The 100928-nt window shown below is 58.6% G+C and overlaps 5 protein-coding genes across 5 annotated transcripts in view; 2 read left to right on the forward strand and 3 right to left on the reverse strand.

Annotated features, from left to right (window-relative positions):
• Positions 1 to 13023: 13023 nt before the first annotated feature.
• On the reverse strand, positions 13024 to 36009 carry SLC13A5 (solute carrier family 13 member 5). Its single transcript, XM_045986204.1, has 12 exons — positions 35856 to 36009; positions 31304 to 31432; positions 30906 to 31042; positions 28758 to 28945; positions 27767 to 27935; positions 26640 to 26762; positions 25037 to 25252; positions 24157 to 24257; positions 23328 to 23446; positions 21021 to 21182; positions 18050 to 18187; positions 13024 to 17305 (listed from the first exon to the last, which is right to left on the reverse strand). The coding sequence occupies exons 1-12, from the start codon at positions 35955 to 35957 to the stop codon at positions 17174 to 17176; spliced, it is 1716 nt and encodes a 571-aa protein (XP_045842160.1). The 5' UTR covers positions 35958 to 36009; the 3' UTR covers positions 13024 to 17173.
• An 85-nt stretch (positions 36010 to 36094) lies between these two features.
• LOC123929374 (translation initiation factor IF-2-like) lies at positions 36095 to 40908 on the forward strand. Its single transcript, XM_045984950.1, has 5 exons — positions 36095 to 36099; positions 36155 to 36816; positions 38902 to 39213; positions 39545 to 39614; positions 40587 to 40908. Exons 1-3 carry the CDS (start codon positions 36095 to 36097, stop codon positions 39039 to 39041), a joined length of 807 nt encoding a protein of 268 aa, XP_045840906.1. The 3' UTR covers positions 39042 to 39213; positions 39545 to 39614; positions 40587 to 40908.
• A 20423-nt stretch (positions 40909 to 61331) lies between these two features.
• FBXO39 (F-box protein 39) lies at positions 61332 to 63796 on the forward strand. Its single transcript, XM_045983987.1, has 3 exons — positions 61332 to 62357; positions 63149 to 63325; positions 63668 to 63796. The coding sequence occupies exons 1-3, from the start codon at positions 61332 to 61334 to the stop codon at positions 63794 to 63796; spliced, it is 1332 nt and encodes a 443-aa protein (XP_045839943.1).
• Positions 63797 to 65587: 1791 nt separating this feature from the next.
• TEKT1 (tektin 1) lies at positions 65588 to 74831 on the reverse strand. The gene is made up of 8 exons (XM_045986351.1): positions 74792 to 74831; positions 73324 to 73530; positions 71126 to 71291; positions 69255 to 69383; positions 68791 to 68934; positions 68170 to 68392; positions 66093 to 66289; positions 65588 to 65796 (listed from the first exon to the last, which is right to left on the reverse strand). The coding sequence occupies exons 2-8, from the start codon at positions 73511 to 73513 to the stop codon at positions 65589 to 65591; spliced, it is 1257 nt and encodes a 418-aa protein (XP_045842307.1). The 5' UTR covers positions 73514 to 73530; positions 74792 to 74831; the 3' UTR covers position 65588.
• Positions 74832 to 91622: 16791 nt separating this feature from the next.
• Positions 91623 to 100928, reverse strand: part of SMTNL2 (smoothelin like 2) — a 16547-nt gene continuing 7241 nt past the window's right edge. The window contains exons 3-8 of the mRNA XM_045986118.1: positions 100390 to 100632; positions 99747 to 99816; positions 98823 to 98987; positions 98044 to 98161; positions 97568 to 97719; positions 91623 to 92519 (exon numbers count right to left, since the gene is read on the reverse strand). Of these exons, the coding sequence (XP_045842074.1) occupies positions 92393 to 92519; positions 97568 to 97719; positions 98044 to 98161; positions 98823 to 98987; positions 99747 to 99816; positions 100390 to 100632 (875 nt within the window). The 3' untranslated portion in view covers positions 91623 to 92392. The remainder of the gene's footprint in view (positions 92520 to 97567; positions 97720 to 98043; positions 98162 to 98822; positions 98988 to 99746; positions 99817 to 100389; positions 100633 to 100928) is intronic.

A 100928-nucleotide genomic window follows, 5' to 3' on the forward strand; every position in this document is an offset into this window, starting at 1 on the left:
GCCCCCTGCCTCCCAGAAGGGTTTCTCGGGAGAGCAAGGAAAGGTGAGCGTGGGGTCCCTGCGTGTAATTTATGGGGAACCGTGGACAGCGGCAAAACTGGAGCAAGAAGAGAGCCCGGAGTAGCGTTTATAGGGAGCTCTGTGGAACTCTCATACCCCGCCGACTCCGCAGACATCGCGCTACGATTTCGGAGGTGTCATTCCGTGCACACAAGTCATCATGTCTGCTAGATGAATCGTTGGCTCTTTCCCGTTGCAAGATGACCGTCTTTCCCCTGGCGAGATTCTCTGCTCCGGACCGTATCTTCCTGGTATGAACACGGCAACGCGGCTTCTCCTCCACATCGCCGGGCCGCGCGGCTCTCCACACCCTCCCTTTCAGCCGGTTTGCAACGTCATTATTTCTGGCGGACCTGCTGTACCTGCATGCAGCTGGGCCTTGTGTTTTTCTAACATAGTCATTGCTGCCTTTTAATCAAGATGTTTATCAGCAGTGGATTATCTGTAACGATTGACAGGGTTGGGTTGAAATCTACTGCCTACCATGCTCTGTGGGCTTACTTACTCGCTCGGCCGTTGAGTGTGTTTTAAAGACGTGGCACAGCTCCCGAAGGTTCTTCCCATGAACTCCCATCTGGCGGGCCGGTTGGCGATGACGCAGCCTAGTCCTCTGTGCTGACTCGGATCCCCGTCTGCTCGCACTTCCTTCCTCCTCCCCGGACCCCCCCCTCCGCCGTTTCCCACAGAATGTTTTGCTGTCGACAAATTCTTTCCATTTTTGTACCTTCCATAAAGTTTGTCCTCATGTTTGAAATGCATTTTTTTTCTGGGCCAAGAATTCTTATTTTTCTTTTTCTCTCAGTATTTTAAAAGTGTAATTTCCCTGCCTCTGACTTGCATTTCCTCCAGCTGGAAAGTTGCTCAGCCCCGACCTTCTGCACAGAGACGTCTCCTACTGTCCTAATCTTTCAGGCAACCAGGTTGTGGCATGCCTGGGAGACGGTCTTCCTGTTCCTCATCCTTGGGGTTCGTGGCATGTTTGGAATCTGTGGTTTTATAGTTTTCATCAAATTTGGACTTTTTGGGGGCTATTTCTCAAAATACTTTTTTATCTAAAAATGCTTCAGTGAATTGATTTGAACAAAAAATAATCTGATTCCAGGGCACCTGGGGGGCTTAGTCAGTGAAGCCTCTGCCTTCAGCTCAGGTCATGATCTCAGGGTCCTGGGATCGAACTCCACATCGGGCTTTCTGCTCAGCGGGGAGCCTGCTTCCCCCTCTCTCTGTCTGCCTCTCTGCCTACTTGTGATCTCTCTCTCTCTCTCTGTCAAATAAATAAATAAAATCTTTTAAAAAAAAATAATCTGATTCCATCGCTAGTTGGCCTTGGGTGTCCCCGCGTCTGAACAGGATGTGGTCCACGCGCGGCTGAAGCTTGGGAAGACAGGCAGCTCATGTAGCGCACTAAGCGGATGTTCTCCCAACCCAGAAGAAAATGTGGGACTGTGATACCGGTTTGGAGGGTTATAATCAGCATTTTTCTTACGAAATAAATACAGGAAAAGGTAGAGCATACCGGAGTGTTGATACATAGCAAAGGTTAGGAGCCGCTCTGTGAAACTTTGGTGAACTGTTGCAGCGTGAACCATACTCGGACTGGGAGTCACCGTGGGAGTGGCTGGAGGAAGGTGGGTATCTGAGGCCTCGTCCCACTGCGGCTGTAAGTCTGTGCCATGACAGACAGTGGACAGCAGAGGTCAGACCGTCCCCGCGCAGCAGCTGAGGTTGACTTCACAGCGGCTCACTGAAAACCCAGAGGTCTTGCCTTGGGCTGACCTTTCCCAAGGGACACCAAGACCTCCCAGGCGTGGGTCCTCCTGCAGCCGGGTGCTGTCGGGGGGCCATGACGCAGCCCCAGACTGGACTCTAGTCTCGGGATTTCAGAACACCCTGGGCTCGCTGCTCTCAGACCAAGGGCCTGCCATGTAGGTTGGGGCCCTTGCCCTATCGATCCCGGAAAGCCAAAGCGTCTTCTTGGGTCCTGCCCACACTGGTTTAGGGAGGGTTCTCAAGTTTCTAGTCCCCTTCCAGAAGAGGCTATGACACCGCGGGGGCTGGACCCAGGGGGCAAGTCAGGACACTGGGGCATTGAGAGGTTAAGTGACTTCCCCAGGGCACTGCTTGGAGGGAGCTGAGCCAGGATCCCGAGCTGGGCTAGCTGCAGACCCTGTGCCCCAGGCCTCTGGCGTCCACAGTACCAGAGGAAGAGGAAGCAATGGTTCCACACGTCGTGTGCGTTCTGTAGGACAGCGAAGGTGCGGTGCGTCCGGGAGAAGCCCTGGGGCCATCAGGAGGGCCAGAGTGCCGCTTCCTTCTCCTCCTGGAAGGGCTGCCTGTCTTCATGCGTGGAAGCCTGAGAGCAGACCTGGAGGCTTAGGGTGGAGGGCTACCAGATGCGCACAGGCGTGGGAGAAGGAAGCGCCCCGAGTTCATCATAAGCTCCGCAGACAAAGCAAGCCGCTCCATTGAAATCCTAGCACCATGCCTCCACGTCTGCCAGATCTCCCCCGAAGACCAGCCTCGCGGTCGGACCGGGCCTGCGGCGAGCTAGGCTGCCTTCCGGCCCTCCGCGCGGTGCTGAGTGCCTCTGCAGGGACCGACGAGGCGGACCAGCCCTGGGGAAGAGACTCCTGCTGGCCGGGAAGGCCCGAGGCCTGAGGGCAGGAAGAAGACGTGGGCCCTCTCCCTTTCCTCCCACTTCCTCCCTAGGTCCACAAAGATGCCCCATCTCTCCTGGGGCATCTCCCCATCCCAGCTCACTGCTGAACTGTCCCGTCCCGAGGTCCCGCTGCCTGGCAACCTGGCTGCCCCGTCCTCCCCAGAGCTCTCCCTGCTGCCCCCTGCCAGACCCAGAGGCCACCCACAGCCCCCCTCCATGACCAGTCCGTGGCATCGGACACCAGGGGCCATGCAGCCCCCCAGACATTCCCCCTCTGGTCTCCTCCGACTGCGTCCTGTCCCGCCCTAGCCCCAGCTGTCAGGTCCCCAGAACTTCTCCTTCATTTGTGCTCTCTACCCCCGTAACAGTGCCAGCTGCCACCTGGCATGATGGCCTCGCCAGGACGCTCCCGAGCGCCGGCCTTCCTGTCCTCCGTAGCCTAGATTCAGGTCTTCAACAAAACTGGCCCAACTGCCTCCCATCCCAACTTCCCGCCATAACCTTGGCCATATCCCCTCGCTTCGCGGCCTGCTTGTCCTGGTGCCCAGCTGTAGCACCTGGCTCCTTCTCACGGTGACCACCCACATGCGGGTGCGTCCGTGGGCCATCTCCAGCCAGCCCAGGGGCATGGCCCTCGTGCAGAGTGACCCCTTCCCCGCCTGCCTCCTTCCCGTCTTCTGGCCCATCTCCAAAGTGCTGCCTGAGGTCCCGGCTCACTCCCGGCCAGCATGCGCCCTATGGCCTGCTGTGCCCTGAAGGAACCACAGGAGGAGACGGGCGTGGGGCTCAGTAGAACCAAGGAGGTTGCCCGGCCATTGTTTGTGAGGGTGGCGCCCCAGGTGTGGCCTATCCTTGTCCCCATCTGACCCAGGGGGCTCTGCTGGATGAGGCTGTGCCCCCTCGTGTGTGCGGGGACTGGATCGGGTCCGGGGACCTCGCACTCGAGCCCGGCGCTGGGAGCCAGCACCACGACCAGGGGAGAGGGCCCCCTGCTTCCTAGCCCCGTCCCCGCACCGGCCACCTTTCCCACCTGGCTGGCCTCGGGGTTCGTTCCTGCCTCCAGAGCTGAGCGCTTCCCACAGACCCCGTCTGCGAGGTTCTTCTCCAGTTTTCAGTGTCTGCCCCTCCCCGTCACTCGGACGGCAAATTGCATATTGATCAAATAACCTCTCGCCCCCACGTCCAACACTCTTATCCCCTGACCCTTATGACGCATGTGTCCATGGTCCTGAGAGCCATGGGCCGGATTCTGGTGATCGTCTGTGTTCCCCACTGGATGCGCGAGGACCCTGCCCTGTTTGTCATGCCATCCCCCGATGCGTGTGACCATGCTAACGCAGAGCGGGCAGGCCACCACGTCCGCAGTGTGAGTGAATGACGAACGAATGGTCAAGATGGATGTCAGGACCCTGAGCTCCCTGTCGGTGCGCAGGGGCTTGGCGGGTGCCGAGCTGGGGCGTCCCCCGGCTCCCACCTCAGAGGCTGGGGAGGACTCTGTGGCCCCTGGTGCTGGCCCCTGGCAGTCTGACCCTCCTTCTGCCAGGTGACAGGCTGCCTGTCCCCGAGACCCTGCTTCTTTTCCACCGCCCCAGGAGCCCTGCCCGAGCTGCCCCTGAGCCCACCCCCTGGGAGTTCCCACGCCCCCGGCCACCACCTCCTCTGACCGCACCCCTGTGACTGAAAGCACGTCAAGGGCAGGGACTATCATAAAGCCTCTTTGTGTCCCGTGAGCGTGCATGGACCCAACGAACAAGGTTCGATTTGTCCGGACACGGGCTCGGTCACCCTGTGCTCTTGGCCTCCGTGAGGCAGGGCAGGAGCAGGGCAGGCACGAGGGGAGCCGCGTCTCCAGAGCACGATTCTGGGCACGTTAGGGAAGGGCACATGGACTCCGAACAGACAGAATTGTTGGAGGGTGCGTGTTTGCTCCCGCCCTCAGGCTCCCCCCGGAGTCCCCCACTCGGCGCCAGGCCCTGGGAACGGGGCTGCAGGATCCAGGCTACCATCAGGGCCCGCTGTGGGGGAGGCCTCAAGGGTGACCCTCACATCCTTCTTGCCTCGTGTCCTGTCTGTGATGAATTGCCTTCGCCCCCAGTTGGTTCCGGACTCCAGCCGGCTCTCGCTGGTGGCTGACCTTGCAACAGCAGGACATGTCAGAGCCTTTAAAATCAGTTCACCCTTTTCCTTAACCCCAGACCCAGCTCCCCCAAATCTGCTCCCGTTTGGCTTCTTGAGGTGTGACGTTGGGATGACTCAGGGGGCGTCACCGGCCTCTCCGGCCCCCAGAGAGGGCTGGCCAGGGGGGCAGGCAGGGCCGGCACTGCATCCCCACCAGGCTGAGGTCTGAGGCTCAGGCCCCTTGGTCAGAGCGCTCCAACCGGGCGCGGCGGCCAGATCCCTCGGGAGGACAGGAGTGTCTGTGTGGGCAGCAGGGCCTCAGGACCATGGTTTGCCAGCAAGGATGGGGCCGTCCAAACATCCCGGTGGCTGCTTCACATAATTATTAATTTTCATAGAGATAGTTTTATTCTCTGCTTGTTTGCACATATTCCAAGGATCACTAAACTTCGCGGTCCCTATTTTTAAAAAGCGCGCACAGCAGCCACACGGTAGCGTGTGGGACAGAAGGGCTCGCATGACACTCATCGTCTCTCGTGCACACATGGAGTCCTTGACGACCGCCGCATCCCCGCAGGGAAATTACCGCCAGGAAAGCGACATCTTAGCCCCTCGCCCTGCCACTCAGTTTCTCCCCAGAAGCCCGTGCTGATGGACAGGCTCCCTGGAGGCATGTTTAAGGGCGACAGGTTACCGTTTCCTCAGTGTGTGCTAACTTAAGAGGTGCAAATCGGCTCATCAGACTGCTGCCCCATGCGTGTCCCCATCACAGCGGGCTGGCCTGCTCTCTGTCACCCACTGCTGGCAGGGGCTTCTTCCATGACACAGGCCCGGGTCCCTCTGCTGCTCTCTCCACCTCCCAGCCTTTCGGCTTCTGCATCCCGTCATCTGCAGTGGTGAACGGGGCAGGCACGTGACTGGTCCGCGCAAGCCCTGCACCAGCCCTAACAAGCTGCCAGCTAGACCCGGACAGTGGCCACTGGCCTCTGCGGACTCCCTCCCCGTCTCATCTCTGCAGGTGGCCTCATCTGGACTGACCTCCCGAGAAGTGGCTGGGAGTGACCCAGCTGTCCCTCGGTGACCCTGCCGGGGAGGCGCTGTGGGCTTCCCAGCCTTGCCACGGCTCACCAGATGGGCCCGCGTGTCCTGGCAGCTGGGGGATGTGTGGTCTAACGGAGCCGGGGAGTGGAGTCCCCAACACCCAGGGGTGTGGGCAGCAGAGAGGCCCATGGCTGGTCCGTTCCAGTGAGCCCCTCACCTAAAGCAGCAGGAGAGCTCAGCTCACAGGCAGGGAGCCCACTTGGCCCCAGCTGGGGCGGGGGGTCACTAGTGCTCCATGGGGGGCCGGGACAGGGCAGGACTGTGGCTGCCCCATCTCTGGCGGCACTGATGGTTCTTGGCACTCGGGAAGATTTCAGAAAGACAGCTGATCTCCACGGATGCATTTGGTGAAGCCCCATGGTGAGCAAATCTCTGATTCCAGGCACTGGACCTGTCGCTGCTGGTCGCCAGGGCAAGGAATCTCGGTTGCCCCAGTCCCTGGGGTCACCTCACAGACCCTGCAGACGGCCTGTTAAAAGCCAGACAGATGGCAAGTCCTACCGCTCATTGTGTGTAACACTGGGAATGCCGGCTCTTTTAAGGTTATTATTACACTAGATACAAAGTATTTGGAAACTACAGGAAACAATAGAAATGAGACGGAATCTACAAATTCACCGGCGGTCACCGCTATCGTATGTCCGCTCACAGCCTTCCCTGGTTGTCGTTCACACGTCCACGTTCTCACCGGGCGCCAATGGCCCGCATGATTCTGTGTGTGCCGTGCTCACGGCACACGACAAGCATCCCCGCAAGGTATCTCTCACCGACACTTGCAACGACTGCAGTGATCGGTGTGCGTGGACACACCGTGAAGACGGACCGTCCCCTGAGTGTGGTGTGTTCGTGGTCCAGTTTTCCCAGAGTAGAACGGCACACCACAGTCAGCGGGTCTGAGGCACAAACCTTTGTCCGCGGTGGGCCCTTTCCCTCAGGCTAGATTCCCACCCGAAGGAGTACGTACCTGTTTCTTTCTAGCTTTCCCGACAGGCCCCCTGAGGCCTGGCCACCTCCCCACACAGCTACACCGAGACACAGAATGTCAGAGAACGTCTGCTGATGTGAGAGGCGGCGCTCCCTTTTCCGGGGTCGGCTGAGGCTTGCTGAGGGCAAGGGGGCCACACCTGGGGGGTTGGGGGGATGCCCCGGGGTCGCCCTGGGATGCACGGCCTCCGCCTCGTGACTACCAACAGCCGTGCGGGAGTGGAGCCCTCGTATCTGACACCTGCCTGGGCTCCATGCCACTCGGCAGACGTGGGGCCAGGAGCTGAGCCTGTGGTGGCACGGACCCTGCGAGCCGGCGGCTGTGGGCTGTGGCCGTGGCAGCAGAGAACCCCAGGGGTCTGGGGAGGCCTCCCGCCGTGCCCCGCTCCTGGAGACGGGCCATTTTTATGGGCTACACGTCGGGCAAAGCCTGTGCCAACTGCCCAAGACTCCACTTCAAACCTAGCAAATAAGAGAGAGGATGGTATGCATTACGTTATATTTAAAACAAGCCCGCACAATGCCTGTAATTTTTCATTCTGACTCCGTGATTATAGCCCGGGACCGGCTGGATCATAGTTATCCCCACACCAACCCGCTGTTGGGACACATGGAATTAAAGGCTTTGCTGCCCCTCGAGATTCTATTTTGAACGCCAAGCCCTGGCAGGTAATGGGCCTTTCACGGGGCCGGTCTTGCTGCGGCTTCTCCCAGCAGCGGCACCAAGGCCGAGTCAGCACCGGCTTTGGAGAAGCCCACCAACGCTTGCGAGCCGCTGGGACGCGGCAGCTTTGCCCGGCCTCGGCCTCGGGCCCAAGCCGGGGACCTTGGAGAGCTGGTGGGGGCACTGCCCGTGCAGCAAGCCGGCTGCCTCCTGTCAGGCTGATGCCAGCCTCTGCCCTCGGAAGTTTCCGAATGCTGCTCTACCCTGGTCCCGACGGGGGTCCCAGGGTCAGAGAGGACCAGAGGACCGCTGTCAGACAGGTTGGCATCGCCTGGAGGGGCGCCTTCAGAAAAGAGAAGGGAAAAACTCAAAGGAGCACAAGGGAGTCAGGTTTACACCCACGGCCCCTGGAACTCCCACCGGCTGTGCCCTTCCCTGTCCCTGGTCCCTCCCTCTGCGCACCCCCCCCCCAACACTGTCCTCAGTCCCAAGTCCCAGGGGCCCTGAGTGACAGAATAGCTCCCCAAGGTCACCTGAAGGACTGGCCCTTCATGGGCACATCTTGTCCGCTCACATCCTGGCACCAAAATCTCCTCTCCGGACACAAGGCAGTGCAGCTCGGGGAGTCGTGGGAGGCTCCAGCGTGAGGGAGTGGGTCGGAGCCGTGGGTCCACGCACACCCCCACACCCCCGGCCACACGCTCGTCCACAGGACTTGGCCTGAAAGCGCTGATCCTCCTCTTGGCTGCTGCTTGGTCGTCCCATGGCCAGGCCAGCTCGCGGGCACATGGGCCCAAGCCCAAAGCCGGCTCCTGCTTCTCCGCACACCTGCTCGGCGGCACACAGCTCACCTTGCCTCAGCCAAGCTGCAGGATGAGCCAGCCGAGGCGCGGATGGCTCCCTTCTCCTGCCTTTGACCCCTCTTGGGCACAGTCCTACTTTCACTTCCACCCTTCTCACCTGCACGCGACTGTCCTACCAGAATTCTCAGGGCAGGCACGACGATCTCTTTGTCACTGGCTCGATACCCGGCAAATCGCAGGTGCTTACTGTTTGTGAAAGGAAAGGAGGAAGGAAAGAAGGAGAGAGGGAGGAAGGAAGAAAGAGAGTGAGGAAGGAGAATCTGCAAAATTACTCATCCCCAAAAACCTGTATCGATTCACAGACTAAGTGAACGCTTGCCCTCCTACCCGGGCTGCCGGGGGGCGGGGGGGGGGGCACGACTGTTTCCTGGGCGAGCCCTGTAGGACAGGGACAGAGCCCATTCCTCCCTGTGACCGTGTCCCTCAGGCGCCCAGCAGGGGCCAGGAACTGTGGAACTGAATTGCCCCTTGCTTCGGAGACCCAGGTCACGGGGCAGCATGACCTGAGCCAGCCAGAGGTCCCTGTCACCCGGCTGAAACCGCAGTGGGCTGGCAGGCTGGGGATGTTTGCTAAGGATGGGAGCACGGAAATAAATCCTAGCTTTAAAAAGAAACACACCACAAAGGTGTTCTATTTATATGAAAATCAGCTCCACTTTTAGGCAGCCGTCTTCCCACCTCAGCTCCCCGAGGTGGGCCCTGCCCTCCCACAGGTCCCCTCCACACCCCACCCCGTAATTAGGGCTCTACCTGCCCCCATCCTTCCCTGATTGCTCTCTGGGGTTTCCCTGGATTGTAGGGTGTGAGCTCCCAGACGCTCCAGAGGCCTGTCTAATGCCTGGCCCCAGACTCCCTCCTTCCCTCCCTCCCCCACTTGCCCTTCCAATCCCAGAGCTCTCAAAGAGCAACCAGAGTCAGGGCCCTGGAGCCTGCAGGTGCGGGGGGAGGGGCAAGACTTGAGTCCTGGGGGGTTGGGAAGGGCGGGACAGGGAGTGCCAGAGTCAAGGCCTTTGCCTCCTGGAGTTGGGGCAGGGGTGGGCAGGACAGAGCCAGGGCCCTGGGTCCCGAGAGGGGAGGGGCAGGGCAGGGAGTCCCTCTGGGACTCAGTGGCCCCTTACCTGAGCCACAGCAGAGCAGCATGGTGGCTGGGTGCACGGGAGTCAGGCCCTGCCCCTCCTGGCCTCGTCTGGCCAGCAGGACCCCCTCCCCCCGCAGACAACCACAGTCCACACAGGGCATGAGGCGTGCACCTTTGGAGTCCCGATCATGTCTGGGTTGGCTGCACCGGGGGCACCCAGCCCACCTCTCCCTCCTCAGCCTCTCCTGGCCTCAGAGCCCTCTCCGGCCAGAAGGAGACCCTGCGCCTGTGAGGGTCACACCAGGCCGCGGGGGTGCTCTCCAGGCCCTTGGCTGCCCAGCCCTTCCACGAGCCCTCACCCCTGCACTGGCGCCTCGGCCCAGAGCGCCACGCGGGCCCAAGGGTGCTCCCTACCCCCCATGGGCGCCCCCCGCCCTCCGGCAGCTTCCCCAGCCATAGCCAGGCTCTAGGAAGGGCCTGGGCCAGCCCTTGGAGGGCGCTGGGCCTCCCTCCCAGCTCGGCTCGGGCTGCGGCCAGAGCCCGCGCACCGCCGTGGTACTTGGCCGAGACCCAGGCCCCACCGCAGGGACAGTAAACTGAGAAGCTCTGCAGCTATAAACGTCCAGTGGCCGACCGCGGACGCCGCAGAGCCCGCCATGGCCAGGAGCCCCGGCCCCTGGAGGCCGCTCGCCAGGCTCTGACTCTGCCAAGGCCGCTGGGGCCAGAAAGGGAGGTCCCAGGCCCGGGGGATGGCCTGGTGGCAGGGCAGGACAGACAGGACAAATCCAGCACTCGGTGGACCTGTGGTCCGGCCTCTGCCCCCTCCTCCCACCCAGAGCATCAGCTTGTTCCATGGGATCTTTTTGGACTTTGTGCTTCTGGGGGTCTTATCCCTGCAGGGGTGGCCCCAGGTCACAGTGTCAGACCCGTGTGGAGGCCGCCTCGGGCATGGCCAGATGACCTCGGGCTAGGCCCAGGGCCCATGTGGTCCTGACCAGAGTCCCCCCAGGAAGTGCCCAGCAGGAGGTCCCGGAGAGGCAGAGCACACAGAACTGAGGAAAGGTCCTCCAGGAGGCCCTCACAGGCCAGGGGCCACCCTGGGAGAAGGGGCCGTTGCTCCACGGTGCCCAGCCTGCCCCTGCTCCCTCCCTGCAGGACTGGACAGGCGTGCGGCACCTGGTGGGCAACAGGCCATCTGGGAGGGTTTGGGGGAAACAGAAAGGGAAGGTGGGGCTCTCCTCTAACACCCCTGCCCCACTGGATGGTCTGATCTCTCCCTGGCACCAGCACCCCTGCGGGGAGTTGGGGAGCCAGCCAAGAAAGCAAAGGTCACTCCTGGGCCTATCACTGCCCCTCAGGGAGCTCAGAGATAAGCCCCCGGGTCTCTGGGGGCACCATGGGCCGGACTGGCCTGAGCAACCTCGCTCCCCTGTCCCTTGGCTGGATCTAGGAGGAGGGCGGAGAAGGGCCGGGAGCGCCCTCAGCCCGCCCGCCACCCCCAGACGTGACGGAGAGCTGGGGACGGAGGCAGCTTGGGGCGACCGGACACAAGCACCCCAGGCCCAGGGTCAGGGCCAGGGAAGTCGCTGAGGCCTGGCCCCACACCCTGGGCGTGGACGGTGCTGCTGCCCAAGTGTACTAACAGGGAAATAAAAACCAGGCTGGACAGATGTTTACAACAAAACACGGTCAGTATTTCTTACTTATGGTGGACTTCACACATCACAGGAGCGCCCAGAAGGATACTTCATTTTATTTTTTAAGGTTTTATTTGTTTATTTGAGAGAGAGAGAGCATGAGGGCCGCAGGGTCAAAGGGAGAAGCAGGCTCCCCGCTGAGCAGGGACCCTGATGCGGGCCTGGATCCCGGGACTCCAGGATCATGGCCTGAGCCGAAGGCAGAGGCTTTAACCCACTGAGATACCCAGAGGCCCAGAAGGATGCTTTAATACGTAGAAAAATACCATCTTGTTGTGTAGAATGAATCTATAGTCATTTCTCCTCTAACCTCAACTACAAACCTACTCTGATCTATTCATTACCCCATTTGGGGGGAAGATTTTATTGATTTATTTGAGAGAGAGAGAGAGCACAAGCAGGGAGAGCGGCAGCCAGAGGGAGAGGGAGAAACAGGCTCCCGGCTGAGCAAGAAGCCTGCAGTGTGCGCTGCTTGGTCTCAGGACGCTTGGATTGTGACCTGAGCTAAAGGTTCTGCGTGCCTCATTTACCAATTTAAAAGCAAAACGAACTATTGAATGGGGAAAAAAACCCAAATCATCCTATACCATGCCCCAGATGTGGTCTAGACACAGGGGACGCAGGAGTCAAAAGTCAAAAAAATACCCCGCTCTCCTCGTGAGCCTTGCCCTCCTACCGATCGAGAGAGACAGACAGGAGAGCATCAGAAGTGAGTTACAGCCCATGCTGGAGAATGAACAGAGCAACAGGGTATGAGGCAGGGGTGACCCCGGGGCTCTGGGAGCAGCAAGGAGTCTGGCACAGCCTGCTGGGCTGAGTCCATGTTCTCGGACACTCGGCACCGCATGGAGCCATGGTTCATCGTCACAGAGGGGGTAGGGGTGCGGGGGTTCTCTTGGCATCTGGTCAGTAGAAGCCAAGACGCGGCTGGGTATCCCACAGGGCACAGTACAGCAAAGAACGGTTCCAGCCCCAAACACCAACAGTGCAGAAGCCAGGAAACCCCAGGGAGGGAGGAAGGGAGAGCGGTAGGAGATATGGCCAGAGAGGTAAACGCTGACCAGGTTGTTTTTGGCACTAGAGAAGCTGATTTGGAAATTCTTATGGAAAGTTTTTCAGAATTGCTAGTACAGGAGTGGGGGGGAAATTCTGCGAGGAATAGAGAGTGATTAGCCTCAGCAGCTCTTAACGTACACTATAAATATTCCCATCCCAAATGGCTAGTTTCCTTAATATACAAAGAGTTCTTACAAATGAATAAGAAAAGGCCTTTTAAAGACTCTCAAAAAATAAATGGGGAAAGGGGGTTCACTAAAAAAAGAGACACAAACGGCTTATAAATACATGAAAAATTTTTTGATGTTACTTGCTCTATGTCATTTAAAAAAATAGGGTGAAAATCACAAGATGGTATCCCTCAAGGGTCCGATTGGCAAAGACTGAGAAGACTGATCATACACGGAGTTCAGGGACAGCTTTGGGAGTAAATACCGGCGCGGCCTCTTTGGAAAGCAACCGGGGAGTATCTGTGCCAGGTTCAAACACCCAGCCTTCCAACCAGCTTGCCCTTCTGGAAAGTGCTCTCCCCACATGGGTTCACAAAGATGTTAAGTACGGCGCCGTCTGCCACAGTGTTAGGGAAACACTGGCAGTGGCCCGGATGTCGGTTCGTAGGGGACTTGTTTCTCAGCTGGGCTCACGATGGAACACGATGGTCACGATGCAGCTTCCAAGGAGGCTGGGGCTTACTCCCAGCCACTCGCGAGAAACGAAAACACACGTCCGCAAACAGCCTCGTGCAGAGAGATTAACAGCTTTATTCATGGTAGCCCCAAGCTGGAACACCCCAAAAGTCCACCAGAGGACAGTGGACACACCGTGGCTGATTCACACCACAGAGCAGCCCTCAGCAACAATCCCAAAGGAATGATTATCGGGAGCATTTTGTGCAGCAAATACGTCCGACATGAGCCAGGATGTACGTTACGGTTCCATCTATAGGAAGTTCAGGGAGCAAAGGGAGCCCGTGGTGACAGGCATTCCGGGAACAGGGGTGGCCTGGGGGGAGGGATGGGGTTCTGGAAGAGGAGAGAGAAGGGACTGGGGGGAGGTGGTGGTGGTTGTCGCTTACAAGGTGCATACAGGTGCCTGAAACACTGAATGTTCCGCTCAAGATCCGTGCAAGTCCCCGAAATTCATGTTACATCAACTTAAAACAAAATAAACTATCGTATGAAAAGATAAACTAGTCGCAATGAATATGTCCTAAAATGGAATGATCTTCAAATAAATTAAGGGGAAGGGTGGAAACAAGGACAGAGGCCACGTGCGAAGGCTCCCCCGTGCGACGAAGAGGCAGAAGCTTGTGGATCCGGATGTTTCTGGGAGAACGTGGAAGACGCTGTCGGCAAACTCCCTCCCAGGTGGGGGTTAGGGTTAGCCTCGAGGTCTGCGCGGGAGGGACACTTCTTAACCCCGTTTTGCACTGGGGGCTTTCTTGTACGGGTTTGGTGTCAACTATTTAAAGACAAACACTAGCCCAGCCTTCCCGGTTGGATAACAGCATTCCGAGACGGAATTCTGGAACTTCTCGACACTCGAGAGCTGGAAGCCGGCTGTGCTCGGTGCTGGACGGTGGCCAGCCAGGGGCAGCCTGCAACTCCAAGGGGGGACAGGGGCGTTCAGACATGCAGACGAGGGAAGCGAGAACCAGCCTCCTGAATCTGGACGTCGAGGGAGAGAGAGCCGAGCCGTCGAGGGCCAGGGCTTCAGCCCCCGATGGCGATGTTTCCGGCTGAAGAATGTGTGTGGATGAGTGACCTCAGGGGAATTCATTTATTTTCATTTTGAAAGGGAGCTTCCCTGGTGGGTTGGGAGACGCAGCTTTTAAGAGGCTGCGGGACCAGAAGGAAGACGGGTCAGAGCCAAGAAGAGGACTGCCTAGTGCGGCTTTAAACCAGACGGTCCCACGCTTGGTCTGTTTCTACGAGCAAGGACGAGGCCGTGTCCATTCTGAGGACTGGGCGGTGCCGCTGAGCAACTTCCCCGCTCAGGACCCGGAGCAGACATCTCGCCGTCTGTTTGTGGCGACAGCGTGTGAGGGGTGGTGGGACGAGGGACCCCCTCCAAGGAAGGTCTCGGCTCCGCGGGACAGGGAAACACCCCAGTTCCAGGGTTGCAGAAGAGGACCTTTGCAAGGCGCCCCATGTCGACTGCGGTCCTGATCAGGCCTGTGCTCAGCGAACCTCAGGCCCAGATGTCTGATCCGGGCGCTAAGAAGAGAGGACAGTGGTCTGGGGCAGAACCTCTTCACAAAACCTAAGAGGTGAAATGTCGATGGGGAAGAGGTCTGAGAGGACTTCCAGCAAAGGGCGGAGACCGGGGGGCCGGAGTACGACAGACACTCCAGGCCAAGCCCTCCCCAGGCTGCAGTAGTCCCAGACAGGGGCCCCTTCCTGCTGGAAACTGAAGCCCAGAGACGGGCCTGGGGTGAGGGCAGCCCTAGAAAGGGTCAGAGTGCCAGATCCTGTTCATCATCAACCCAACAGCACCCCCACTGTTCTCCTGCCAGAACCCGGATTTTGTGGCGGGTGGAAATCTCCCAGTTTAAGGAAACGCAGGCCCATTCCCTGAGCCCAGGAGACGAGTCCCGACCGGTCTCGGGATACACCGACCATGCTCGATGCTCTGTTTACCCTTTGTCAACGCCCGAGTGGGGCCGGTGACACGCCGAGGGCCGACCGCCAGCCTCCTGAGAAAGGTGCTGTCCCGACGAAAGGGGAAGATGCCGCGGGCCCCGTCACACCCCTTCCTCCTGCCCGCGGTGCACACGCGTGTGTGGCACAAGGCCGGCGCGTGGCCGTGAAGGTGTGGTGTGCGCAGGAGCCCGGTGACCCCAGCGGCCGTGTCCCTCCAACTCCCTGTCCCGACGACACAGAACGCCCGCGTGGCTCAGGCTGCGGTCACCGCAGCCCAACGCCGTCCTGATGGCCCCGAAGGTCAGAGCAGCTCCGCTGTCGGAAGTCGTGTGGCAACAGCCTGTGGTCAGTTCTCAGCCTGGGGGTCTCCTCCCCGGAAGCCCCCAGCCAGCTCGTGCCGGCCCGGGAAAGCCCCGCCCTCCCCAGCCCGCCACACGGCTAGCCTCGGTGACCTCAGTCACCACCACTAGACGTGGGCCCACCGGCCGCACGGATCACGCATTTCCTTTCCCGCCACACGCACGGCGACCTGCTCCCGGTCAGCCAACGTCCCAGTTCTGGGCCGGCAGCCAGCGCGGGTCCTCGGGGCGCTCTCTGCCGTGCACAGCAGGAGTGGGCCGGCCTGCTGGCCTTGGAGGGGACAGGCAGCCACGCCACGCTCTCTCCAGCTGGACGCCCCCGGTGGTCCCAAGCCCACCTCTGAGGAGGCAGCTCGTGCGTCACTGTTCCCGGAGCAGGCAGGCCTTGGGGTGGATGGGCCGACCGTCCCCTGCAGGCCCCGCAGGCACCGAGGCCCTTAGCAGCTGGCTGAGGAGCAGCGGACAGGAGGGTGGAAGGTCTGGTTAGAGCCGCGCGGCCGCTCACTCGGTGCGCGACTATGCACATTTGACGCGGCCCCTCGGAGCCTCCGTGTCCTCGGCGACCATGCAGGCCCGTCTCACGGGGCCGCTGCAAGGACCCAGGGAGAGATCCAGCGGGGCGCCAGGGACAGGAGTGGGTGGCGAGCCAGGGTTCGCTCAGGCACCTGCCCCCGCGGAAACCACAGCTGGTGGCCCTCCTGGGGGAAGACACACGGGGCCGTGCGGAACCACCCAGCCCGGGAGCCAGAGACATCCCGGTCCTCGAGGGTGTGTCCTTGAGTTTCCGACTTCCCTGGCTCTGACCAACGCAGTCGAGGAGCCTAATGGGCTCTCGCGCCTGCTTCTCCTCCACAAAGGAGGGAGGTTGGCAGACGGGGGTGGGTGTGTGTCATGTCGCTGCTTGGGGTCCCTGAGGCCACGCGGCAAGGTGCTGTCTCTGCTCAGGGGCCACTGGTGCAGCTTGTTGTCCGCAAGCTCTGCTGCCCGGGCCAGTCAGCCAAGGGACGCCCGTGTTCTGTGCGGACACTCTCTGACGGGCCCCTGCTCCCTGCAGGGATCAGCTGCGTCCACTCTGAGCCAGCAGGTGGGAGAGGACCCAGATACCCACTGGTGGCCCCAAAGGAGCCATTGTCGCCCAGACTTGGAGTGTGACCCCAGCTGTGTGGGGTGGCCGGAGGAACGGGTGCGCTGGAGGGCCCTGGCCAGGGGGTCTGAGTGTCCGTTGGCCCAGGCGACAAAGGGTGTGAGTGGGAGGACAGCAAAGGGGCCCAGATGTCCACTGAGAGGGACGGAGGGCGGGAGGGATGCAGGTCAGCCAGCTGGGTGCTGCGGGCGGCGGCCAGAAGTTCTCAGTCCAAATTCCTCGTCCTTCGGTGGCGGCACTGTGTCCCCATGACTCCAGGAGGCTCTGGAATTCCAGACATTGTGTCCCTGGCTGGGGTCGTCCTTTTCAGGAGCAGGAGAGCCGCCTGGAGGCAGCGCGAGGCCAGCTACGGGAGGCCCACCTCTCGCTTCCCAAGCTGCGATCTGATCCTCACCTTGATGCCCCTGGATGGAATGAGTGGACACCAGAGCCCAGCTTGGGACCAGCTGGCAGCCTGCGTCCTGGTCCCTCAGGAGCCCTGCCCCAGAAGTGACGGCACGTCCCCTGGGAAACACAGACACCCCCCCCCCCCAAGTCTCTGGAGAATCCCTCCATGTCCTCCCAGCCGCTGCCCATTCCCCGCTCTGAACTTGGGCCTGGAGGAGCTGCGGGCAGGCTCCGTGGGGGTCTGGGCATTGCTGGGTCGCTCTGGGGAGGGAGCCCCAGGGCTCTGCTGCAAGGTGTGCTGGAAGGCTCGGGGGTCCTTAGGAGGGCGGGGCGGGGTGGTGGGCCGGCCGTGCGTCCGTCCCTAGGTCTCAATGTTGGTCACGTTAGCCCAGTCAGGGAAATGATCCAAGTCAAACATGACCCGTCCCCAGGTGTTCACCGCCAGGAACACGCAGAAGACTCCAATTACGTTCATCATGAGTCCCGTTTTCACCTGAGGAAAGGCAGGGTCAGCGTCAGCACCCACTGGGGGGGCGGGTGGTCAGAACGAAGGTGACGGGACACTGGGGGCCGGAGCCCTCAGAGAAGGGGGTCCTGTCCTTGGGCCGTGCTCCGCGCTCACCCCACCCCCAGACAGAACCCGGGGTGGGGGGGCAGCAGGCGCTGCTCAGAGCCTCCAGGAAATGATTGGGACAGGCGGGTCCTCCTGCCCAGGTGAGCACTGGGAAACCGCCCCGGGGAGGTGGCCAGAGGCCACCAGCAGAAGCTCTACAGTAATGAACCCTCCACTTCCGGCCTCCCCCTCCTGTCACAGCCACAGCCACAGTTGGGGGGGGTCCTCCTCTGTCTGCATCCGTTCCCAAGACGGTACCTGCTCCCGGGTGGTCTCTGCGTCCCTCTCCCTGCTCCCGCGCCTCACCCATGCCCCTCCCGATGGGTGTCACGCGTTCTTGCTAGTTTATAAAGTCCTTCCTCACCCTGTGGGACGGCCCCCCTCCCCCCTTCCAAGGGCTCGGTGAGGGCTTGGGAGCTCCCAGAACCCAGCTCTCAGCCCCGGGAGACAGAACAGTCTACGATACTCGAGATCGTTTCCAAAGAGGAGCGAAGACGCCGATAAACGCCAACGAAGGCCACGGGACCAGCACGTCGTACGGCAGCATGCGCCGTTGGTAACGGGTCACCCGCCCCTCGCAACGGAGCATCCCCGCAGATGGGAGCGACGGCAGGGCTGCGTTACCATGTCCGAAACCTTGAGGTGTCCGTAGGCAAACACGATGGCGTTGGGCGGGGTGGCCACAGGCAGCATGAAGGCAAAGGATGCGCTCAGCGTGCAGGGGATCATTACGTACAGCGGGTTGAGGCCGATGGAACGGGACTGGGGAGACACGGCACTGTGGGTCACAGACGGGCAGGGCAAAGGCTCCCAGGGCCTCTCCCTGAAAAGCGTTTCCCAAACGCCCTGTGTGCATTCCCAGCCCCAGGCCCTTTGTCCCTCTGGCCCCTCTACCCTTTGCCACGGGTCTGGACGATAATCGTGCTGGACTCTGAAGGCTGAACTCAGAGCCGCCTGCCAGGGAGGCCTTTCTTTTTAAAGATTTTATTTATTTACTTGACAGAGAGAGATCACAAGTAGGCAGAGAGGCAGACAGAGAGAGAGGAGGAAGCAGGGTCCCCGCTGAGCAGAGAGCCCAATGCGGGGCTGGATCCCAGGACCCTGAGATCATGACCCGAGATGAAGGCAAAGGCTTAACCCACTGAGCCGCCCAGGTGCCCTCCAGGGAGGCCTTTCTGACCCCGCTCATTCATTCAGTATCTGTCTCTTGGCCACCTGCTACGTGCCTGAGACCATGCTGTGCACTCAGCCTGGGCCGTTCCCGAAGCCCACATGTGCGCCAGTCTGTCCATCCTTTCGCGGACCTAGAAGGCCCAGATCTTCTTGCCTGGGGATGCCCGTTGTTCTTACACACACGGGGGGGTCATTTTGCATATGGAATTGGGTATCCGTCTGTTTTTACTCTGCAGCTTAAAATTCAGCCACATCTCACAACCCCTCGCGCACAGCTGACGTTCATTAAGCATCTGTTGAATGAATGAATGATGTAATTGCCATGTTCCGATTTCTATCAAAATTCACGATCCATCGTGCAGATGTACACGCGCACGAGGACAGACGCACGTGCGACATTCTAGCAGCAAAACAGGAGACAGACCCAGCCATGTGCCCAGCGCCTCGGAAGCCGGTGGTTCGATAAAGCGGTTGCAGACGAATAGCGGCTCATGGCCGTGACTGTCCTGCTAGACCGGAAGACGCCGGAGAGGGGTTGGAGGAAAACAGTGTGAAGTTGCAAAATGGGATGATACAACAGTGCCGTTTGTCTAAAAACAATGTGTGTGCGTGTGTGCGTGTGTAATACAACCAGAAAGATACCTAAGAAACTAATAATTGGGGGCGCCTGTGTGGCTCAGTGGGTTAAGCCTCTGCCTTCAGCTCAGGTCATGGTCTCAGGGTCCTGGGATCGAGCCCCGCATCGGGCTCTCTGCTCAGCGGGGAGCCTGCTTCCCCCTCTCTCTCTGCTTGCCTCTCTGCCTACTTGTGATCTCTCCCTCTGTCAAATAAATAAATAAAATATTAAAGAAAGAGAAATTAATAATCAAAGTTGTCCCTAGGCGGGGAGGCTGGAGGGTCAGGTCTGTACCCTCTGGGGTTATGGGCATTTATTCCCATGTGTGCACGGTGTTTTCAACTTTAAATACCTTTCAAAACCGTGACTTCCCCCGATGCTTGACGGTGTCACAGTGAGTGACTCCATCTCCGCTCACCCATACCCCGCGGCTATGATACTGTGTTTCTAACAGGTCTGGGATGTGCCGCTCTGTCTTGGAGGCCTGTGAGCCCCTCTGACGAGCTCCCTGAGCTACGTCCCCAGACATGAAACTGCACAGTCTGAGGGCAGGAGTGGCTTCAGGTTATGGGTCCTGCGGATAAACAGGTCTCGGGAAAGGCCACACCCAGGTTCATGCCGGCTGGGAGGGGCTGAGAGGTCGGCTGAGAGGCCGGCTGAGACCCGGGCAGGGCCCGGTCTCGTTCCTGACTCCCCTTTTGCCCTGGCCCTGGCCCTGCATGACGTATGCCTCCCATGGGCCCCTGTGACCCAGCTGGGTCTACGTGAATGTCTCCTGCAGGTGGAGGCGGAGGAGAAGCTCCAGGGCCTCATGGGGCCGCCGTGGACTCTGGTTCTAGAGGAGCCTGTTTTCAAAGGGCCTGGCTGCGCCCTCCACTGGTCCAGCTCTGGGCTGGACAGGACCACACCGGCCTTTCCCAGGGTGTGGGGGAGGCCACACTGCTGGGGAGGGGGCGCCGCACCAGTCTCCCCTCTGCTCAGAATGGGACCGGAAAACCACTGGGTTTTCCTTCCACTCTGTGGACGCGGGGCGGCTGAGTGGGCACCTCCTGGTTCCATGCTGAGCTGAGACGTCTGTGAGTCTAGCTCCCGACTCTGCAGCGGCAACCACGGCCTCTCCCGGGCTCGTGTCGCTGCCCACGGAGGACTTCCGCGACCCCAAGTGCAGGTGGGAACGGAGGGGCCACATTTGAGGGCCCTTGGGTCCTCTGAGCCCAGCCCCGGGCTCCCGCTGCACCACCTTGAGGCCGGGACCCGCGGGCAGCGAGGGGCAGAAGGAAAATTCCTCCTCTAAGCCGTGCTTCTCCCCCACCCCAGCTCCTACGCACGCTTGCCAGAAGCACAGACTTCCAGCCCGGCCCTCGGATGCCGTCCGCGCCAGCCGCTCCCTCTGGGCCTAGTGCCCTGGGCTCCTGCATCTTCCCTGAAAGTCCTCTGCCTCCCGCCATCCCCAAGACCCTGTTTCCCGGGACTTCCTCCTGGTGGGCTCCAGCCAGCAGCGGCCCCGCTCAGCTGCCCCTCCGCGTGCCCCGAGCCACACACCCCAGACCCTCCCTCACCCCCTCCTTGCTGCGGATCCCGTCTCCTCAGCTTGAGACAGAACCAGCCACATTTACACGTGATCCTAGAGAGCCTGGTGCTTGCCTTGCACGTTGGTGAGCATGGGGGGTACAAAGAAGGACCTCGAAGCGTGGCTGGGCTCTGGCCCCCATCTCACCGTCCCTCTAGGGACCCAGGAGATGGTCACAGGTTGACGGTTTCCCGTGATGTGACGGCTAAGTGTCATCTCCCCGACAGGTCACTTACCATGGAGGCAAAGATGGGCAGGAACAGGGTGGTTGTGGCCACGTTGCTTGTGCACTCAGTGAACATGGCAATGAGCAGGGACAGGATCAAGGTGATGGCTGCGGGGGGCACAGAGCTCAAGGGCTCCATCTGCTTCCCCATCCACTCGGACAGCCCCGAGGCCTGGGAAGTAGGGATAGCAGTCACCAAGGGCCGGGAGCGACCCTGGCCCTTCTCCGGGGAGCCCAGCCCCTCCTGCACTTCTGACTCCTGCCCTCGCTGCTCTCTCCTACGTCTGTTTCCAGCTCAGCCAGTGCACGAACTGAATGTTGGCCCAGGGTCACACACTCAACACGCCGTGCCCTGAATTCCTCCTCTCTGGCCCAGAATCTACTCTCCGGGGCTCCCCACCCACCTGCTGTCCAACTCAGGGGGCCAGGTGCCACCCTGAGGGCCCTGTCCCCTTTTCTCTGATCATCACGCAACCCCCAGTCACCCAGAGCAGCTCAGCACCTCTCAGCCCCCTGTAGGTCTTGGCGCTCGGGAAAGGGATCTGAGACAGAGACTGAAGATTTGGAGGAAGGAACGCGCGGCTCCGGGAGCCCAGTGCTGAGATGGGGTCAGACGGAGGTGCTGAGCACGGACAGGACCTCGCTTGGCCCCTCCCTGCCTGGGCCCCCGCTCCACGCGAGGGAGGAGATCCAACCCTGCAGGTCTGACCGAGTCACTGGCCTCCACCCTTCGGTGGCTGCCCACTGAGCAAAGTCCCCACCCCTTATCTTGGCTCTCAGCCGAGCGGCTTCTTCAAGCCACACCAGCCGCGTCCCCACAGCTCCTGAGGGAGGCACCCTATGCCTCCTCCTCGCCCCGCTGTCCGTCTTCCCGACATGCTCTTCCGGATACGGCCGTTCTGCAGGCCGCAAAGGCCTCCGAGCGGGAGCACGATCAATCTCGTCCGTTGTTCCCAGGCCTGAGTCACACGGACACGACAGGGATGTCACACGGACATGAATGAGTGACGCAGGCCCCATGTCACACGGACATGACAGGGAAGCTCAGTGAACGGGTGAGTGAACAGCGATGGACGGACGGATGACTGGATGGAGAGGTGACCAGACAGACGGATTTATTCATCGAGGAGATACTCATACTCTGTTGGTCACTGGGCTCCAGTCTAGATGCTGAAGGAACGGCAGAAACAAGATGGGCCCCGTCTGTCTCCAACCTCTACTTCTGGGTGGGTGGATGGATGGACAAGCAGACGGACAAACAGATGGATGGTGGGTCAGATGGATGGACAGACGGGAGGATGGGTAGAATGACGGATCCACCAATGGAAGGATGGGTGCCAGGATGGACGGGGATAGCAGCACCAAAGGGGCTCATCTCTCTTTCTACCTCATTTCTTCCATATTGAGGAAGAAGGGAAGTGAGAAAGTTACATTTGGGGATGTTTTCTCCCAAAAACTATCCCTCCCCTTCTGTGCTACTCCATACGTAAATAGAGAAAATTTTATTTATTTATTTTAAAGATTTTATTTATTTGACAGAGAGAGATCACAAGTAGGCAGAGGCAGGCAGAAGAGGGGGGTGAGGGGTGGGGGGAGAAGCAGGCTCCCCGCCAAACAGAGAGCCTGATGCGGGGCTCGATCCCAGGACCCTGAGATCATGGCCTGAGCCGAAGGCAGAGGCTTAACCCACTGAGCCACCCAGGTGCCCCAAGAAAATTTTTTTTAGATAGAGAAAAATGCTTATTTTTTTAAAAAGATTTTATTTATTTATTTGAGGGAGAAAGAGAGATCGAAGAAGGAGAGGGAGAAGCAGACTCCCCACCGAGGAGGGAGCCCCACACAGGGCTCGATCCAAAGACCCTGGGATCATGACCCGAGCCAAAGGCAGAGACTCAATCGACTGAGCCCCCCAGGCGCCCGAGAGAAAACATGCTTAAATGTCAGCTGTGCGATCAAAGAGTTCAGCGAGTGGAAGAACAAGACGGTGGGAAGAGACATGGGTCACTGTCGCCAAACCCCAGAGAGACTTCACAGCGTCCTACCGCTCTTGGCTGGCATGCCCTGACCACTTACTCTCCCACCGCTGCGACTGCTCAGAGCACTTTCTCTATGCAGGTCCGTCTGTCCATCTGTCCACACATCCATCCACCCATCCACTCCTTGGTGACAAGAGGGTCCCTGTCCTCAAGACACCTGCGGCTCTCTGGAGCAGACAGATGTAGAGCCAGCGCCCACAGCACCAGGGTGTGAGTGGAGGGACAGAGTTCCCGACACCCTCTCGCACAAGAGGGCCGTGCAGCCTGCAGCGGGGGCTCACCTCACATCCTTTGGCCAGCGCAAAGCCGCCTCCCAGCAACAACACGATGCCCCAGGGCACTTTCTCCTGGGTCACCTTCCAGGTCAGCAGCGTGGGGGGGTAAAACGGAGCTTTCCTTTCTGAAAAACACACGGAAATGACCCAGAGCTGCATTAGGAAGCAAGAGATCTACTCAAGGGAAATCACAGTCCATGAGCACAACGGCACACTCTCCTATCCATAAATCAGCTAAAACTCACAATAATCACAACACTCGTTGCTGGTGAAGATGTGTTAGAAATGTCACACACTCCTACGGGCATAGAAACTGGCAAAAATCTTTCTGAAAAGCCATTCGGCCACACACTTAAGAGCCGTTAAGACATATATACTCTTATGACAACATTGATCCTGGAAATTTATCCTAAGGAAACACCCTGAAGGAAAAAGCTACATACATGAAAACACTCATTTCTAATTGTGAAAAATTAAAAACAACCACAACGTTTCGTAAGAGGAGAACAGCACAGCCCCTCAAAATGATGCTGTTATTAGAGAAAATAAAGTCAGAGGCTGTGTCTTTAACAGGACGTGTTCACAGCATAAAGCCACGAAAACCCGCAGGACAGAAAACCAGAATTTGAGCTGTGTGTGTGTGTGTGTGTGTGTGTGTGTGTGTGAATATCACAGCCGTGTATACACATGCATCCTAGCGAAGACCAGAAGAGAGAAATCAAAATACACGGATGGCTCCCGTTGTAACATCGATAAGATTTCTGACGTGTAAAGAGCATCCGGCCAGGCCTCTGTGGACCCCACCCTGATGAGCGTCAGGCCGGACGAGACTTACCCTCCTCGGTCTGGCCGCGGAAGCTGAACTGAGGCTTCTGCGAAGGCACGATGAACAGCAAGGTGGCCACGAAAATGGCCACGGTGGCATCAGACACGTACCTATAGGGAACAGCACACAGGACGTGCCTGGCCAACTTCGGGGCCGCCACCCAGCAAACCCGCTCTGCGTGCACAGGCGCACTGAGTGCGCGGACTGGGCCGCGAGGGCCACCAGCAGGAGAGCCACACAGACGGAACTGCACCTGGAAGCCAGGACAGCCCCATCTCGGCCTGGCTCTGCCCCCGGCGGGGTGACCCCGTGTGGCTCGCTGCCCTCCTGGCCCATGTGGCTCCTGGGGCGAGCACGGTGATGGTCCTCATCAGACGGCCTGGAATCCTGTGTCCCCCAGGGCACCAGCCAGGGCCCGGCTGCCAACCCCCACAGACCTTCCTGGGCTACACGTGCAACATCGGGAACCCCCGCCCGCACAGCCCGCCTGTCCGGGAACCTGGCTTCCTTCTGACCACAGGACAGCTGGGCCTGGAGGGAAGGTGCACACGCCCTCCCCACCAGGTCTCTGAAGAGGCCCGGCCTGACGTCCACCTGTTTCTGCCTCCTCGGCCCTCCCAGCCCTCCAACAGCCCCTCGGCTCCCACCGTCCTGACTGTCCCTCTCCCCTCTTGCTTCCCCGGCCCTGAGACCCTGTCCGTCTTCAGAGGGAGGACAGGTGGCAGAGCAGAGGTTTGAAAGCCAGAACTCCTGGCCGAGTAAATCTCTCCCTGTCACAGCCAGGCCTCCCTGCCTGGCCACAGGGACCCAGCTGCGGGCCTGTCCTGAGGGCCGGGGAGGAGAAGGCGAGGGGCAGGACTCCCGGGAGGCGAGGGAGCCCGCGACTTACTTCGTCTTGCCCTCCTCCCAGGCCAGCGACCCCCAGCCGGGCATGAAGCCGGGGTCCCTGGAGAACCACAGGCCGACCAGCGCGAGGAAGCAGAGCAGGACACTGGCCTCGGCGAAGGACACGGGCCCCAGCTTCCTGTACTCCTCCCGCAGCGCCTCGTAAGCGGCCTTCTCGTGGCTCCTGCTCTCCAGCCCGCAGCCCCAGGACTTCTTGAAACTAAAGATGCGGGGATGAGAAGCCTGTGAGGCAGGCGGGTGGCTCCGGGCCGGCCGGTCGGATGGAAGGCCAGAGGCTGGGCAGCAGGGCGCGGCGGAAAGCCACGGTGCAGCCTTGAGCGAGCCCTGCCCCAGGCCTACGTCCATCCCCCGCCAGCCCTGCCCTACAGAAGCCGGTGGGGGCAGGCTCTGCGACATGTGCCCAGTGCATGGCCCAGGGGACTCTCGGACGACAGGGCCCTTCCGCAGCGGTCGGAGGGCACAGGTGGGCAGCCAGGCTGGATGGGGTCTCAGGGCGGTGGAGGCCAAGGGGCCGTGGGAGGGTTGGGAGGAGGCAGAAATAGGCAGAGTTGGGGCCACCCCGGTAAGGGGAACGTGGCAGGTGCCTGGTTGCCTGGGAACCAGCGGATTACGCCATTTGGGGGATGGACAGGGAAAATTCTGGAGCCAGCTCTGGCGGGGGTCTTCCTTACCCGGGGGTGGTCCCACTGGGGCCCCGGGGATGAGATGCCAGGCTCCATCATGGGGGGGTGTGGGGGGGGGGCTCACGAGGACACAGAGAACAAGGATGGGTCTAAGCAGCCAGGGCCAAGGAGAACCAGGGTGGGAGCTCGTGGTTGGAGGGGGCGCAGGTGTCGGGTGCCTCTGCTTTTGGGGGCTCCCAGAGGCCACTGCTGCGTCTCCTGATGGTGAGACCCCAGAGGCTGGTGGTACCCCAGTGGCCTTGGGTCCTGCAGGGAACTCAGTGGGTCTCAGGGCAGTCGAGGGCGGCAGGCCTCTGTCTCCCCAAGAGGGGACTTTTATGGATGGAACTGTGTCCCCCACAGTCATAGGTTGAAACCCTGACCCCCCAGTGTGATGGCATCAGGAGGTGAGACTTTCGCGGGTCATTAGGTCCAGATGAGGTCCTGAGTCTGGGGCCCCGAGGGGACGGATGGGCACAGGCCACCGAGTGTGGGTTTGCAAAGGGGACGAGCATCTCTGCAGCTGCTTTGACCCACCCCCACGCAATCCCCCAGGGGCCGGGAGCCGGGCTGGGTGCAGGGACAGAGAGGGACCGCCGCAGCTGCTGGAGGAGCTCGGGTCCCAGGAAGGCTGGCACCAGCGCCGGCCGGAGGGAAGCCCGGGGACTGAGTGAGCAACTCGTCCCAAACGGAGCTGTGGTGGCAAAGTCGGGCACGGTGTCCCTGCCGGGGGACCCACATCGGAGCTAACCCTGCAGTCAGGTGGTCGGAAGGCAGGAAGGTAGGGACTGGACTTCCAGCAAGAAGGACTGCAGCGTGGAGAGGGATGGCAGGAGCCTGGAGGAGTGGCCTGGGGCCAGGGCTGGGGCGGGGCTCCCTGCAGGGGCGCGGGGAGGGGGGCCCACGGCTGCCACACACACTCACCTCAGCCTCATGTACATATACTGGAGCCATAGCCAGGACAGCAGCAGCATCAACAGCATGTTGGGGAAGGCAAACCCAAACCAAGAGGCGAAGTTCACCAGGTCCTTGCTGGCGGGGAACAGCCTGAATGAAGAGAGAGAGACGCTGGTCCCACCTCCACAGCTGGGCCCTCGCCACACTCAGGACAGGCCTGGAGAGTGGCCGACCGCCCTGCCTGCGGGGCCAGACCCCACTGGGGGCCCCTCCTGAGTCAGGGCCCGTCTTTCCTGAAATAACACCCCTTGTGCTCACGGAAATGGGGCAAGAGCTTCAGGGCTCAGAGCCCGCTCCACGTGGGAGAGAGGGAGTCTCCAGAGCTCCCCGGGCTGGAACAGGGTGGGACTCCCATCCCTGCAGCTGGCGGAGGGTCCCCGCGTGTCAGGCCCTGCCCTCCAGCCCCAGGTGCAGCTCCCTTGTCCTGGCCGGCAGGCATGGAAGCAGACATAGCCTTCCCCATGCTGCCCCGGGGGACGTCAGGGAGAACCGTAGGCTATCATTACAGCAAGTGCTCTCAAGATCAAAACCGCCTGCGTGTTAGACCTCAAGTGTCTGCAGGCCGGCCTCCTTCCCACCGCCCAGCGGCCCTGCCTGCCTGGTCCAGGGCTCCCGTCTGCGTGGGAACCCTCATGCCTCCTGCCCAGAACCCCGCATCGGCTGCTGTCCACAGACGGGGTTGGCCTCCCCGTGATCCCAGCCCTGCCTGCCCACGGTCTGTGTCCCTCTGTGGTGAGGGGAAGGCGCAGACCGGCCCTGTGATCCACCTGGGGCCCCCAAGGGCACGTGGAGGCAACATGCAACCTGACCCCTAGCCCTTCACCGACAACCATAGGGCAGCACCGTTCACAGGACCAGCATGCGGCCCTACACGGTCATCTCCCAAGACGTCAGTTCCATGCTGGGTGCACATTCTCTCTCGGAGCGAGCATCGGCGAAGCAAGGCAGGGCTTGCCCCCCCCGCCCCCCCCCCCCGTAGAAGGTCAGCAATTTGTGGAGTCCTGGGCAGGTGCAGGCCCACAGCAGGAGGGAAAGATGGGGTGTCCCCACCCCGGGCCCTCCTCACGTCCCCGGAAGGCATGCCCACGACTCACTCGTGCATCTGGCCCAGAAGCACCACGTTGGGTCCCGTGCCTGTCAGCGTGGCGGTGCCCCCAATGCTGGCCGCGTAGCACACGCACAAAGTCATGGCCTTGTGGATGCTCTTCCTGTCGCCATCAGCCCGCCGGCCCTCGGGGGGGCCTTCGAAGGTCACTTGGCTCCCTGTGGGGGGCACACTGTGGGCGGAGGCAGTGCAGGCCCCTAGCTCCAGCTCCCGACCCTGCCCCGACCTGAGGCTGGGACAGGCCAGCCTGCCGGGAGCCCCGCGGGTCAGGCCCCAGCCCCCATGCTGTGCGCCCGCCTCCTTCTCTGGCTTGCCAGGCTCCCCACACAACCAGCCACGCAGACACACGCCCTCCCCTCCTGTCACCCTGTCCCTGTTCCCGCTGGTCCCTTCACCGGGGGCCGGGGGGCGGGGTCCAGATCCACCTCACGGCCCTCTCCCCTGGCAAGTCCTGTCCCCCTCCTGGTACCCTCGGTGTCTGGCTGAGGCACCCGGGAGTCCGATGAGCTGTGCCAGGAGCCTCTGGACCTGGCCTGCTGGGCTGCACGGTCTCCAGCCCACCACGTCTCTGTGCTGAGTCGGGATGTGAACATGGCGGGGAATAAAGCAGGGGCTCTCTGACCTCCCCGAGCTTGGGGCCTCGTCGGGACACCAATGTGGGGCCCCCCTCGATCCTTGTGGGAATGGCGAGCAGGGGGTGCCCCGAACGGGAGCAGGCACTGACAGGGTGAGGGGCACCCCATAGGTACTCATTGGCGAGGGATCCCCAATGAACAATCTGGTGACAGCTCAGGTTCCAGCCATGGGCAGAAACCACGCGGGGGGTCTTGCCGTAAGCTCGACCCCGAGCTCTGACTTTTATACAATAGTCACATTCCTAAAACTCACAGAAGCAGCATTTTCTGAGTGTTCCTCCTGTTTAAGGCAGCGGACAGGACAGCCGCCCGCGTGGGTGTGGGCCGTGCCGGCCCGGGACTCACCTGGCAGCGTGCCCACCTTGCCTTTGTCTGACAGCTCCAGGGCCCCCAGGTTGGCCTCGGCGGTGGCAGCGGTGGCCTCCATCTGCTGCAGCATGGCCTCCATGATGGGCACCATCATGGCCGTGGTGGCCGTGTTGCTGATCCACATGGACAGAAAGGCTGTGACGCCCATGAAGCCCAGCATCAGCCTGCAGAGGAGAGGCGGGGAGGAAAGCCAGAGAGTCCCGGCCCCTCTGCCCGCAACCCCCAGGGAGCCACAGGGGGGTGGGGGGGGGGCTGGGACCCCAGCGGGGATGCCTAGGGCAGAGCCAGCTCAAGACTGGATCGTGGGGGAGGGGAGCACAACTTGGGGACTCTCCCCCGCCCCACCTCACCCCTACAGACATCACTGAGGTCCCCGGCTGGCCACTGGGCACTGAGAGAACGGAGACCCAGTCACAGCTGTAAGGAGCTCCCACCTGACAAGGGAGAGCTGTCCCCAGTACGGGTCGGGGAGCCACGGAAGGGGCCTGGGGAAGCGGGACTTCCCTCCGGGGTGACCCCCCCTCTCTCCTGGCACACACTTTGCCCCCTCCCTGCGGCAGGGGACGGGATCCACGAACTGTTCAGAAACATGCTCCCTTCCCTTGTAACACCTCATCTCCCCCAGGGTCCACCTCCATCACCCACGAGACACGAACTCCTCGTGGCCTTCGGACATGAGCCCCTTCTCCGTGGCCTCCCTCCCCGTGCACGGCAGCCGGGGCTGAGCACACCCGCCGGCACCCTCCCTCGGACGGAGGAGGAACTGATTCCATGTCCGCTCCCCGTGAGCGGGGGAAGGGCCTGATTCTGCTCCGTGGTCTCTGTGCCCACAGGGGCCCAAGATCACCGACTGGCCTGGAAGGGGTCCAGGGCTGCGCACTGCACCTCACGGACCCATAAGATCAAAGGCTGGGACCAAGGCCAGGATGAAAGCCTCAGTTTGCCTGAATGAATGACACAGCACTTCACGGCCGCTCGGGTGTTCAACAACAAGCCCCCACACCCCCAGGACGGCTCAAGCTGAGGTCACAAGAGGAGCCGAGGGCAGAAGGAGCAGAGGAGCACGTGCAACCCTCCCGGATTCGGAGCCGAATGTGAGCGGCTCTCCAGAACGAGGCCCACCTTGACATAGAGGAGACGTCAAAGACGCCGAAGAGGAGCACGCCAATGCCCCTGAGGTGTTGAGTCTCTAGAACTCACAGTGGTTCTTTGTTCGCGCCTATAAACCATTTGTGGCCTGAGGCCACGGAGTGTAACAGATCAGGGAATCACAAGCCCTCCACCCAGGGGGCTGTGGTCCGCCGGAAGGGCCACAGCACACGTGTGCTCCTGGCCCAGGCTGGCAGCACAGTCTCCATCACACGGCCATCCCAGGAGGGATCTTGGTGAAGCCACCCCTGCTGCCCCCCAGGGACCAGCTGGGGACATGCCATCACCGAGGGTGCACACTGCTCACAAAGAAAAGTTAAGTCCGAGTCCCCAGTGAGAGGGGCAAGGCTGAGACCAGCTGGTCTGACCCCTGTGTGGCCACCAGCAGGTTATCCAGCCCCTCCCTTCCTCAGCTCCAGAACAAGGTGGCAGGGACAGCACCCCCATTTGGGTAAAGTGCTCTGTGGGCTTGGGGCCCTGCTTGAATCGAATCCATGGGCTAGCTGGAAGTGGCCTGTGGTGGTCAGGGGAGGTCTTGCACAGCCATGAGTGATGTGGGGGAAGGTGAGGCAATGGCTTCTTCGCGGGGCAGGGCGGGGGGGGTTGGATACACACACCAGCTTTGGGAGGATGACCTTTCTGTTTCCTCTGAGCGGAATTGCTGAGACACCCCTTCGCTGCTTTCCCCACAAAACCCCTAGGGGTTTCAGGTAGGGCTTGATCCAGCCTCTGCCCACCTTGTTTCCTGTGGAGCATGCAGCCCCGCCCCCTGAGTCTCCCCTGCAGTCAAAGAGCCCTTAGCCACTGCTCACTCGCCCCTCTGGTCACCCAGCTAAGATGGTCACGTGCTCATCCAGGGGGCCACCTGCCTGCCACACCCAGGAAGCCCATGGCCAAGGCTGGCCTGTGGGTGATGGGGACTGAGCCACACAGCCCCTGCCCAGTCCCTGGGGCCAAAGCGAGAAGGATGCTCACTGTGCAGGCTTGGTCCCCACCCAGAGGAGTGTCCGCAGGGCTATCCTCTTGTGCAGGTTCCAGTGCTCCACAGCCACTGCCATGATGAGGCCGCCCAGGAACAGCATGTTTGTGTCCTTCATGTACTGGACAGACACCTGGGGGGCAGCATGGGGCCGGTCAGGGCAGCCCTAGGCCCCCAGTCCCTGAGACGGGTATGCCAACCAGATGCCGACCCAGACCAGGTGCTGAACCCAAATCTTGTGCCGACTCTAGGGGCCACTTGGAGGGGGGAGGGGAGGTCACGTGGTCTGTGTCCATGCTGGCCGGATGGGTTCCCCCGAGGCCCAGGCAGCTCCGAGAGGGGCTTGGAGGGTGCACCGTGGCAGAGATGCAGGAAGACCCCCAGGGCTGCTCACCTGCTTGGAGTCCAGAATCTTTAAGAGTGGGAAGAGCAAGGCGGGCATGAGGGAGGTGACGGCCAGAGGGATGACCTCGGTGCACCAGTAGACGGCCATGAGGATGATGACATAGGCACACCTGACAAACTGAGGAGACAGCCCTGAGACCTCGCCGGCTGGCATCCCCCTTCCCACCGCAGCGTGCCGGGGTGGGGACGGCCATGGGCAGCAGCGACATCAGAGGGACCATCCATGGTTCAGATCCCCGAGGAGCCCCAGGACCCACAGACAAGGGCCTCCTGCCCCTGCCTTCCTGCCAAGGTGCTCGGCCAGCCCTTGTACCTCCCCGAGAGAGCAGGAGAGGAGGGGAAGAGATCAGTCCCGAGCTCCCACACTTCTGATGGCCCCCCCTACCGGGAGCAGAAGTCGTTATGCACCGGGTAGGAGTCATGCTTAGGATGCTGAGTTTGCATCTTTCCCTTGGCTCTCTGCGTGGGCGCAGTGTCCCGTGGCCCTGGGTGGCTGTGCACCCTCTGGGACAACAGCACCCACACAGCCCTCCCTTTGTCCCTCTCGGTCAGGACTCCCCGGCATGGAGGCTTAGGCACCACTATAGGCTGATGTGAGGGTCCCGGGCACCGCCATGAGGCCCCCCGGGGCAGGCGTGCTGCGTGCACAGCGGGTCTACTGAGACACAGCCCGTCTAAGTTCCGGCAGATCTGCACCGTCTTTAACAACACCTGACCATCCTCACAGCTGCAAACACTCCAGATTCGACAGGGGCTTCCCCTTCTCCTCTGTTCTCCCGCAGGGGAGCTAGTGGCCTTCTCTGCCATCCTGGGGGGCTGGGATCCCCCAACTTCTCTGCTCACCTATGTTGAGGAGTCTCCACAAAGCTCCAGCTCCCCCTTCTTCCCCATTTCCTTCTCCAGAGGCTGCCCCGAGTCCCTGCAAACCAGCTCATTCTCCAGGGTTATTGCTCGTTACTACGGGGAGAGCGGAGAGGATGAGGATGGTACTGTGCGTTCTCTTTAGCATCTCTCCTTACAAAGGCCTGGTGCTCTCCTGCTGGCGTTCGATCTTGGGTAAGTTGCCTCTCCCTGCCCTTTGGCCACAGAGATTGGGGACCTTAGCTTTGCCATGAGGCAGACCCTGTCCCCCTGTGAGCTCGCGGCTGGCCCCTTGCTAGCTGTGGGACTTTGGGTTCGTGGTGTGAATTCTTCAGTCCTGAGTCTCATTGCCTCTGGGGACGTGGATGATGTCACCCGTCTCCCTAGAAGTCCAGCATGTTCAATGGCGGCATCAGTGCCCACCCAGACTGGCCTCTCCCTCCTCCCAGCCCCGTGGCCAGATCAGCCGCCAACACCCATAGCTCCTACCTCCAGCTCTCCAGCACATTCCTCTCACATCTCCACCGCGCCCGCCACACCTCACGCCTGGGACCTCCCAGTCTGACCTCCCCACGTCCAGCACCGCGTGCCTCCCTCTTTCAATCTGTTCAGAAGGACCTGAGGCCTCTGTTACCCTCAGGACCAATCCCAAATGCCTCAGCATGACTTGGGAAACCCTCTGCTAGGAGCAGGAGCATGCAGACCTGTCCAGCACCCGCGCCTCCCGCCCACTGGCACCTGAGTTCCCGCACCCTGTGGGAGGGCCAGAGGCTGGGTTCTCCGTCAAAAGGGCTTTGGCGCATGCAGCCCCTGAACTGGAGGGAGGGCCTGCGGTGGGCTCGGCAGTTCTCCTCGGGCGCCTTCCCCCTCCCCGCCCCCAAAGCCTGGCTCTGTGGCCCCAGCATTTCCCACCCTGAGGGCCGCCCCTGTCTGGCCCCCACCCAGCACAACACCCAACAGTGAAGAACCAGCGAGAACCCATGGTGCCGGCTTCACTCTGTCCTGGGCACGCAGCACCGGTCTGAAACCTAGCTTCAGCCTCCCAGGAGCGCCCAGCGCACCTGCCCCGTGTCCACGCCTGACGTCCCGTCACTGATGGTTCTGTGGGGGGCGGGGGCGGCCGGAGCAGGGCTGGGTGCCGCCCCCTGGCCCCTCCCCCACGAGTCACGCCAGGACAACCTTCTCCAACTGCGACCATACGGAGCGACTCCAGACTTTACTTCCCCCACTCTCCACCCCAGCCCCCCCTCCCCCGCCACCACCTTGCTCCCTCAAGAGCTCCCGTTGACACACCATGTACTGAAAGGGCTTGGTGACCTTTACCCTCTAAACTCAGAAACGGTGGCACGTGTCACCAGTTTTCACGGCACGGTTCCTGGAGGCGCCCCCGTAGGCAGCTGGGAATGTGTCTGGAAGGGCGCTTAGGGCCGAGAGGGAGGCGGGCAGGGGATTTACGGGGAGGGTCCAGCATCTAGCACCGCCCAACAGCTAGATGTTCAGTGCACAACCGAATAAAACCGTGGCTCATTATCTATGTGATTATTAACAAGTAAGGGTGTCCAGGACACGGTCCGTAGAGAAAATGTGAGTGAGGGAGCCTATCTGTGTGCGGGTGTGAGTTAGGGCATTTGCGGGCATTTTCATTTTTACTCTATACTTCACAGACCTTGAAAATGAGGATTTTTAAATACTTGTAATAAAACAAGCAGTACAGTGAAGGCATTGTCTGTCTTATTAGAGAGTGATCTTTCAGAAAAAAGGCAGGATAAATGAAGCAGGGATGAAGCCAGCCAGGGAGCACGGTGCGGTAAGAGGAGAGGTGGGAGGGGAGGGAGAAGGGGGGGCCGCCCCAGCGGTGAGTGGCCGCACTGGGAGCCGCTGCCCCCCTCGGTCGGTTGGTCAGGGCCGCCCACGCTGCCAAGAGCCCGCTGGCTTCCTGGAAGCCCTGCCCCATGCCGGGTACCTCCAGGTTTCCTTGCACAACGGTGCAGCCGGCCGTGGGGACGTAGATGGGAGCCGTTTGGTCGTGACCCCAACAAAAGGCACAGAGCCAAGAACACAAGACACAGGAGTGCAGCCACCCAGAGGGAAGCACCTGACGGCCACCACTGAATGACTCCCCGTCCCCCAACTCCATCCGTCCCTGGCCTGCTCCTCACTCCCAGGGCAGGTTCCTGACTCGCACACACACCCTGAGCTGAGGGTCTCGGCTCAGGACCCACCTGCATGCATGTTCACGGGTATGTAGAGGGGTGCATGTGCGAGGGCGGGCGTGGGGTCCCGGCCACGCAGGAAGGTCCGCCGAGCCACCATCGTGATCCCAGGGAACACCACTCCCTGCCAGGAGAACTCAGACCAGCTCTCCTGCCTGAGACCGTCCCTTTCCGCAGGGAAATAGGGCTGCTCGCTGCTGGGGTGACAGCAGGGAGGGGGCCCACAGCTAGACCTGCTGTCCCTAGCTCCACCAAGGCCCTCGAGCCTCCCTTCCCCATCCTAGGAGGCGGCATTATCGCTTTAGGCACCCAGAGTCGTCAAGAGTGGGAGCCACACCTCCTTGCCCATTGCACAGATGAGAACACCAAGGCCCAGAAAGCACAGGGTGGAGGGTGAGTTGTGGAAGCACAGTTCTCACGCAGGTGGGCTTCCTGACACCCCCGCCCCCGCCCAGCTCCTCCTCCCCCAGGACTACCCACAGAGCGTCCCCTCAAGAGCTCCTCTGTTTCCCAAACCTGCCGGGTGGGGGGGGGGGTGCCGGAGGCTTCCTGTCTGGGCTCAGAGAGAAGGCGCTGAAAGAGGGAAGGAGGAAGGAGCAGCCAGCAGCCACAAAAGGCTTCAAAGGGCTCGGGCCTCTGCCAAACGGGCTTCCACAGCCCAACAGCCCAGCGCAGCCCAGCGTGGCCAGCAGGGGCCTGGGCTCCCAGCCCCACCCCCACCCTGCGGCCAAGGCCATTCATCCTCAGCCTCCCTCCCTGGAGCGCTGGGCAGCTGGGTGAGGGACGCGGCTTCCCCTGCAGTCCTGGGTCGTGCCACCCAAGGCGCAAGCCTGGGAACGCATCTGCCTCCTGCCCAGCCCCTGCAGGCCGTGGCCAGAGAAGGCCAACTCAGTCTGCCTTTCAGCTGGGAGAGGATTTGAACTCCGCTGTGTCTTCCAGGGCTTGGGAGCTAGGAAGAAATGTAGATCATGGATGGGGAAACTGAGGCTCCGGAGGGGGCCAGGGAGTGGAAGGGATAGCCCTCGGGACCCCCTTAGGAGGTGATCTTTCTGTATGGGTCCTTGACTGACCTGGGAAGCCACCCACAGCTGCGAAGTCCTTGCTTGCTAAAGGGAGAGCCAGGAGGGAGCGTGAGGGAAAGACAGGCGCCCAGCCTCCCTGTGGGCACAGGTGACATTTGGGGCAGAGGGAGGGATACGGTGGTTCAGTCTGAAGAGATTGGAGCCAGGGGCTGAGCCTATGAATGGGCTGTGTGGCCAAGATCTGTGCTAACTTCTGGGTTCCAGTGCTCACCAGGTGCCCTGGGATCTGTGAACCCCAAGTTGGGTGAGCCCCCCTCTCCGCACCCCTGGAAATGCTTCGCTGACACCTCCCAACTGGCACCCGGAGCTCCCGAGTCCCGGCTGCTAGGCGCCCCAGCTCAGGGATCCCGGGTGGGCGCCCCGGGGCCACGGAGATGCAACTGACCTTGGCGGGCATCAGAATGACGAGCGGCAGCAGCAGTATCGGGGTGAGGAACAAGATCAGGAAGGACTTGAACTTGGAGACATAGCTCAGCGCGGAGGCCATAGCGCGGGAGGAAGACCAACCGGAGAGGCCAGTGAGGGGCCGCGAGAGGCTCCGCGCGCTTAAGAAGGGGCCGCTGTCCGCGCGGATTGAGGGGCAGTGCCAACTCCGCCCCCACCCCGTGTGGCCTTCCCGCGGTCATGGGGCGGGGCCACCCTGCGGGGTCGGTGGGGCGCGCGTGCCCGCATCTCCGCCACCAGGCGGCGGGAGGCGCCTTCGGACTCCAGCCCCTCGGACCCGCGCTCCAGGAGCGTCCTGGGTCCTGGCACGTCCCGGCGCTCCGAACCTTCTCTGCGCCGCCCTGGACAGAGGCGCGCCCAGGGCCTCTGGGGTTCTTTGTCGGGCTTTGGCGAGCGCCCCCCTTCCGCCACCGCACCTGCCGGGGTCCCATTCGGAAAGTCTCAGCCGGCGCCGGGTCTCTCGGACCTATACCCCCAGCCCCTCCCTCCCTTCCCCCTGCTGCTCCCGCCCCACCTCCCGCAGCCGGAGGGGTCTCTGGCGGAGACGACGACTGCGCCCACGCCCTCCGCGCTGCAGACACTGCACCCCCGGTCACCCCAGGCTTCCCAGCGCGTCGGTGCGCTGCTCTGGGCACGGGACCCCTTGTCCCCCACGCGCCCTCTCCTTCCCGGTTCATCCCGCGCGCTCTCCAGCGGTCGCAGAGGGGGCCAGGAGGCGGTCCCCCGCGGCCGGCTGAGCGCCTTCCGCCCTCCAGCGGACACCAGCGGCCCGCCACGCCCGCCTGCCCCAGGCTGCTACTGCTGGTTCGCAGAGGCAAGCCGGGTCCGTAGAGGAAGGGACTTGACCAGGCTGCCCCGAGAGCCTCGTGGGTTCATGCCTTCGGCCAGCGGACTGCAAACAGGTACTGGGCTCCTGTTCTGTGCCAGCTCCCATCTGGGGCGCTGGAGACTCCGGGATGCAGACAACACCTTCTGTCACTTTGTTCTTCCCTCCCTTCTCCTCTGCTTTCCCAGCCTTTCCCAGCCTGGATGTGCGTCGGGACCCCAAACAACACCTCCTACATCAGGTGCATGACTTTTCCTGTGACCCCCACTCAAGGAGGTCCCAAAGACCCCTTCTGCCCGCGTATGTTTCCTTCCTCCCCATGGGCGTGCACTCAGAGCCTAGACCAAGTAGTTTCAGCAGGAAAGAGATCTTTCCTTCATTAAATATGCTAAACACGGGGCCCTGGGTGGCTCAGTCATTAAGCGTCTGCCTTCGGCTTGGGGGGCTTGGGTCATGATCCCCGGGTCCTGGGATCGAGGCCCACCTCAGGCTCCCTGCTCAATGGGAACCCTGCTTCTCCCTCCCCCACTCCCCCTGCTTTTGTTCCCTCTCTCTCTGTGTCTCTCTCTGTGGAACAAATAAATAAAATCTTTAAAAATAAGGAAATAAATGAGTTAAACACTTAAGAACACTTTGATGTTAATATCTAATAAAGGAATAAAATTATTTCTCATTTTTTATTCATGAGTTTTAGTTAGTTATTCTCAAAAGCTGAACATAAAGTTTCAATTTGTTTAAAGATTTTTATTTGAGAGTGAGTGGGAGAGGGAAGAACAGACTCACGGCTGAGCAGGGAGCCTGACTGGGGATTTGATGCCCGGACCCTGGGACCATGACCTGAGCTGAAGTTTAACCGACTGAGCCACCCAGGCATTCCCTAAAGGTTTGATCTTCAAATGCAAATGTATTTACCAAAAGAACGCTCTACTTTTTTTTTTTTTTTCAAACTTCCACTTACGAAAAACTTATGTTTTTGGTCTGTTATGTTGCATGGTAACAAAAGAAGTAATGAAAAGCAACGTGTAAATTCATACCTTGTATTGACGACTTACCAATAAATGGATTAACTATACTGGGTGTCGAACATTGTATCACGATGTGTCTGCTTTGAGTAACCATCATGAGATCTATTCTGGTTTTTTTTTCCTTCAGTTTTTTTTTTCAAATACTGTTCCTCAAAATATGAATTCAAACATTAGAATATATTTCTTGATCATAAAAAATAAGTAGTTCCCTAACTGAAAACATGCTGTTACTGATATACATATACTGATATATACTGATATAAAATTATTTTGGAACATTTAGTCATAATGATATGTCATCATAATTGTGTGATGCAACTTTTATCCTCTTCTGAATAATTTAATAGAATTTTAGTCTTAGAACTGAGGTAGTAAAAGTCTACTTATTGGTATAACTTTTTCTTATTCAGGTGTGTTTCCTCAATTTGATCTCAGTTTCAATTTGCAGTTGTTACTTTCTGATCCGAAGTAGCTGGTATTGTGTGCAATATAAATTCCTGAAAATTTGCCAGCCTGTGGGTGAATTTCTAATACACTGAAACGGGGGTGTTGATGAAAGGGAGATGAGATTGCTCTTCGGTACACAAAGGTAACAGATGCAATTTCTCATGGAAGCAGACTCCGGAAATTATGCAAAAAGAGTAAGTTTTTCAATTGCACAAGACCCAGCTACAACCGTATCAGAACTTAGAGCGGAACCCTAGGGCCATGCTGAGCCCTGCATGCCACCTCCCCAGCAAGAACAGAACAGGGTTCTGTTTCGGTCTGAGAAAGAGTTTGGCTGTCCCGTATGAAGTTGGACATTTACTATAAAACCCAGTGTCTGGGGCGCCTGGGTGGCTCAGCTGGTTGGGTGTCTGCCTGAAGCTCAGGTCATGATCCTGGAGTCTCGGCACCAAGTCCTGCTTCAGGCTCCCTGCTCAGCAGGGTGTCTGCTTCTCCCTCCACCTTCCCCTCTCATGCCCTCTTTCTCTCTCTCAAATAAATAAATAAAAATCTTTTTTATAAAAAGCCGGCATCACGGCCCCGCAGATCTATCCTAGAGAAAGGAGAGCATAGTCACACACCAGCCTGAGTGTGTATGTTCACCACGGTTGCATGAACAATGGCTACAACCATTGCCTCTGCTTCCGCAGGCGCTTCCGCAGGTGGGGGGCGAAGAGCCTACCCCCAGTCGCAACAGTGGGAAGCCGCTCTGCAGTCAGGAAGAGCAGAGCGGGACGGTCGCAAGGGGATTGTGTTGGGTGCCGGGAGAGAAGACCCACACTTGTCTTGAAGGCTACCTACGGCATTGCCCCGTTTACTTAACATACCACAGACACAAGTGTTGAGAGGGGGGCAGAACGCACCCGTGGCTGCTGGGACCGGGATTGGGGGAGGGTGTGACTCTGGAAAGCGGATGGAACATACTCTATCCTGATCGTGGTGATGGCTGCACGAGTCTACAGGTGAGCCGGAGCTGCGCTGACGCACACTGTGCATATAAAAATCATCACTTCCAGATACAGCCTGCCGCGGAGACGGTGCTGTTCCGCCCGCATCCATTTCCCACTTCTCAAAACTCCCCGCCCAGCAGACTGCTGCCCCAGGGCCGTCTGGAGTGTGGCACTGGCCAAGCCTCTGGACGATTTTGCAAATCCATATGAATCCAACTATTTCAAAGTTTTAAAAAATCTTTTTAAAAAGAATTTTAGAAATTTTTTGGAAAAATCTTTTTAAAATTGCAGTAAATAAAAAAAATACTTGAGACTGATGCATCCAATCCTTCCCCGTTCCCAGCTTACGGCTGATACTGCAGCAAAGAAACGGCATTGCCGGCGAGACTGGGACATGCTTGGGGAAGCTGCCGGTGAGTAGGTTTTCCTAGAGTTTGGATATTTCCCTGTGAGTCTGTTTGCACGGATCTGGGCACAGTAAGAACATTCCTCTGGGCAGCACTTCTCCAAGGGCTGCTTACAAGAAGGGGTGTTACTTGTTTCCACAATTAACTTAGAAACATTGTTTTATTTGCAAACAAAACTTGGTTGCTAAAAGGCCAGGGCCTGCTTTTTGCAGAATGTTGGGTGTGGCGCTTCGAAAGGGAATGTGGGTCAACTTTCCCCAGGTTAGGTTTGCAACAACAAATATTTACTCGAGGGCTGCAGACCGGCTGGCTGTGGTCCGGGCTCCGCTCCCGGCTGCGGGCAGCTCCACACCCTTCTCCTTCGGGACTGTGGGTCCGCGTGGCATGTTCTCCCATTCAAGACCCGGTCTGAGGAAGGAGACACCCCCAGGGACGTGCTCCTCTTGTGGCAGAGGGCAGGACGGAGAGGGCTAGGGGACCTGTAGCAGGGGCAGCCCATGTCACGCATTCACCCCCAAGGAGCCCGAGCCAGGCTCGGCCAAGTCCAAAGTCAGGCAGCGGGGAATATACTCCGTCTACAGGGGAGGGTGGCCAAGAGGGAGGAAATTAATAATAATAGAGGTTCATGGGGAGCATGCAAGGCAGCATGGATCTTCAAAGGCAAAATGGGGTCAGACCTGTTTGTGATGGAATATAAGTGTGGTTAATTTGACAATAAAGACTGACTTTGCCAGTCAGGTGGTATGGGGGCTGCTTCCCGTAAGCTGACGGTGTTCTATGTGTAACCCCAACATTTCGACACCAGCGCGGTGAGAGCACACAACGGGAAATCACGGTCTATTCCGTCAGAGGGATTGAAGTCAGCAATATTGTCATTTTCCCAAATCCTTCTCAGCCTAGAAAGTCTTGGGAGATGCCTGTATGTGAAGGTGAGATTTAACTACTAGTTGGAAATCCTATAATGAGACCTTTTGGCAGACTTCTCCGAACTGAACAGGAAAATGACTCCAAAGATGAAGCCGGGTAATTTCCAGCTATTCGCTGTCGACACCATTGGACGAGACCCAACCAAAGTGTCAGCGGCTGCAGCATCGAAAACAAGTTCCTGTGACCAGTCATTCCCTGATTTGGGGTGCATTTGGGGAAGTTCACAGAATGTGGAGGCGCCGCTTTCAGAAATGTTCTGTTCTCATCTGTCCATTTACACCAGCAAAGCCGCTCTGAGCTCTACGACAGCAAAGACAGACACGATCGATGCTGAATCCCCACTCGTGCAAATAAGAAGCAACCGTCGGGGGCGCCTGGGTGGCTCAGTGGATTAAGCCGCTGCCTTCGGCTCAGGTCATGATCTCAGGGTCCTGGGATCGAGCCCCGCATCAGGCTCTCTGCTCCACGGGGAGCCTGCTTCCTCCTCTCTCTCTGCCTGCCTCTCTGCCTACTTGTGATCTCTCTCTCTGTCAAATAAATAAATAAAAAATCTTAAAAAAAAAAAAAAAGAAGCAACCATCGTCCTTGGGCTAACCGAAGACATAAAAGCCCGTCCAACCTATCGTGCTGCGTTGCAATCAAATCCCAGTTCTTATCTATAATACGTATTTACCAAAATCTCCATGACGTTCCTGTTGGTCAAATGAACAGTAATAATTGTTGTTGTCATGACCCAAAGCAGAAGCGAATTGTCACACTGAGAGCCTTCCTGTCATAAGAAACTTAAAAACATTAATATTTCAATTTGCACACGTATCCTTTGTTGCAGAAAAATACAATTGGGAGAACCCTAGAACACTCCAAATGAAAACTACCTCAGCAGAGCTTTCGTGAGCTGAGCAGAATGGAAATAGAAGACAAACAAGAAGAAACATCTGCATAAAGTTTTGGTTTATCAAGGAGGAGTTTATTGGAGTATTTTTAAAGTGGATCAGAGCAAGTATTAAATTACTATGATATTACGGTCCGCTGGCCACATCTTTTAAAGTAAGTGGGAAGCAGCAGTTTTATTTTTATTTTTATTTTTATTTTTCAATGGTTTTTACAATAACCAGACATGACTTTCTTTGCAACTGTAAGTTAGAACCATATGACATTGTTAATATTCCACTATTTTCCAACCTACAAATATGGCAAATTCATACGATTCAAGCTAATATTTAAACTAATAATAAAGAATTTTAGATGCCGGGGTGCCTGGGTGGTTCAATGGGTTAAAGCCTCTGCCTTCAGCTCAGGTCATGGTCTCAGGGTCCTGGGATCGAGCCCTGCATCACGCTCTCTGCTCAGCAGGGAGCCTGCTTCCCCCTCTCTCTCTGCCTGCCTCTCTGCCTACTTGTGATCTCTGTCTGTCAAATAAATAAGTAAAATCTTTTTTAAAAATTTAGATGCCAATGTTAACAAAGCAGGACGAGAAACATAATTTTTCCGGAACTATCTTAGGGACTATCGGAGCAAGGAAATCCGCAGACTTCTGCCCTAGGAAAAAGCTTCTCTTGCCCATTGGTACAAGGACACATTATTTTTTTTAAGTTATGGTAATAGTATTTGCAAGAGCAGAAAAATCACAACATCCAAGCACAGGAGAATGAATAAATAAATTGGGGTATTTTTTTCTTTGTTTGTTTGTTTTTGTCGTTGTTTTTGAGGGGGGAGGGACAGAGGGAGAGAGAGAATCCCAAGCTGACCCTGTACTGAGCGTGGAGCCCAACACAGAGCCTGACCCCAGGACCCTGGAATCACGACCTGAGCTAAAACCCAGAGTCAGACGCCAACGACTGAGCCATCCTGGCGCCCCTACAGTGGGGTACTTCTATGACAATTCTTCACACGGTGATTTAAAAAAAGGAGGGATCAGAAATGCACACAGACATGTGAATGAGGGTCGCGGAGAGAGCTTACACCATCTGGCGAAGTCAGGAACTTACAGAATTCTTACTGCGCCACGGTATTTATTCCATTTAAATGTTGCACGGCTCGCTCTGGGGTCCGGACATACGTGGTAGAACTGGAAGGAATATTGGGACAAGGAGACCCGCATCGGGTCTAGTTCTGACCTGCTGGGAAGGCGGCCAGTGCTCAGAGAAGGGCCGCCGCTGGGTCGGGAGTGTTTTATTATTTAACTGGATTTGGATACAGGGATGTTTGTCTTGTTATCCTTTGCCCTTGTTGGCGAATTTTAAATGTTGCTAAATAAATGTTGGTAACATTTTTAAAGGGGCCTGCACGCCCACTCACCACAGAAAAGCCCAAGCGAGGCTCGGGTACAAAACACGGACAACGACATCCTGGACGAGGTAAGGGTCGCTAATGTCTGGCCTTACTGAAAGTTTCCCTCCCCCCATCCCCCCAGAAGCCCGCTTTGCTCTGGTGGGGGCAGGAGCGACCCGGGCTGGAGAAGCTTTGTTTGTTTTGATTGTTGTGTACATCAGTGACGGTTGAATTAAAATGTGGACTTTGATCCCTCTTCCAAATTGATGCCAAGTCCAAAGTTTTGTGTCACCAAATAGTAACGTTGCGCTGACCCGTGGACAGGCCAGAAACCCCCGACCCCACTGGCCCGGTGAGGTCAGATTTCCCCTTTGCTCTAGTTGGCCCCTCCCCTTCTTGCAGAACCGCCTGGAATTCTTTCCCTGAGTCCCCTTCTCCGTCTTCCCTCTCCTATGGCCAGCGGGAAAGACGGGCCGGCACCTTTCCCCGGGAAGATGGGAACATGAACGGTGCAGTGCGTGTCATGGCCGAGGATGCCCTAGAGAGTTCTTTCTGTAAAGGAAGCTGTTCCGAATCTCAGGTGACATATGCGTAGTGTGGATGGGGCGCCGAGGGCCGCGTGATATTTGGGTGTCCAGAACAACCTTTCCCTCTCCGCAGTGTCCTCGGCACCACCACTACCACCGCTGTCCTTGCAAAGAGCCTCCTTTTCCCCAGCTTCCTGGAGGGGCAGCTGCTCTCCTGCCTTCTGAGAACACAGGCCTAGACCCAGTCATCTACACTCACTGTCCACAGCCTCTCCTGCCTCTCTTAAATCCACGCCAGTGCAGCGTCTGTTGCCATAACTATGCTGAGACCAAGTGACCAGCAGTCCCCCGTCGCTGGTCCCAGTGTCCAGCCCTCCGCCCTGGGCTGGGTGCGCTCCTGGCAGCACCGGCCGTTACGGAGCTCTGTCCCACAGATGGCCCCCCCACCTCCTGAACACCCCTCTTCTGAGCTCTCTGTCCTCTCTGTCCTATAGCCCCACACCCTCCCAGGACACCCCACTCTCTGGCCTTCCTCTCAGCTCTCCGGAGGCTTGTCCTCCAGCTCTAGTCCTCCGGCTGCTAGTTCCTGCGAAGCTCGGACCATGCAGGACCCCCAGGGCTGGGCACCATTCATCGGGCTCCCCCTGAGCTCCAGGTTCGCATCTCGGGTGGCCTAGGTGGGTGCCCTATCAGAGCCCCTAATGGGCATCCCACGGGTGTGCACACGACACCCAGCCTTAATTAGCGGTTTGGCCGCAGGAAGAATTCCATGCTGAAAACCGCTTTCTCTCAGAAACATAGATAAATTTTCTCCTCTGTCTTAATTTCCAGTGTTTTTATCAAAAATCATAAATCCATTTTGCTCTTGATTATTTTTAGGAAACCGGATGTATTTTTCCTTTCTGGAAACCCACAGGAGCTCTTCTTGTCCCCAGTGCTTGGAAATCTTGTGACAAATGCCTTCTGGTTAGTAGCGTGTGTGTGTGTGTGTGTGTGTGTGTGTGTGTGTGTGTGTGTGTGTTAAGCACTTGGAACCTTGGCAAGCTGATGTCCTTTCAATCTGGACATTTTTGTTAAATTATTTCCTTGAAGTGTCCCTGGGTGGCTCAGCCTGCTTCCCCCTCCCTCTGCTACTGCTCGTGTTCCCTCTCTCTCTCTCTCTCAAAAAAATAAATAAATAAGACTTTTAAAAAATTTAAAAACATTGTTTCTTTGATCGATTCTTCCTTTCTGCTTTCCTGAACTTCCCCTCCCAAGATTTCTATTCAGTAGTTTTTTCTATTTCCACTATCACATTTATGATCTCCAAGAAGGCATTTCTGTTCTTGGAATAGTCTTTTGTTACAGTGTTCCCTCCTTGTTTCAGAAAGTATCTTTGTACAAATCCCCTTTCAAGGCCTATCATTATGATACTGTTTCCCATGACCCAAAAAAAAAAAAAAAAAAAATGGGCGGGAAGTCCTAAATCCTAATTCCCAGGAGAATGAATTAACAGCTTGAGGTATAGTCATACAATTAGCTGTCTTTCTGCAATTAAAGCGAGTGAACTGTTTGAATGTGGGCGAGTCTCAGAAAAAGTCTGAGCGGGGAAAGTGAGCAGTAGAAATAAATACATTTTAACTCCATGCATGCAAGGATTAGCAACATGCAAAAAAACATTATACATTGTTTCCAGGTGCATGCATATGGAGTAAATAATTAAAAGCTATGCAAGGGGATAATAAGACTCCAAATCCAGAAGAGTAGTTATATACAGTTACATATGAAGAGTAGGGAGAGAGGAGACATCAGTTGTTGGTTCAAATACCTTTCTTTTTCTTTTTATTTTATTGTTTTTTAAGATTTTATTGATTTTTGCAAGAGAGAGCACGGGTCACGATGGGAACCAGAGGGAGAAGCAGACTCCCGGCTGAGCAGGGAGCCTGATGCAGGACTCGACCCCTGGACCCCGGGATCATGACCTGAGCCGAAACCAGATGTTTAACCCAATAAGCCACCCAGGTGCCCTAATATTTTTTTCTAAAGCTGAGTCGGCAGTGAACAGATTTTTTGTTTGTTTGATATTTTTTAATATTCATAATTTTTACATTTATATGAAATAAGTGAGGAGATTAGTTCAAAACCTAAAGTTTATAGAAAGGTCAAATAAGCTCTAGTAGGCTCTAGTAGGGTCTAGGCCCAGGCTCTAGGCCCAGGGTGGGGCTCAAACGTACCACTCCGAGATCAAGAGTTGTGTGTCTCCCAAAAACTATAGGACATTTAAGAATGAACCTGACTGAAGAGGTAAAGGACCTGTACTCTGAAAACTGTAGAACATGCATGAAAGAAATTGGAGAAGACACAAAGAAATGGAAAATGTTCCATGCTCATGGCCTGGAAGGACAAATACTGTGAAAATGTTTATGCTCCCTACAGCAGCCCACACATTCCATGCCATCCCTAGCAAAATGCCATCAACATTTTCACAGGGCTGGAACAAACAAGCCTAAAATTTGTATGGAACCAGAAAAAAAAAAAATAGCCAAAGTAATGTTGAAAAAGAAAGCCAAAGCTGGTGGCATCACAATCCCAGACTTAAGTTATATCACAAAGCTGTGATCATCAAGACAGTACGGTACTGGCACAAAAACAGACACATAGATCAATGGAATAGAATGGAGAGCCCAGACCTTGACCTTCAACTCTATGGTCAACTAATCACTGACAAAGTGGGAAAGAATGTCCAGTGGAAAAAAGACAGTCTCTTCAATAACTTGTGCTGGGAACACGGGACAGCCACATGCAGAAGAATGAAAGTGTACCATTTCCTTACACCATACACAAAAATAGACTCAAAATGAGTGAAAGAGACAGAAACTCATGAAAATCCTAGAGAAGAACAGAGGTAGCAACTTTTGTGAACTTGTCCTCAGCAACTTCTTACAAGACACGTCCTGGAGGCAAGGGAAACAGGAAAAAATAAACCACTGGGACTTCATCAAGATAAAACCTTTTGCACAGTGAAGGAAACAGTCAACAAAACCAAAAGACAACCTACAGAATGCAAGAAGGTTTTTGCAAATTTCTAATCACATAAAGGGCTAATATCAAGCATCTATAAAGAATGTATCAAACTCACCGCCCAAAAAACAAATAATCCAATGTAGGGAGGTTCCTCAAGACGTTAAAAATAGAGCTACCCTATGACCCAGCAAATGCTTTACTGGGTATTTACCCCAAAGATACAAATCCAGGGATCCAAAGAGGCACGTGCACCCCACAGTTCATAGCAGCAATGTCAACAATAGCCAGACTATGGAAAGAGCCCAGATATCCATCGACAGATGAATGGATAAAGATGTGGTATTAGATAGATATGGATACACACACACACACACACACTGGATTACTACACAGTCATCCTAAAGAAGAAATCTTGCTATTTGCAAGATACGTGAAATAAGTCAATCGGAAAGACCATTACCATATGATCTCTCTCGTGTTGAATTTAAGAAACAAGACAGAGGAGCATAGGAGAAGAGAGGAAAAATAAAACAAGATGAAACCAGAGAGGGAGAAAAACCATAAAAGACTCTTAATCCCAGGGAAAACTGAGGGCTGCTGCGGGGGGTGGGGGTGGTAACTGGGTGCTGGGCACTAAAGAGGGCACCTGATGGAAAGAGCACTGGGTGTGATACACAACTGACGAGTCATGGACCTCTGCCTCTGAACCTAATAACACACTGTATGTTAATTGATTGAATTTAAATTAAAAAAATTTTTAAAAGGTCACGTGTCCCACAAATGAAGGCCAATGTGCCCCTAGAAAGAGTAAATTTTATTTAAAATAGAAAGGTAACCTGTAAGGTCAAGTCTCTGCTTAGAAACATTAGTAAAAACAAAATAGAATACAATAAAATAAAACAAAATACTAAAACACAAGGACAACTGAGAAGCTATCAACAAAATCCCAGCTGTCTTTTACAGGACGTGAGTAAATAAATAATCTGGCTTTGCTTAATTTTAACCAAAAAGGGACAGCGCCCTGGACATAAATATACAAAGAACCATCAAGACGGAATCGCAAAGGAAGGGAACCCGCGGGGGCGGTGGGCTCCTGGCTCGCAACCCCAGGGCTGCTGTGTGACCTCATCTGGAAGTCGGCTGCATGGTGCTCTCCGGCAGCCCTGGCGAGGGCGCGGACGGCCCCGGAGGGTGACTGGCGGGAGCGACAGCGGAGTTCTCTCTCCACACGCCCCCTGACCCCCTTGATTTCTTGACCCGTCTGAACACCGGGGCTTCCTTCCCACCAAGGAGGCTACCGTCGAGGGGAAATGAGGCGGTGCGGTCTGCTCTGCGTTGCCTTCCTTTTCCCATCAACGGCCTAGCGTTCCTGCGTGTGTCCCCAGAATGAGAGATGACGGAGTCCATTCTTCCCGTGCCATTTCCACCCTGGGCATCCTGGCGGCCGTCCGCGCGGCTGTGTGCTACCTCTGCTGCTCTCCCGGCCCCCTTCTGCCACCACGGCAGGCGGAGAGCCCCCAGGAAGGAGCTAGAGCAGCACCAAGCAGATGGTCCCAGCACAAGTCAACGCCCACCAGCAACCTCTGCCCCTTCCCCAGCCGCGCACAGGACCGCCGCTCCGGGACTCGCCTCCAGTCCGTCCCTCTGTCCTCCACGCAGTGGGACTGCAGTCGCTGGAGCAGGAAGAGCGTCCTGTGCGGGCGGGCGGGGCCGGGGGGCAGGACAGCCGGCCTGGGGCGAGCCTAGTGCACCCTCCAGCCCTGTTGACTCTCACCCCCACAGACGTGTACGCCTGCCGCTGTGCATAACATGCGTGCCAGCGATACGTCAATAAGAATAGATACAAGGTAATAATAAATCAGGAAAATGATTAATTTTGAAAAGGAACGAGACAACACCGGTGGAGACCTCAAGGCGGAGGCAGGGGTGTTCCCAGTTCCAATGCCGCCAAGTGGTCGATGGGGTGGCCGTTCCTTCACGCGTTAAGTACAGATTTTGGGAAAAATAAAAACTGATCATTGTTTTACAACCTCCCTGGAGGTACTGAAGGGACAAGAAAACCACCGAACTCTTAGATGGAGCCCGACGTCAGCCATCCCCCGGGAGAAGAGAATGCGGTCGGGGGTGGTTTCCATGTTCTCAGCGTTTGGGACAGACAGGACACCCCCAGCCGGGAGAGAAGCCCATCTTTCTGGTCTGAAGGAGGCTGGAAAGTGATGGGGGAATTGGCGAGAGGAGAGTGTGAGAGAGAGAAGGGGACTTAAGTTCTGCCAATAAGTTCTGTCCAGATCCCCGGATAACTGTGAACTGCGGACACGAGGCCCATGCAAACAGCCACACAGGAAGACCTGCGCTGCAGTTTGGGATTCAAAGTCCAAATTTACGTCCGATCAGTTAAGTGCCTGCTTAGACACACACACATACACACACACACACACCCCCGTGGTGCTTTTCAGACAGTATCAGAGAATCCGGATCTGTACACATAAGTCAGCGTCCAGGTTTCCCTCCCAAGCTGCTCGACTAGCGAAGAAGCCAGCGGGCAGGACCCACTCCCACAAGAAAGCCCGTCCGCGGAGTCTACTGGCAAGACCCCCCACAGGTACTCGCAGGGGATTTGAAAACAGCTGCGGTCGCCATGCACAACAGCACAGAGGAGAGCGTCTCAGCAGAGCAACGGAAACTAGTTAAACAAAAAAAATAAGGGAAAATTCTAAAAATCGAGAAACATCTGAAATCAAGGAAATGTCTGCAAAAGACGTCAATGTAAAGATATGAGAAGCTGGGCAGAGCCCTAACAGGGTAAAGATGAGGAAAACGACACCTAGGCATGACCATGAACTTGCTGCAAACCCAGCGGGAGGGGAAACTGGGGACGGGCGGCCCACGGAGCCCAGAGGCGCCGTGACAAGTTGGGGACACAGGACGGGAGGTCAGGGACAGCAAACTGTCCCCCGTGGGCGGCTCGGCTTCTGTCTTTCATGTCAAGGGATACAATGTCAGCCCTACTTAGTTCAAGGAAAGTCAAAAATGTATGTTATAACTGGATTAGGGTCCCGCGGGTCCTGCAACATGTCACTGGAGAATTCATCAATGAAAACAACATACCGTTTGTTCTCTTCCTCTCTGGAGGTTGGAAATGTGAGCGGGGCTCCTCCCCTGGGGACTTGGGGAGACCCATGTTCCCACCTCGTTCTGTCCCCATCTCCTGTCCCCACACCCGTAACTTAACCACGTCTGCAAACCCCCTCACAGCTGCGTGAGCCGGGCTCTCTCTGCCCCAGACGCAGACCTACCGCCCCGGGGTGTGGATCTGCCCGAGGGCCCTGCCCTATTTCCCCCCCACACTCCCGCCTCCTGTCTGCGGCCTCCCACCTCCCCCCAGCGAGCCCACGTGCACACACACGCCCGCACGCACACAGCTGCCCAGGTCAGTCCGACCTGACCGCCGCCACCGACCCGGGCCACACCCCCGCTCACCTCCACTGTGAGATCGCGTCTTGGTACTTACCATGTTCAAGCGCATCTTTTCCTTTAGGCTTCGCTTCTGCAGCCTGCGAGGTCTCTGGGAGCAGAGACTTGATTTCATGGGACAGTATCATCCCTGAACCAGGAGCTTTTAGGCCACTCGTCTGTCAAATCAATTCATAAATAAAATAAAGGGGGAAATACTGCGGCCCAGTCCCTGTCTATTGTATCTTGTAAAGCAAACCGGGATCGGGGAGTAATTCAGCCTGACTGTGCCCTCCGCTCCGTGACGTCGTCTCCCGCCAGCTCGGGCGGAGCCCATCTTGTCTTCTCCTGCCCTCTGGCTCATGCCCAGGAGGTGCGCCCATTTTGGATATTCAGGAGATGCTCAGGGTATGGGTTTTTCCTCTTTCATGCCCCAGACATGTGGCAACCAAAGATGGGAAGTGCGCGGTCCCTTGTCTTGTGCCCCGTGACCCCGCATTCGGCAGCTCCTGACGTGGCTGTTCTGATTGAGATCAAAGGCCCCCAAACACCGACCCTGAGATCCCCCCTTTGGGGCTCTGGGAAAGTGTCCGAGTGGGGACAAGGAGGGGAGCTGGGGTCGCTGTTTGCAGGTGCTTTAACGAGTGTGCGAAGACGGACCTCAGACGGAAGGACGGGAGGGGAAGGCACAGGGGCCACGGTGCCCTGGAGCCTCTCACCCACCAGCTTAATGACAAGCTTCCCTGCCCTTGCATGCCAGCCAAGCAGGACCCAACAGGACATCCCCTGCCTTTGCCGCCCAGCCGGCCCGAAACACAAACACGGATATTCCAGGCCCTGAACCCCATGCGGAGACCACTCATTTGATACAATTGCATGTGGTTGGAACAACCAACTCCCACCCAAACACACGGCACTTGGGGAGGCAGCAATCTCGACGAGCATGTCTCCCGGGACTCGGGTCCACTCTGACCACAGGATCCTTCCCAAGGCACCACCGAGAAGTATGCACAACGGCACCGTGTAATTTCTGTCTGGGAAGTGAAATGCCTCCGTCATGACATCACTGTCCCGAGCACAGCCATCCCTTGAGAGAACAACACCCGCAAAGACGGTGCTCGGAGCTGACCGCCGGAATCCTCTCCTCGAGGCGTCCCCTCCGGTCTCCCGTCCTTGGACACCTTTCACACAGTCTCTCTTTTCACTCTCAAAACTGCGCCTCAGGGTATGTGTTGTCATCATTCCTGCTAGCAAACCAGCCCAGAGCTTGTGTTCTCCCATTTCCCTCCACCACACGACAGATAAGGCTCCGAGGAGTGGCTCCCGTGACAGCCCAGACCCCCTCCGGTCCCAGAGGCCAAGCAGGGAGCCACAGTGCCCTGTGTGGCTACAAATGGCATTTCTCATCAAGGGTTTTATGGGATGGGGTTGGGGAGGGTTGGAGACCCGCCAAGGGTGGCTGGCTGAACGGTGAAATCATGCACACCCACAGCGCAGGCTCCTGTCGTGGCGGGAATGGGGACAGGCTTCCAGACTTGGTGTGGAAACAGCGACGGCAACTGTCCCCCCACTGGTGTTTAGACAGATACGCCACCGCATTCAAATTCCCCAACGATACTGCGGCATCTCTGTGGTGTTTACAAAGGTAAATACAAGTATGAAGCTAATTACCGACGGGCTTGATTTTTTATGAGCAAAATTCTGGGACATAGAAATGCGTACAAAATGCCCTAAAGAATGAACACAAAGTATATAAAACCCAAATGTTTCCGATGTTCCAACGATGCCATGTTGCCTCCTTTCTACTTGTCTGGCCAATTGTATTCTGCTTCTTCCTGCGGAAGGAGGGCAGGGGGACAGATGCAGGTTCGTTGTTCTGTCAGTTCAGTGACGCAGGTGTAATCTGGGGCACCCGCCCACCCCCACCCCCACGTTCCCAGAGCTAACCCTCCTCTCCTTCCAGTCTCTGCTCAGACACGTCTTCTTGTGGAGACGACCCTGGACGACGCAGCTGGAACTGCAGCTCCCTTCCCCACCCCACATGCCCCGGCCCCTCACTTTTCTCTCCTGTCCTCTTTTCTGTGGCATTTATTGACTTCTAACACATCATGTAATTGCTTGTGTGCTGTGGCCCAGCTACACAAACCCCTCCGCGCCCTTGATGTTACTCACCCCCAGACGTGAGTACTCCACGTTCTCACTTTTTAGCTGTTTCTTCTGGTATTTAGCTCCATGTTTCTCAAGAACCTTCTTCTACGGGTATTTTCTCTTCAATTTTAGATTAATCCATGAGGATTTAGGGATACAGATTTCTTTTTCTTACACCACCTACCCTACACACACCTCCTCTCTCCACCCTCCCATTCCGGTTCAATCAATATTCAACATTACATCATTATGACCATGACCATGGACATTACATTATTATGACCGTGTGTTAGGACTATGCCACACAAATTATTACATTCACTTTCTTCTATAACTTTTGGTTTTCCCTGGAGTTAATCATCGCTTCGGTTTTTCATTTGCTTCACTTTCTAGGTACTTGTCACTAAATCATTCCTAAAATTTTCTACTGGATCTGAAAATTTTTCCCTTGGTATAATCAAACACAGTAGGATTCTATGCATTTCTTTTTGGGGACATGGTGCTCCCCCGACCTGAGGAATAGCTCTCATTCCGCGAAGTTCTCCTATTCTCTCAAGCGCTCTGTTCCCAAATTTCAGGTTCAGGTCATCTCTTTCTTGTTTTGCTCCTTCTTTGGGACAGAATATCCTAAAATAGTTTCTTAAGAAAAAAAGCACCAAAGGCAAATTTTTAAAAAAAGATTCATTCATTCATTCATTTATTGGGGGGAGGGGCAGAGGGAGGAAGAGAGGGAGAGACTCAGCAGACTCCTCACTGAGCACAGAGCCTGATGGGGATGTGGACTGGGGGAGGGCTTGATTTCACAACCCTGCGATCATGATCTGAGCCAAAATCACGAGACAGATGCTCAACCAGTTGAGCCACCCAAGCGCCTTTCTTCCCTGCAATCCTGAGTGGTGGTTGGGTTGACCCTTATTCCCTCCGGGTATTGAAGTCTGCTGCCTGTCTCTGTCCTCTGCTGCTGTTGCTGACCAGTCCCCTCTCCATGTAACTTTCACCCCATGTACACGTTTTTTCTCTGATTGATTTCAAGATCCTCTTTGCTTTTGTTCTGTGGTTTCATGCGCATAACTAAAAGAGATTTCCGTTTTACTCTTCCTGCTCAGAACAATGAGCTCAAATGTGTTTCTCTCTCTCTCTGTCTCTCAGGATTTTTCCTGCCAGAATCTAACGATCTTTGTCTTTGATGAGTTCTAGAAAATCCTCATCTATAATCTCCTGAAATACTCAACCCTCCCTCCCTTCCACATGTTCTGCCAGCCCTGCCGTGGAGCACGTGGGCTGCAGTTTGAGCTTTTCCATTCTCGTTCATGTCTTTACCATTTTCTAGTTTCTTCTGCGTTCCAGGTGGTTTCTTCAAATCGACCTCCAAGTTCATTCTTTCTGAGACAAATCCAATCTGCTGCCTTTGGCCCATCCACTGAGGTTCAATATCTGTCTTTTTCACTTCTAGAAGTTCTTTTCATCTCTCTCTCAAATTTGCCCATTCTTTTTTTCAGAGGATCTTATTTTTCTCTTGTTTCAACCATTTCCCATTAGCTTAGGTTACCGTCTGTCTCCATGGTTCTAGTTTTCTGAAGGGTTTGGAGACTGGTCCTCCTGCTAGTGCTGTGCGACAGCCTCTCAAGGGAGATTGCTTCCTCAGGTGTAGGTCTGAACCACGCGTGTCTGTTTGCTGAGAATGACCCAGTCTGAGGTTGTGTACCCTGCAGAGGGATTTTGTGACTGCTTCCGCCAGGCTCCCCAATTTTTATGTTAATTTTTATGATTGGGCAGTTCCAGACCATGAGGTTCAGGCCCTTGAACCCCAGGTCCAAGCAAGACATGGGCCTGTGACTTTGGGTTCTCAGGAGATCGACTTTCTGTTCCCCACGCTCCTATCCCAGCCTAAGGTAGACAGGCTAACTTGCCACTTTCCCTTTCTGGTGAACTGGTTCCTTCCTCTCACCTTCAGGTTCCCGGCTTCATGCAGGGGGAGAGGACGCTTACATCCACCCTCCCCCACACCACACACACACGTACTTTGTGTGGATGGGACTTTTCTGTCATCCAGGCCCTTAGTTCCGAGACCGACCCCGTGTCTCTCCTCCCAAAGTGTCCGTGAGGCCTTCATACCCAGAGCTCGGAGACGTAAAGTTACTGGCAGAGTCAGCCGTCGACTTACAGGAACGTTTGCCACGGTTTATCCAGCATTTCTCCGTGTCTGTAGGGACCTTTCAGGGTATCTGGTTCCATGTGGTCTGGCCATTAAAGCCAGAGCTATTTGTTAATTCGCCACGTTGTTCATGACCGCAGGGTAGATGCCGCACCGTCCCGGGGCGTGTGAACTGTTTCCCGCTGCAAAGCCGAGAGCCTCTCCTGCGCCCATTCCAGACGAGAGAGGATCAAACCTCCCAGGTGGAGAAGGGCGTCCGTCCGAAGACAAAAACAGGAATGGGGGGCGCCTGGGTGGCTCAGTGGGTTAAGCCGCTGCCTTCGGCTCAGGTCATGATCTCAGGGTCCTGGGATCGAGCCCCACATCCGGCTCTCTGCTCAGCGGGGAGCCTGCTTCCCTTCCTCTCTCTCTGCCTGCCTCTCTTGTGATTTCTGTCAAATAAATAAAGTCTTTAAAAACAGGAATGGATTTCTTCTTCCTTTGGGAAATTCAGTAAAGCAAGTAGCAAACTGAGAACCGACACTGACTCTGCCTTTGAGGTCTGAGCCCATGCCGAGCCTCGAGCGTCCAGCGTTGTTGCCTCCCGTGCCAAGGGCGAGGCGGCCCATGAGGTCCGGGCGGTGTTCTCAGTGTGGTGGCCTCCTTCCCCTGCCGACCCCGCAAGTCAACCCAGGTACCCCGGCTCTGCTGTCTCCTCAGCCGTGAACCATCTGGACGGTGGTTTAAAAACCCAAGACCTGCGGGAAGTTCGCAGACACGGCCACGAGGCGCTCCCCTAGCTCCCCGTTCTCCGTGTGCCCAAGTGCCCTCCCTCAGAGCCCTTACCGCCCAGGTCGCCTGCACAATCTCCCAGAGACCGGGCCCCCTTTGGGGGCAGAGCTGGCTCTGGCCACTCCGCGTCCGCAGCTCCTAACCCAGGGCTGAGGCAGCGAGGGTTCCAGTGCGTGAGTGAAGGCGACTCCCAGCCTCGCTCTGTCACAGCAGGTAATGCCATCGAGGCCCCGAGATTGGAAGAGTCTTGGTCGAGACCCTGAGTTCTTGGTGACTTGGCCCCAGCAGACCGGGGTGTAGAGCCATGTCCCTCAATATCCTACCTCTTTACATCCTAAATGATCTTCCAGTAGCCCTAAGAATTGGCGTGAGAGATCCTGACTGCCACGTGTCAGGGACAACATGGAGCCCTTTATAAATGGTCTGTCTTCACTAGGAACAACAGGCAGGTGTTTTGTTCCTGTTTCATAGATGAGGAAACCAGGCGGAGGGACAAGGAGCTTCGCCAGGGAAACCCAAGGAGAAAGCAGCGGAACGCAGCATGAAATCCACTTGGACAAGGTCCCAAAGCTTGTCAGCTCACGCCGGACATCTCATTTAAAAGTAAAAAATCCCCAACACTCATTATTTGTTGTTTTTCAAAATATGAAAGTGCTAGATTTTGTTGCGATCAGCTGATCGAGTACCATACAAAGAAACAGAGGCTGACACTCCCCAACCATCACCCCGGCCCCAGCGCACCGAGGCCAGCCCCTGGCCCGGGTCCTCTGAGAGCTCGGCTCTCGCACACGCAAACCTCAACAAGTTTACGTGGGGTGGAAACTGTTTCTTAGTCCCCATATAGTATCTTACCGTACTCACCGAGCCATCGTCTTTTCACTCGATATAATGCACGTTCCTTGCAAAAGAGAAGTCCTAATCTTTCCTCCTAACTTCCGTGGGTATCTCCAAGGGCACACGTGCATTCCAATTTACAAAGATGGGCGACCTTCGTCTTTGGGGGGGAGTGGTGCCATCCCCAGCCTGTCAGGTCTTTCCCTAGTTTCCTCCATCCTTACATAACCTGGTCACCAGATTTAGCAACTAAGAAATGCATTCCTCAGGACAAAAACGGTTAAAATAATTGCATGGATGTGCTTACACTAAGAAAATCTTCCTCTGAGAGTGAAATTTAACGAGGCGTGTCCTGTGTCCTTGGGCAGCCCTTTTCTGCAAGCATAGACGTGCACAGCGCGCGTCTCGTCGTGCATGCTTCTGGGCACCTTAATGTTCGGATACAAAATACCCCGGGGCATGTCTGCAGCCAAATGATGTGGCTCTTTGCCAGGACATACGGTGTGGGTCTTCTCTAATCTGCCCCCCCCATGAAGACAGGCCTCTAACACCGTCCCAGGCCCCCCATGAAGTCCCCAGATACCCAGAAGTTCCCCCCATGACTCATGGATGCCACCTGTGGCTCAGAGTTTGTGCTCTGGGAACCGGGTTAACGCTGATAGGCTCTGCAAACGGCCAGGACCTGTCCCCTCCTCTGCAAACACACCAAACTCTTCTACCCCCACTTCTTCAGGAGAGAGGAAACCGGGAGAGCTTCCCCGAAAGGAAACCACGTGAGACGCTCCGCTGGCGTGGGGCGGACAGCCACTGCAGATGGAGAAGACGGCACGTTACCAGGGCTTCCCGCACACTCTCTGCGGCAGTCCTGCCCGTGAGAAGAGATGGGTTTTCTTCTTTAGGTTTCTTCCTTTTAGGAGAAAAGGTTGGATTTTAACTATTTCCTTCTTTTGGACGGAGATGTAGGTATGCCCGAAGCGACACACAGCCAGGAGAAGAAAGGGCTCCTGCTCTCCCACTGGAGACTCCCAGGTGTCAGGCCCCGGGATCGAGCATCTGGACCACATGGTCCTGACCCAAGGGGGAACCCAGGCTTGTTCCTGGGGAATAAAGACACGCTCCCTGAAGTCTGCCCACCTTTCTTTAAGACTGCTTGTTGGTCTTTTCCGGTTAGAGACGGCAGCAGGTGGGGCAGATGTGGGGGGCGGGGGGGGAGAGCAGAGGGAAAGGCAGAAACAGAGAGGGGGAGCAAGGAGGAGGCTGTGCCCCCCGCAGGCCCCCAGCGAGCCTTGGAGCTGTTGGTGAAAGGCCAGTCCCCCAGATGCAGCGTCCCCACAGGGCAACCCCCCTTTCTACCTCACCTTTGGGGACACCCTTTAGGGCTGGCAGGGAGGGGGGGGGCCAGGGGGAGGTGCTGTGTCAGACATGCCCACCCACTCACACTGGGAAGGCGGGCGGTTCTCAAGCCTCATGTCAGGTGGGTCCGGTTGGCCAAGTGGGGCGTGTCTGAGTTGGGGAAGGGGAAGCCACTGAGCACAGCGATCCTCCCCACAGACCCCGGGCTGAGCCACAACCACAGGACCTATGCCCCAGGCTCCCGCACAACCTCTTCCTGGTGTGGAGAGGGAAAGGGCAGGAACAAGGCGGCCCCCAGCCCCACCACGAGAGCAGACCCCACGCCCCAGACCCAGCCCCTACCACCTGCCCCACCCCCCACTCTCTGCCCCCAGAGCCTTGTGGCCCTCCTGGATCCTGGATCCCAGACCCTCCCCAGCTCCAGCCTCCAGATACCCCGAGCGGATCCCAGATCCTCCCCAGCTCCAGCCCCCAGATACCCCGAGCCTTATCCTCCCCCTGTCCCCCCTTCCTCATCTCCTGGCTCCCTTGACCCCAGACCCCAGTTGCCTCCCCCCACCAACTCCAAGCCCCCCAGGCTCCCATCACACACACCCCCAGCTCCCCCTGGTGCCGAAACCCATCTCCCGACTTCCTCGATCTGCACCCCTGTCCCGCTCTAGTTTTGGCCCCCTGGACCCTGGACCCTCGGGCCCCCAATAACACCCACCCTAGCAACCCCCCAGCGCCCCTCCTCTTGGACTGAACCTCTCATCCCTGGACACCCTTGCCCCCCCCCGGGCCCTGTCGGGATCCCCCATGGATCCCCCAGCCCCTGGCCCCCAGGGACCCCTGCCTATGGAACCACAGTACTCCAGCACCCAGATCCCCGAGCACCCCTGCCTCCCGCACGCCAGACCCCAGATCCTCCCAGACCTCCGGCTCCAGAGCCTCAGACCCTGCATCCCACTGCCAGAGTCCCTGGCTCCTGGCTCCCCAGCCCCAGCCGCCTGGACCCTGGCCTCAGTCCCTTCCCCAGCTCCCCCTGTCCCTGCCTTTGGTCCCTCCACTCCCCGTGGTGTCTGAACCTACCCCTCCCCATCCCCAACTCCCCCGCCCACAGACCCCTGGATTCTGCACTCATACCCCAACCTCCAGTCACCCTCCCACCCCAACCCCCCAGCGCCCTGCCATGCCCGAACCTCCTCCTCCTCTTCCACGTTCAGACACGTGCGCGCGTAGACGCGTGCACACGCACCGGAGCCCACATCCCTCCTGGACCCTGGACCCCTCTGCATCCTCGCACCGCAACCTCCTGGGACCCCGGGACCAGGTCCCCCGATACCCCAGCTCCTCCGCCCCCGGCCCCGGCCCCGGCCCCGGGAGCCTTCCGGGACACCCCGCGCCGACCGGTCCTGCCCTCTCCAAGCACGGTCAGTGGCTCTGAAGACCCCAGGTTCAGGCCCCCGCGCGGCGCGCCCCGGGGACGAGCGGAGGCCCGGCCGAGCAGGCGGAGGGCGGCGCGTCACAAAGGCGGCCGCCCTCGGCGCTCATCCCCCGCGAGGGCGCGCGTCCCAGCGGGCGCAGAGTCGGCGTCGGAGCGCAGGTGGCGCGGGCGGAGCAGGCAGGCGGCTCGCGGTCTCCGCAGCCCAAACGGGGCGCAGGGAGCGGGGCACGGCGAGCGGGTAACGGGCCCCTCCGCCTCCCCTTGGAAGTCTGCGTCTTCGGGCACCTCCGGCCGCGGGTAGTGGGACGTGCTTAGGCTTCCTTCCCGGGTTGGCAGCTCTGGGGCTGGTGGGCAGGACTCCGCCTGAGAGCCCTTGGGGTGGGGGTGGGTTGAAATCCCATTTCCGCACCTATTAGGGATGCTCGCTGGGAGCCTTCCTCAGCTCTCTGTTTCCCCATCTGTAAACTGGGGGTCCCCACCTCCCATCAGGGGATCCTGCAGAATGCCTTGGCATTGCCCATGGGTGCAGCGTCTGCTATGTGCCAGGCACTGTTGGGGCGACTTCCACGCATCAGGCTCATGGAATCCTCCCAACACCAAGAGAGGCCCCATTTTCATCCCTGGTTTGCAGATGTGGAAACTGAGGCACAAGGGAAATTAACTTGCCGCAGGCCGTACATAGCAACGGACAGAACCAGGGCCCAACCTGCAAATCTCCCGCGCCTCTGGCTGGCCAGGACGTTTAGGTGGGGAGGGAGGATGTTTCCAGTAAGGACCAGGGCTTGTGGAGCACTTGCCACACTTTCTCCGCCAGCCAGATATGTTCTCCCGACACCACGCTGTGGCTTCCCGTGTCGATGATTCCTCGGACCAGCGACGGCCGGACAAGGGCTTCGTGTTGAGCTTGGGGACTGGTCTGGTTTTCTCGAGCACCTTGCTCCACGTCAAGCCCCCAACCGCGGGCACCTTCCCTGAATGAAGCAACGGCCCTCCCTCGTCCTTTGTTAAATGTGAAAGGACTGCTCAGAAGAATGAGGCTGTCCCTCATCTCAGGGGTGACGCAGGCTGGGGCGAAGGTTACACTGAGGGATGGACACGGACGAGAGGGGAAGGGGAAGGCGGCAGGGCAGGCAGTGTCCCTGGGACCCCGCGGATGCTGTGCCAGAGTCCATGGGGAAGTCTGTCTACGGGAGAACCAGCTGGAGGCTGGTGACTGTCTCGTGGGCGTGGAGGGAAAGTGTGGGAGGGTGAGCACAGGCACAGACCCACATCAGACACATCAGAACGGGTCAGTGCGTGTGGGCGGGGACACCAGTGTAGACACGGACACCAGTGTGGACAAGGACACCAAAGGAGTAAAACCGAAGAGAGTTCTTGCACAAATGTCTGTCCTAAGCTGAGAACCATGCTTAACGTGTCCCTCAGCTCCTGAGGCCTGTCACCAACGTGCTGTGTGACCACAGGCAAGCCCCTTCACCGCTCTGGGCCTCAGTTTCCATCTGTAACGACATAATTCTCAGAGTTCCTCCAGCTTTGCGTTTTTGTGAGCTACGATAACCCTCGGCCACTGGGTGGAGTGGCCCCTGAAAGCATGACGGAGCAGTAGGGTTTCCACCTGAAGATGGGGGTAGGGGAGTGGTAAAGGGAAGAAACATTTTCAGGCTGGGAAACACGGAAAGCAGGTCATGAAGACCTCGGGAGACGGCTTTAGAAATTCCAAGGGCTTGGCTCAGGCCTGGTGCTCCCCGGGCCTCCCCAGCCTGGCCGAGGGACCACGTGCAATGCAGTGGCCAGCTCGGGCAGCTCAGAGACCCTCCAGGGCTCCCCACCTCAGGACCTAGTTTCCAAATTGTGTCCTGCAGGGAACTCACAAACCCACCAACTCCCGCAGTCGCACGGCCCTGGCTCCAGGCTTGGAGCCTGCGCTCTGCTCTGAGCCGTCCTTCTTCCTCTGCCCTGGAGGGCCCTTTCTGTATCTCAAGACTGACCACATCGCTTCCGGATAGGTGACCCTGTGACCTTGCCTGGCCCCCGGTGGCCTCAGCTGAGGCTCTCCCCCGCTGATGCTCCACCTACTGCTACCCTCTTGCAAGCACACACAGCCACCAGCAAGCCAGTGATTCTCATCCCGGGACGGGGGCCCATGTGTCAGGATTCCAAAGCCTTGGGGAGTCCCTGGTCCTTAGGACATGGCCTCTATCCCATCGTTCGGGGCCCCCTGACCCTGCGGCACGTCCCGCGGCTCCAGCTCCCACACTCCCACCCCTTACAAGTGAAGCCCCAAACAACTTTTAGTTCCCTGCACGTGCACATGTCCCGAACGGTCCCTGCATGTGCACACGTCCCAAACGGTCCTCTGCCCGTGGCTCTGTGCGATCGTTCGCTCTGGCCGGAGTGCAACGGTTCCTCCTCCAAGCTGGTCGGCCCCGCTGCTCCTACTCATCCTGCAAAGCCCCACCCGGGGCCCCCTCCTCTGAGCAGCCCCATCCACTCCCTCCTTCCCCAGACGGAATTAATCACCCTGTTTGTGCCCCTGCACCGTGAACACGCCCAAGTCTTCTCACGTCTCCTGCCGTGCTGTAACTGAGTCCGGGCTGGGACCCCAGGGGGCTCCCCCAGCAGACCGAGTCCTTGCAGGGGTGCCCTGCCAGGCAGCTCTGTGACGGTTCCCACCTGCACCCGCATGCGGCCTGCTACCCACACGGAGCACGCGTTCCTTCGCCTGGGTCTGTTTCCGCTAGGTGAGTAATGGTTCTTCCTTTCTACTCCCCACAGAAAAGGAGTGATTGCTTGTCTTTCCTCATTTTTGGAAGCCCTGCCTAGCACACGGCTGCTGGGGACACCCCGGTTCCTCGATGGACGAAGACAGCCAGCCGACCCCGCCCCAAGACCAGGGCTGCTGGGCCAGACTGCCTGATGTGTGCCTGCGTCGCATCTTCTGGTGGCTGGGAGACAGGGACCGGTCCCGGGCCGCGCTGGTCTGCAGGAAGTGGAACCAGACGATGTTCTCGGCCGACCTGTGGCGGTACAGGACCATCACGTTTAGCGGGCGGCCCTCCCGGGTGCACGCATCTGAGTTCGAGTCTGCCCTCTGGTACGTCAAGAAGTTCGGCCGCTACCTGGAGCACCTGGAGATCAAATTCCTGAACCCATACAACGCCGTCCTGACCAAGAAGTTCCAGGTCACCATGCGGGGCCTCCTGTCTTGCCTGGGCAAGAACAACAGCCGTCTGAAGTCGCTGTCCGTGCAGCACCTGGAGCTGGACCGTCTAGTGTGGCGCAGCAGCACCCGGAGCTCCTTCCTCAAGAGCCTGAGCTTCTTCCTGAAGAAGGTGGGGAAGCACCTGAGCTGCCTGAGCCTCAAGGGCGCGCGGCTGACCGTGGAGCAGGGCTGCGGGCTGCTGGGAGCCCTGAGCCACCCGCGCGGCATGAGCGCCGTGTCGCAGCTCAACCTGGAGGACTTCTTCAGTCACCACCTGGCCGTGTACAGCAGCGCGCGCTTCCGCAGCACCATGGCCGCCTTCCACGGCCTCTCGTCCCTCACGCTCAACTACAGCTGCGTGTCGGACGAGCTGCTCGAGGCGCTGTGCCAGAGCAGCGCCGGCACCCTATGGGCCCTGAACGTCAAGTGCCACATCCACGACCCCCATGGGCAGGTCATCTGGGGCATGTCGTGGGCCAAGCTGGCCAGGCACGCCCCCAACCTGAAGGTGAACTTCTTCTTCGAGCGCGTCCTGAAGTACGAGCGCCTGGTCCGCATCCTCCTGCCGGAGGTCCCTGTGCGCAGCCTCAGCCTGCGGAGCTGCTACTTCAGCGACCCCGACTGGTCCCTGCGGCCCACGCTCACCCACCTCCTGCCCACCTTCCGCCACACTCTGCAGGTGCGTGTGGAGGCCACGGCGGACTGGCTGCCGCTCAGGTCACCGGTGTCCCCTGCCCCCCCACTCCCCACTGGCGAGAGGCTCCAGACGGGGCCAGCACGCCCTGCGTCCAGGCTGGTGCTGGGAAATGCTCCCAGGGACCAGCGTCCCCCCGCCAAGATCACAGCAGGTGATGGCGGCTCACGTCTGCGTGGGACACAAGGGATTCTCTGGTTGGCTGCCAAGCAAGGAAAGCCCCTGCGTGCCCGCTCTGAGCAAGAAGGGGCCTCCCCGAGGGACGGCAGGCCCCCTCCCCGCTCCCAGCAGCACAGGCATCAGTGAGTCGAAAACAGAGAGACCAAGTCACTGAGGAGCCCAGAAGTGTGGGCTCTTCTCCTACCTGCCAGCTTCCCCTCGTCAATAAAATCAGGATCGTTTTGTCCCTCCCAAGGGCTGCACAGAGGGGTGGGTGACTGCTACCAGTCCCTATAGATACCACCAGCAGCAGGAGGGCTGCTCACCTCGGCCATTGCCATCCTTCCGCACACAGAGGGGCTCATGGGACGGTGGCTGGTCGGTTGGCCGTGGGGCTGGCCCGGTGGTCTCTGAACCCCAGGTGCACCTTGCAAAGTTGGATGAAATCACCCGCGCGCCCCGTCTCTTCCTGGGGACCCTGCGATCACCCGCGCGCCCCGTCTCTTCCTGGGGACCCTGGGACCACAGCCAGTGGGGCCAACGGGCCTGCGGGGGAGTGACCCAGCCCTGGGTCCCTGCGCCTCCACCCACCTCTGGCCCCACTGGTGCTTTTCCAGAAACTGACGTTTGAGTTCAACAACCACCACGAGTCCCTGGACGAGGAGCTGCACCTGCTGGTCTTGTCGTGCCGGAAGCTGCTGTACTTGAAGATCTGGGCTTTCCTGGACGTCAAGTTTGTGGAGCGGGTCCTGAAAAGTCAGGAGGAAGGGCAGTGCGCCCTGCGCACTCTCAAGGTAGGCTCCGGGCCCAGGGCTTTAAAGCCCGTGCTGGGTGAGCCGTGCTCCCGCCGGGTCCAGGATGCGCGCCCCCGACTGTGTGCGGGGCGGGGCGGGGGGGGGCGGGTGGAAGGGGGTCGGTTGACTTCGCGGACGGGAGTCGGGGCCCCCTTCGCTGGCGGCTGGGATGGGTGCGGGGCACGGGGCGCGGAGCGCGGGGCGGGGACCTGGGGCGGGGGCGGGGGCGCGGGCCGCGGGCCGCGGACCTGGGACGGGGACGCGGGGCGCGGGGGGGCGGGGCGCGAGGCGCAGGGCTCCGGGAGCGGCCCCCGAGCGCGCCCTGTGTCGGTGCCCGCGCAGGTGAGGATCTACACGAACAGATACGAGACGAACGACGAGGACCGGACGCTGCGCGAGATCCACAGGAAGTACCGGAAACTCATCGACGCGGAGCTCAACTACCTGGTCATCGCGTACCCCATGATGTAGCGAGCGCCCCGAGCGCGATCCCGGCGCCCCGCCCTCCCCGCCCGACCGGCTCCCTTTTGCGGGTCCCGCCTCGGCCTGCGCCCCGCGAAGGCTGCGACCGGCGGTGGCGGGACTTAAAAGTGCTATCTTTACCAGCGACCCGGGGCCGGTGTCCCTCTGTCGTGCGCGCCCTGTGGCTCGGCTTCCTCGCACTCACCCTCAGGCGCCGGGAGTCGTCCGTCCGCCACTGACCGTCGTCCCCCCACCCCCACCCCGACCCTACACAGCCGCGGGTCCTCCCAGGGGCGGGCGCTCCCGCTCGTCCACGCAGCCCGCTCTGAGCTGGAAGGGGCTCCTCACCCGGCGAGGCGGTCCCCCAGCGCGTCAACGTCCTCCCCCACCCCTGCGGAGGGGGCCCGGCTCCGCTTGCCCGGAACACTCTGCTCCCCTTTCCCAAGCGCCCTAAGGTCCCGGGGGCCAGTGCCCACCGCGGTGCCACGGGAGGGGAGGACACAAACTAGGCGGGCGGCCCCTGGGCTTCGGGGTGGTCTGAAAGCGCGGAAGAGCGTCTGCAGAAGCACCGCGGGGTTATGGGTGGGTTTCCTTGTCCTTTTGTGCCTTCTGTGTTGTCGCTCGTCCTCAGGGCTGGGGAGGGAATCCGTCTTTAATGGGAGGTGATGGCAGATTCCTGAGCCCCAGAAGACTTGCCCTGCTCAGGGTGTTGGGAGATGTTGCACGTGTTGGCATCTAGGGTTTTTTTCAATAGACCTAAATAGAAGGGAGTTTGAGACTGCCCTCCCAAGCTTCTGACGGCAGACCCGGGTTTCTGTGGCCTCTTGCCTGCTGTGCCCGCACGTGTGTCTTTAGCAGTGCTCCCGGCTCCTACACGTCCCCCGCCTCATCAGAGCACCCTGCACGGTCGCGCGTCCTGTGTCACCCACATTCAGGACAGGCCAGCAGGGGCGAGGGGCGGGGGTCCCCCTGTGGGGAGCCCCCAGGTGGTGCACAGACCCCAAAAGGGCCTTGGGAGCCAGAGGGCCAGAGCCTGCTCAGGTAACGGGGAGTGTCCCCCGGAATGCAGACTGGTCGGTGGAAGGACTGGCTGCTTGGTTCGGTTTCTTCTCGGCATCAGTTCTGGATTTTAGTTTGGTTTCATCTCCAGATGCAAACCGAGTGTAGCAGACTGCGGCAGGAAGGCACACCAACATTTTACCGGCCCGCTCTCCCTGAGCAGCCCTCCCAGCTGGCTGTCCCCGCCCCCCGCAGCTGGCATGGCCCACGGGTGCCCCCGCCAACGGAGAACAGGGAGTGCTCCCACCCCCGTACCCCACGACCCCCCACAGCTGCTGCCAGGCCCACCCGCCTCTCAGGCCCCACCGCGGCCGATTCCTGGGGGATGGACAGCCTCTGGCCCATGTGTCCTCTTCACTTCTCTGGCAGAGAGGGGCCCAGAGACGCCTGCAGGGGCCAGGCTGGCTCCCGGGCCGGGCTCCCATCTGTGCTCAGTAAGACTTGGAGTGGGTGCAGTCTGAGTCCGTGGCACCCGCCCTGCCAGGTTTCCTAGGGAAGATGGAGGAGGACGGCCAAGGGATGTCCCATGCTTGTGACGAGGAGGGAGAGGCAAGTCTCAAGAGAGATCCAGACCCGTGGGGTCAGAAGGCAGTGGACTGCTCCCCGGGCTGCAAGTCTGTCCTCTGGAGGCGCGGGGAAGCCAGCACTGCACCCCCCACCAGGTCCGAGCCCCGCCTCCCCGAAATGAGAGCCGTGCTCCGGATTGTGACCCGGTTTAATCGGCATGGGCCCCACGGGGATGTCAGCAGACCGCGTCAGGCTGCAGGCCCCCAGCCCACTGGCCCTGGTCGCCGCCGTCCCGCAGGGGGATGGACTTCCTCATGTGCGTGCACAGCACCTCGTCGATGTAGATGGTGTTGTCCTTGACTTGGATCTCCTCCTGCAGGGCCAGCTGCCTGCGGTGCAGGCCCTTCAGCTCCGCCTGGGCCTGAACCAAGGCGTCCTTTAGTCTGCGGGGGTGAGAGGCAGGACACTGACTCCTTTCTGGGATGGACCGTGGATACCTGCCCCTCCCTCTCCAGGCAGACTTCAAACTGGGGGCCACGGGCAGAAAACCCAAGAGAACCCCCAACCTTCAGAATGGTGCATTTTTACCTAAACATCTGGATCGGGGCTCTAGAAAAGTGTAGCTGGGGACCTGCTTTCTGCGTGGCCACAGTTAGGGAAGCCTGCTGCGGGGAAGCGGGTCCCGCGAGGGTGCAGATGCCCTCCGCCCGCCGGCAGGTTCCCCACACCAGCCGCCTACCTGGCCACGTTGTGGGCGATCTCGCCCACCTCCCTGAGCAGCCGGTACTGTGCCAGGTCGCGGCACAGCTCCACGTTCGGCCGGTGCGTTCTGGTCTCCAGGCGTGTGTGAGCCACCTTGGCAGGCCCCTCTTGGTCAAGGATGGCCTTCTCGAGGACCGTGATGTTCTTCTCCTGGCAAGCAATCTCTTCCATGACCTTGAGGAGGGATTGGAGGAGGGGAAGGCTGGTGGCGCTTATGCTTGAGTCTGTGGTGATCACGTCAGGTGGCGAGAGGGGACTCCCAGTCAGCCCAGCGGAGACCCCACAACATGCCTGACCTCTCGCCCCTGCAGCTGTGACTGCTGGGGACCGAGGGGCTGCCCCCGGGCCAGAACCTCGCAGGCAGAATGGAATGACTGACCACTGTTGCCTCGCCCCTCCCTGGAAGCCGCCGTTGGCCCAAGTTCCACCCCCTGAAGCCTGAAGAGACTCTCTGAGTGGTTTCTGGGGTTTCTCTGATGGTGGCTTTGTGCACAGAAAATCACTCAGAAATTACTTGGGTTTTTAGATTAATATTTAAGTAGCTTAAAATTTTATTTCTTCCTTAAGCTTTTGCAGTTTTAACTTTGCATCATGGAAATTTCCAGATGCAGACGGAACTAGAGAGGAACTGACCCTCGTGTGTCCCTCATCAGCCCAACCAACGACCAATCCACAGCAGGTTCTCCCCGTCTCAACCCTGTCCGTCAGCTCGATTATCTGCAAATCCCAGATATTATACTGCATTAGTCTTGACTTGTTGAGTACGTGTTTTTAAAAGAAAAGATCTCTTTTTTCTTTTAACCTAACTGTAATATCTTTATTACACCCCAAAAATAATTCTTTACTATCACATTATATATTATAGTATTCAAATTTCCCTGATTGTCCCTTGTTTTTTTTTTTAAGATTTTATTTATTTATTTGAGAGACAGTAAAGACAAGCAAGGGGAGCAACAGAGGGACAGGGAGAAGCAGGCTCCCTGCTGAGCAGAGAGCCTGACGCGGGGCTCGATCCCAGGACCCCGGGATCATGACCGGAGCCGAAGGCAGAGGCTTCAGCCACGGAGCCACCCAGGCGCCCCCATATTTTTTTAAAGAGTTATTTTGTTCACATTAGAATCCAAACGAGACCCACATGTTGCATTTGGTTTTCTGAACTTTTTGTTCAGAATGTGCCTCCAAAGATGAAACGGGGTCACCCACGGTTGCCTTGGGGGGCTGGCCTTCTCAGCCTGCTCTCTTCTGGCCCCAGGTTGACCAGAGGGAGGCTTTGCTCTAGAACTGGGTCAGGGTCCCTACAGAGCAAGGCCGCCCACCTGCGCAGAGCCACCCTCCACCAGCCCCAAAGCAGACGGGCTGGAGAGCAAAGTACACCGCGGGTCCTGAACAAGAACGTGAACGACGTCATTCATTATGGACACTGTGAACACGCTGGAGCGATGGTTTTTCATTTCACCTACGTCCTTCCACCATTTGCAAAGTGCTGCTGGAGACGGTGAACGGCGCCCCAGGCCGTGTCCAGTACTCGGGGCTGCCCTCTGGGGCCGCCCCTGCCCTGCCCTCCTGCCCCCCATCTCCCCCCAAACCCGCCGCCTGTGCTCAGGACCCGGGCCGCTGGCTCCAGTGGCTTTTGCCGCTAGCTGTTCCGCACTGGCCAGCCCACGTTAAACAGGCAGCTCGGAGCCGACCGTGATGGTCGTGTCCACGTGACGGAAACCTGCCAACGCTAAAATTCAGGGTCTTGCCTTGTGACTCGTTTCCTGAATGCCAGTTGCCCGGCACGCCCCCGGGAACATAGAGGCACAAGGAGCCAGAATCCCGGGCCAGCGGGGGGTTCGCGGAAGCCGGCGGCACCCAGCTGACTCGGGGAAGGTCAACACCCTCCATCCCCTGGCCACGTGTCACGCAGGGTGGGGTGAAGTCCCCTCGGGTCCCCAGGAGCCCACGCCCTGCTGCGAATGGGGAGCCATGAGTGTGCCTCCCCCTGTCCCCCCAGGAGCACAAGTCCCGGGGCCGGCAGCCCAGCCCAGCAGCGCCCCCTCCGGTGAGCTCACCTTGGCCAGGTGGGCGGCCAGCTGGTCCCTGGCAGCCTTGGTCTCCTGCAGCCCATTCCTGAATGCCGTGTCCACCACGTCACACTGCCTGTGCAGGTCACTGGCCGTCTGCGACAGGATCCGGTCCACCAGGGCCTTCAGGGCCAGCGAGTTGTTCCTCTGCCTGTCGGCCTTTTCCACATTGCTGTTGGAGAAGTCCAGCCAGTCTTCCAGACTCACGGAGCTGCAAGGGAAGCCGTCGGTCACTCACGGTGCACCTGGGCTGCGGGACAGGGCGGGCGGGGGAGACAGGGCGCCGGAAGTCTGTGCTGGCACTAAGGTTTATCTCCTCGGCCGGGTGCAGGACACGTGGGGACCCTGGGCTGGGTCCGCCTTCTGGTCCCTGTAGCCGTGCCACCGCCTCCCCTGAATGGGGCCGTGGGAAGGGGAGCCCAGGAACTCCCAGTTTGCCCTCGAGACATCTGAAAACACAATAGGCGGGGAACCAATTCTCACGGTTTATAGGAATTTGACACCAGACGCTTCCCAAAGGGGGGCCCCAGGCCGCTCAGCACTGCGTAGGACACGTAGGAATGACCGCAGGCTGCCCTCTGCCGGGGACGCGGGGAGGGACCCACTCACTGTGGCTCGACCCTCACGGCCTTCTCCGAGTAGTGGATGTTTGGGGAGTTGTTGTTGAGGGAGAAGCAGACGTCGTCGATGGTCAGGGCCACAAACTTGTCCTTCAAGTCCTTCTCCAGGTTGTATTTGGCCGAGCGGTTCAGCCTGAAGGGAGACTCGGGGGATGCCGGGGCTGGTGCAGGATGCGGCACCTGCTCCCCTCGGCCCAGCCCCCCAGCACCACACACACCCCCGGACACTGGGTGACAGCTTAACCAACCCGCCTGCATCTTCCAGACCCTTCCGATGGGAGAGTCCGAGCCCGGCCAGGAAAGGGCTCCAGTTCACCGTCCAGGTGACTCCAACCGTGCCCCCCCGCGGCCAGTGGGCCGCTGTCACGTGGGCCTCACACCACGGGTTGCGTCCCATCCCAGGCTCCGTCCAGGCCGGGCCACAGGGAGCCGCGGGTAGGTGCACGGCCGCACCTGATCTGCTCGGACACCTCCTCCAGGGTGCGGGTCAGCAGGGCCATGACCCCGCGGATGATCTCGGCCTCCTTCACCAGCTCCTCCTCCACCGCATCACGCACCAGGTCGATGCCCACCCGCTTCTCCCTGGCCGAGAGGAGGAGCTGGTCACCGAGCGCCTGCCGGGGCTTAGAGCTACCTGGACGTCGGGTTTGCGGGGGACTCGATCCGACGGGAGGCCTGGCTGCAAGACGTCAAAACATCCAGAACTCAGGGAGCTGAGATCCACGGGCCGCTGGTCACCTGCTCAGAAAAAGACCAGACGCACTTCCCCTCCACTGGGCCGTGACTCGAGGAGGCTCCCTCTGACCTGTCATTGCACAGGTTCGTTTGCCTGAGAGTTGTGAAGACGTGGGTTTCTTTCCTGGAAACAGGAGCTTGTCCTGATGTTTGCCAAGGATTTGAACCCAGAAAGGTGCTCTATGGTGGAAACAAGGCAACGTCCACACTCCCCCGCCGGGCGCTCAACCCACGTCGGGCGCCACCACGATACCCAGCTTCCCTCTGGAGTCAAGGGGGGGAGGTAACTCAGTCAGGGTCACGTGCTCTTAACCCCAGAGGGACCCATCACCACCTGACTGGTCTCTCCTCCACCCTGCAGGGCAGTGTGTGGCGGGAAGGCTCCCCCCCCCCCGGGGTTTGGTCTGGGGAGGCTTCCTCTCCCGTGAAACGCGGATACTCCTTCCACCTTCGCAGGGTTGTGGCAAGGAGCAGGGGAGGCACAGATGGTGCCTCCCTGGCTCGCGGCAGTGGCACTGACACCCCCAACACCCCCCCGCCCCCCACAAACACCCTGGGCGTGGACTTGAGCAGCCGGTGGTGGGCTCTGTGCACACCTGCTCCTTCCCTGGGCTTCACAGACCCTGCACCTGCTAGCAGAGGCTGCTCTTTCCGGGAAGCGGGAGCCGCAGCGGGTTCAGGAAGCAGCAGGTAACTGCACCTGAGCACCGCCGGCTGCTGCGTGTGAGGTGCAGCCGGAGAGGTCGGGGGCTCGGTCGGGCTCAGTTCTGACAAACCTTGAACCTCAGTGGCCAGACCAAGGAACTACAACCCCAGCGTCGCAGGGAAAGGGTTCTGGGCCCCCAGGGTGACCCGCAGAAACCTGCCTCTGAAATCGCTCACTCAGCAGCTAGTGTGCGGGGGCACCGGACGTGGAGGGGCCTGTGTCAGCGGCCTCAAGAGGCCCTGGGCGCGCGGTGGGGGCTGTGACCGTGAGCGGGGGAGGGGGACCTGCGTGCTTCCCCTGAGAACGTCCCACTCAGAGGACTTGAAAGGGGGAAAGGACAACGCATGGGGCTCTCTGGGTTCCAAAGTGCTCCGGTGAGGCTCTGCGTACTGGCACAGACTTGTCCTCTGGGAACCTGTCCCCGAGGGCCGTTTCTGCGGGTGTGACCCTGTGACTAAGCGCCCATCAACGGGCTGCACCAGCCAACGGGGACTAGCAAACCCAATTATTCCTACTTGCTGGAGCATGGAGAGGATGGCCGGAGCTCTGGCTGCCATCTGGAGTCATGGAGTCACCTGGGGAGTGAACCCAGGAGACGGAGCCCTGAGACCCACCACGCCAGCCTCAGGCTGACTTCCTGCAGATCCCCTGACTGTGGGGGAGAGAGAACGGCCCTGCCTCAATTCAGCCTTAGTTTACAGTGTTCCAAGTCTCTGCAGCCAAACCGAGTCCTAACCTACATTTAAGTGAAGGGGTGAAGAGCTCCTTCTGCTGCCCAGCACGGCGGGCTCTGAACACGGGCTCCATGGCCTCACCGGGACCCAGCACCTGGAGCAGCTGGATTTTGCCCCCAGCAGCAGGACCCCATGGCAGTGACTCCCACCTGTACTCCAGGCACATCTGACTGATATGCAGGGGCTCCTTCATGCTCTCCAGGGCGTTCACCAGTCTGGTCTGGTACGTGAGCAGGTCCTCTGTGACATACACCAGCTGCTCGAGCTTGTCGTCCAACTCCTTCTTCCAGAACCGGACTTCCTCAAGCCTCTGTTCTGAGGCGCACGGAGAAAGGACACATCACAGGTGCGTCTGTCCACTCCCCGTGCCACCATCTCTGCGATCAGAAACATAAAGACCACCCTCAAACCACCCCAGCTGCGTTCTTTCTGCGGGGGCCCCTTTCATCTTGTAAGTGCTGAGTAGGGGAGGGGGGGAGGGGATCTCCTCTTACAAGACCAACATCCAGTTAATGAAGTAATGCAACCCTCACCCATGAATTAATGCAACCGTCACCCATGAAGTAATGCAACCATCGCCCATGGATTAATGCAACCGTCGCCCATGGATTAATGCAACTGTCATTCATGAGGGTTGATTCTAAGTCTTTAATAGATACTGTTTTTAATAACTTTTAATTTTATCAAAGATCTAGACATACGTTATTTGAAAAGTCAACCCGCCCAAGTGTTGCAGCTCTCTGACCTGTCCCTACCCACTTCCACTTTCTGGGAGCAATGCATTAAAAAAAAAAAAAGTCCTTATTTTAGAGGTAGGGGGAGGGAGGAGCAGAGGGAAAGGGTGAGAGAATCTCAAGCAGACTCCCTACTGAGCACAGAGCCCTGCATGGGACTCGATCCCATGACCCTGAGATCATGACCTGAGCCGAAATCAAGAGTCCCAGCCATGGCCATCAGAGTTCCCGAGGTGACCCGGGAGCAATCACATTCTAGACGCTTCCGGAATTTCTTCTGGCATGTGCTCACACTGCTTACTCATGATCAGTTTAGATGATATCTACCAGTTTCCTGTGACTGCAAGCCAGGATCTGCTCTGGGACAACACGTTCTCGCTGCCCCGTCTTCCCCGTGGGGCTGCATCGCCATCTTGCGATAGAACAGCTTGCTTACAAGACCGTAAACGCGTGAATGGTGTATATGACCATGTACACAGCAGGCCATGGGGCGCGCTGCCGTCAATTTCTCCTCTCGTGGGATTTTCTGGTTTTGGAGGGGCTGGTAGTCATGTCTTTGTTCCACATTCTGGAGACTCATGACTGTTTCCTTGGACCTTCTGCCAGAGCTGCAAACACCCTGCATGTTCAGTCCCATCTAGGAACCCGCTGGGTTTGCTTCTTTCCGGGACCTCTGCCCTGGAGTGCTTCCTCCTCCCACCCTGCCTCCCGCTCGCTGGTGATGGTCGCAGGTTCTGGATCCCCCTCAGCTTCGCACCTGCTACCGCCCCCTTCCTCGCTGTCACATGCTCCTGCGCTCGCCCCTTCCCTTCTTCTGAGTTTTGCAGACATGCTCTCACTTTTTTTTTTTTTTGAATATTTTATTTATTTGACAGAGAGAAATCACAACTAGGCAGAGAGGCAGGCAGAGAGAGAGGAGGAAGCAGGCTCCCCGCGGAGCAGAGAGCCCAATGTGGGGCTCGATCCCAGGACCCTGGGATCATGACCTGAGCCGAAGGCAGAGGCTTTAACCCACTGAGCCACCCAGGCGCCCCCATGCTCTCACGTTTTTAATCCCCAAAGATGCTTTCTCATCTCCCGAGTGGTCTTCTTCAAGAGTCTCTTGTTTCCTACATACAGTGTCTTCTCCAAATTTCCTGAACATTTTATGGCTCATCTTTTCTTCTGCCGTGTGTGTGTGTGTGTGTGTGTGTGTGTGTGTGTGTCTGTCTGTCCCGGTGTCTGTCATGTTAGAGGCACCCCTCCAATGTCTCTGACCCTCACCTGATTATGTTTGAGGCTACAAGGCTCGTGTGCTAACTGGGACCTCTTTCTGCAAGGTCTGGGTTTGCAACTTGACTGTCCAGAGTGAGCGGACAGCCCAGGCGTCTCTTAGATGTCCAGGAAGGGCGTCAGATCAGAAAGAGAATGAACGAGGGAGGGTGCAAAGCAGGCGAGGTTAGCGCCCTCTGTCTTAGGGCAGAGCTCAAAGACAGTACGGGAAGAATGCACATTCCCCCAGTATTTCAAGACAGTCCATCACTCCTCCTGACCACGGAACGGAATGGCAGCATGACCACGCCTCCCCGTGGCATCCAGGTATGGGCGTAAAGGCAGCAAGTGGGGCATCTTACCCAGTTTCTTGTCTACATCGCTTTGAGACTTCCTTGTGGTCTTTTCAATCTCATCCACAAGCCTCTGGCTCTCTGCCACCAGACGTTCAGACCGGGACCGCTGGGCCTCTGCTCTGTGGTACTGGTTCTTGTTAGCGATGTGCCACTCTGAGGGCAGGAACTTGGGGGGAGGTTGGAGCAGTTTGGCCATAATGGCTTTCCAAAGTCCTGGTCACAAAGACAGACACTTGTTGAGTTTCATCAAAAGCACCTGGTCCTTTTTTTACATCAGTTTTTATTCGAGTGTGACATACATTCCCGAAGGTGCATTCACCACCTTCTACACACAGAAGGAACCTCTCCATGTAGCCGGACCTCGGCTCCCTTCGCCCACTGGCCTCCCCCGCAACCACTAGGATGTAGTTTTGGAATTTGGGGGCTTCATGTAAACGGAATCACCCAATGCATTCTCATATCTGACCCCCTCGCCACGCCCACCCGTCCCTTCTACTGCATGTGGATATTTGGGTTCCTGTGCGGGGCTGTTGTGAGAATGCCATTCTCACATGTGTCTTTTGGTGACCACAGGCACGCATTTTTTAGGATTCATCAGAAAGTCGGGGCCTAGGCAGCGTTCATTTTAGGACATGCTGTGGACAGAGGAACCCAGCCACAATTCTGAATGATCGAAGGCATGTGGTATCTAGATGTACACTCAGAGCTGGGCATGGAGCCCACTCAGCAGCGGATACGAACCCTCTGCAGGACAAAGAAAAGCCAGAAGGCGGCCTGTGGTGTGCGTGGGGGGGTGACCCCCGCTGCCCACCCCACCGCACCTGCCATCTCACCATGGAAAGTGCTCCCCACCCCACCACACCTATTCCCCACCACACACCCCCTGCTCCCCACCCACCACACCTATTCCCCACCACACACCCCCTGCTCCCCACCCCACCACACCTGCCATCTCCTCACCATGGAACCTGCCCCCCCACCACACCTGCTCCCCATCCCAGCACACCTGCTCCCCACCCCACCACACCTGCTCCCCACTGCACCACACCTGCTCCCCACCCCACGGTACCTGCCATCTCCTCACCATGAAGCCTGCCCCCCCACCACACTTGCTCCCCACCATACCTGCTCCCCATCCCAGCACACCTGCTCCCCACCCCACCGCACCTGCCATCTCCTCACCATGGAACCTGCTCCCCCCACCACACCTGATCCCCACCGCACCTGCTCCCCACCACACCGCACCTGCTCCCCACTGCACCTGCTCTGCACCACCCCGCCTGCTCTGCGCGCAGCCCCCCGGGGACAGCTGTCCGCCCATGGCCCTCAGGGCGGCAGGGCTTCCACGCCCCTGCGGCCCCCAGAGTGCGGGCTCAGAATGCCCCAGAGCAGCACCTGTCGGGTGGAGAGGAGGCCGGCGGGGGCTGGCAAGGAACCCAGGCCGGGAGCTGGACGGTGGGCGGCCTGCACTCACCGCAGCGCCTGTGGGAACAGCGGACCACACGCTCGCCGGCCGCGACCGCACCCCACCGCACCCCACCAGCAGCTTGCGCAGAACCGCTGGTTACTAACTGGCGCGTCTCCGTGGCAACTGGGGACGCATCCCCTGGGCGAAGGGGGCGGGGCCGGACCGGCGGCTCTGCGCAGGCGCGACCCTGCGGCCTCTGGGCGGCCGGGGCGGCAGACTGGGGACCCGGCGGTGCCCGCCGCCCATGCCCGCGCGGGACACCAGGCAGGGGACCCGGACGCGCGGCGCCCGCGGTGCTCAGCGGGCTGAGCCTGGACAAGGGACCACCGGCCCGGCGCGGCGGGAGGAGGCGCGAGAGGCCGGGGGTCAGGGTCGGGGTCCGCGGTCCGGGGTCGGGGGCCAGGGGCCGGGGTCCGGGGTCCGGGTCGGCCGTCGGCGTCCGGGTTCGGGGGCAGCTAGCCGGCCCCAGAGTGAGAGCGCGGTGTCGGGAGTGCGCTAGGGCTGTGGGACTGGAGCGGCTCCGACGGGGGAAAATGAAGGAACTTCCCACTGCGGGACAGCGGGGCGGTCGTCGTGCGCACAGCCCGAAACCCGGGAAATGGGCATTCAAATCTCCCGCCCAAGGGACAGGGCGCGGCACCGCTTTACAGCAGCCAATGGGAGCCCAGTTCCCCTCTAAGGACAACCAATTAGGGGAGGCTTGGCCTCGTGAGGCCCGCCCCTAGGTCTCGCGAGGCGTCGGAGCGCCCGGGAGACCCACAGAGCGTTATGAATATTAAGCAGCTGCCTGTCCAATGGCATGCAGGGGAGCTGGTGTTGCATATTCATATACCCGCCCCCTGTGGGGCCGCTACTTAAGGAGCGCGCCGCGCCTCGCCGCGTCCGGGTCCCAGCCAGGAGCCTCGGTGTCCGTCCGTGACACTGAGGGACGCTGCGCGCGGGAACGGGGTTGGGGTCACGCGGCTCCCGAGTGCGCGGGGCTCCCACGCTTGGGTAGCAGGAGGGGGCGTGTCCTGGGGAGCCCGCCAGGCCTGAGGTCCCCCCCGGGTCGCCCCCGATTTGCAGGTCCGCAGGCTTCGTGGAACTGTTGTAAACGGTGGAGTCGGCAAAAGTAGTGACTTCAGTTCTGTGGCTTATGACCGCAGGTCACCGCCGTGTCTGCGTCGGGGTGCACAGGTAACCTCGCCCTGCCCCACGGGGTGGGAGCGCTGGGAGAAGACGCTTGAGACCTCCCGAAGCACCGGGCCCCGGGCACCGAGTACCAGGCACCGGGCACGGAGCCCCGGGTACCGAGCACCGGGCACTGAGCACCGGGAACCGAGCACCGGGAACCGGGCACCGGGAGCGGTCTGGGATGGAGCGACCGCGGCCGTCTCCGCGGGTGGACCGCGCTCTGCAGGCCTCACTCGGACGCGGCGGCGGCTCCCGGTGCTTAAGCAGGAAAGAAGGAGAACGAACTCTCCGTCGCCATTTACTCTGGAGTCCGGTGTAACTGCAGTACCTGAAAATCTTTTCCAGAGAAAAACCTCATGTCGCACACGCAAGCCAGCCCAGGACTGAGCGACGCAGAGCGGGTGGGAATCAACCCACCCTCACTAACACCGAGCACCTGGCGCTGGGCTGCCGGCAGGGACTCCCAGCCCCGCACCAGGCTTAGCATCTGCCCAGCTGGCGAGACTGACACCAGAACTTACCCAGCAGGAATGTTCGGGCAAGGGGCATGGAAGCTTTCTATGAGTTTGAGATTTCCGTTGGTCGGATAAATCTGTTTCCCCAATCTGAGTCATTCTGGCGCCAACTTCTTTTTTTTTTTTTTTTTTTAAGATTTCATTTATTTATTTGACAGAGAGAGAGATCACAAGTAGGCAGAGAGGCAGACAGAGAGGAGGAAGCAGGCTCCCGCAGAGCAGAGAGCCCGACGCGGGGCTCGATCCCAGGACCCTGAGATCATGACCCGAGCCGAAGGCAGCGGCTTAATCCACTGAGCCACCCAGGCACCCCTGGTGCCAACTTCTTAATTACGGACCCAGCCGTGGGTCAGGGACCCTGTAAAGTTACTCAAATGCACTCATTTTCACCCATAAGCATTATTATTTTAGAAAAGGACTGTCACGGGGGAAAGCTAGTGTCCCTGGTAGCGTAGAAAGTAACCGTATGTCATCTCACATGTGTGTGAATTCCAGTTACCGAGGAACCACCGTGCGGGAGGACCCTGGAAGGCGCCCGATCCGCGGTTCCTCCGGGCACCACTGCCGCTGTCTGACCCGGCTCCTTCTGCTTTGCTGTGCGTTTCGGACCTCAGACTTTCCAGCCACATCGTGTGCATGGCGCTGGAGTTCTACTCCCCTTTATTTCATTTGCCGTGAAAGACCTTGGGGAAGCAGTACAGGGGGTTTTCAATCCATGGGTTTACTTTTGAGTTTTTGAAACACCTCTGGAGAGAGTCCGATGCTCGGGATTGCAAGGAACTTGCCTGATGCATCTGATGTGAACACCCTCTGCTGCCCAGTGCTTGAACAAGCCCAGTGACGGGGACCTCATCACCTCCCCAGGCGGTCCTTCCCAGGGCTGCTGTGCTGGAGAAGCCTTCCGGTAGTTTCCACGCATGGAAACTAGTTGACGTCTTGAGCCGTACAGAATAAATCTGGTTTCCCTACGCATGAGTTGACATATTCAAAAACACCTGCCCTTTCTCCCCCAAGAAGTCCGCAGGCTGGCTCCTCTGGCTCCTTCACCCTTCTTCGGGGTGACGGTATTTCTAAGCTTCCCTCCCACCCTCTCTCCTCCCGACTCGTTCCGGTTTATCTGTAGTCCAAAATGACATGTAATATTCCCACACCGGAGAGGGCTGATGATTTTAATAGAGAAGATATCGGAGGGCAGATTTGCAGCACCCAAACAGCCACAATGAGAGCTTTCAATCATAGCACACTTCGCCAGGCCCTCCACGCAGCTGAAATGAACCGCTGAGGAGAGTTCCAAGAGCCCTGGGGCCACAGCGGGTGTAGACGGGCCAGGGACCTTCTACTCCTGCTTCTGCCAACAACCCTTGACCTTGTCACTTCTCCTCTCTGACCACATTCCTCGTTTTGGACCTGAGAAGGAGGGCATGCCGGAAGCCCAGAAGCCCAGAGCAACACCTAAAAGTGTCTTTCGTTAAGAAGGGTTTACTGAGCAGAGCTTTTTCTCTTTTCTTTGTTTTTTTTTTTTTTTCTAAGACTTTATGTATTTGACAGAGTGAGCACAAGCAGAGGGAGCAGCAGAGGGAGAAGGAGAAGCAGGCTCGCTGAGCAAGGAGCCTGGTACAGGGCTCGATCCCAGGACCCCAGGATCGTGACCCGAGTCAGAAGCAGACGCTTCACTGACTGAGCTACCCAGGCGCCCCCAAAATCATTGTTTTGACATTATTTCATCTTGCATCGGTCATAGGAAAGTATATAACACATAATCAGTATGTATTACGTTCACTGAAAATTGGTTTAAAGATGGAAGTCTGGCTCATACTGAAGAACTTCTAGAACAAAATAACCATTCAGCGATCTTCTTACTTAAATAAATGAGTTCCAAAAAATTAAAAAGAAAAAACAAAACGTGCTTACACTACATGGCATTTCCTAATGAAAATACCAGGATTTTCCAGGAAAAGTAAAGTGTGAGGGCTTTCTTTTCTTGAAGGGTGTTCTTTCCCCACATAAATTGTGTATTTAACAGAGTTTATAAAGAACGTGTGCCTAAGCGCACAGAGTACATTGGACACAGCGCCTGTCTCTGTTCTGGATGAGGAGATTATCGACTGTTCAGATCTAAAGACCCAGTTTCCAGAAGACCAAGGACCGTGGTGGGCACAGGGACCAACCAAGCCTTCTGCAGAAGCTTGGGCAGCCCAGCCTGATCGTGGGAGCTCTAAGAGTTTAAAATTCCTATTGCATGGTGAAAAACGATGTTATTCATTGTGAGTTAGGTTACATGTTGACCGTGGAGTTGTTAAATATGAATATATTTGTTCTCCTTTATCACAAGAGTCTGGCCTTGTGCTCCTGGTAGTGTTTTGTTTTGTTTTAAGATTTTATTTATTTATCTAACACAGAGAGAGAGAGATCACAAGTAGGCAGAGAAGCAGGCAGGGAGAGGGGGGAAGCAGGCTCCCTACTGAGCAGAAAGTCCGATGCAGGGCTCAATCTCAGGACCCTGAGACCATGACCTGAGCCGAAGGTGGAGGCTTTAACCCACTGAGCCACCCTGGCGCCCCATGCTCCTGGTGTTTTTAACGGTGCATGCTACCAAATCTTGAGAAGCCTTCAAGTATTTCTGGAATGTGGGCAGCCCTGTGCAGCGAGCCCCCTGGGGGGGGGGGTCTTGTCCACCTGTGGGTTCCCACCCCAAGCTGCAGAAGAAGAACTGAAGTGTTGGAAATGCTGCATCTTCGCAGGTGCCTGCCGTGTCCCACCAGGGGTCTCCCCTCAGGGCTCACTTTTGCACAGGAAACAGGACATAAGCCTCAAATTGTCTTCGCTCTCTGTTGATCTAGTACAAGAATAGTTTTTTGTCCTGCAGCAGTGAGTGTGTTGAATAGATCCCTTGTGCTCTAGGAAAAGAAACGTTGTGGCTCCCGGCTCACTGCCACCACTGGCCCTGGGGGCTCTGAGGATAAAGTGGCTTGGATTTCACCCCAGAGGATTAACATTTCATAGAGCACCTCAAGCCTCTTTAAAGTCAAGATGATGTGGGGCCAAGTGTGCACTGGACTCTTTGTATGGTTGGTTTCTTGTCTTCGGCCATTTGTGGGGCACCGTGGCTAAAGCTGCTGGACCAAGTAAAGTTGTACCATTCAAGGGCTGACCCAGTGGCAAGATGTGCCCCTGGAGGGTGGGGCAAAGGCTGCCGACCCACCTCCTGCCCTTGTCACAATCAACTCCACACCTGGGGCTGAAGGAGAGGAAACATGTATCCTCTTATGTACTGTGCCCAGGGACCTGCAAATTAAACAGGCAAAGACAGTAGCAGGAGAACAGGCATACCATTTTTATTTATGTTAATGCTTTTACATGCATGACGGCTTCACAACAAGGAAGCAAAAACTCAAAGAAAGAAACAGCTTGACTTGGGGGCTTAGTGCCATTTTAAGAAAAGGTTATAAATTGTGAGAAAGTAAAATACATGGGGGGAACTAGTAGACAATAAGGATTATTTTAGGAAGGTCTGTTGATGCAGATTCACCGTGGTGTGACCCCCAGTCTCTTGATAACAAGACCCTTTTCCTGTTACAGAGCAGCACCTCTCTCAAAGGAAGACTGACGACCTGCTTTTAGGCAGATAAGGGGAAAGCGAAGAACTTTTCCCGACCTGCTGATGCCCAGTTACTTTCAGCTCAAAATAGTCCTTATGCCAAAGTGGCAGATCTCCCAGTGGCCTCTCCTGACCAACCCCCCACCCAGGCCCCAGCTTCATCAGCACACCCAGCTGGGGAAGGGGGGCTGAGCCCAGCACACAGCAGTGATTTCAGGCAGTCTCTCTGAGTCCTAGCTGCTACCCCATGCAGGACGGTTGGCCTGTGTCCCAGGGAGGCCTGCCCTCCCCACAGCACCAGTGTGGCCGTGGACTCCCGTGAAAGCGGCCCTCTGAACCCAGCAGCCCAGCAGGTAGCATCTCAGATGGGAAGACCAAGCCTCCTAGTTCCAAGCATTGAAATGAGATAATGAGGGGCGCCTGGGTGGCTCAGTGGGTTAAGCCTCTGCCTTCAGGTCATGGTCTCAGGGTCCTGGGATTGAGCCCCGCATTGGGCTCTCTGCTTCTCCCTTTCTCTCTCTGCCTGCCTCTCTGCCTGCTTGTGATCTCTGTCTGTCAGATAAATCAATCTTTTTAAAAAATGAGATAACGTGTGATTTTTAGAAGCGTTCAGTGAAATATGCAGATCAGCGGTAAATTCAGACAGCCCTGTGCTCTGAGTAATAAACAGAACCAGGCCTTGAGGCAAGGACCCTGTCCCTCCACAAGGGGCCGCCGTGAGGACGCCCGAGCAGGTGTGGGAGCCCTGAGCTGGCCAGGCCAGGCTAGAGAGATCTGTGGGGGGCCAGCCAGAGCACAGCCAGGCTCCAAGACCGCGCTGGCCTGCAGGGGCGTCCGTGTGACAGAATGGCTCCCGGGGACATGTCTTTAGATCGAGAGCCTTGGGGGCGGGGGGGCTCTCCCTGCGGCTGTGCTGCTGTTGCTAAGAGGCCGGAGAGGCCACAAACGAGTCAGTCGGCCGGATCACATTTCCTCTGCCTCAGCCCTTTGAGAGCCTCACCCGCCCCTCGTCCCGCGCAGTCGCAGTCGTCCTGGATGAACGAGCCCACAGGAGGGTGGGCAGGGGGAGGCGGGGAAGGTTGCAGCCAGCCGGCCCCTGAACTGCAAGCCGGGCTGCCCCATCCTCCCCACCCACCACCGCTGCGTCTTGGGGGACAGGCAAGCCCCTGGGCCGGGGCCAAGCTGCGCAGGGCAGGGGTTGGAGCTGGGGCTTGGCCCTACGTCCGTCCGCACTACCTCCAGGCAATCAGAGGCCAAGTCAGAACCAGAACCCGGGTCTCTTCGGGACAAAGACAGGAGGGACAGAAGAAAACTTTAGGAGGGGGCCCACGGGGACCATTTGCAGAGAGACGGGGTCGATCCAGGGACAGAGAAAGCTCCAGGCTGTGCTGGGGTCCCACGTGTGTCAGCTACACAGAAAACCCGAGCTGCCCAGACCGGAGGGACGCCCCACGTCCTCCCAGCCCCGGCCGAGCCCCAGGGACCACTGCACTTCCCAGGAGAAGCCCCCAGAAGACTACTCCTTCAGGGCACAGGGCAGGGCTGTTCCTCTGTGCCCCAGCGCCCCTGGTCGAGGACACCCCAAAATTACACTAGTGCGTGTGATTGATACCCACAAGCACTCACACGCAGGCACCGCTCACCCCCCCCGACTTCACAGACCCTGCCAGCTGGGCACAGTGCCCGTCGGGGGCGAGAGGGGCCGGCCCCCCGGGGAAGTCACCGAGCAAGGGGCACACCTGCCTGCACACCACTTGTCTCAGCCGTGCTCCCTTCTCTGCGAGCGATGCAGATGACTCAGGTGTGAAAAGGCAACCTGCTTCTGAGACAACGTGGCGGGCTGCTCGATCCCCAAGCAAGGATGTGCAGGTCCCCTGGGTGCCTGGAAGACGCAGAGGCCTGAGGGCCCCAGTGAGGGGAGGGGACCGGCCTCTAGACTCTAGGCTCTGACACGGGAGGCCCAGCATCCACAGCAGCGAGAACGCTCGAGGCACGGCAGGAAAATCAAGGTAAAGGGCTTTCTCCTCCTGCTTCTGACGCTGTGTGGACAGCCCCACAGGCTTGCCTGCCCCCATGGCCAGAGTGGAGGGCTCCCAGGGGGCTGACCGGCCCCTAGGGACAGGACTCCCTGTTCTGATGTCACCTGTGCAGGCGTCCCCGCCTCCGCGGTCAAGCCCCCCCACCAACCTGGTCTCCCCCACCTGCTCAGGGGATTGGGCTCAGGCAGAGGGGGTGCCCCGGACCGCACACTGTCAGCTTGAAGGTAGAGACACGCACAGCCAGCACAGAGGGTTTCAGAGGACAGGGATGTGCAGGGACAGGAAGCAACATGGACGCCAAGATCCTCTGGAGAATCCCACCCGAGGAGTGAAGACCTTTGTGCCAGCAATCGAGAGGTGAATGACATTCGTAAGGCCTTACCAAGAAAACAGTTTTGGATGCATTTCTGAAGGAGAGTGAGAATAAAACACTTAACAAGAAAGTCTGGAAGATAAAACAAAAGACAAAGAGACTTAAAAATAGTCATTGAGGGGGCGCCTGGGTGGCTCAGTGGTTTAAGCCACTGCCTTCGGCTCAGGTCATGATCTCAGGGTCCTGGGATCGAGTCCTGCATCGGGCTCTCTGCTCGGCAGGGAGCCTGCTTCCCTCTCACTCTCTCTGCCTGCCTCTCTGCCTAATTGTGATCTCTCTCTGTCAAATAAATAAATAAAATCTTAAAAAAAAAATAGTCATTGAGGAAAGGTGAGAACGTGGACCAGTCCCAGAAGCCTGGTGTCCTGCCAGGGGCTTCTGGCCAAAATGGTATGGTTTTCCAGAATGGAGACCAGGCGTCTCCAGGCTGGGAGGCCCCACTGTGCACCTGACATGAGGAATACAGACTCACGCCGAGACTCACCATCGGAAATTTCAGGGACCCTGAACAAAGAGAGGACACGCAGGGAGACAGCTCCTACAGATGACCACTCGGTCTCTGAACCATCTTGGTGCAGGGACCGGTGAGGCGCGAGAGCAGAGAGAAGGGTTCAGACCCGGTCCGGCTAGGCGCCCGCCCGTGAGGAAGGATACCCAGCATGAGGATGGGCAAAGGGACTCGCAGGCTCCCACAGGCCGGCACTGCCAGGACCCGCGGGGTGACCACGGATGGAGACGGCGTGACCGCAGTGTGGAGAATAGCGTCCGGAAACACTGAAGCGCTTGGAGGAAATGCTAAGCAAGTCACAGACACAGAGTAATTATTGGTTCCAGCAAATCAATGGAGAACGGCCAGTGCAAAGGGCCTGAGGCAGGGCTGGGTGGAAGGGGGGCAGAGGGCGATGTCAGTGGTTCTGAGGAGCCAGGAAGCTGCAGGGTCTTGTGCTGAGAGCCGTGTGCTCTCACTTCCCTGCTGGAAGGAAAATTCCTCCTGACGTGTTGAGAATAAACCGGGGCGGGGGGTGCTGCCATGCTCCAGGGCAAGACGCAATAGGGGCTGGGACAGGGAGCTGGCCCTGGAGGCCCCGTGAGGTGTTCGGATTCGGGGGGACTCTGAAGGCCGAGCCCAAGTGTTTCTTGACATATTAGCTACGATGCGTGACCGAAAGAGGGGGTCAGAAACAGCTCCCAGGTTTGGGTCTAGGGCAACTGGAAGGATGAACTTGCTGTCAATGGGGGACAATGTTCCAAAGAACTACTGAGAAACCAGTCAATGTGTGCTCAGCGCACAGACAGCAACGATCACGTCATCGCCATCGTTACCATTACTATTAGCTCTCATGGTTCTTGCGGTTGACTGGGCTCAGCCACGCATGTCTCACGTGGGTCCGTTGAAGATTCCAGTTGCCAGGGTGCAGACTCCCTATTTGCACACCATCTCCCCTGCACGGGTGTCCCACATGGCCAGGCCCCGCACGCGGTGGCCCAGCGCTGCACGAACGTGCCTCACGGACACACCCCGCGGACGCACCCCACGCATGACCCAGTCCCAGCAGGTCTGTCCCCCAGAATCGAGGTGCCGTATTCAAGGAGAGCAGGGATCCGTTTCCCCTCTCGACGGAAGTGGAGTCAAGGGATTCGTGACCGTGTTTTGAAGCCACAGCAGTCTGGGGGAAGGAGAGAGGAATTCATCTGGGGAAGGTCTGGAGTCGAACGTTACTTGCAGAGCTGGTGGAAAGCAGACCCTGACCGCGGCTTTGTCTCCCACGGTGATGTGACCGCACTGGACGAGAGGGGGCGCAGAGTGAGACAGCCATGTGCCCAGCGTCCACTGTGAGAAACCCGCAGAGGTACACAAAGGGAACATGGAGAAAGAAGAGTCGAACTATGTCGTCCAGAAGCATGCGTAAATACAAGGGAAATCCGCGAAGGAGGAACCCAGAGGACACCACCTGGGCAGGCTGGGAGGTCGGTTCCCCCATTTACTCTGTGCACATGGATTACTTTTCCTAAATTAGTTTTTAGGAGGGTGTTCATTTTGTCTCAGTAAAATTGATTTTAAAAGGGTACAGGAAACAATTTCCAAACAAATTCCCCTGCAAGGACCCCAGCGTGCAGCCCGGGGCGGCCTCAGCAAGCCCCCAGCCCTCAGGCTCACGGGGCAGGACCCGCACCCACTTAGGAGATGGGAAGAGGGGCCTGGGGAGCTCACAAACACCTTAAAGACCAGAGGAGCCGTGTTTGCTGGCGTGTGGCTTCAGGGTCGTCTGCAGGGAACACGGTAGTCACCCCCACCTCGGGCTTCACAGGCAGGTGGGGTGGGTGGGGAGAGAAAGAGCCATGTGCTTGGGAGGGAAGTCCATCCTCTAAATCGAGGGCATTATGTTTTCCTGAATAAAAACACACCTGTCATGAAATCCACTGGCCCAGACACTTGATACAGCAGCTGCGACAGCCCCTGGCTGAAAATACCCCGTTTCCCCTGAGTCACTCCGTTCAGGTCAGTGGAAGCCTCTGGATAAAGTAACAAAGAAACACACAGATCTCCACTGGAGTGAAATTCCTTGGCCGGGAAGAAGACTGCAGAAGGGCACTGGACGGGGCGCGGGGACAGGAGGGAAACAGCAGGGAAGGCGAGGTCACGGCAGACCAGTCAACCCTCGGCAGACTGTGGCCAACGACCCCCGATGTGTAGTTAGCTACACGAAGGACCTGCTCTGGTCATGTCGAAGCCTTTATTAACGTGACAGTGTGGCCTGGTAAATGATGTCCCCCCGATTTTCCAGCGTGCCATTCAGTGGTGGCCGTGATGTTGGAGCAGTGTCGACAGGCGAGCAGACCTGGTCGAGGGACCGCCATGCACCTGCTCCCGGCCCAGACTTGGGCCCAGCGGACGCCCCTACCTCCACAGCAGCAGTGTGCACGGTGGCAGGGGTAGCGTGCCCGACGATGCCGGGACAGTGTCCTGTGCACCCCACGGGGCACTGCTTCCACCACTGACCGATCTGTGGGTGTCGGGGCAGGTAGAGGGGGGCCCAGTCCGCTGTCCCCTCACCAGTTGTGGGGTCTCTGGCTGGGTTCCCAGCACTTCTCTGCTCTAACCAGTTGGATTTTCTGTGTTTCCCGTCTTGGGACTGAAGGGAAGGACGTGGTGGTCTCCCTGCGACACTAAGCATTCTCCTTCCTCCAAGGCAATGACCCGCACCCTGGGGACTGAAATCTGACCATCTTCCCCAGCGGAGGCTCCGGTCAAGCCCAGAGAAGCGAAGTTACAGCTCGTTAACCGGCTTCGTTTATTAGCACCTGCTGAGTAAACCAACCCGGCGTTTGGGACTCTCTGGAGGTCGCAGGGGAGCAGTCTTGAAGAATGTCCCGCTAGAAGGAAAGGCAGTGGTGCCTGATTCGTTCAAAGGGAAGTCCTTGGCCTGCAGAAATGTGGGTTGGATCTGTGGGGCCAGTTCCCCTGACCTGATGGGACACTGAGCGACTGTCCCATTAGCATATGCATTCAAAACACTAACGGAGCCCCTACTGTGACAGGCACCTGTCAGGCCCCTGACCAACCGCAGGGAGGCGGGCCCCTCTGCCCTCACGGTCCAGGGATCGAATAAGGCAGCAAAACCAGCAGAGGCGCAGGGGGGCATCCAGGAAGGCCTCCCCAAGCCAAGGACGTGTAAACTGAACCCTGAGCACCAGGTGGGAGAGAGTTGGGTGGACCGGGAGGACAGGGCAACGGGGAGAGCTGGGGCTGGACTTGGGCCAGGTTGGGTGGCCTTTGAGGCCCCGTGAAGCGATCACTTGTGCTGAGGACACAAGGGCCCATCTGGTGCAGGTGACACGATGACTCTTCGTGGGACCCGTGCAGAGAACAGGGGCCAGTTTTAGCGGGTGATGGTTGTGACCTGAGTGAGAAGTGACAGGAGCCGGACGCCTTCCAGGGCACAGTGGACGGAGAACCCGAGATGAAGAACCACAGAAATCGTCCTCACATGTAAAGAGCTCTTAAAAATCAAGAGGGATGAATGGAAAATGGACGCAGACATGAAAAGAGAAGGATCATGGGAGGAATGCAAGAGCGGCCCGTGCACACACAACACGCTCATGTTCCCTCGTGAAACAAGTGTCGACTGAAACAACGCTGATGCCACCTCGGGGACCGGCAGTTCCACCGGCTGACGACGCTCACTGGGGGGACATCTCACATACTCCCGTGGGGCACAGGACGGCTCTGCCCTGCGGATGTGGTTCAACCCCTGAGCTTCCAGCCAGCAACCTTGCTGCCAAGAGACGCCGGCACGAGCATGAACTGCACACGCACAGGCCGGGCTCCGCAGACGGCAGCCACACGCTCCCGAGGGAAGCTCACGGCCACACACACACCGGAGGACCCCGCGGCCGTGCCGTCCCAGGAAGGACACCGCTGCACAAAAATGGGAGGCAAGGTCACAGAGAGGAGGCGCCATGAGAGGATGCACCACGTGATCTGCAGCGTAAGAAAGGACGGAAAACAGGCGCCTGGGGGGCTCAGTTGTTAAGTGTCTGCCTTCGGCTCAGGTCATGGTCCCAGGGTCCTGGGATCGAGTCCCGCATCGGGCTCCCTGCTACACGGGGAGCCTGCTTCTCCCTCTCTCACTCCCCCTACTTGTGTTCCCCCTCTCGCTGTGTCCCTCTCTGCCAAATAAATAAAATCTTTGAAAGAAAGAAAGGATGGAAAATAAAAACAGGTATGCATTTGCTTCTTGTCGTGGGAGGAGGAACAGAGGGAAACACAGACACACGGGGTGGATACGACAAGAGCTAAAGCAGACCACTGGACGGAGGACGGCAAAGGGAAAGTCACCCGTCAATACAGCTATGACTTTCGAGTTAGGTAAACGGTGTCGTGTGGAGAAAATGAAACAAACTAATGGAACCGAACCCTCAATTGAATACAAAGAGAAACAAATGAACCAAACCATGTACCCAATTCACAGGGGGACGTCAGAGAGAAAACGAGTGATACGAGTAACTTTGAATCCAGTGTTCTGTGCCTCAAATAGAAGGAGTAACTGTGAGTCCTTGAATCCCATATTCTGCAGGCCCAGAGGCCACCTCCAGCTGGGACGAGGGCTGCGGGCATCAGCTTCAGACCATGACCTGCATGCGGTCTGTGCCTCGTAGAAGAAATGTGTCCCGAGAGGGACACTGCTGGGAATCAGAACGTGGAGAGGAGCATGAGCACAGAGCGGAGGGCAGGACGGCAGGACAGGAGAATCCTGCGATGTCGGATCTGAGTTGAGGGGCTGCTGTCCCTGAAGGTGTCTTGATACCGACTGTCCTAGCCATGGTCACCAAAGGGGCCTCGATGCAGGACACCCAGAGCCCACATCCTGACGGATACAGGGGAGCTCCAGCTGAAAGAGGCTGGGATTTCTCAAAGCAATGACTGAGTCCAAGGTCAGGTCAAAGGTCATCCCAGAACACCTTCAGTGGAAACAATGAGGTGCCTAGAGACGGGCGGGGACACATGGAAAGGGTTCCAGAGCTGTTCTCTGCAGTGGCCAGAGCCTGAACCATGCCAGCACGACGCTAAGGACGACAACACCCTGAGCAAAACCAAGGAAAACATCAAGAATTCGTGAGTTTACACGGAACCTAAAAATCGCCATTTTCGATGCCCAGTGCAGTTACCAATGATGAAAATCATCCATCAAGAGCCCAAGGGCATTTGGTGCAATCAGTCCTCCCGCGGGCATAGCGGCAAGCCCACGGCGTGAGCTGCTCACATCCTGCCACACTGGGCATACTTCTGCCCAACCAGTGTCCTCTGGGGGTCCGGGAGGTTTGGGAAACACCTAGCGTGGGGCACAGCCCGGGCTCGGCCAGGGTCAAATGGAAAACAGGCAACAAACGAAATGGCAGAGACTGTTCTGGATGGAGACGTGGGCGACGCAGCCACTGAACATCGTGTGTGAACTCGGCTGGACCCTGGAGTTTTTTTAAACTTATGAACAGCCACCAACACCAAGTGGGGATGAGTGGAGAAAAGCGAACATGGCCCGTTCACGCGACGTGTGCGTGTCTGGTCTCTGACGCGTGCTCACCTGCCGCGTGCGAAGGGGACGTTTATGCTCCCGGTGGGTAAGTGTTCAAGGCTTTGGCGGTAGACCTTACGCCCAAACGTCCCAGCGAACTGGAGACAAACACGCCCGTGGCAGAGTGTTAACCACACAGAGGAGCACACCCGTTCCCCCAACTCTTCTGACGTTTCCGCAGACTCGAGGTTTTTCACAACGGAAGCTCTGGGAGCATGGAGACCTCTGATGTTCCGGGACATGGATAAGGAGAGGAACCTTGGGCCTCCGTGAATGCCTAGAGCCCAGCGCACACAGGAGGGCAGTGGGCGGCGTGGGCAGCCCGTCGACAGTGCACGGGTGCAGGGAGACTTCCAGAACCCCAGCGGAGCGACATGTCATGAAGGTGCGGCCATCCGCTGAGTTAGCCAAACCTGGGGAAGGAGCTAATTTTAGAGGGAAACCCAGAGGTGAAATACCCCATTCAGACAGACCTGCACTGACTCCCAAAGCCCGAACCAGCCTGGGGCTGTGAACCCCTGATGTAGGAGATGGAGCACAGAGTGGGGGACACAGGTGTCACAGAGGAGGGATGGATACAGGAAAGGAGGCCAAGCCGCAGACCAGCAAGAAACAGTCAATGAGACGGGGCCGGGGGGGGGGGGGGGGCGGCAGCAGGTGTAGGGGAGGCCACAGACACCAAGAAGAGGGACCAACCCTGCCAGCAGCACCAAAACGTCAACCATACCAGGGATGCTTGGGAGTGATGGCCGTGTGGGCTTCTAAAAGACAAGCGTGCAGCCCTGCCGTCGTGAAGGCCCTGCGTCCACCGGAAGGATGGCTGGGGGGCCCAGAGACCCCAGATGCTGCTGGGCGCCCCCCCCCCCCGCCCGCCAGCCCTGTCGCCTACCCTACTGGTTCGGAGCCGGCTTCCAGCTCTTTGTCCCACCTGGTCCGCATGTCCCTCCCACACGGGCTGCCGGCATGCCCAGGAGAGCACAGGCTTCTCGCTCCCACCTCCCGGGTGTTTCCCCCTATTTGGCGCTTTCTAGGGAGAGGCAAGCACAGGCATTTCTCATGGGCGCTTTCAGAAGATAGTAAAGGTTGTTTGACGCCAAAGCAGGACCAAGAACTAAGAGACAAGAGATCAAAGTCTCCAAGAGCAAGGGAGATGGGACAGATAACCACTCCCAGAACGCTGGCCGCTTCGCAGGAGCCCGTGACCAACAGGGGTGCAGAGGAGAGGGCAGGCTGAGAAGAGGAGCACGGAGGGCTCAGGCTGGCCATCAGGTCACCACCATCGCTGGTTCAAGAAACCCAATCCCGAGCTGCTTCGACTGGGTCGGGAAGCTGTCCCAACCCACACTGACCAACTTCACCCGCATTTTTAGCTGGCCCCCCAACTTCCCAGAGTCCCACAGAGCTGGCATGGCTGCAAATAGGGCCCCCTTCTTGCCTCCTCCAGTTACTGGGTGCCCGCCGTGGCGGCAGGGGAAGCTGAGAACTTTCTACATCTCGCACATTTGCGAAACCCACTGGCTTTAACAAACTGTTCTCCAAACACCTGGCCTGTACGTGCTCCGCTACCCAGCCTGGGCTGTATCATGTTCGGAGACCTGACACGCTCTCCTCGCCTTGAGAAATGACCCAGCAGCTGTCAGAAAAGCTGAAGCCCATCTTGGCTCTGGCGAAACACTCACGTCGTGGAAACACAAGCCTATTCGGTCAGACTTAATACGTTTTACAAAAGCCAGGTGAAGGACTCTATCTGGAAAAGCAGGAGAATCTTAGAAGCACTCTGAGAAGTAATTTTCTCTGGGGAGGAAAAAAAACGTGGAGCCATGGGCACGGCGGTGGAAAGGCAGCTGGATTTGGATGTCACAGAAAGGAACATTCACGTGAACTTGATCTCACGCCGGGCTTTGCGCATGTCCTCAGGTGGGCTCCCTCCCGCCTTTCCTGCCCAGTCTTGGAACCCAGGGGCTTTGTCCCGGAGGGAATCGAGCTAAAAACCCACTAGGTTATAAGAGCCGCCAAAGACCACAGAAGAGCTCATCACGGAACCTTCCTTAAGGACAGCCTGTCTGTACCACTGAGCCTAAGACATGAAGCACCCCATGCCTCCAGCGTAAGAGAAACTGCTCCTTACTCCGGCAGCATCTGCCCCGTTGGATGTGCGAAGGTGCGGGGCTGCGTGTGCGCTTCAGGAGAGCTCTGGCTCCCGCGTGTGAACACTCGGTAACAGACAGAAACACTTCGCACAGAGCCCCGGTGTCCCAAATGGGCTCGAGGCTTGAAACCCTAAGCTGCAGTTTGGGAAATAAAAAAATAAAAAACAGGCACATGTCTCTGCTAATAGGACCGTCCCGGGCCTCCATGAACAAGAGAGAGAGGTGGGTGGGGGTGGGGGGGGAGAGAGGGAGAGAGAGTAGTTCCCACTGCAGGGAAAAATAAAGGACGGAGTAAGACTTCAGCCCCAATGAGCAAATCTGCTGAGCTTCTGCTCACCCTCCTGGCAAGTTCCGCCGTGTCCCCCCTCATGCCCCAGAGAGTCCTGGTCCCCCAACACACAAGGACCACGCATATGAGCCTGAGAAGGCACACAGGCTCTGGCATTTGGAGCTTGTTGCATGAGCTCAGGACCTAACAGCTCCTTAGAAAGCTAGAATTCTAGAAGTTTGTGCCTAAAATCCATCCCAGTTGGGAGAAGGTCTTGAATAAGCTAATGGGTACGTATGTGGACTCTACAGATGTTCTGCAGGAACCTAGCGCAAACAGCTGTGGCCGTGACCCAGTGCTCCACGACGGGACGGCAGCAGAGCCCGGCGTTCCTGGCCATGGCTGTCCCTGGCCCGCCCATCAGCGCCCAGAGGGCAACTCCCAGATCTCGCTCACGCAGCAGCAGGGGTGAGGGAAGACGTACCAACAAATGTCCAAACATGACCGTCAACTTTCCGGGCGGCGATGGAGAAACAGAGGCAGATATGGGGTGGGGAGGGGATTTGGGCAGAGTTTCATGGGAAATGCAAGCAAAGATCTCCCCTCCACAAGGCCCGCGTCTCGGAACAGAAAAAACAAACCATGAGTGACGCTGGACGCATCTTTTTATGACAAACGGTCAGCGGTACAGATGCAGTCACCTCCATAGATGCCTGCGGCAGAGCCCTAAACAAAGTGAGTCAAAACTAGCTCTCTGCACAAAGGGCCTTATCCTTCCCTAAAAGCTTTAAGGTCTTGAGAGCGTACTCTTAGCCAGATGCTGATGGGGCCTCCCGGGAAGGATCGGGCACCTCAGGACCAGGCAACAGCCGTCCCGTCTCCCCAGAGAGCCAGGGTGACTTGAAGGTCATCTGTTGCCCAGGACCTGGGAGAGATTAGACAGTTTCTTCCCAAGACGTGGTCTTCCGTGTTGGGCTGCTGGCGGGGCGTCCTTCTGGCTTCCTGGCAGAGGCCCAGAGGGAGGAAGCTACGCTAGTTTGGGACGGAGAGAGCTCTGGATATCATCATAAAACACACCTGGCGACCTGCGGAACGCCGTAAAGCCAACGTATCAGAGTCACCTGCGGGGAAGCGATCTCGCATTCCAGAACCCACAGGCAAGACTTTTACTGGAAGGGGGATCATCACTTAGCACCAATCGCACTCTGGTAGCCCTCCCTCTTCTGGGGGGCCCTGGCCGCACCCCACGCACAGCACGGTGCCCATGTCGAACGGCACAGTGGGCCGATGGCCTGCTGCGCGGCACAGGACAACGACGCTCTCACCCCAGACCGCTGGGGTCGCCCCGCTGGGGGAGTGCGGGCGGCCCCACAGTCTCCTCCCAGGGCCGGCCCTGGCCAGCCAGGCCCCACGGGCTTCATTCAAAGCGACGCAGGTGGTTGTACAGTGACTGGACGTAGGTGAAGACGCACATGGGGTCCGGCCTGTGGCCCATCACCATCATGTCCTCCACCTCGATGAGCCGCTCGCAGTTGGCCAGGTTCCTGAAACACAGAAGCGCTGTCAGGGCAAGGGTTCCAGCCACCCACCGACAGAACGCCCCCCACCCCGCCCCGGGCCTTCCCATGACCCGGGAGACCCCGGCGTCACTCCATCCAAGGTAGCACTGCCCAGACCCCGCATCCAGGAACCACCGAGTCAATCCACGTTCTCACGTCACTAGACTGCTTTGTTGTGCATTTCGGTGAAATTAATGTTCCCTCGGAAATTTCACTAAATGCACTTATAAGTGTGAGTCCGAATTCTATTAGCAAAATTTTAGTTTAATTTAAAAACTAAGTTTTGCTAAAAAAAATTCAGCATATATGGGTAGGATGTGGAAAATCGGCACGAACTATAAAATGTAAAACAAAGGAAGTAAAAAACAAATTCACCCAGACGGCTCCTAAGCGGTCTCTTAATACTTGTCCGGGACCCGTGCTGGGGGACGCGGCCCATGCCCGCGAATGTGCCCACAGTTTCACAAAGGTGCCCTCTGCCCCCGAGATTTTCCCCAGTTGCTGGTTTCTCGCCCTCCTCCACTCTGCTTAACGCAGGCGTGAACTGCTCACCGGGTTTCACCACCTGCTTGCTGACGGGTCCCAAGGGTCAGGAAGTTGCCTATGACCCCCTCACGGCCCCCAGGCCCCCAGGACCACACGCCCTCAGGAACACTGGTCTAGCCTTGGGGCCCGGTGTAGAGGGGAAGTGGGCGTTCTCTAGGCTGGAAAGAGAGGGGTTTCCCCACTGTCCCCAGGCCCCGTGGCAGCACCCACAGTGACGGGGTCAGCGCCAGTCCTCAGACTGTGGGTCCCTCCAACCGCTACCCGTGCTGCCCAGGGCATGAGAATCGTGGCACCGCCTGGGCTCAAACGCCCACACCTGGTGCTGTCAGCGTCCGTCCCTCTGTGGTGGGGCGCGGTTCATGGTCCCAAGGTCCCCGCCTCCTCCCCCGTGAACAAGTACATGACTATCAGGGTTCACAACCTGGCCCCTTCCTTACTGACTTGGGGTAAGAAAGACACTTCCCTTCTCCCAGCCTCCGACCGCCCTGCACCAGGCAGCAGGGCTCTCTGTGGCCCCGAACAGCGCAGTTAATTAACACCAGCGGTACTTGTCATTTTCGTCATGGCGCTCGATTTAAGGAGCATGCACGTGGATGGGACAGCTGGTCGGAATCTGGACTCTGAGCAGCTGGGTTTGGAGGCTGGCTCCGGACTCACGCCCCCATCCCCTGCTGGCACCCCGGGGCCTGCGGGCCAGTGCTGGCGCCTCCCATGGCCCTTCCCTGGCCCCAGGCCCTGGACTGGGACACAAGCTCCAGGCCCCGCCCTGCATGCTGGCCGGACGCCAGGCCTCCTCTCAGAACCCAAGGGTCAGAGTGAAACACAGACATCTGTCCCGGGGCCCACTGCCGCCTCCCCGTTGGTTTGGAGCGTGTCCCTGTGAGGGAACCCAGTGGCTTCATGAGGTGACGGGGTCTTGGTCCCAGGCAGGGCTCCCTGGCGTCCCCGGTGGGCCAGGTCGGGGCTCCGTGTCGGTGAAGCATGAGCTCTGACCAAGGGCAGGCCTGTGGGGAAGGGTTTGCTTTGCCGGTGGGGAAGGGTTGCGAACCCAAGGCCTTCCCACCTCGGCACGTCTGCCAGGCCGTCCCCCAGACACGGGGTCCGCGGTCCCCAAGTCTGATGAGAGCCATCTTAAAATCCTGCCTGTCAGCCTGGAGAGAGGAGTGCCGGCCCCCGAGCACCAGGGACAGGACAGCAGCTCTCTCCGCAGTGGCCCTACTTGGCTGGCCCGCTCTGCCCCAAGGCCAGGGAAGTTCCCCTCACACGTAGGCTTTGTCGACTCTGCGTCCTTCCTACCTATCCGTCCCACACGCGCCGTCTCAGCCTGACTTTTCCCCACATCTCCTGTTAGAAGAGAACCTTCCGAGAACCTCCCTATCGTGTCTTTCCCCAAGACTAAACAGCTAGAAGGGCACTGGGGACCGTGTCTGTGTTGCTTCTAGCGTCCTCCCCGCCTTCTTACCGGAGGGCGCCCAGAACGGCTGGCATGTTCCAGCCCGTGCAGGGAGAGAGCGCTGACCCCCGTCTGCACCCCCGAGGCTCCCACCACGGGCAGCCCTGCCCGGACAGCAGGGCTTCCCCATCAGGGTGGCGGTGAGGATGGGGATGAAGGCCTCCCGGGCCTCTGATGGGAAGCCATGGGCAAGATCCCGGCTCCCCTACCAACCACCAGGGCCCCGGTCCCCACCCTGCCAGCCGCAAAGGTAACGTCGAGTCTCCCAGGAGCTGCAGACACAGGCTGAATGAAATTTCGGAATCAGAATATGGTAAGAGGAAGATGATGATGGGTACGGACTTTTACAAAAATACGTGAGACTCAGAATATTCGAGGCCCCCGTGGCTCTTTCTGAAAAGTTGAGGCCCAATAGACACATCCATAAACCGCTCTCGTAAAAGGCGACACCAGCTCGTTGAAAGAACTCAGACGCCGCGGACCGGTCCAAAGGATGAAGGACGACCATTTTCTAACGAGTTCCCGAGGCCGCACCCTGCCTGGGGCTGGGTTCCGACTCCACCAGTCCAGCTCTACCTGGATCCTCCATCAGCACGGGCTGGCCCGGGGGGGACGTGGAGGAGGGGCACGGGGTTATTTTTACTTAAGGCTTCTCTAGATGCGGATGCCCGGCGCGGCGACCGCCTCCTGGCTGGCTTCGCACACACACGGTAACCGGAGAGCAGGACACATTCCCCACAGGGCACGCGGGAGCCGCGGGCCACACACCCGGCCCTGGGCCTGCCCTGGCCCGCGGCTGGGGTGGGGGCGGGGTGCAGAGGGGGCCCCCGCGCACCCACCCACGGCGGTCGCCTCAAAAAAGGGCTGGCGTTCCCGCCTTCCAAGTCCCGGAGGCCCCGCCAACAAGGGAGCTCGCGCTGCTGTCAACACAGAATTGCTGGCACACGAGGCCACAGGGAGTCTCTGGGCCGTCAGTCCCAGCCCTGGTTCCCGAGCCTCCGCTGTGCCTCTCTGGCCCTTGCTCACGGAACGGTCTGGAAACACTCCCCGATGGGAGGTGCCCCCGTGTCTGAGGAGCCCGTGCTTCCTCCATCGCACCCCGCCGGCTCCTGGCCAGCCTGCTGCCCACAGAACCAGGCGACCCAAACTGCACCTGTGAGGTCACCTCCCACGGGACCCCCAGGGGAGACCCCTTCCCAGGCCCTGAACAAGCTCCACCCCTCCCCCCAAGGCCGCAGAAGAGCCCAACAAGCCCCTCCCCTCACCACCGAGAGCTCAAGGCCACAGGCCAACCATCCTCCCCTCCCAGGTCACAAGCAGGCCCAGGCCACAGGGAGGCAAGGCCAGGCTGCGGCCCCTCTGCTCGCTCTGGGGAGGAGGAGAGAAGAACCCGGAGCGGCCGGCATGTCACCCCCAGGCTAGGAATAGAGGAAACGTGTGTCCAAGTCTAGAGGCTCCAGGAGCCCACCCCTCCTGCAGGGAGAGCGCAGCTTCCGATCACTCTGGTTCTGGCCGCGGGGTTTGGGGTGGGTGAGGGGGGCTGCATTCCCTGTGGCCCAGGGCCCCTCTCCCCGCTCGGCCCAGCCTGGCCCAGGGCACGGCCCCCTGGTCTTGATGAAAGAGAACCCCAGGGGCCACATGAGGCCTCACCAGCCGGGCTGGGTCCCCGGTGCCCGCCTCAGAGCCCCGGCTCCACACACTCCAAGTCAGCACTTTGGGAGCCACCATTTCGGGCTCCCACCAGCGAGACGCCCTCCCCAACACCGGCCATCCCCCTTGGCTCTTCTTCCTGGCCGTCTGGGTCCGGTTGCATAACACACTCCCTCCAGAGCTGCTTCTGTGATTAGGATGACAGCTACCCCAAACAGCCAAGAAAGGGAAGGCTCTTAAAGGATACACGGAGTTCCTGGGACCCTGAGTCTAAGCGTGTCACCCGAGACCACACTACGGGGCAGTACCAACATTCCGACAGCTCAACCACGAAGCTGGGAGCTGCCGTCTCCGTCATGCCCCCTGAGCAGGAGCTGCCGCCCTGGAGAGCGCCAGCCCCATCGGCTCTGGTGGGACCCAAGGAACCGTCCCTGGCCAGGTCCAGGGTCCAGGCCTGGCGTGAGGCCTGCCCCTGCTCAGGGCACTGGGCGGGCACACGCAGGCTGCTAGGGGCTGATGTCAGCAGGCACAGAGGCTGCCCCGGGAGAGAGAAAAGTTCCCTCCAGGAAACTTGGCTTGTGCGGGGGGAGGGGCTTCTTTCCCTCTGACCTTCTGCCCCCTAATTCCTGGAAACTGAGCATCCGGCAGCCCTAAACATCCTCCACTGTGCCCCGTCCCCAGGCTGCCCTGCCCTCTGCCCCCTGACGGTGTCCAGCCAGAGGAGGCCCCAATGTGAGGATAGAGCCATTTCCCCCAGCCCCCACCCACCGGCCACTGGGAGCTGGTCCATCTACTACCCTGTCCCTGCAGCCACTCTCCGGCCCCCCGAGGACACAGGCAGACAAGCCCCAGGGGATTGCCTGCACCCCCACTGGAGCCCTGACGCCCCACGGGCTGCCTCCAGCCAACCACCAAACCCCAGACGGGACATCCCAGACAGGACATCCCAGACTCTGCCCCACCCAGCCTCCTTGCAGAGAGTGGGTCTCGGAGAAGTAGACGATTTCGTATCAGATGCCAGGACGGCATTTAGAGAAGCACGATCGACCCGTCAGAGAAGCTCTTAAGATGTCTCCCAGGCAGACCTTCGACGTCCTGCTCGCCCGGAAACAACGGAATCTCCCCGCCCGCCCCGAGAGAACAGGTGGGGTGCCCTGGGAGACCCCACCCCGTGGCCCCCAGACAGCACGACAGGGCCAGGCACCCAGCAGGAAGGGCAGGTGCAGCGAGCCGAGTGCCAGCACCCCAGCAAGTCTGGGCGACCCCCCAGACTGGCGTCCCCCGGGCAGTGCAGGAAACGGGCAGAGTGGAGGGGCTCGCCCCCAGTCTGCCTGCGGCACCCCCACCCCAGGGCCGACGCCCGCTCGGGACCCGCCGTGCTCACTCAGCCATGGTGAAGGCCAGCTCAAAGTTCTTCTGCCTCTGTGTGGGGCTCAGGGCACCGTAGTCGAAGGCATCAGGGAAGAAGGAGTGCACCAGGGCGCAGAAGGCCATCCCGTCACTCCAGCTGGAGGAGAAGTTCTGCAGGTCCACGTGCTTCCGGGCGGCCAGGGGTCAACGCAGGGAGGTGAGCGGGGGCACGGCTCCCCCACAGGCAGCCCCTCCCAGCACCCGCCAGTCAGCAAGGAGTCACAGCCACCAGACCCCAGCCGGTCAGGTGCACGGGTCCAGCCGCCGGAGCCCCGGGGTTTCTGAGCACGTGCTGTGGGCGGCCAGCAACCCCTGGGGAAGCCGAGACTCCAGCCCACCCCTGTGTCCCGGTCCCAGAGACACCCTGGCCCCTGGGGAAGCCGGGACTCCAGCCCACTCCCACGCCCCTGCCCCCGAGGGGACCCCGGGCTGGGGCGGAACCCGGCTCACCTGGTAGCCAAGCGTCTTCTTGCGACACCACTCCAGTAGGAGCTGCTTGATGCTGCTGGCGCTGGCCACCCCGAAGCTCTGGGACCGCTTCAGCTTGGCCCGCGCCTCGCCTTTGCCCCTGTGCGAAGGGTGCAGCCTGCAGGGGGCCCTCCTCCTCCTCCCCCCCAGGGCCATGGCTCCCCGGTGATCCCACGCCCCCAGGAGCATGCCCCCACCGGCTCTGCTCACCCAGGGAGAACCTCCCTTGACAATGTCTGGCAAGACCGTCCTCCCTCCAGCCCCCAAGTTCCTGTCTATATCCCAGCCTGGAAACCAGGGCCCCCGAGCCCTCGAGGCCTGAGGCCGCTGCCCGCAGCTCCCCCTTCCCTTCATCCCAGCCTCCCTGACGCCATGCTCACTGACACGGTTCCTTCTAGTCAGAGAGGGGATCCTCATCTGTACCCCAAGAACACTCCCTAGCAGCCGAGATCAGGCTGTCTGCCTCAGTCTCCCTCGCTGGTGGGAGGCCGTCAGGACGGGAGGGGGGCATCCTCACCACACAGGCCTGGCCCCACCCTGCACACGGCAGGTGTCTGGCTGACTGCTGGATACCTATGCAAACAGCAGCCCTGTCTCTGCGGGGGGCAGGGTGCCCCCACCGCTCCCCTGGGAGTCCCCATTGTGCCCAGAAACCAAGGGAGGGCGACAGAGGGCCGCCTGGGGCACCCCCAGAACGGGCAGGAGAGGGGCTCTCGTCACAGGAACAGGGCCGGGCCCCACTCTGGGTCAGGTGTCCGTACTTGCCCGCGGTGTCCTGCTCCCACTTCTCAAACAACGCCTTCCGGGCCTGCGCCCCCGACGTGCGCGGCAGCGTCTGCGACCTCACCAGTTCCCGGCGCCGGGCCTGGGCGGTGGCCGGTGGCGGGGGGGATGGGGGCGACCGGGGCGGCGTCGCCAGGGTTGGGCTGAGGAGAGAACCACGTGTCAAGAACACCAGGCCCCCCCGGGCCCAGGGCCCCCCCGCCCCACGGAGTGACAGAGTGACGGAGGCAGGGGAAGCGGCAGGGACAGAGGAAGCCCCGCAGGTTCCAGGCCCACCCTGCCGAGCCGGTTTGCAATCCAGCCTCTGTCCAAGCCGCACACCCGAGAGAGCAGCCCCCTCAGCAGGTGCCAGGTCCTGGGGCGGGCAGGGCGGGGGTACCCCAGACCAGCCCCACGGGGCCCAGCCTGCCCACCACTAGATAAGACCCCCTTTGTTTCCTCCTCAACCGTTTGCCAGAAAGTCACAATTTCCCTTTATGATTACAGGAAAAGCCGAGCCCCACCGCCCCATCCAAGCTCCAGGGTCAGTCCAGCTGGCCTGGGGGAACCAGGAGGAGGCCTGCACCCAGGGGGGCCCCACACACCTACCCCAGCCCAGGGGCCTCTCCAGGTGCCTCCTCCATCCCATACAGGTGGCGGGAAGCACCCAGCAGAGGGAGCCTGGCCAGCCGGGGTGAAGACGGCCTCCCTCCCTCCATGCTCTGTGGGCCTGAGATGCCTCCTCCCAGCCTCGCCTGGCCCTGATCCAAGGCGTCCACATAGAAACAGCTGCGGCCACGTTTCTCCAAGCAAGACTATGCAGGGGGAGCCTGCCTCGCCTCTCCTGCTGCCCTAGCTCTGGACCCTGGCTCGCCTTGTGGGGGGGGCAGGAAACGAGACCCGCTAAGGCCATCCCGACCCACCTGTCGCCGTCCCTGCCTGCCAGTGCTGCCCCATAGCCGGCACCAGACCGCGGGACACAAGGGCTCTTCTCTGCGGGACGAGGAGAGAAGACAAGTAGGCCTGGGTGTGGGGAGGGCCCACCACCGGCCCCTCCCGGCCCCAGCATCCCTCCCTGGACAGGCAGGTGCCCAGGCTCCTGGCCCCACCTCGGCCAGCAGTTGAGGGACAGAAAGCTAGGAACATACAGCAAGGACACAAAAAGGCTGGTATGGGTCACCATCCTGCGTTTGAGGGCGCAGGCCTCCCGGGCTGCTACGTCTCCAGCAGACACTTCATTCCCAAACCCTCATTCTGGAAGCCCCGCCCCGGGACCACCACCGACAGCCTGACCACAGGCCAGACCCAGGGAAGCATGCCAGACTGTGCAGGGGTGCAAACCACCTTCTCCCCGCAGCTCGACTCGACGACAGCTATGGGGAGTGCCTCAGTCAGACCGGGATGGGCCGCGTGGATGGGCCAGTAGAGGGGGTCGTGGTGGGGCAGGGGTGGGCTGCAGTGCTGCCCCAGCTTTTCTGGGTCTCTTGCCAAGCACCCATCTCCGCGCCCTGCCCACCCTCCACCTTGGGTGGGGTCTGCCCCCAGGCCCTGCTCTCCTGCTCCTACCGCTGGGACCAGGAGTCCAGGCCGTGTTGGGCTCACTGGGGCTCGAGCTGGGGCCCCCCAGGACGGCGGCAGACGTGGGTGAGAGAGCCGTGGCCGAGGTCTCCCCCGAGAACCTCTCTGAGACCCGCGTGACGGCTGTGACGGGCTGGTGGGGCAGCCGCAAGGGCAGGCTCACGGGGCGCGGCTTCGGCGGCTCTGGTGCTGGGAAGGTTTGGGTGGTCTCCGGGGGTCCATCACCCAGACCTGGAACACGTGACCACAGGGGTAGGGGGGCAGGTCAGCCGTGGCATCCAAGCCAACTCAGACCCCCCAGGAGGACTCTAGCCTCCCTGCACCTCCCCCTCACCTCCTCCAGGAAGGCCTCCCTGACCTCCCTCTTCGGCAGACACCTCAAAGCTCCAACCAGACTTTATGTCTATTCCAAACCGCCCTCAGAGTCAGCGCAGTAAACACGAGCAGCCCGTCAGCCACTGCACTGCTCGCTGTTTGGACGAGCACTCAGCCCCAGCCCGCACTCCTCCAGAAACAGGGAGCTCGTC

The sequence above is a fragment of the Meles meles genome, chromosome 18 (assembly GCF_922984935.1).
Source record: "Meles meles chromosome 18, mMelMel3.1 paternal haplotype, whole genome shotgun sequence".
In the NCBI taxonomy this organism is placed as follows: domain Eukaryota; kingdom Metazoa; phylum Chordata; class Mammalia; order Carnivora; family Mustelidae; genus Meles; species Meles meles.

Excerpts from the sequence above, each read along its gene's own strand:
- SLC13A5 (XM_045986204.1), bottom strand. The coding sequence starts at position 35,957 with ATGGCCTCCGCGCTGAGCTATGTCTCCAAGTTCAAGTCCTTCCTGATC. Across the intron at positions 31,043-31,303 it reads AGATTCTGGACTCCAAGCAG|GTGTCTGTCCAGTACATGAA; the intron begins GTGAGCAGCCCT and ends GCTGCCCCCCAG. Across the intron at positions 24,258-25,036 it reads TGGGAGGAGGGCAAGACGAA|GTACGTGTCTGATGCCACCG; the intron begins GTAAGTCGCGGG and ends TGTTCCCTATAG.
- LOC123929374 (XM_045984950.1), top strand. Across the intron at positions 36,817-38,901 it reads GGCCAGCGGACTGCAAACAG|GCGCTTCCGCAGGTGGGGGG; the intron begins GTACTGGGCTCC and ends CTGCTTCCGCAG.
- FBXO39 (XM_045983987.1), top strand. The coding sequence starts at position 61,332 with ATGGACGAAGACAGCCAGCCGACCCCGCCCCAAGACCAGGGCTGCTGG. Across the intron at positions 62,358-63,148 it reads CCTTCCGCCACACTCTGCAG|AAACTGACGTTTGAGTTCAA; the intron begins GTGCGTGTGGAG and ends GTGCTTTTCCAG. Across the intron at positions 63,326-63,667 it reads GCGCCCTGCGCACTCTCAAG|GTGAGGATCTACACGAACAG; the intron begins GTAGGCTCCGGG and ends GTGCCCGCGCAG.
- TEKT1 (XM_045986351.1), bottom strand. The coding sequence starts at position 73,513 with ATGGCCAAACTGCTCCAACCTCCCCCCAAGTTCCTGCCCTCAGAGTGG. Across the intron at positions 69,384-71,125 it reads CAGATGTGCCTGGAGTACAG|GGAGAAGCGGGTGGGCATCG; the intron begins GTGGGAGTCACT and ends CCTCTCGGCCAG. Across the intron at positions 68,393-68,790 it reads GCCGTGAGGGTCGAGCCACA|CTCCGTGAGTCTGGAAGACT; the intron begins GTGAGTGGGTCC and ends CTTCCCTTGCAG.